At 49.0% G+C, this 106,747-nt stretch overlaps 5 protein-coding genes across 7 annotated transcripts; 3 read left to right on the top strand and 2 right to left on the bottom strand.

Annotated features, from left to right (window-relative positions):
- Positions 1-1,775: 1,775 nt before the first annotated feature.
- Positions 1,776-26,451, top strand: LOC134412190 (semaphorin-7A-like). Its single transcript, XM_063146025.1, has 14 exons — positions 1,776-1,868; positions 10,568-10,707; positions 11,234-11,296; positions 13,074-13,169; positions 14,307-14,415; positions 16,854-16,952; positions 18,270-18,409; positions 18,669-18,844; positions 19,105-19,213; positions 21,356-21,560; positions 22,687-22,802; positions 23,655-23,827; positions 25,747-25,802; positions 26,008-26,451. The coding sequence occupies exons 1-14, from the start codon at positions 1,784-1,786 to the stop codon at positions 26,343-26,345; spliced, it is 1,905 nt and encodes a 634-aa protein (XP_063002095.1). The 5' UTR covers positions 1,776-1,783; the 3' UTR covers positions 26,346-26,451.
- A 9,285-nt stretch (positions 26,452-35,736) lies between these two features.
- Positions 35,737-56,449, top strand: TDRKH (tudor and KH domain containing). 3 transcript variants are annotated; one of them, XM_063145962.1, is made up of 13 exons: positions 35,737-35,962; positions 37,559-37,665; positions 39,469-39,658; positions 41,287-41,426; positions 43,458-43,740; positions 45,082-45,248; positions 45,382-45,554; positions 46,029-46,093; positions 46,536-46,687; positions 47,962-48,096; positions 49,856-49,952; positions 54,021-54,110; positions 55,449-56,449. In XM_063145962.1, the coding sequence occupies exons 1-12, from the start codon at positions 35,746-35,748 to the stop codon at positions 54,086-54,088; spliced, it is 1,794 nt and encodes a 597-aa protein (XP_063002032.1). In that variant the 5' UTR covers positions 35,737-35,745; the 3' UTR covers positions 54,089-54,110; positions 55,449-56,449. The 3 variants fall into 3 exon arrangements, with proteins under 3 accessions (XP_063002032.1, XP_063002031.1, XP_063002030.1); XM_063145961.1 differs by having other exon boundaries at positions 55,077-56,449; XM_063145960.1 differs by lacking the exons at positions 54,021-54,110; positions 55,449-56,449 and adding an exon at positions 52,015-52,717.
- Positions 56,450-57,879: 1,430 nt separating this feature from the next.
- On the bottom strand, positions 57,880-63,640 carry OAZ3 (ornithine decarboxylase antizyme 3). The gene is given in 6 exon segments (XM_063146019.1): positions 57,880-58,079; positions 58,740-58,825; positions 60,019-60,194; positions 61,953-62,027; positions 62,029-62,092; positions 63,582-63,640. Coding segments are annotated over 6 exon segments (660 nt in total).
- A 2,101-nt stretch (positions 63,641-65,741) lies between these two features.
- Positions 65,742-78,416, top strand: MRPL9 (mitochondrial ribosomal protein L9). The gene is made up of 7 exons (XM_063145652.1): positions 65,742-65,828; positions 67,283-67,442; positions 71,497-71,621; positions 72,336-72,386; positions 74,982-75,083; positions 75,408-75,491; positions 77,959-78,416. Exons 1-7 carry the CDS (start codon positions 65,742-65,744, stop codon positions 78,076-78,078), a joined length of 729 nt encoding a protein of 242 aa, XP_063001722.1. The 3' UTR covers positions 78,079-78,416.
- Positions 78,417-82,843: 4,427 nt separating this feature from the next.
- RIIAD1 (regulatory subunit of type II PKA R-subunit domain containing 1) lies at positions 82,844-95,381 on the bottom strand. The gene is made up of 4 exons (XM_063146070.1): positions 95,298-95,381; positions 88,369-88,445; positions 86,332-86,378; positions 82,844-82,934 (listed from the first exon to the last, which is right to left on the bottom strand). Exons 1-4 carry the CDS (start codon positions 95,379-95,381, stop codon positions 82,861-82,863), a joined length of 282 nt encoding a protein of 93 aa, XP_063002140.1. The 3' UTR covers positions 82,844-82,860.
- Between the last annotated feature and the right edge of the window lie 11,366 nt (positions 95,382-106,747).

Genomic DNA, 106,747 nt, shown 5'->3' with positions numbered 1-106,747 from the left:
GAAGGACCCCTGAGGATGACCTTAGGGTCCGGGCTGGTACATACGGGAGGAGGCGTTCCTTCAGATAGCCTGGCCCCAAGCCATTTAGGGTTTGAATCAGGCCCGGACCTGGACTGGCAGCATGAAGCTGGAAAAGGACTGGCGTGACGTGGTCTCGTCGGCCAGTCCCTGTTAGTAACCGTGCTGCCCTGTTTTGTACCAGTTGAAGTTTCCGGAGACCTACTTTCTAACCCCCCCTGGTGTAGCAGAGACAGGGTTCGCAAGGACTTTTTGGTTAGCAGGGACTCTGACTTCATCTGCCACCCTACTCAGACTCCCCTGTTCCTTCTGAGCTTAGCCGCAGCCCTCACAGTGATTAGCAGGGTAACGGGGATGCATTATCTCAGCCACGCCCTAACGCTGGGATCGCTATCCCTGCTGTAATGGCAAGTCCTTTGGGGATGGCTCGATCTGGAATGAGCAATTAAGACCCATTAGCTTAACATCAGACCTGCTCCGGATAAAACAACAATTCCTAGAACTGGTTTGTTAACTTTGCAACGAAAAGTTTCTCCCCGGTGCTGGGAAAAGAGAAACCCAGGAGCGGTGCTCTCTCAGGGGAAGCAGTTCTCCAGTGCAGTGTCAGAGCTGCCAGAGAACAGCTAGAGAACCATTCCCACTGTGTCTGCAACCCTACTCAATGGACCCCTGAATTCGGCATTTATTGCCCAAGACATTAGGGTGTGCCTGGGCACACCAGGAACACCCCTTGCGCACATCTATGTGCCGTAGATGAATCTGCCTGCATGTTAAGATCAACCTCTGGAGTTTCATGTCCTATCACCTGAAGAAGCGTTAATGACCTTTTAGGCTGGTGTGGATGGGAGTTGAAAAGGGGTTTTGTTTTGTTTTTGCAAGGTAAATGTTTCTCATCACGTTCTCTTGTGCGTTTTAATTTTTTCAAACCCGCCGCCCAGAGAGCTTTGGCCCTTGAGCGGTATAGAAACGAAATGAACAGAACCGTCTGACCCGCCTGAGCTCTTCCTACGTCCTTCCAAGCCGTGCTCTTTAGGAATCGAACTTCCACGTTCAGGAGCAGTCTACTCTCTGAAAAGAGCTGCTCGAGAGCAGCCACGAAAGGGAGCCGTCGCTTCCGTTCATGCCCTGCAAGGTGGGCATCTGGGCCGGTCGCGATGGAAAACCGGACGCTGAACCAGACCAGACTTCGGGTCTGATTCAACCCCTGACCTCTTCTGCGGTCCTTATTTCAGACTGTCCATTTCCCATCCGGACCACAAATCCATTTACTTTGAGCCAGGCACACTTAGCAACCAGTTGTAAGCAAGCCAAATGCATGCCAGCAGGGTAATTTAATTTCTCCACATTTCTTTCTGCCTCCTCTTCTTCTTCTCCTCCTCCTCCTCCTCCTCCTCCTCCTCTTTCCTACCTGAAGACCTTTTTTTCTTGCAAACGAAAAGGGCTTGGTCATATATTTATTCCTTTATTTTCCTTTCTCTCCCCTTGAGGAAGGTATGCTGACGTTGCCGCTTCTAGCCGGATTCTTTATTTATTTTTTATTTTAAGGGACTATAAATTAGAAAACAGAGGGCGGAGAGTCAGTGAGTGAACGAGAGAGAGAGAGAGAGAGAGAGAGAGAGAGAGAGAGAGAGAGAGAGAGAGAGAGCACTTTTTCCACCAGCCAGAGAACGCAGCCCTTCTGTGGAATTTCCTCCTGCAGCATCTCATCCATTTGAGAGACTTCGATTCTTCGCAAGGGATACACACACGCACCCCATCCCCCAAAATGAGGCTCCCCCATTTCTGGCTTTTTTCGCTCTTTTGCTTTGCCTCCTCCCAAAAGATCCCCAGGTTGAAGCTGATTCCAAAAGGTGAGTCGTGATTTTTTTTGGGGGGGGGGGGTATTGTTTAAACTGCCGGACCCCGTTTTGGGATTCCTGGGGTTGGGTGGGAAATGGCTGTGTTTTGTTTTGAAATGCTCCGTTTTGGGGGGGGAGGGGGGAGGGGGGAAGTCCATTTGGTCAAGCGAACCATCAGCACTTCGCCCAAAAGGAGAGCAACACGGATGTGCGTTTTTTTAAATGATTTAATACATGATGGGTTGGGGAAAGAGGGAGGGAGGCGGGTAGGACAGAAGGACCGGTGTGTGTGTGTGTGTGTGTGTGAAACTGGTTCTGTGTTGTACAAATACCTGCTTGAAGCCCTCTTTTTTGAATGAGAAATTCTTTGCTAATCTGCAAAGGAATTCAGAATATTTGGATTTTTTTAAAAAAAGAACCATCTTATTTATGGTTTGCTGGGGAGATCAGGAGAGGTTCAAACCCCCCCTCCTAAAAAGTGTGGGTCCATCTGTCTTGTTTTTGGGACAACGGATCGCCCCATTTGAGACGCCTGGGTTCATTTGCAGAGAGGCACTTACAGAAGATGATAACGGAGCAGAGGTTACCACAGTAACGGGCTTATATAGCCGTGATGAGCGGATAGGCGCCGTTTGTCTGTGCGGTTTTGAGATTTGGTGACTGCGACGGCGCATTGCACGTGTGAACGGGACGGGATCTCGCGGGTCGGACGCCGCAGGCAGCACTTCGACACGCGAACGAAGCGCTTTCCGACGGAATCCTTCCACGCCTTCAGCCGAGAGCAGCAGTGTCGCAGCGTGGGGCAGCAAAGGCATCACGAGTCTACCTGCTTTCTGCACCCGCAGCCTAACACAGCAGAGCGCATTCGGGCACTGAATTCTGCCGGAGGGCAGAGGACGTGCAAAGCAAAAACCTGAGAATTGTGGCTAGGAGCTGCCTCCCATTAACGGAGAAAGAAAGTAACCCTTTCTGACGTTGAGGGGTGCCACACCTCACTCCATTCAGAGGTTCCCTGAAAAGGAGAAGGAAGGCAAGGAAGGCAGCCAAATTTGTCTCCAACCCCTCTGATGGATTGATTTTCATTATTTGCACCAGAGCTTCTAAGCAGGAGCAGTCTATCTGAGCAATAGGGGGTTTTGAATTTCCAAAGCAGCAACTCCAGCCCAGAGGCAGATGCAAACCACAAAAGTTATCGATAGTTTAAATTAACCCAAAAAAAACCCCTTCGAGGTTACCTTTTAAAATTCTGTATCTTTCACTTACTAATCCTGAACACCTTCCTTAAATATATCACTTTTTGCAAGTGGGCCCTGCACAGCTCTTATGTGTTTTGCACATGGTCATAATAGCTCGAGGAGGGGATGTTTTTAGAATCAATAAATATGTTGATCTTGTGGGGTGGGGGGATCCACTCTGAGTCAGGGGGATCTTGCAACGAACCTCACTCCCATCAGGCACGTGCTGCTATAGCCTGTATCAAAGCCAGAATTTTTCCTCTTCTAAATATGAAGGTCTCCTTCATTTATTTATTTATTTATTTATTAAAAATGGAAGTTGAAATGTCGCACCTTCAAAAACATGTTTCTGAAACGATTCTTGGGTGGGGAAACCTTGTCTCTGGTTCTGCCCAATTCACCCTCCCTCTCCCTCTCTCTCACACAATCCGGGTTGCCCTATTTCTTTGGGAGGGGCCCTTTTCCCAGCGGCACGCGGCTTGGCTCGCTTGCTTCGAGTCACCTGTCACCTGCTCTGCTTGTAGGGCGCTGCGGATCTGGACGTGGCTTGGTTTGTCAAAGCGACAAATGCCGGAGTTCGAAGGCAGATTGTGGGGGGACGGGACCCTGTCCTGGGCAGGGGTACATAAGAACTGTGTGGAAAAGAAGACAGGACTTCTATATCTTTTAAAAACGTTAATATAGTTTTTTAAAAATATATATACAATACTTTACGTATAATACTTGCATGGTAAGGGCTGGATTTGGGCTGGTGGTGCAAATTTTCTTCCCCCAGTGCATTGCTGGGATGGGACGACAACGGGCCCCACAAAAACCTTTCACACACACACACACACACACACACACACACACAAACACACACCCCGCACATCCCCCTCCTTTTTACGACTCTTAAAGGCGGCTAGCTCTGGCGGCGTGGCGGGGGAGAGGAAATAGCCCTCTGTGAATGCTCAGAGGGATGCTTTCCTTTCGCCGGCCTGGCGGAGGAGATCTGCAGATGAGATCAATGCAGCAAGCAGGGTTAGAGACCAAGCGCCAAGGAATTCTGCAACCTCACCACCGCTAGCTCGTGGGAAAGCCAGACAGAGCGGAAAACAAAAGGCGTTTGAACTGAGCATCGTTGGGAGGAGGACCTTTGATGTTTCGCAGCAGTGTGGGAAGCTCAGATGCATCGATCCGTTGGGAATGAAAACACAAAGACGATGACCTGGTTGAGAGCTTCCTAGAGGCACCTAACTTTGGGAGCTGCTTTATACTTGGTCCATTCAGCCCAGTATTGTCCACACTGACTGGCAGCTCTTTGGAGTTTCAGGGGTTTTTCCTGCCCTGCCTGGAGATGCCGGGCATCGCTCCTGGGACTTCCTGCATGCAAGGAAGGGATTTTGCCACGGAGCTGCAGCTCCTGCATTGTATTAAAAGTGATAGGAGAGGAGGCCAGTGGCTCCAATTTCCATGGTGCTCTGAATCCAGTCCGGGTTTCAGTCAAAGCCCAGGCAGGCCTGTCAAGGGTCTATCGAAGGTGCTGAAACTAGGTTCAGCACCTTGGAGAGCTCACCGGCTCAGCAATGAAACCAACGGACTTCCCAACGCTTTGTTAGGGGGATTCAGCTGAGGTTTGCCAGGCCCGGGTTCAATCCCTGCCTATGTCCAGTTCAAAGAATTGGATAGCCATTGATGGGGTGGGGGGAAGCCTTCTCTGCCTCAGACCATAGAGTGCTCCTGCCGGTCAGAGCTGACAATACTGGCCTAGCCCAGGGGCGTCTGACCTTCTTCAGCCCCGGAGGACCACATTCCAGGGGTGGGTGTGGCCAAAGGGGAAATGGGCGGAGCCAAAGGAGACCGGGCCAAAGCACTAGTATCCGTGGCCCCCTGGGGACCCCTGGGTTGCCTGGACAGAGAGCATGTCCAGAGAGCATGTCCAGGGGTTGGACTAGATGGCCTTGTAGGACCCTTCCAACTCTGCTATTCTATGATTCATGACGTGGAATGAGGTGATGCTCCCTGCAACCTTGCTTGGGCGGGCTCCAAACTAAATGGACTTTTGGACCTGATGATTACACGAGGCACTACTTCAGGGAGAGCCGTTTGGCTCGTTCCGATGTCTTCGATTCGCGGACGTGGGACGTGGCCTGGTACTCATGCTCTCCCCAGCTAGATCAGGATGTTCCGTGCGTCCGTCTTCACGTTGTTGTTGCCGGTTTTTCCCGGAACGGCCGGTGAATTGGCTTCTTCGTCCGCCCCTAAACCCATTGCGTCGCAGGTCTCTTTTAGCGGAGAGGGGCCCTGGCATAGGTATGCGCAAGGGGTGTGCCGGATGTGCCCAGGCACACCCTAAAGACTCAAGCATTCAGCATCTCTTCAATCCTCCCCTCACCTGCAACGGCCATCCCACAGTCAGGCAAGCCGAACGCATAGCAGGGCGTCAGTGTCTACCGTGTTTAATAAATAAATGAATTTTAAAATGTCCTTTATGATTAAGCCTATGGCCCCCAGTGTTTAAATTGGAGGAGGGACGTAAAAAACAGCTCCATGGGATCAGAGAAAGGGAAGCCACGGACAGCGCCGACTCCTGGCTTTGGAGGACTCTTTGCCAGCTGTTCTTCCTCATCATGGCTACCTCTTGCTTGCTCGGCAAGCAGCAAGCCAGGGAGCAAGCCAGCTATAGCATCTGCTGCTTCTGCTTCTCTCCACCACAGTTTCTGGGCCCGAGTGAGAGACGGGTGAACAAGCAGGTAGCAAGAGCCAAGAGCAGAAGCTCCGCCCACAAACAGGGTGGGGCACTGCCTGCTTTGCACTGCGCGAGAGATATGCCCCCAGCATCTAACGCTCGGAGGTATTTTGCCTCTGAACACTGCAAGCTAGCCAGGTGAATAAGCCGAGCCCTGTTGGACCGGGCCAAACGGTCCCTAGCCATGCCTCAGGGGGCTGACAGGTGCTTCTGGGAAGCCCTTGAAGCAAACAGCTCTCTCCTGTGTGCCTCTCCAGCGGGGATATTTAGAGGTAGTCTGCCTCTGAAATTGGAGGTTCCATTTAGTCGTCACAACTAACAGCCATTGAAAACCATGCCCCACCCCTTCCTGACTCCCCTGATTTAAGCCAAACTACACCACTTCTCCCCCACCCTACCCCTGCTCTATCTGCTGTCTTCTAAGAATAGAAGTAAGAGTCTACCCCCCCCATTTGTATCCCCTGCAATTTTTTTTCCTCTTCCCTCCGTGTTCCTTTTTCCTTGTGTGCTGTGTCTTTTTTTTCCTTGTCTTTTTTTTACATTGTAAACCTGCATGGGCAGGGAGTGTTTGATATGCTGATCAGTTGCAAACCGTTCCGCAAGCTGGATTAAAAAAGCACACCACTTTAAATAAATAATTTGAGCCCTGTGTCTGAGGACGCGCAGAGTGCATTCCGCTCTGCACCCATGGGGAATGAAGATGCACTTGGCTCTGGCCCTGAGCTTCCCCGCACATCCAGGATTAAGAGAGAGCTTCTCCCAGACCTGAGAATGCAGTTTTCCGACAGACCTGAGCCCCTGGGCATCTTGTTTTTTCCTTGCCGTTCATTAAACAGCGCCAGACTCCAGAAATTGCAGGGAGTGGCTGTACACCAGCCAGCCCTGGTTGCTTTGCAAAGCTGGAGAGCTTCTGCCGAGACGGAGGAGGGGATTTTCTAGACTAAGTCAGGCAAGGCTCGGTACCCTCTGCAATGCAGATAAAACAGATCTAAGCAGGAGAGGGGGGGGAATAGAACGCCCCCGGATCCATTTCTCTGATGCGCGTGTATCGCCCATGGGGCTCACTTTCGTACACCCAAACTGCGTGCCGCTCCTCTTCACACACTCATTAGGAAAGAGACCAAGACCAGGGCAAAGCAAGAATCGCCATTCCTACAGCAACAGAGAGACGGTCGTGTTTTGCTGTTGCTTTTTCACTTTGGTGCATAGTCTGGCGTTGCCTCTTGGTGCATATTATAAAAGAGAGCGACCTGGTTTCTAGAGATTGGGCGGCGGAGAGAATTTTGTTCAGCTCATAATCTTGCTGAGAACCCCTCGCCTTCGCACATCCTGAACCGAGATTACAGTTACTCTTCGGTACCCGCGTTTCTCGGAGTTTTGTGACGCAGTTCGCCGAACGAAAGCAATATTAAGCAAAAATACGTGCACAGATATTATTATTATTTGTTACATTTATATACCGCCACACAGCCGCAGCTCTCTGGGTGGTTTATAAAAGTTTAAAACAGTGAACATTAGAAACAAATATACAAAATTTAAAACCATAAAAAGCATAAAATACAAACAAGAACAGACATGTCTGTATATTAGGGGAAGGTGCACATAAAAAATGCATGTGTGTTTTCATGCGGACTTCTTTTTTTAAAAGAAAAGGTGGCAAACTGGTGCAGAAATGCGACAGAATGAACTTCATGTGGGGAAATTGAGAAGCTGAGAGAAATTAAAAATTGACTGATCTATCTGTCCCTATCTATCGTGTGTGCAAATCAGAGAAACAACTTAACATCAGAAGAACATCAAAAGTGCCCTGCTGGATCAGACCAAGGGTCCATCTAGTCCACTCTGTTCACACAGGGGCCGACCAGCGCCAGCCAGGGACCAACAAAGCAGGACATGGTGCAATAGCACCCTCCCGCCCATGTTCCCCAGCAACTGGTGCACACAGGCTTACTGCCTCTGATACCGGAGGTAGCACATAGCCATCAGGGCTGGTAGCCACTGATCGCCTTCTCCTCCAGGAATTTATCGAACTCCCTTTTAAAACCATCCAAATTGCTGGCCATCCCCACATCTTGTGGTAGTGAGTTCCATAGTTTAACTCTGCACTGTGTGAAGATGTCCCAATTCCTTCCCTAGATCCTGAACATCTAGCCTGCTTTCTCGCACTTGGTCCTTTGGGGATGCTTTTCAATTAAAAACAACAACAATCACGACAAAATTGTCAGCAAAAACAATCTGCAGCATTTGCACTCTATGATGTGAAGGGTAGGACGGTGTCTGTGTGTTAATAAGGAAATGTGTTGCAATGGAGGGCCGCGCAGAGTTTGTGCAAGTTTACGCACACTTCGGGGAGAAGTTAATCACCTTTATCACAGTAGGGCTTATCTGCACATAGAATCAGATTCAGGTATTACATCATAGCACTGTTATTATTATTATTATTATTTATTTATTTATTTATATAGCACCATCAATGTACATGGTGCTGTACAGATTACACAGTAAATAGCAAGACCCTGCCGCATAGGCTTACAATCTAATAAAGTTGTAGTAAACAATAAGGAGGGAAAGAGGATGCAGACAGGCACAGGGAAGTGTAAACAGGCACTGGGTGGGGTGAAGCTAACAGTATAGAGTCAGAACAAACTCAATATTTAAAAGCTAAAGGGAAAAGAAAAGTTTTTAGCTGAGTTTTAAAAGCTGTGATTGAGTTAGTAGTTCTCAAGTGTTCTGGAAGAGCGTTCCAGGCGTAAGGGGCAGCAGAAGAAAAAGGACGAAGGGACCCATGTCGTTTGAGAAAAACTCAGTGGAAGGGTGGATTCTTTGGTCTTTTTTTTTTTAAAAAAAAAGCAGGATATATGTTTCTGGTCAAACAGGTGTTTCGGTTTCTTGAAGCACCGCAAAACCTGCAAAGCCTGTTTGCTAGAGGTGATCCGAGTGTTTGAACTCACACATGCTGCAGAAAATTTTGGCAGTTGCCCCTTGAGAACTTAAGAAGAGCCCTGTTGGATCAGACCAAGGGTCCATCTCATCCAGCATTCTGTTCACAAGTGGTAAACCAGATGCCCCAACAGCACCCTCCTGCCCATGTTCCCCAGCAACTAGTGTACATAGTCATACTGCCTCTGGTACTGGAGGTAGCACATAGCCATGAGGACTAGCAACCATGGATAGCCTTCTCCTCCAGGAATTAGACCTCAGATCTGTAGGAGGAGCCCTTCTCCGCATCCCACCAATGCAACATATACGCTGTGTTGGGACAAGGGACAGGGCCTTCTCTGTGATGGCACCCTGACTGTGGAACGCCCTCCCCTTGGAGGCCCGATTGGCACCAACATTGACTGCATTTCGACAGCAAGTAAAAACATGGCTTTTTAACAAAGCCTTTGATGGTTAAACTCACTGGCACATTGTTTTAACTGCTTTTACTGCTTTTAAATTATATATTGTTTTAACTTGGTTCATGGTTTAATTTGTTTTTAACTGTGCATATTTATTGTTTTATACTGTATGCTTTTATCTGTATGCTGCTCTGAGATCGTAATGCTATAGGGCGGGATATACATGTTTTAAATAAATAACTAATAAATAAATGAATTTATCCAACCCTCTTCTAAAGCCATCCAAGTTGGTGGCCATCGCTACATCTTCTGCCAGTAGTGAGTTCCAAACACGTGCAGGACACGGAATAACGGGCTCAAGTTAAAGGAAGCCAGATTCCAGCTGGACATCAGGAAAAACTTCCTGACTGTTAGAGCAGTACGACAATGGAATCAGTTCCCTAGGGAGGTTGTGGGCTCTCCCACACTAGAGGCCTTCAAGAGGCAGCTGTACTACCATCTGTCAGGGATGCTTTAGGGTGGATTCCTGCATTGAGCAGGGGGTTGGACTGGATGGCCTTGTAGGCCCCTTCCAACTCTGCTATTCTATTATTCTATGATCTATTTATTACTTTTATACCCTGCCTTTCCTCTACCCCCACTCCCCCATGGCACTCAAGGCAGCTAATGATAAAACCTCGATTAAGAACAGCACTTTAGTTAAAACAGCAGATCAAAACCAATAAGTTAAAAACACAATTAAAAACACACAGCAGCCGGCAGCTAGCTCCCACAGACCGCTGTGTCAACAGGACGCTGGACGAGATGGGCACTTGGTCTGATCCAGCACAGCTTTTCTTAAGTTCTTAATAAAGAAATAAACTGCATCAACCAATTTTAAGAAAAATATTCAGCAGAAAGGCCAGCTTGCATGCTGAAAGCCTGCCTGGGGGGGGGGGGGGACACCACTTCTTTGGCTGCCAGCCAGTGTTGTAATGGAACTGGGGTTCACAGGGACACAATGTCAGCACTTTTTATTAGCAGGGTCGCTGGCCGCCACCACCCCAGGCTTGATGGGGGTGGTTTAATCTGGAATGTGCAGTGAAGACCCATTCGTTGCACAAAAGAGAGTTCCAGAGCCTCCGTGGAACAGTGGGGACATATTTTCTATTGTCTCTCCCAAATCTACCTTTTAGCTTTGGTGGATGTCCCCACTGGATATGATGAAAGAGGGAAGAAAAACTTCTCTCTGGCCACATTTTGAGGTCTTGCAAACAGAGATAAGGTTAAACAATTTTTTTGGGGGGGGGATCTTGATGTGTTTGAACTCTGGCTAAGAACAATGCCTTTCATACCCCTTCTTCGTGACAGTTGTCGGGGTGCGGAGCATATGAAACATTTAACCGTTTTTAGCGGCTCTCTTTTCAGATGTTCCCGTATTAAAGTTTGAAGAGAGGGAACGGCTGGCAGCCATGTTCCACGACACCGGTTCCAACCAGGTGTTCATCGGAGGCCGAGGACTGCTATGGGTGCTGACGTTTACAGGTTCCAAGGTCACTCGAAACCAGGTGAGAAGGGGAAGAAGGACAAGGGCCGGCCCTGCCATGTGGCAGAAGGAGGCAGCTGCTTCAGGTGGCAAGGAACAGCAGTGAAGGCTTGGGGAACAGAGCTGTTCTCAGGTGCGGCAGAGCAGGAGTAGGTAGAAAGTAGATCTCCGTATGTGTTTGGACTACAACTCCCAGTATTCCTGACTGTCGGACATGCTGGCAGGAGGCTTCTGGGAGTTGAAGTCCCAAACGTTTGGAGATCTACCGTCTGCCCAACCCTGCAGTACTAGAGTAAGATTCAACGGCCAGTCTGCTCATGGAATGGGCAACTGGGGGGCTAGACTGGGACCCTAGATTTGGCCAGTTTTGGCCCCTGGGCTGAAGGACCAACACACCTGTGCTAGACCTTCCCAAATTCATCAGGATCTGTGCCTCCCCTCTCCCTCCAAGGAGGTGGGGTTAGTATTTCTGAAGCCGAAAACCCACCTCCTTAGTCGTCATGGGAAGATGGCCCATTTTCCTCATGCTATTTCTCTGCTTTTAACAGATCGCTATGAAGGCCGAGGAGAAGGCAGAAAGGGACTGCCAGAGGAAGACAGGAGCAATGAAGGTGAGGAGGGAAAAGAGGTCTGGGGCGAATCGGACCAGAGGTTCACGAAATGTTTTCGAAGGAGAGTTTGTTGGCGGTGTTTCACACCAGGGACTCTGGCACCAAGAATTTAGTGAGCAAAAAAAAGCCAAAAAGGGTGAAGCCAGGAGTCGTGTGTCCGAAAGGATTTATTATTGCCAACGCGTTTCGGACTAAATCCAGTCCTTCATCAAGGCAAGTCTTATAACAATATAAAATCACTTCTCTCCTGAGCGATGGTGTCCTATGTGTGGTGACACCATCGCTTAGGACAGCCTTCCTCAACCTGGGGCGCTCCAGATGTGTTGGACTGCATCTCCCAGAATGCCCCAGCCGGCTGGGGCATTCTGGGAGCTGTAGTCCAACACATCTGGAGCGCCCCAGGTTGAGGAAGACTGGCTTAGGAGATAAGTCATTTTATATTGTTATAAGAATTGCCTTGATGAAGGACTTGATGTAGTCTGAAACACGTCGGCAATAATAATTCCTTTCGGACACACGACTCCTGTCTCCACCCCTTTTGGCTTTTGGCTTTTTTTTGCTCACTCGTTATCTGGGGTTTCCTTTCTCTTTCGCCCAAGAATTTAGTGCCGCGCATAACTCCCTGTACCACTATAGAAGTGTTCCCCAAACTTGGAGTTGTAGTCCGACATATCTGGAGGGCACCAGGTTGGAGAAGGCTGAGGGAACATCTGGCCTGCTGTGTTTTTTGAAGTTCTACAGCACCACCGCTGCAAATGGCCGGAGGGTGGTATTGCAGCGCCAAGTCCAGCCAGGAGCCAACCAAAGTGTGTGCAGACTTTCAGGTTCCACAGAACTTTTTGTGATCGGAGAAGCAGTGGTACAAAAAAGCAGTGGATGGGAGGGACAAGAACGGAAATCTCAGAAGCAGGAACATAGTCAAAGATGAGCCAGAGGTTGAGGCATGGTGAGCCCCAGGGGGTGGCAAGGCGATGATTTGTTCATTTATTAGATTTCTATACCATCCAATAACCAAAGCTCTCTGTTTGATGGTGACTGAAGACCGCAGCTTGGAGCAAGAGTTTCATAGAACCAGGCAGGCCGCTTCTTGGTTCCTCCAGTCACATGGTCCTGCTTAAAATTAAGAGCTGTAATTCCATCTCTGGCCACCATAGGGAGGGGCGCTGCTGTGCAGCACAGATTGAGTCCCCCCCCAGGCCTAGAAGCCCCTGGCTGGATACTGGGTGGGGTGGGGTGGGGGGAATGATGCACCAAAGTAGTCAAGGACCCCTCCCCGCCCCCGGACTGATTCAGTTTGTTGTGTGTTTCCATTCTTAATTATTTAATGTATTTTATGTTGCTCCTCAACCCCCACCCCCCAAAAAAGTTCCTAGAGCAGTTTACAATCAATCAGTAAAAGACAGTCCCTGCCTGCAGCTGTACAATCATAAAAGACACGACATGCAAGGAAACGGGAAGAAGAGGGAAGAGGAAAAAAAAGACTAGATTTTCAGCAGGGCCCTGATTTGCCTTTTAACTACTGGCAGCGGCAGTTCAACCGGAGCAGGCCTCAGCTTGCTCCTGTCTCCCTCACATGCACCCACCCACCCACCCACCGGCCTGATCCATTTTGGGGGTACACTACTTGTCTCTCGAAGTTTGAAAATATTTTTCATTTCCCTACAAGTGAAACTGGGAGCAGTTTTATTTGAGGGGGGGGGGGACTTTGCTGTTTGTCAGAGGAGGTAGCCAACCCCCTTGTTCAAATCAATACGCCTGTGCTCTCTCTCTCTCATAGGAAGATTGTGATAATTTCATCCGTGTAATTCAGAGGTTGGACAACAAAATAATCGTCTGTGGAACCAACGCGGCTACTCCCAAGTGTTGGTTTGTGGTGAGTTCATGGAAGGTCAGATGCGTAACGGACTTTGAGAAATACAAGGGGACGGAATCTATAGACACATGACTCTTCTGTCTTTATTGGGAACATCCTATCTAAGTAAACAGCCAGATTAAGTTTATTACTCGAGATCTCCTGGCCCGAATTCGAAGTTTTGTTCGAAACTGAAACTTGAGCAGTACAGACGGGCAGAAAATGTTGGGAGTTCAAAAAAAGTTCAAAGGCCAAGCTTTGATCGCAGTTAATTTCCTCCACCCCAAAGAGGCAGGGCCGTGACGTGTTTCTCAGAAAGCTCCTGCTTTCGATGGGAGGCAAATGACGAGGCTTGCTAAGCAATCCACAAAGCTTTTATTAAGCAATAAACGTCTCTTCTTCCTCAACCTCTTGGAAACGTCCCCCTAGGCAAAACTATGCAAACTATGCAAGACAATTGTCCGCTCAAGAAGAATAGGAAGCCACTTCCCAAAAGCCCGTAACTTCAGAGAGCCTGATGCAGAGGAAGGAAGGTGTGATTTTCTCACACCTTCCTTCCGCTCCGTGTGTTTTAGTTTCCAGCGGACCCTAGCATCAGCTAGCTTGTCGGGACGCTCTCCTCCAGAAGAACGCTCACTTCCCACTGAGTGTGTAGGACCTGGCCTTGAGGAGATAAGCTCTGGAGAGGGCTGACTCCCAGCTGGGGGATCCCCCGTGAGAGCTTCCTCCCCCGCTGGTCCAGGCTGGCTGGTGTCCGGTGCTGCGTCTTCTAGTTCTGAATCTGATTCTGATTGATTACCTGAAACATTTTCTCCCAAAACAGGGGCAGTAGGGTTAGACATGACAGGCAGCCCGTCTGCCAGAGGGATGACACACATTAACTAAGTGTCTGGATAGGCATTTCAACTTTTTAGAATGTAGGGAAGAACTCACCAGAAAATCACCAATCAGCAGTTGGGGAAAGGAGGTGTGACCATCTGGGACGGATCTAGGCTCTAGAAATGACAGATTTGACCCTGATCTGGAGGTTCCCGACCTCTGCTTATATTCTTTTCCAACTAGAGGGGGCAACATGGCAGAAGGCCATATTGGGGGGAGAAGGAAGCCACATAAAAGCTGCCTGAATCTTAACTGGGGCTCTTGTCTCTTTCCTCCAAGATCAACGCCACAAAACTGCAAGAGGACAGGCCAGGCCAAAAGTTTACCCTTTTGGCAGGAGATTTCGTCCCGTCATCGCCATCGCAGAATGCTGTGGCCATCGCAGTGGGTAAGGCGTAGGGGAGGTTCCAAAACATAGGTGTGCACAAGGGGTGTGCCGTGTGTGCCCAGGCACACCCTAATGTCTCAACCAATAGGCATCTCGTCAATCCTCCCCTCCCCTCATAGAATCATATCACAGAATAGCAGAGTTGGAAGGGGCCTATAAGGCCATCTAGTCCCACCCCCTGCTCAAGGCAGGAATCCACCCTAAAGCATCCCTGACAGATGGTTGTCCAGCTGCCTCTTGAATACCTTCTTGAGAACCCACAACCTCCCTCCTACAGTAATGCAAACCAAACGCATAGTAGGGCGTCAGTGTCTACAGTGTTTAATTAATAAATGAATTAAAAAATGTCCTTCATGATTGTGTATTCAATAAATGTCCACTTTTTTAAAAAATAATTCCCTGGTTGCTGGGCACATCTATGTTCCGAAATCCTTTTCATCTCTCCGGAGTTCAGGGCTCCTAAGATCTGGTCGCAAGAGAGGATTCTCCATGATGGCTATGTCTAATAGCCAACTTAGGTGGTGAGTGATGACAGGAAAGGAGCCAAAAAATAAAACACAAGACCCCAAGAGACAAGAGGGAACATATCATAGAATCATAGAATAATAGGGTTGGAAGGGCCTCTAAGACCATCCAGTCCAACCCCCTGCTCAGTGCAGGAATCCACCCTAAAGCATCCCTGACAGATGCTTGTCCAGCTGCCTCTTGAAGGCCTCTAGTGTGGGAGAGCCCACAACCTCCCTAGGTAACTGATTCCATTGTCGTACTGCTCTAACAGTCAGGAAGTTTTTCCTGATGTCCAGCCGGAATCTGGCTTCCTGTAACTTGAGCCTGTTATTTCATGTCCTGCACTCTGGGAGGATCGAGAAGAGATCCTGGCCCTCCTCTGTGTGACAACCTTTCAAGTATTTGAAGAATGCTATCATGTCTCCCCTCAGTATACTAATAATTAGGGGTGGGGTACTTAAAACGAAGCGGGACAACCTCGTTCTCCACCTACCCACCCCGCAAAAAAGCAAACCGTGGTGGACTGGGCATGTTTGATGGTCACAGAATGTTGAGTGTCGGTTTGAAAGAAAAAAAAATAAAGAAGGGAGGGATAATTCGGCGCGCCCAGCCAAAGCCAAGCCAAGATGCTGGGGTGGGGGGGCCAAATGGACAGCTCCACGTTCTGATGACCAGCGTGCGCTGGAAGGCAGAACATGGAGCCGTCCACCTGCCACCACCACCACCACCCCAGCGTCCAGGCTTGGCTTCAGCTGGGCGCCTGCCCAGCCGAAGCCAAGCCAGGGACGCTGGGGTGGAGGGTGAGCGGAAGGGCGGCTTCAGAATGGCATGCCCGGAAGTTGCCCCCACTTGGCCAGAGCGGCTCTGAGAGTGGGAGGGCAACTTCCGGGTGCGGCGTTTGGTGCCCTCCTTACCTTGGCGCTCTAGGCGTCCGCCTGACTGTCCTCTATGGCAGCGCCGGCCCTGGTTGTTGGGGAACATGGGTGGGAGGGTGCTCTTGCACTCATGTTCAGCTTGTGGGTTTCCTGTGGGAAGCTGGTTGGCCACTATGTGAACAGGATAGAAATGGTGCCAAAAGGCCTCCCTGTCGGACTCCCCTATAAGTAGGGATATTATCAGATAACAGCCTGTTTGCCCCAAGTCTAACCCTAAGGGAAGTATTGGTACGCAGCAATTGAATTAAGAAGAGCAGCCTTCTGTCAATATTAGTGGTGGCTAACTTTTGCCAAAGCTGGCCGCCGTCTATTAGGTCAAAGGCAGAAGTGAGATCCACAAAAGCAGCAAATAGCTCTTTTCTACCATTTTGTGAATATTTTTGGATCACACGATGGAGGACAAAACATTGAACTACTGTGGATTTACCCTACATAAACCCTGATGGTTCTTCAGCAATAACGGCATTTTCAGTTGCCCGAGACTCCAACTTTCCCAATAAATACTTTGAGTCGTTTTGATACGATACTCAAAAAACGGAGTAGGAAGCTGGTTGGCCATTGTGGGAACAGAGTGCTGGACTAGATGGACCCTTGGACTGATCCAGAATGGATCTTCTTACGTTCTTAGTATACTGGGCTAAATGGCCCAAGATTATAAAATAGCTCACCTAGTTCAGGTAAAGATGCATCTGCTGCTCTCCAACGCACTTCTGTGCCGGTTCTTCTTAGAAACTTGGCTCAGGTCTGCAGGTGTGTGTATGTGTGTGTGTCTGTGTGTGTTGAAAATAAATTTCTAGTCCTCATGACTGTAGAAATATGTTTGCCTGTTGAATGACAAGCATGAAAGGTCAGGAAGAAAGAGGCAAGGATTTGATGATTCACTGTGTATATTGTGTGGGGGTTTTGGATTGCGGGTTTCAACTCTCTTTCTTCGGCCATCGCAATGGGCGACTCACGTGCTTTTGTATCACCTCATTTCCTGTATTCACATTTCAGAGGGCGACCTTTATTCTGCGTTATCTGGCAACAAAAGCACAATCCGGAGAAGCTATGGAAATAAAAAGGGAATTAAGACCGAAGATAGCTGGCTTGCCAGTAAGAAACACTCTTTATCCTTGATCCGATTTTCTAATAAATACATTTTATGGAATACAGCAGCAGTGTTTAACAGAAGTCCCTTTTTTATTATTTATTAAGACATTTGTATCCTGCCCTATATCACAAGGATCTCAGGGTGGCGTACAGTCAAAATCTTTAGAATCTGGAGAATCCCACCTTGCCATTTAAACAAAGTTTCTAGTCCTTAATACATTAATAACAACTACAGATGTGTTATTGTTTTAAATGATCACTAGTATTAAACAACAACTTCAACTCAGCAGGTGGTAGCAGCAAAATAACAATAAATGAATCTCATTTTAGGGATTATTAGGGGAGGGATTGAAAATTAAAAAACCGGGATGAACATTCTTTATGAGGATCTACAGTAGAGATGTTTAGAATTGCATATGCATTCTGGTGGCCGCAGCCATCTGAAAAAGGGTTTTGTAGAACTGGAAAAGTTGCCGGGAGTAGATGGGACAATTAAATGGAACCTACAAATCCAGAGGCAGTCTATCCCAGTGGAAATTGCTGGATCCGATTTCAGTGGGGCTGTGAATCAGCTCTGGGTTTCAACCAGGACCACTCAGAACTTTTAAAGGAGCGGCCCAAGGTGCTGAACTCATTTTGGGGCTGAGGTTTCAGCACCTTGGATAGCTTTTTGAGAAACTCAGGAGGGGGCCTTTTCTGCTGTGGCACCTTTACTGTGGAATGAGGTTCTCCTGGCATCTATACTGTAGTCCTTTCAGCAACAAATGAAAACCATTTTATTTTCCCGGTATTTTAGCACCCAAGTCTTTTAGCTCCACTGTCTTAAATCTGGACATTAAATCTCTGCATTGCTGCTCAGTTTTAATCTGGTTGTACTTTTATAGCGCGGTGTCAAGCGGTCATGTTTCATATTTTATGCTGCCCCTTGTGGTTTAAACTTTGGTGAACCGCCCAGAGAGCTTCGGTTATTGGGTGGTCTAGAAATGAAATAAATAAATACAAGTGAGAGCTGTAAGCAAAACTATGCTGGCATTTTAGCCCCGCCTCTCTGGGCTTTGGCTCCTCCCATGACTGGACTGTGGACTCCGAGGGATTTTCCAAAATGGAATTCGGACTTAGGGATGAAAACGTTTCAACACTCCTATTAGGAAGGGTTACGTCCATCAGCTCCTATTGGCTTTAATATTAACATAGAACCTTCATATACTGGGTCATTCCAACCCAAACAAGAACTCTTCTTATGTTCCAAGCATGATTTAATACCTAACGAAGTCATATAAAATTGCTGGTTACCGCACACTGATGCTTCTCCTCCCCCAGATGCGGAATTTGTCGGAGCCGCCTTGCTGCCAGAGAAAGATCCGAGCAAGGACGAGATTTTCTTCTTTTACAACGACGTCAACCAGACAGCTGGGCTGGACGAGGAACCGTTCAAAGCTCGCCTGGGACGTGTCTGCAAGGTACAGAGAGAAAGAGAGAGGCTTGGGAATTGGTTTCCGTCTGGGCAGGTATAGGACGGGGGACACCCAGCTTGGCAGTAGTCCCTGTGAAAAGGATTCCGGAATTGTAGCCGAACGTGAGCCAGCGTTGTGATCCGCTGGCTGAGAAGGTCTCCAGTTCAATCCATAGCACCTGCTGCCGTTCAGATAATAGTGGCCCAGTCGGGACAGTGGCGACCCAGCTATGGCAGCTTCCTATATCCGTCTTCTGCCCTTGCAGGTGGATCAGGGTGGAAGGTCCATGCTTATGAATTCCTGGAGCACGTTCCTCAAGGCGCGGCTGGTGTGCGGACATCCCAATGAACCGATGCGTTTCCACCACCTCCGGGATGCTTTTGTTTTCAGAAAGCGTGGGAAGGCCGAGGCGGTGCTGTACGGCGTCTTCTCCAGCGCATGGTGAGTGGCGTCCCCGACTTTTACGATGCGCAGCTCTTGCGGGAAAGCCCCGCGGTGGCTAAACCGACGCGGCGCCTCTGTGCAGACGCTGCAGGGCTTTCAAACCACATAAACAGCCCTGTAGGAAATAGATTTGGATCCAAAGCCCGAAAAGTACCACAACTCTCTTCCTGTGCACGTACCATTCTACTTGGGTAAAATAGCTGAGCTTTGCGTAATGATCACATTGTTATTCTTGCTTTTGTTTCATTTTTCCAAAGGGGCTCGTCAGCTGTTTGCACCTACTCTATGAGCAGAATTAGTTCCATTTTCAAGACTTCAAAATTCAAGGGTTTCGCTGGCACCGTTCCTGTGCCCAGGCCAGGCATGGTAGGTTTCATCTGAAACTCTGGATTCTCTCAATGAGGAATCCCTGAATGCCTCTTTCAGGCGGAGCTGTGTGGATGTATGCGTGTGCTGCAATTCTGTCAGAAGGCAGGAAGAGCTGGCCAAGTCATACTGATCAGGGACTTTTTCTTCAGCTCAAAATCACCGTTTATTTTATTACTCTTTTTATTTATTTATTTATTTTATTTATTTAAGGATTTTTATGCCGCCATTCAGCCAAAAAAGGCTCTCACGGCGGCTTACAAAAGTATTTCTTGACAGTCCCTGCCCACAGGCTTACAATCTAAAAGACATGACACAAAAGGAAAGGGGATTGGGAGGGAGGAGGAGGAGGGGGGAAAGGAAAGCAAATTCAGGCACTACAATCTTAGTTGGAAAGTTCAGCAGTTATTTTATTCCAAGTGCTTTTGCCCCGCTCTTCAGCGAAAAGAGACTCCCAGAGTAGCTTGGAAAGTTTAAATAATGACACAGTCCCTGCCTGCAGGCTTACAATCTGAAAGTCACGACATAAAAGAAAAAAAGGTTAGGAAGGAGGAGGAAAGAATCAAAATTCCGGCACTAGATTCTAAGGTGGAAAGTACAGCAGGTCATGGAGTTGGATCTAAAAGGCAGGGCGGCTGATTCCTCGCCTTCTGATGATCTCAGCAATGGCCATTAGTAGCTTTGCCTGTTCCCTAATTTGATCTTTCACCCACTGTGGAGAAGTACAGGAGAACCTGTATCCTTTTCCCCTATGGGGAAAAGCAGCTAAAAGGGTAGAAGGGACTGGTGGGGAAAGAATTTAGCAGCATCTCTTACATAGGTGACCATATTTTGGAAACCAAAAAGGAGGACAACATGGTCGCCACGTTAAAATTATTTTTAAAAAAATAATTTTAAAACCTCAAACTTTAAAAAAAAATCCTAAAACTCAATGGATGGACAGATCTGTTTTAAACTTGGCATAGCTAAAGTCCTTGTTAAGAGCAATCATGGTGCCAAGTTTCATCTCTTTATCTTTAAAAATAACATTTAATTTTTTAAAAAAAATCTTCAAATTTTAAAAGATTCCTAAAAATCAATGGATGAACAGATCTGTTTCAAATTTTGTATGGCTAAAGCTCTACCTAAAAGCTATCATGGTGCCAACTTTCATCTCTTTATCTTTAAAAATGACAATTTTAAAAATAATAATTTTAAAACCTCAATTTTAAAAAAATTCCTAAAAAATCAACAGATGAACGGATCTGTTTCAAATTTGGTATGACTAAAGCCCTTCCTAAGAGCTACCATCATGCCAGGTTTCACATCTTTAACTTAAAAAATGATGGCGTTGTAAGCATTTTTGTTAATTCCCATTAGAGCTGCTCTTTGAGGGGGGAATCCAGATTTTCCCTCCCACTCCCAGATTTGTCATCAAAAACCGGGCAAATCCGGTCATATGGTCACCCTATCTTACATGACTCTTGCTCTGCTCAAGTGTAACCCAACTGCTTTAAGTTAAAAAGGAAATGCAGAACCCGCGGACTTAAAATAATGAGCAGTGCAAGGCTCCAGTGAAGATTTGAACCTCAACCTTCCTCGTCCCAAGACATCTCCACATTTCTGCTCCATTTCTCTTAGCCTTGGAGTTTTGCTGGTTTTCTTTGGCTTTTCCTTCTAACAGCCTTATGGGGCTGCGGTTGGTTTTCAGTTGAAGTTATTCGTTTCATGCATTCACTTTATTTCTATGCCGCCCAATAGCTAAAGATCTCTGGCGGTTCACAAAAATTAACCTCTGTTTGATTTTAGTTTCTTCCTGGGCTGGCTGGCTGCTGTTCTTTTTATTATTATCACTTGATTTATTGTGAAATTTATTGCGAGTTGCATTTTATTCTTGAAGTTGTCTCGAGGGGCTTCCTTTTCCTTTTATTTATTTATTTATTTATTTATTTATTTATTACATTTCTATACCGCCCAATAGCCGGAGCTCTCTGGGCGGTTCACTTTTCTTTTTTTTACCGTAGAAGGCAACCTCTAAAGATTTTAAAGTAAAATAAATCGCTTTTAACAGTGCAGGTTTTTGTACGGAATGTTGACTTCTGTTCTTGCTTTCTTTTTCCTCCAACTCGGTTTCTCCGTCTGCCATTTTCTCCGCCCTTTCAGTGTGTGGCACCGGATTCCGCCCCACCCGTGCCCAAAACGACGTTGACCATAATTAAGGAATACCCAGAAATAGACACCGTCATCTACCCGGATGAGGAACACCCCCTGTATGTCCTCCAGAATAATGACACGTACACACGAGTGGTGGTAGATAGCGTGCAGGACGCCGACAATACGTTGCATGATGTTCTCTTCCTTGGAACAGGTGAGCTCAGCCTGGATGGGAGAGGATAAAAGAACCATAGAATCACAGAATAGTAGAGTTGGAAAGGGCCTATAAGGCCATCGAGTCCAACCCTCCGCTAAATGCAGGAATCCACCCTAAAGCATCCCTGAGAGACGCCTCTCCAGCTGCCTCTTGAATGCCTCTAGTGTAGGAGAGCCCACCACCTCCCTAAGTCATTGGCTCCATTGTCATACTGCTCTAACAGTCAGGAAATTTTTCCTGAGGTCCAGCCGGAATCTGGCTTCCTGCAACTTCAGCCCGTTATTCCGTGTCCTGCACTCTGGGAGGATCGAGAAGAGATCCTGGCCCTCCTCTGTGTGACAACCTTTCAAGGATTTGAAGAGTGCTCTCATGTCTCCCCTCAATCTTCTCTTCTCCAGGCTAAACATGCCCAGTTCTTTCAGTCTCTCTTCATAGGGCTTTGTTTCCAGACCCCTGATCATTTTTGAATTGTAGAACCAGATGAGGCCTAACCAGGACCAAATAGAGAGGAACCAGTACCTCACGTGACAGGAAGCCACTTCCCAAACGCCCGTAACTTCAGAGCGCCTGGTGCGGAGGCAGCTTCTGGCGTAATCAAACTGACTTTCTCACACCTTCCTTCCACTCCGTGTGTTTGAGCTTCTGGCGGACCCTAGCATCAGCTAGCTTGTCAGGACACTCACCTCCAGAAGAAACCTCACTTCCCACTGAGTGTGGAGGATTTGGCCTTGAGGAGATAAGCTCTGGAGAGGGCTGATTCCCAGCTGGGGAATCACCTGTGAGAGCTTCCTCCCCCACTGATACAGGCTGGCTGGTGTCTGGTGCTGCGTCTTCTAGTTCTGAATCTGATTCTGATTGATTACCTGAAACATCTTCTCCCAAAATAGGAGCAGTAAGGTTAGACATGGCAACTGCCTTGCTTTGTTAGGCTAATTAAGCTTAACGGATAGCTCATAGCATTCACACTCCCTTTAGTGTGAAGACCTGTTTATTTACTGAATAAAGGCTTTGTGGGTTGCACAGCAGACCCCTCTAGTGTCTCACATCTTGGGGGGAGGGCTTGGAATCCCCACACATTCCATCCTAAGTCTAAACATCACCTCTGCTTCTTTTGCCTCGGTAGCCAAAGGGAAGATCCACAAGGTCCTCCGGAGCAAAGAACAAACAGTAATCATTGCTGAGATAAGTCCATTCGAGAAAGAAATGCCCATCTCCTCTATGATCCTGGATGCTACCATGGTAAGGACTCCAGGCCTGGCACCAGCAAGCAGCATCCTTGGGGGAAATACCGAGGGTCCAGCAGGCCCATTCCACCACTGATCCCTGGGGCTTCTCTACACTAGGGTTTTATCCAGTACCTTTACTGGGGCTTCTGCTTCCGGATTCTTTGCGGGATTCAGTTTGGCTCCTTTATATGTGCTTTTGGGTCTCTACCAAAAAATGTCTTTGGGGCCTTTTCTCTGCAAGTTCTATAGGTTTCATTATTTATATGGCCACTAGATGGCGATACGTTATAGCAGAATTCCGTAAGTACACATAGCTATGGCAGCGCTTCATCGCGCTTCTAGGAAAAAATGCCGGACTTTCCCCGATCTTAAAAATACCGGGAGAACAGTCACAAAGCACAGGAGAGATCCTGGAGTTTGACGACGTCATGTAAAGGACCTGCAAATTTCCGTGACTGACCAATCAGAGATGCCCCTGGTGCAAAGAGGTCAGCTGGATGGCTGGAATGAGCATATGAGTGAGCCTGGTAAATGGTCATCAGGATGATATCGTGGGAGGGAGCAATATTGGCACTTTGTCCATGGCTCCCTAAACCTGGAGCTGGAAATCTCCACCTTTTTCCAATGTGCCTCTATCCACAACAGATAAAAAGACCGGCTTCTCCACCTCTACCCCTTCCCAGATGCCTCTGTCCACCATAGAGAGGATAGTGGCTTCCTTCCTAGCTTGGCAAGCAAGAAGGGTTTCCTTTACAACCTGACAGCAAAGGGTCCCACATTTCCTCACCCTGGATGGGATCCCAATAGGTGACCTTGTGTTAGTTACCGCTTTCCCCTGCCCTGTAATCTGTGTTCTCTCCGGCAGGGCTACTTGTACGTGAGCACCGAGACGGAGGTGACGCGCCTGCCGCTGACGGACTGCGACCAGTACAATGAAAACTGCTGGAAGTGTCTCCTGGCCCGTGACCCATACTGCGGGTGGGATGTGAACAAGAAAAGCTGCTCTGCCATCTCCCAGGGCGGAAACCACAGTGGCAGGTCTGCGGAAGAGGCGAACGGGATGGCACTGTGGGAGAGGGTGGCCATTGCCTGATGCACTGATGCAGAGCAATGACCTGTCCTGTGCCCCTACTAATTGTGGTTGCCGTTGGTGCAAAAGTCTCAGATGCTGCATTTCCTTGTGACATGGTGCACCTGGGCACCACTTGTATTTATAGGTGTGTGGTGTTATAAGGAGATCCTAGGGGACTACCAGCCGTGACAAGCAGAATGGGGAGGCTAGATGTTGCAGACTCTGACCAAGAATACTGCTAAGGAAACACGGTGACATTTTGTTGCAAACAACTGCCGTCTAGGGGTGTGTGTGTGTGTTTTGGTGTGGGGGACTATTATTTATTAATTCACAGCCAGTGTGATGTAGGGGTTAGAGTGTGGGACTGGAACTCGGGAGATCCAGTTCCTAGGCCTTGCTCAGCCATGAAACTTCCTGGGTGTTTTTCGGCCATGCTCTGACTCTCAACTTAGAACATAAGAACATTTATTTATTTATTTTATTTATTTAAGGGTTTTTATGCCGCCATTCAGCCAAAAAAGGCTCTCACGGCGGCTTACAAAAGTATTTCTTGACAGTCCCTGCCCACAGGCTTACAATCTAAAAGACATGACACAAAAGGAAAGGGGATTGGGAGGGAGGAAGAGGAGGGGGGAAGGAAAGCAAACTCAGGCACTACAATCTTAGTTGGAAAGTTCAGCAGTTACAGTTGGTAGCAGGAGGGAGGGGGCTCTCAGCTGGAGCTGGGCCCAGGCATGATGGAGAGGTGCCTGGCTGCTGCTTCCTCCCTCACTGGTGGCCTCTGCAGAGACTGTTGGTAGCAGGAGGGAGGGGGCTCTAAACTGGAGCTGGACCCAGGCACGGTGGAGAGGGGCCTGGCTGCTGCTTCCTCCCTCACTGGTGGCCTCTCCAGAGACAGTTGGTAGCAGGAGGGAGGGGGCTCTCAGCTGGAGCTGGACCCAGGCACGGTGGAGAGGTGCCTGGCTGCTGCTTCCTCCCTCCAACATAAGAAGAGCCTTGCTGGATCAGACCGAGGGACCATCTAGTCCAGCACTCTGTTTGCACAGTGGCCAACCAGCCATCGGCCAGGGATGAACAAGCAGGACATGGTGCAACAGCACCCTCCCGCCCATGTTCCCCAGCAACTGGTGCACACAGGCTTACTGCCTCGGATACTGGAGGTAGCACACAACCATCAGGGCTAGTAGCCATGGATAGCCTTTGCCTCCAGGAATTTCTCCAACCCCCTTTTAAAGCCATCCAGATTGGTGGCCATCACTTAATCTACCTCACAGGGTTGTTGTGAGGATAAAATGGAGAGGAGCAGGTGCACTGCGCTGGACTCGTTAGAGGAAAAGCGGCATATAAATGTGATACATAGGTAGCCCTTTGTACACAAGGGATTCATCCACAATGTACACAACATTAATTCAACCAAACGAATCCATTATTAAAAGAATCACACAGCTCTACAGTAAAAGAACAATCAAAACAACTGTTCAACTAGCAAGTCAAAACAAAAACACAAGGATCAATTGCGTTTAAAAATAAATTAAATTGTAAAACTCGGAAGTATTAAAATGCTAAAATGCTAGGACAAAGAGAAACGTTTTATTCTGACACTGAAAAGAAAACAAAGTCAGTACTAACGATATCTCTTTTGGAAGGGCGTTCCAAAATCGGGGTGCCAACAGAGAGAAGGCCCTGTCCTTTGTAAATACATGCTATATGTCTCCCGGTGATGGTATTCAGACTACAACCCCCGTAATCCTTGACCATTGGTCATGCTGGCTGGGGCTTGTGTGAGTTGTAGTCCAAAATATCTGGAGGACACTATATGGACTAGATGGATCTTTGGTGTGATCCGGCATGGCTGTTCTGATATCCTCACATTCTTCTCCAACAGGATGCTTCAGAGCCTGGATTCTCCGAACATTACATACATGTGCGAAACCGCGGAAGGTAAGCCAGTCGGCACATGGCCCAAACACTGGGTAGAGTCGGGTGATCTTGAGGGCTTAGTTAATGGTTCAGTCAAGCGTGATTTCAGGGATTATCAGCAGTACTTTAGTCTGAGCCAGGAAACAAATTAGGATCTGTTGTGTAAAAATGGTTTCTCCGTTTTCTCTCCTCACCTTTCTTTCTCTCTACACTCTGCACGTTGCAGAAAAATTAGCCCAGGAGGCCCTGAAAAAAGTGAGCGTCGACTCCACCACCTATATCTACCTGCCGTGCCCTCTGAGATCTCACCACGCTATCTATACTTGGGTCAAGGACGACAAAACGTACCCCTGCTCCATGGACGAGCAATCTTGCACCCTTCGCTTCGGAGAGAGTACTCCGATGGATCAGGGCGTCTTCAAATGTACCGCCAAGGAAGAGGGATACCAAGAGGAAATAACAGCCTTCAAAGTCACGCTCAACAGTGGTAGGATCCCAGAGGTCTCCCTGGCCATGGTGGCTATGGGCGTTTTGTTCCTTACCATAACGATTCTCTTGCTATAGGCCAGACTGGTAGATAGGAGTGGATCTCATTACACTGCCAACTAAATGTCCTTTTTCTTTTTTTAAAAATCATTGGCTCTGAATACGTCTGGTCACTCCTGTTAAATCCCTTTGCACCTTGGATAAATTGCACTCGGTTCAAGGAAACAGATTATTCATCGCTCTCAAATCTTGGACGTTTCTACCTGCAAACATTCTTTTCCATTGAGTCCCACAATAAAGAGGTTCTTTTTTTCACTTTCCGAACGACAGTTCATTCGGAAAAGTCGACCGAGTTACAGCAAGATCAAGGAAGGCAAAATAATAACCAGTTTTTACTGGGATGGGTTACTCTGAGTCAAAGGCTTGTCGGAGTCATTTTGGACTGAATATGGGTCCAGTGAGGCCCCGCACAAAAATTCATTTCATTCCCAAGTAGCCCTTTCCCAACTTGGCTTGCCCACAGCTTTGAAAAGTAAAACGTTTTCAAGTTGCAAAAGAAATATACTTCGAAAATTCAATGCTACGTTTCTCTTTCGGACCATGTACTGTATGTAATTTGTCTTGTTGCATGTGCTGCGTAACTATGAAATCTTTACCGCTAGAGGGCACGAGGTGGATCCCAACCCACCATGACAGAATCGAGTAATGTGGCAAAAATCGTCGTGGACCACTGTTTGGGAGCAAACATTGGCCAAACTCTGCCTTATTTCATAAGCCAGCTGCCAAAACAGCTGTCAACATCTGCCAGGATTTAAACTATCCGTGAGCAAATACCGTGAAACGCGTCGAATTAAGACTCTCTGCCGTGACCGCCTCGTGCCAGTTGTTCCAGCCGTCTCATTCCAGCCTTGTAACGTCTGTCTGTGTAAAGACCCAGCCTGTATCACCTTATATTCTAGAAGAACATGCAATCGACACATTTTATCTAAAAAAAAAATCCTCAGGAAGGATCCGTAAAGGAGATGGAGTCAGCCAAGATGAAAGAGACTGTTGCGAAGGGACAAAAACACGGTTCAAGACTGGCCAACGGTCAAGAAAAAGTTAGGGGTTTATAGTACGTGACAAACTGAATTGCGCAAGGTGGACGAAATATTGAAGAAGAACGTTCTTTTCCAAAATGTTAGAACTGTGAAGGAGATGGGCAGATCGTTCCTGCGTTCTCGGACAAATTGGCATTCTTATGAAAAGGAATCGTGGTGGTAAAATGGACACCAGGTGTCATAGCTATCCTCTTCCAGATTCAAAGGATGGGCAAAACATCCTCAGAATAATCTGGGCCTACTTGGATTATTTTTCCATGGATGTGCAGAAAAAAATCCACTGGGCCCAGATAATTTCTCGACCTGACCTAGAGAAGGGCTTTCTGGGAACTTTTCCCAAAACACCTTCCCGCAGGAATCCAGAAAATTGTCGTGATCTTCATTGGCAGGACTGCCTCCAATTTGAATTTAGTCGTGCAGGGTTTTGAGTCAATCCTGCCACTTTGGGGTCGTTTATCACAAAAGGCATTTTCCTCTCTTTTTATGAATATTATTTGAGGAATATATTTTTTAGAAAATTTATATGAAATCTATTTGCAAAATGGGGGGGGGCTGGCATGGTGTGGGGGAGAAATGGTAAAATGTAATCTTAATTACATTTATTTAAGGGTCCATATAGCTTAAAGAGCATTGAGGGTAATATTCAGTGTTACTCCTGTGTAGAATAGGTGCATTGAAATGAGTGGGAATTCAGTTAGTCACAACTAATTTAAGCCCCATTCATTTCAATGGGTTTACCCAACATAGGACTAACATTGTATACTACCCTTAGGTTGTAGTTCTATGTACCTTACGCTGGGAGTGAATCCCATTGAATTCAATGGATTCTACTTTTGTGTATAGATTGGCTTTTGTGTACAGATACATTTCCCCCAATCCACCTAGGGAGGATATGCAGAAGGATTATGGTGTGTGTCCACTAGTTTGGGAACCAGGCAGATCAATGAAAATATGAAGTTTCTCTTGATTTGGGTGGGGGGAATATCTCCCCAGGCTCCCACCAGAGTTATGGGATCACAGCGAGAATGGAGGAACCGTGCAAAAGATTAGACTGTCTGTACATCAGCTTAAGTTTTGAATCATTATTTATTATCTTTTCCTCTTGCTCATTCCTGTGTTTGCACGGGAGGGAGTTGTGATATCCCAACCCTGTTTCCGTCAAGACCAGAGTGTAAGTTAGTTAATTTAGGACTTACCCAGTTATGCGACACATCTAGAGAATGATAGCTTTTTGAAGGGGGGTGTCTTCTTCTTTTTTTGCATGACATTTTACCAAAACAACAGCCCCCATCTCTTCTATTATTAAAATGATGGTTGTACACATATGCATAGAGATATCATTGGTATTTAAACAACATTATCATCAGAATGCCCGTCCTTTCTTGTTTTTTTAAAGCAGAGCAGTCATTGATCACAAAGAAAAGGCAGGCAAGAGCTGCAATCCGCCTGAGTGCTGCCCAATTAAGCCTAGTGCACTTTGGAATGACTCTCCATAAACCACAGGATACCAGATGTTGCGTTCGCTCTGTGGAGGAGATGTGTGAATACCTGCACACTGCCATTTTGTAGGCTCAGAGGCCAAAATATAAGTGGCATCTCCGGGAAATAAAAAGCGATGGAAGTTTTTTCCCTTTTCCAGCACATCGTCTGTTCCCTATTCAAATTCTGCTTTGCTGTGTATTGAAAGCGCTGATCTGTACTAAACTTTCTATGCCTTTCTTCCATCATCTGGAGGGGAGGAGGAGGAGAGAAATAAAAGTGATTGAACACTGAACAAAGTGTGTGTCTCAGCTGATGCCTGGATCTATCTATCAGAGCAGTTGCCATCTTTTTCAGGGATTCAGTGCAAAGTTTGCACTTCTGCAATCGCACTGCGTAAGCACACACGAAATAATACTATTGGGCTGCACCCTGAGAATCTCAGCCTTCATTAAAAAGAAACGGACAAACAAGCCCTTATTATCCCAAAGATTATTTATCATTTTGTTTGCATCTTCTTTTTTTAACATGGGTTGCCACATGCAGGCGGTTTCACCCTGCGCTTTTTCTTCTTCTCTTCTTGACTTTTCCTTTTGCTTCTCCCTCTGCATCTACATTTAGACTGTAAGGTCCCTGGGGCAGAACCCTGTGTCTTGTTTCGATTGGCTTATAAATCCCAAACGCATGATATTCTTTCATGGCATTTGATGCATAAAAAGAACGGAAGAAAAAGGAAGGTCCTGAAGGAACCTGGGTCCACACTTCTCTTATCTCCTGCAACATTTTTGCGGGTGCTTGAATTGGAGGGGAGAATAGGGTGACCATATGAAAAGGAGGACAGGGCTCTTGTGTCTTTAACAGTTGCATAGAAAAGGGAATTTCAGCAGGTGTCATTTGTATATATGGAGAACCTGGTGAAATTCCCTCTTCATCACAACAGTTAAAGTGCAGTAGCTATATTAGAGTGACCAGATTTAAAAGAGGGCAGGGCACCTGCAGCTTTAACTGTGGTGATGAAGAAGAAATTTCACCAGGTCCCCATATATACAAATGACACCTGCTGAAATTCCCTTTTCAGTACAACTGTTAAAGATACAGGAGCCCTGTCCTCCTTTTCATATGGTCACCCTAGGGGAGAAGGGTCTTTTTTGACACCCCCACCGTCACCAATTCAAGCACTCGCAAAGGTGTTGCAGGAGATATGACAAGTGTGGACCCTGGTTTCTTCAGGACTTTCCTTTTTCTTCTGTTCTTTTTATTTATATGATGCCATCAAAGAACATGATGCGTTTGGGATTTATAAGCACTCCTATACCAGGGTGGGCAGAAAGAAGGGTGACCATATGAAAAGGAGGACAAGGCTTCTGTATCTTTAACTGCTGTAGAGAAAAGGGAATTTCAATAGGTGTCATTTGTATACATGCAGCACCTGGTGAAATCCCCACTTCATCACAACGGTTAAAGCTGCAGGAGCTATACTAAAGTGACAACATACAAAAGAGGGCAGGGCTCCTGCTGCTTGTGTTGAAGAGGGGATCACATACAAATGACACCTGCTGAAATTCCCTTTTCTATACAACTGTTAAAGATACAGGAGCCCGGTCCTCCTTTCCATAGGGTCACCCTACAGAAAGTAGATCGCCATAAGTATGGGCATCAAATCCCAGCATCCCCTGGCCGTTGGCCATGATAACAGGGGCTTCTGGGAGTTGATGGCCCATGGTACTACCGCCCATCATGCAGCTCTGAAAAGACCAGCAAATGTATTTATTTATTTATATTATATTTCTATACCGCTCAATAGGCAAAGCTCTCTGGGGAGTTGATACAAATTAAGATATTATTATTATTATTATTATTATTATTATTATTATTATTATTATTATTATTTATATAAAGTTTTGAAACAGCAGGGAGAGATCTAAAAGCATTGCTTATAACACTGGATTAGAATTCAAGGGTGTAGTGAGATAAAACTCTCCCCATAAAATGTTTCTAGGTACAAAAACACACATTTTGGGTGCTATGCTATGACTGGGGGGGGGGGAGAGTCCTACAGCTCCCAGCATGCCCCAGGCAGCCATGCTGGCTAGGGCATTCTGGGAGTTGTAGGACTTTCCCCCCCCTGACTAATCCCTCATAGGATTGCCCCCTTTTATCAAGCAATATTCAAAGCAACCGTCCATTTTATTTGGGAGAGGAGAGAGGTGTGTTGTGGTGGGTATGGTGTTGGAACTGAAGGGCTGGACGTGAGGAAAGGCCTCAGGTGTGAGGCAAGGCCGCACATTAAATAAAGGGGCTGTTGAACAGGTCGCAAAATGGCGGTTTTTCTTTCTAAGCTCGCCTTCTTTCCCACCCCGCCCACTCTCAATGCTCGCTCCTGATTGGCTACCGCCTTGACCCTTCCCTCGCCTATTGGTTGCTTTTTAAAATATTTCCCAAGCACCGCCTATAACGTTCTCTCTTTGCTTCGGCCTCGCGCCGCCCTCCACGCGCCCGGCTCGTTTTCCATTGGCTACTCCCTCCCCCTCCCGTTCCTGTAGTCAGCCGGCATCGCTCCGCGTATTGGCTTTGAAAATAATAACAATAATAAATGGGGAGGAGCCTCAATGGCCGGCCGTGGGCGTCCAGTGCTGGGAGACGATTGGGCAAGACGCACAAGGGGGCGTTGTGATTGGGCGGCGCGATATCTATATATATAAGGGCGGGGGCGGAGGAGGCCCAGTTGCATGGCGTGGGAAGAGATGTGAGGGGAGGTGCGCGCGCAGGTAACGCGTTGCGGACCGGGAAGGGAACTGCAGTGGTGGTGGTGGTGGTGGTGTCGGCTGGGGGGATGGTGGGTGTTGTAGTCTAACGCATCTGGAAGGCGCCAGGTGTGTGTTTGGGGGAGGGGGGAAGGCTGGTTTCAGACGACCAAGGGGAGAGCAGGTGCGTCGGACCACAGGGAGAACTTGTGTGAGAGAAAGTGGGGGTGGGGGTTGCGTACCAGAGAGAGAACTGAGGTGGGGATGGGAGGAGGTGAAAGGAGAATATTGAGGGGTCGAGGAGGAATTGGGATGGAGGGAGGAGGTGAATGGTCGGACTAGAATGAGAACTGGGGAGGGGGCTATTATTATTATTATTATTATTATTATTATTATTATTAATTTTATTACATTTATGTACTGCCCCTTAGCTAAACCTCTCTCTGCGGTTTATTATCATTTATTACATTTATATTTTGTTTTATTCCTCTTACAAAGAGCCCAAGGCGGCTCATGCGGTCCCTTTTATCCTCGCAACTGATGGAGTTATTATTTATTAATAGTGCCTGCTGTTAAGAAGGCACTTTAGCAGAGCGGGAAAAAAGGCAAAACAGAATGAGCGTTTGCTAGTCCCACGTGTACTCAAGGTTATCTTAGAATGAAAGGAGACCCTTAACGAAGAAAGGTAAAATAGTTTACTCACAATAAGGTTGCGTATCATGTGCAGGTAGAGCATGGAGGGTTTTGTGTGAGTGTTTTTAAACTGTTTATGCAGTCCATTTGTGTTCTATTGCCGCAACAAGAGCAAGACACAAGTGTCCTAGCAATGGAGGAGGTCAGAGAGAGTGAGGAAAGGGAGGAGCAAAACCATTGTAGGCTATAGAGATCCTAAGGCTAGTTGTGGTCTAAATTCACATGTATTAATTTACTACAACACTGCCCCTTCCCAGTAACTTGCAGACAAGGTTGCAATATTCCCAATACTGTGAGGTAGGTTAGGCTGAGAGTCGGGTTCACGTGGTCACAGCGGCTGAAACAAACTGTTTACTTGTTCCAGCAAAAAGGATCATGAGAACTGGGCCAGTGACTGGCTCAAAGTCACCCAGTGAGCTTCATGCCCTAGTGGGGAGTACTCTAAGCACTATGCCATACTGTCTTAGGCTTTTCGGAAGAGGAGGAGCCAGTGACTGGCAAAGGGAGACCTGACTGTGTAATGGTCTGCTGGAGGAGATTCGTAAACTTAACTCACTCTCTCTCTCTCTCTCTCTTTCGCTCTCTCAATTTAAGACAGCTTTAAAGACTAGCTTTTTCTGGCAGGCCTACCCAGGTATGCTTTAAGGTGGATTCCTGCATTGAGCAGGGGGTTGGACTTAATGGCCTTATAGGCCCCTTCCAACTCTACCGTTCTATGATTCTATGAATGTGAAACCAAGAATTTTTAAGATGTGTTGATTTGTTGTACTAATGTTGTTCGCCACCTCGATCCAAAGGGAGAGGCGGGTAAGAAATAAATAAATATATTATTATTATTATATGGAAAGGAGGGTGGGAGGGCTGAAGCTATACAGGTTTGTTCTGTTTTGTATATACAGCACTCTTATGCCTACCTTTAATTAAGCGTTTCCAGAATGGGGGGAAATCCGACCAGAATGGACTTTGACAGGGTGGGGGAAGATGGAGGGTACTTTGCTTTGAATTGTGGGTGGGAGGGTGGTCCGAACGGAAACTGAGCACTGGGGCAGTAAAGGTGGCTGTGTGACATGGCAAAGCTCTCCCCTTCCTCAAGCGGTGTGGCTTAGTCTGTGTTGGGCAAGTCTCCATGGGAGTGCTTATATCAATGAGCAAAGAGCTGGCTTGTACACAAAACGCAAAAGAATGGATGTGTATTTGTATTCATGGGCCTTTGCAGTAGTGGCACCAAGAGCAGCCTTTCTCCAGAGATGTACCAGGTGCAGGGGAGCATTTTCTGGGTGGTGGTGGTGGGGGAGATTTCCACGAGCTTTTAATATCAAACCACGGTTACAAGATGGGGGATACTTGGCTCAGCAATACTACAAATGAGAAGGATCTTGGAATTGTTGTAGATCACAAGCTGAATATGAGCCAACAGTGTGATGTGGCTGCAAGAAAGACAAATGCTATTTTGGGCTGCAGTAAAAGAAGTATAGCTTCCAAATCACGCGTGGTACTGGTTCCTCTCTATTCGGCCCTGGTTAGGCCTCATCTAGAGTATTGCGTCCAGTTCTGGGCTCCACAATTCAAGAAGGACGCAGACAAGCTGGAGTGGGTTCAGAGGATGATCAGGGGTCTGGAAACAAAGCCCTGTGAGGAGAGACTGAAAGAACTGGGCATGTTTAGCCTGGAGAAGAGAAGATTGAGGGGAGACATGATAGCATTCTTCAAATCCTTGAAAGGTTGTCACACAGAGGAGGGCCAGGATCTCTTCTCGATCCTCCCAGAGTGCAGGACACGGAATAACGGGCTCAAGTTAAAGGAAGCCAGATTCTGGCTGGATATCAGGAAAAAATTCCTGACTGTAAGAGCAGTATGACAATGGAACCAGTTACCTAGGGAGGTGCTGGGCTCTCCCACACTAGAGGCCTTCAAGAGGCAGCTGGACAACCATCTGTCAGGAATGCTTTAGGGTGGATTCCTGCTTTGAGCAGGGGGTTGGACTCGATGGCCTTAGAGGTCCCTTCCAACTCTGCTATTCTATGATTCTACTGTTATCTTACAATTTTAGTATACATTTGATAGGGCTGTTGATTAACTATATTTATTACTACACAATGAGGTATTTTTACCCTGTACTTCAACTGAAAAAGGTTCCCAGAACAGTTAACAAAGTTCAGCTATGAGATGGTCCCTATTTATAAGCTTAAAATCTAAAAGACACAACATGAAAAGAAAGGGGATCAGGAGGGAGGAGGAAAAAAGCAGGCTGGGGCAGTAGTTCGTAGCTACAAAATTCTGAAGAGCCGCCGTTCAAGGAGAGAAGGGGCAGAAATTTGCTGGTCTCTCGACGGAGTCAATGAAGGGGTGGGTGGCTACTTCCTTTCTTTCCACTTGCTGCAGTCTGAAAAATGGCTTCTTCAAAATGCAGGTTAGCATGGTAGAAATATGTGAAGTAATCTGGAGGTGCAGTAGATCGAGGGTTGTTGAACCACTTTCAGCCCGCGGGCTGAATGCCATTTCAGAAAAGTGCTTGGGGGCCGGACTCCGGTGGTGGGTGGAGCCAAAGGAGCAGAACCAAAATGTTAGCCTATTTTAGCTTCAGGCTTGTACTCCCAGTAACTAAGCCTTGGCAGAAGCATGTCAAGCCTTTAGAATGGGAGAAAAACAGCCGGAAGCCAGGAACCCACCGAACGGTCGGGCAGGGAAAAAAGATCACATTGGAACCGCTGCCAGTCTGGATCTGGCCCGCAGGCTTGAAATTCACCACCCCTGCTGTAGCGGGACACGTTCTTGGGCCTAAAGCGAGACTCCGTAACAGCTTGAAGGAGAGTCCTGCTTTGTGTGATGCATCATGAGTTTTGAGTGAGTTTCCGCCTAGCGCCCCCGATTAGGTGACTTGGAGCGGGAGGGTCATATTGATGGCTACTGGTTGTGATGGCCAGCCAGAACCCTCCACCTTTGGAGGCCGTTATCTTCAGAACACCAGCTTTGCCGAGGTGTGCGTATGTGTGTGTCTGAACTGCCCTCACTCCCTGCTTCTGCCCTGTGGGGAAACGGGGATCCTGGATTAGCTGGACCTCTGGCCTGATCCAGCCAGAAGCGGTACATCTTTTGAATCTCTGATGCCGGGGACATGCAAAGAGGATTCTTCGGCCGAGTTCAAGAGAGCCTTCCCGCTCCTTCTGGCACGGCCTCTTTCGTATAGCAACGAGGCTCATACACGTGCACTTCCGCAATCGAATCGCTCCAACTCTCTTTGAATGCCGGGTCTGGCGACTTCCCCGGCTTTCTTTTCCCCTTACGGGAGGAGGGAGGGGGAGCCTTCGCCCGGGACGCCAAGGTTCCAGACAGGCAGCTCTGGCGCCTTCCCAAAGCATTGAGAAGCCAGAGGCGCTTCTTTTCCGGCAGCAACCGGGCTCGCTTCCAGCCGAGGAACGAGCCTCGCCCTTGTCCGGCGGGTCCCAGCAGCAGCCTCTCAGGATGGTTTACCTGGTCTCCCTCTCCAGCGGAGAGCTGCTGCTGAGAAAATTCTTCCCCTCCCAGCTTAGGGCGCCGTCGGACGTCGCAGGGACCATGGCCACCGACCGGAGCTCTTGGAACAGCCTGACGACGCTGCAGAAGGTCGCGCTGGTCCTCGGCATCCCCGCCAGCGGCGCCATTCTTTACATCCTGTACCGCCGCTACCGGGAGAGCCAAGGTGGGTGTGTTCCCCGTGGCGTGGGTCATCCGCGTGCGGCAGCCCCGGCCGGCAAGCCGGGCCCCTTGGATATTTTCTCCCTCCCATCTGCCGGGTTTCTCTCCTCGCTTTGGCAGGCGTCCAAAACTCTGCCTCCGCCGCTCGAAAACCCTTGTGATAGCGGTGTGTCATCTGCGTCCCGTCCCCCAGCCCGTATTGACGCCTTTCTGCCCCGGGAGGCTTTAAAAACGAGCGGCCCCTTCGATCGCGATTTAATACGCACGTGGGGAATGTCGCAGGCGGCTTTGGGGGGGGCGGGGGGGAGATTTGGTCCTGGCAGAAGGGCCGACCGTCGATCCTGTGCAGGTTTACTTGGACGCAAAGCTTGCTGGAGCTTGCTTTCAGGCTGGCGGGTAGCAGTCCACAGCCGGAACGTGAAGCCCCCACCCCGTGATGTTTCGTTGGCGCTTTTCCGTGTGTCGAGCAGCGGGTGAAGAGGAGCGCTGGCGAAGTTTCCGCCCCCTCCTCTTTTCCACCGTCCTCTTGCTCTGTGTCGGGCGAAGGGACGCCGTGGCGATGAGCAGCCCATTGAGGGTGGGTTTTGTTTTTTTAAGACGGTGATGCAGAACGTCTTAGAGCCAAAGGGCCGGATTGAGTTTTGGGGATGCTCTCGGGGGGCCGCACCAGTGGTGGCTGGTGGTGAAAAGGGAGCGGGACCAAGACACCAGCCTGTTTTACCTTCTTTCCGGTTGTGACGCCTTAGGGGAGGCGTTTTATCCTTTTAAAATGAGGGGGGAAGCTGGGGGGAACCACCAGTGATGTGGGGGTGGACAGAAGCCACCTGGTGATGTAGGGGGTGTGGCCATCTAGGGGCCCTTGGGGGGTCAGATTGGAAGAGCCAAGAGGCCTGGATTTGCCCCATGCCTGAGGCTCAGCGCACCTGCTTTAAGAGCTCCGTGCATTTCAGGACGACGCCACCCTCTGTCAGCGAGTGTCGAGACGCTCTAGCCCTAAATCCCTTTCCGCTTCGGCTTCCCTCCTGGGGAATCCTCGCACGTCGGCCACGACCCCTCAGCGTTCCCCGGAGGGCCCAAAGACCGATTGGGGAGGGCGCAGGCCGTTCGAAGGGGCTGCTGGCTGGGCCTGCCGGATCCTTGTTCCTGTGCGCGTACTGAAGACCTTCCCCAAAATCCCACCCCACCCACCCCGGCTCTTCCCGTGGGGCAGCTGTTGTGGTGGGAGGCAGCTGTACTTCAGTGCCTTTTTGCTGAGTGTTACTTCTCAGCTCCTGAGAAGCCACCGGGGTTTTGTCAGGGTGCAGCCATCGGCCCAGAGAAGATGTTTTAGCTCTCAACACTCCTGACCGTTTGGCCATGCTGGCAGGGGCTTCTGGGAGCTGTAGTCCCAAACTTCTGGCGGTCTCCTCTGCCTAGAGGAGCCAGTGTGCCTATTCTAAACGTCGTGGGCCATCTTAAGGCTCTTCAAGGCTGCCTCCGCCAGCAGATGGCTTCATAGGCAAGGAGAGGGAGTTTGGGGGTTGTGCGGGGACGGGACGGCGCCAGAGGTTCAGCTCTTCACTTCCAAGCCTTTGTTTGTGTCTCTGCTCGGGGCTTCCAGAAGAGCGGCTGACCTTTGTGGGCGAGGAGGAGTTCGAAGTGGATATGAAGGTCCCGAAGGAAGCCGTGAAGTGTCTCATTGGGCATCATGGAGCCAACATCAAACAGGCAAGTGGGGTGGGTGGGGTTTGTCTAAAAGAATCCTGCACTCTGGGAGGATCGAGAAGAGGTCCTGGCCCTCTTGCGTATGACAACCTTTCAAGGACTTGAAGAGGGCTATCATGTCTCCCCCTCAGCCTTCTCTTCTCCAGGCTAAGCAGGCCCAGTTTTTTCAGTCTCTCCTCATAAGGCTCAGTGCAGGAATCCACCTTAAAGCATCCCTGAGAGATAACTGTCTAGCTGCATCTTGAAGGCCTCTAGTGTGACCTCCCTAGGTCATTGTTTCCACTGTTGTACTGCTCTAAAACCAGGATGTTTTTCCTGATGTTTTGTCATACTGCTCTAACAGTTTTTCCTGACGTCCAGCCGGAATCTGGCTTCCTGTAACTTGAGTCCATTATTCCATGTCCTGCACTCTGGGAGGATTGAGAACAGATCCCAGTTCTCCTCTGTGTGACAAACTTTCAAGCCCTTGAAGAGTGCTATCATGTCTCCCCTCAGTCTCCTCTTCTCCAGGCTAAACATGCCCAGTCCTTTCAGTCTCTCTTCATAGGGCTTTGTTTCCAGACCCCTGATCATCCTGGTTGCCCTCCTCTGAACCCGCTCCAGCTTATCTGCGTCCTTCTTGAATTGTGGAGCCCAGAACTGGACGCAGTACTCAAGATGAGGCCTAACCAGGGCCGAACAGAGGGGAACCAGTACCTCGTGCAATTGGAAGCTATGTTTCTATTAATGCAGCCTAGCCACATCACCCTGTTTGGCTCATATTCAGCTTGTGATCTACAACAATTCCAAGATCCTTCTCGCTTGGAGTATTGCTGAGTCATTGGCTGCATGAGAAGGATGATAGACACATCCTAACTGCCTCTGCAAGGGCGTAACCTTCCGTGGGGGAGGTTTATAATATAATTTTATTATATCCAGTGGCATACAAGTGTCACAAATAAATAAATAAAATAGAGAGACTAAAAGAACTGGGCACATTTAGCCTGGAGAAGAGAAGATTGAGGGGAGACATGATCACACTCTTCAAAGACTTGAAAGGTTGTCACACACAGGAGGGCCAGGATCTCTTCTCGATCCTCCCAGAGTGCAGGACACGGAATAACGGGCTCAAGTTAAAGGAAGCCAGATTCTGTCTGGACATCAGGAAAAACTTCTTGACTGTTAGAGCAGTGCGACAATGGAATCAGCTACCTAGGGAGGTTGTGGGCTCTCCCACACTAGAAGCCTTCAAGAGGCAGCTGGACAACCCTCTGTCAGGGATGCTTGAAGCTGGATTCCTGCATTGAGCAGGGGGTTGGACTCCATGGCCTTGTCGGCCCCTTCCAACTCTATTATTCTAAGGAAAAAGCACCATGGTAGATAAGGAGCCAAGATATCAGGACAACCTTGAGCAGCTGGCCAAGAGGCTCTCTGTGTCTCCAAATCCAAAAGCAAGGAGGGTGGGGGAAGAGGGATCAGAGTATTTCTGGGTGCAAGGGGCACTTTTCCACATCAGACAGAGGGTTTTAATAGGGTACTTTCAGATCATAGAATCATTGAATAGCAGAGTTGGCCTACAAGGCCATTGAGTCCAACCCCCTGCTCAATGCAGGAATCCTCCCTAAAGCATCCCTCACAGATGGTTGTCCAGCTGCCTCTTGTAGGCCTCCAGTGTGGGAGAGACCACCACCTCCCTAGGTCACTGGTTCCATTGTCGGGATGTGCTAGAGAACTATTAGCTATCGAATTCCCCAGACATCCTGGCCGGCAGCTGCCTTCTCTGGTGCTGCCAGACGCCACAGCCCAGACGCCCGTCTTCCTTTCCAGCTGAGGAGGGACACCCACGCTCGCATTGACGTCGACGGGGAGGAATCCGGGGCGGAGCGGACGATCCACATCTGCGGCTCCCCTGTCCAGGTCTGCAAGGCCAAACTCGCCATCCACCAAATCCTGGCTGAGAGCTTGCCGGTGAAGGAGGAGATCCACGTGCCCCAGCGTGCTGTCGGGCGCATCATCGGTATTTATTCATTTCATATACATCCCACCTTTTTTTCCTTCAAGGAACCCAAAGTGACGTACATAATCCCCCCTCCTCTCCATGTTATCCTCACAACAACAACCCTGCGAGGTAGGCTGGGCTGAGAGTCTGCCTGGCCCAAAGTCACCCGGTGAGTTTCCACAGCCGAGTGGGGACTAGAACCCGGATCTCCCGACTCCCAGCCCAACACTTTAGCCACTACACCACACTGGTATTTGTCCCTTGGCATCCCCTCCACCCCCACGGACAGCCCTACACTTCCTTTGGGGTGGGTTTGCACCCTGTGCCATGGTCCTCTGCCCAGAAGCCCCGCAGATCAGCCACGGAACCAGTGCACAGCGCAGCATCCTGTCCGACTGATAATAGGTATTTTAAATAAAACGCTTCAGATCTCCCTGGGTTGTTGTTTTTCTAAAGAGAATTGGGGTAATAAGATCTTTGCAGAGGTCACAGTAAAAAGGACAATGGAGTGATACATGGGCTTCAGTTTCCACACTTCCCATGTCACAAGGACACATTCGCTGTTGGACAGGGATCTTATTATATCTGCCTTCGAGGAGTGCAGAAGGTCGAACATTTAATCTGGCTAGCATCAAAGCTATCCGATAGAATCATAGAATAGCAGAGTTGGAAAGGGCCTATAAGGCCATCGAGTCCAACCCCCCGCTAAATGCAGGAATCCACCCTAAAGCATCCCTGACAGATGCTTGTCCAGCTGCCTCTTGAATGCCTCTAGTGTGGGAGAGCCCACAACCTCCCTAGGTCACTGATTCCATTGTCGTACTGCTCTAACAGTCAGGCAGTTTTTCCTGATGTCCAGCTGGAATCTGGCTTCCTTTAACTTGAGCCCGTTATTCCGTGTTCTGCACTCGGAGGATCGAGAAGAGATCATGGCCCTCCTCTGTGTGACGACCTTTTAAGTGTTTGAAGAGTGCTATCATGTCTCCCCTCAATCTTCTCCTCTCCAGGCTAAACATGCCCAGTTCTTTCAGTCTCTCTTCACATGGCTTTGTTTCCAGAACAAACTTTAAATTTTCTCAGTATTTTAAGCCCTGATTTAACTTAAATTTAAATTTTGCTGTTTTAATTCTGTGTTTTAATCCTATATCAATTTCTGCTGTGCAGTTTTATCCTGGTTGTGCTTTTTATATTGTCTTTTGTGCTTGGGTTTTTAGATTGTTGGTTGTTTTATTATGTTCCTCGTGGTTTTAATTTTCGTGAACCGCCCAGAGAGCTTCGGCTATTGGGCGTTATAAAAACGTAATAAATAAATAAAACTATGAAAATAATAAAGGAAGAGATAAACAGAAGTGATAGAACATCCCAGAAAAAGAAATGGGACAATTTATGAGAAACGTACCAGGCCCGGGCTTGGGGGAGAATAGAGAGGGAACAAGATAAAAGTTAAAATCTGAAATGAAAAGTAATTATGTCTATAACTTTGGGTGGTAAAAAAAGGCTATTGTATAACGGACTTGCATTTATTTATGAACGTTTGTTTATATGTATATACTGAAAAATAAGTAAAATTATTACATATTAAAAAAAACCTCCCAAATCTGTCTTCCCGATGCAGTTAACCCCCTCTCCTCTTGTGCCTCCCTTAGGCCGGGGTGGGGAGACGGTGCGGGCCATCTGCCGGAGCTCCGGGGCCAAGGTGGATTGCGACCGGGAGGGGGCTAGCGCCCTCTCGCTCACCCGCCTCATCACGCTCTCCGGGACTCGCAAGGAGGTGCAAGCTGCTAAGGTGAGCGCCTCGACGGCTGGCTGCAGGTGGGCTGACCCCGGTTCGAAGCTCTCCAGGAATCAGGGCTCCGCAGTTCCCTTGTCGAAACGACCGCGGAGCTTTACGGTTTGATTCCCAAGGCCCAGTTCCGGATGCAGCTCCGCCTTTGTCAAGCACGTCCCAATTTACCGCAGGGATGGGCCCTCCTAATGTTGGACTACGAGCCCCATCAGGCTTAGGCAGCATAGCCAATGGGGAGGGCTGAGGGGCGTTCAGTCCAGCAACAACTGGAACCCCACAAATAATAGAATCATAGAATAGCAGAGTTGGAAGGGGCCTACATGGCCATCGAGCCCAACCCCCTGCTCAGTGCAGGAATCCACCCTAAAGCATCCCTGACAGATGCTTGTCCAGCTGCCTCTTGAAGGCCTCTAGTGTGGGAGAGCCCACCACCTCCCTTGGTCACTGGTTCCATTGTCGCACTGCTCTAACAGTCAGGAAGTTTTTCCTGATGTCCAGCCGGAACCTGGCTTCCTGTAACTTGAGCCCGTTATTCCGTGTCCTGTACTCTGGGAGGATCGAGAAGAGATCCTGGCCCTCCTCTGTGTGACAACCTTTTAAGCATTTGAAGAGTGTTCTCATGTCTCCCCTCAGTCTTCTCATTCTGTCAGGGATGCTTTAGGGTGGATTCCTGCATTGAGCAGGGGGTTGGACTCGATGGCCTTGTAGGCCCCTTCCAACTCTGCTATTCTGTGATATGATTCTATGAAGCCAGATTCCAGCTGGACATCAGGAAAAACTTCCTGACTATTAGAGCAGTACGACAATGAAATCAGTTACCTAGGGAGGTTGTGGGCTCTCCCACACAAGAGGCCTTCAAGAGGCAGCTGGACAATATCTGTCAGGGATGCTTTAGGGTGGATTCCTGCCTTGAGCAGGGGGTTGGACTCGATGGCCTTGTAGGCCCCTTCCAACTCTGCTATTCTATGATTCTATTCTATAAAACATTTTTGTTTACAATGCTAATTCTTAAAAGCTAATTCCCGACTGTGGAATGATCTCCCCGACGAGGCTCGCCTGGTGCCAACGTTGTTATCTTTTCGGCGCCAGGTCAAGACTTTTCTCTTCTCCCAGGCATTTTAACAGCATTTAACCACATTAAGCTTGTTTTTAATGGACCCCCGAATTGTTGTTTTTAAATGGATACTGTTGTTGTTTTTATACTGTTTTTATGTTTTTTTAAATTTTTGTATACTTTTAATGTTTACTATTTTTAAATGTTGTAAACCGCCCAGAGAGCTTCGGCTGGGGGGGCGGTATATAAATGTAATAAAATAAATAAATAAATAAATAAATGGGCTGTTTTGGTGGTGGGGTCATCTCTTATACTGGTCTCTTTTCTGCTGCCATCTTATCTTTTGCCATTTTGTGTGTGGGGGGGTATTTGTTGTCCATCAGCCTTAGCTGCCCTGGCCAATGGTCAGGAATGCTAGGATTTGTACTCCAAAACATCCCGAGGCCGCTAGGTTGGGGCAGGATGCTTTACTGGAAAGGCTGGGGGTGTAAATATAGAGACAGGGGTGTTGGCCTACCTCACAAGGTAGATGTAAGGACGGCTGGGTTGACGAAGGCAGAATAGTCTGGAAAAATACTCTGCACGTGTGAAGTGGTGCTCTCAGCTTCCCTAGCGTGGTTGCGCCTGCTCCCAGGGAGCTGAGGGAACATCAGAGTCTCGCTCCGTTCAGATTGTCCTTCCCAGAAGATAAGATGCAGACTCCCCAACCTTTCTGAAACCCTTTTTTTTTCCTTTTCCCTCCACTTCCTCCTTTCCTTGTATGTCATTTTTTAAATTATTATTATTACTGTAAGCCTGTGTCGTATTTTACGGGTTGATTGGTAGCTCCTCCAGCAGAGGAGCTGAGGAGGGGCATAAAAATGCATTAACTAAAGAAAAATACAGCGAGGTCCGTCTCTGTGGCTGCCCGCGGTGGCGCTCGACGGCCGCCGAGCCGAACCCGCCGCAACCCACTGTGGTCCCTTTTCCCCCTGCAGCAACTGATCATGGAGAAGCTTTCTGAGGACGACGCGTTCCGCAACAAGCTCTCTCAGTCGGCGCAGGTCCGCACCCTGCGCAAACAGCCTCTGGGCTTGTGGAAGGAGGAAGCCGCTGGCGACCAGGGAGGGCCGCCACACTTCCGCGGAGGGCCGCCCTGTCAGCTGTCAAGTCCTGGACGGGAGGGAGGGAAGATCCTGGGACATTCCTCCGATGAGCCGCGAGAGCTGAGGAGTGAGGACGCGTCTCCCGAGGAGCCTTGCCCGAGCACTGCATTTGAAGGTAAGTGGGAGGAGACGACCTCCTCTCTCTCCGTTCCTTCTCCCCAGCCTGGCCTTGTTCACCAGGAACCTGTTCAGAGGTACACTGCCTCTGAACCTGGAGGTTCTATTTGGGCCTCATGACTGATAACAGTCGGGGACACCACCTTTGCATCCTCTCTCCTGGCCTTCCACCCAAAAAAAAAATAACCCTTTGGCTAATCTTAATTTTGTTTTCTAAGAGATATGGCACACAAGGAAATGGGATGGGGAGGGAGGAGGAAAAACCCAGGCACCAGTAATTAGTTCCAAAGTTCTTGTAGGTGCTCCTTCCCTGCTGCTCCTTCTCCTGCTGATGGAGGGGGGGGCAGTGGGGGTCTTCCCCTTGCTGCAATATTTATCTCAGGAGGCTGCACTCCCTGCATCTCAAAACCCAGGCATGGTCACAGCTTGCAAGTTCCCTTTTCGAAAGCTGCCGTGATGCCTTGTGGCTGTGAGTTTCCTCGGTTATGTTTAGCAAGGGCTAGAAATCCCCTTTCTTTCCGACGAAGCGTGAAGAGGCTGACCGCTGGCTCGGCGTGCCACGCTTCCGCAGCATGACCGTGTAGCTTTGCCAGGCAGCTCCGGAGAAGGCCGGCAGGGCCCGATTCTGCTGCGGGGCAGGGGACCAAAAGCCCTCCAGTTCTTCTCCGTCACGCAGCACAGTTCGAGCGCGTCAAGTCGCCTCTTTGATTCATGAGGACTAGTGACTGCCGGTTTCCTTTTTTTAAAACGACTGGCTTGTGATCCCCAGGGAGGCCGATACCTTTGCAGGGGGGTGAGATATCAGGTCGGGGTTCCTTGGAAGCCCGAGGAGGGGGAGGCCCCGTTTGTAATCTCCCCAAGACCAGCCCCCGGAAGTCAAGCCCTCACTCCCAACCCACTTTGACCCAGCTGCCCGCCTCTTCAGGGAGGTTGTGGGCTCTCCCACACTAGAGTCATTCAAGAGGTAGCGGGACAACCATCTGTCAGGGATGTTTTAGGGTGGATTCCTGCCTTGAGCAGGGGGTCGGATTGGATGGCCTTAGAGGCCCCTTCTAACTCTACTATTCTAGGATGCTAAGGAGTGCAGGACATGGAATAATGGGCTCAAGTTACAGGAAGCCAGATTCCAGCTGGACATCAGGAAAAACGTCCTGACTGTTAGAGTAGTATGACAATGGAGCCAGTTACCTAGGGAGGGTGTGGGCTCTCTCACACCACAGGCATTCAAGAGGCAGCGGGACAGCCACCTGTCAGGGATGCTTTAGGGTGGATTCCTGCATTGAGCATTGGACTCAATGGCCTTTCAGCCCCCTTCCAACTCTGCTTTTCTATGATTCAGTCCCCAGCCCCGACTTCAGCTTCCACGCCAACGAGCACTTGGAGGTCTACGTCTCGGCGGCTGAGAACCCCAACCACTTCTGGGTCCAGATCATCGGGTCGCGGGCCCTCCAGCTTGACAAGCTTTCCGTCGAAATGACCCAGTACTACCAGGGCAGCAGCTGCTCGGTGAGGCACAGCGGCGGGGAGCCTCTTTCCGTGGATTGGGACCGCGTTCCCCTGTCTCCGTATGACCTGCCGTTCCATTTCTCTCTCTCTCTCTCTCTCTCTCTCTCTCTCTCTCTCCTGCTCCTTTGCCCAGACTGAATTCCCGACCGTGCGCATCGGGGATATCGTGGCTGCCCGGTACCCTGACGACAGCTCCTGGTACAGAGCCAGAGTCCTTGGTACTTTGGACGACGGAAACTTTGACCTCTACTACGTGGATTTCGGAGACAACGGAGAGGCTCCTTTGGAGAAGCTGCGACCGTTACGGTGAGGCGCGGGACGCAACTGGAGGCCGGGACCTCTCTCTTTTCAGCTGGGAAGCCATGGAGCCTGGTTCCAGGCATTCGCCTTGTCCGAAAAACGATTCGTTTCAACTCACCGGCCAAACGATTCTCCGTCACTGGTTTGGGAAGCATTCGTGTTTGGAATCTTCTCCGCCTGCTCCTGGTGCCAACGGCAAAGACGAGATCTAACTGTTGCGCTTGAACTTTGAGAAGGGATGTAACACTGGGGGGATCCTTTGAAAAAGATGACGGGGCTCCTGTACTCTTTAACAGTTGCTTAGAAAAGGGAATTTCTCCAGGTGTCCTTTGTATAATTCCGCTGGCTCGGGAAACCACACAGTCCCGACACCTAGATTAAGTCAAGGGAACTTTTAAGGCTGGCAAAGAGAGAGGTAGGAAGGTGATGTGGCTGGCAAATGTGTGTCGGGCCTAACGGTCTCCTCTCCTCTTCCTCCAGGAGCGACTTCCTAAGCCTTCCCTTCCAGGCGATCGAGTGCGGCCTTGCCGGCATCGCTCCAGCTGGTGAGTGGCACAGGAACAGCCGACCAGCAGCGTTTCTCCTTGCAGAGTGCCCCCCCCCCATGAGGTTTTATTTAGTGATCGCTCTTCTGTCTCATGCTCTTCAGCAAAACCAAAAATGCTCCTAGAACAGCTTACAAGGATTAATCATAAGTCAATCCCTGCCCGGAGTCTTGCCAGCTAAGAGATATGGCACACAAGGAAATGGGATGGGGAGGGTGGAGGAAAAACCCAGGCACCAGTAATTAGTTCCAAAGTTCTTATAGGTGCTGCTTCCCTGCTGCTCCTTCTCCTGCTGATGGAGGGGGGCAGTGGGGGTCTTCCCCTTGCTGCAATATTTATCTCGGGAGGCTGCAATCCCTGCGTCCCAGAACCCCTTGATTCTCACACCGTGATCCTGAGTCCAGCAACCGACTGACTTCCTTGTCTCCCGTGCTTACAACAGGGGGTCAGTGGGAGGAAGCAGCCTTGGACGAATTTGACCGCCTCACCCACTGCGCCAAGTGGAAGCCAGTGGTGGCCAAGATCTCCAGCTACGTGCCTTCGGGGAGTAACACCTGGCCGCACGTCCGATTGTACAACACCACCGGGGGACAGGTAGGGGACAGGTTCCATGTGATATTTCCTGAGATGGAATACCTCCGGTTTACCTGTGTGGTTTTTATAAATTGCATAGTGATGAGAGCCAATCCTGGCCCACGTGGTGTGGATCTATGACCCAGATCTGCCAGCACCGTATTTTGCCTGTTCCTTAAAAAGAAGCTTCTCTCTAGTTCTAATTGAGGCAGCCGGGCTGTCTCCAGGCCGGTACCACTTCAGAGTGCAGGTGGAGGCTCCCTTGATGGAATACTTCTCTGTACCCCCAATAACACATGCACACTCCCTTGCATGTAAGAAAGCTAGCAAGTCAGAGAGACGGATTCTAGCCTGTCGCGCTAGCTTTCTATTTGCAGGGCATTTTAAAATGATTTTTGGGTGGTTATTTCACAGACAGGTATTCCATCAAACGAGCTCCCTCTCCGTCAGTCAGCACAGCCCACGTATGCTGCGTGCGGGCTAGGCCTCGGGCACTCCCTGCCGCAAGATGGAGTGACGGCCACCCATTTGGATGGCTTTCAAAGGGGGTTGGATAAATTCCTGGAGGCGAAGGCGATCCATGGCTACTAGTTGTGTACTGCCTCCGGTATTCAAGGCTGTAAGCCTGTGTGCACCAGTTGCTGGGGAACATGGGTGGGAGGGTGCCGTTGCACCTGTGTCCTGCTTGTGGGTCCCCTGCCGATGGCAGAGCGCTGGACTAGATGGACCCTGGTTCTGATCCAGCCTCAGGGCTCTTCTTAGGTTCTTAAGTTACTCTAAAGTAGCCCTGCAGGAGTAGTTCTTGGAGGGGAGGAGGCTAAATAGTGAGCAGAGAGTTGTGGTTTTCTTCTTTTCCACAAAACGGACTGCTTTGCCAGTGGATCGGGCCTTGTAGGTCCGAGTGTTGATGACTGAGGGGGCTGGATTAGGCCTGGGATCAGGGAGGCTGCCGTCCCTGATCCCAGCTAAAAGGATGCTTGCGCGTGAACCGTTTCACACCGCCTCGCTTATTCCTAAAGCATTTTTATTCCGGCTGAAAAAAGGCTGAGTGCTCGTGAGAAGCTGCCTTAAACCACGTCAGACCTTTGTGGCTCGGCCAGGGCTGTCTACGTCAACCTCCCCCTCCCCACCCCCACCAGGGGAGATAATGGAAGCTGTAGTCCAAAACATCCGTCCGGCATCAAATTGGTGAAAGCTGGCCTATGTCGACTGGCTTTAGCTGTCCAAGGTTTCTCACCAGCAGGCCAGTTCTTCGTTGGTCTTCTAGCCAGCTTTTTCCCCCCTCCCCTTCCCAGAACATCGATGTTGGCGAAGAGCTGGTGCAGCTAGGCTACGCGGTGCAGTGCCTGCCGGACGATGCCGGCGCTACGGGAGACGGGCCCCATCAGTTGGACAAAGGGGCAGCGCCCAGCGCCCCCCACAAAACCCTGGTGAGTAAGTGATCCCGGCCGGACTCTCCTCCCTGGGGTTTGAATGCTCTGGCTGTCGGCCCCTAGGTTTTTGCCCGGCTCCAAGGCCCTAGTCCTCAGGATCGCAGCTTGAAACCCTTACTGTTGAAGAGCTGTAAATTAGTCAAAACAACCTTTTTAACCTGTAAGGGCTTTGGGGTTTATTTTGATGACGGAGATCTGGTCTTGTTTCAAATTTCAGCCTCTGGTGTTACGGGTTTTTTGAACGTGTGGATTGTGTAATGTTTAAATAAAGCATCTCAGCCACGCCGCGCAGTCCGGCGATTGCATTAAGAAGAACCCGCCTCGCCTAGGCGCTTATGCTCTGAAAGACGCCTAAAGCCCGTAGTCCCTTCCTTTTTATCATGGGTGCTGTCGGCCTCTTCTGGCAACCCAAAGTTGGAAGAATGGGCTCTCGGTTTCTCTTTTGTCCCCTTGACCTACGGCGCTGCTCATTTAGCCTTGTTAAATTTAGCCCGCTAATAGGCTAACGCCTTTTTTTTTCCTGACAGCGTCACGCAACCCCGTATGAATGATGGTTTCCAGACCCATCGGGGTTTAGTGGTGTCTCCTTGAACAATTATATATGGCTGCCTCCCATATTTGCAGTCCTCACGATCGCAGCTTAACAGCTAGCGGAGTCTACCGAAGGGGCTTATATTTTATTTTTATTTATTTTTATTTATTACATTTATGTAACGCCCCCATAGCTAGAGCTCTCTGGGCGGTTTACAGAAATTCTAAAATGAGATAAACACAAATAAACAAAATTTAAAATTCTAAAACACAGAACATACACACATGAAGCATTAAAAACCGTTAAAAAACTAAACACATGGATGATTAAGATATGCTGCCATATGCCTGGGCAAAGAGGAAAGTCTTAACCTGGCGCTGGAAAGATAGCAGCACTGGTGCCAGGCGAGCCTCGTCAGGGAGATCGGTCCACAGTCTGGGGGCCACCGCCGAAAAGGCCCTGTCCCTCGTTGCCACACTCCGAGCCTCTCTCGGAGTAGGCACCCAGAGGAGGGCCTTAGATATTGAACGTAGTGACCGGATATATTCACGTCGGTTTACCATTAATTTTCTTGATTTCCCGCCAACGTTACTTTGTTGGCTGTGGTCTTAGGGTGACCCTATGGAAAGGAGGACAGGGCCCCTGCATCTTTAACAGTTGCATAGAAAAGGGAATTTCAGCAGGAGTCATTTGTAGGCATGCAGCACCTGGTGAAATCCCCTCTTCATCACCACAGTGAAAGCTGCAGGAGCCCTGCCCTCTTTTGTATCTGGTCACACTAGACCAATGAAGACCGTTTCTCTAGATTCCTGCCTCTTCTCCCAAGAAACGGCAAAGCGCCCAAACATTTAAGCGTTCTCTTCCATCCGTGTGGCAGTTCGACTTTTCCACACGGTCTCCGTTGCGGCCTGCTGAGCGCCCCAGCCCCAGTATCCTCTCCTGGTGAAAGGAGAATTTCGCTTTCCCCAAGCCTCTCGCTCCCCTTTTGTTTCCTTTTACCGAGCTGAAGCACATCCCCGGTTGAGCGGAGGGAGGACAGCTTCGCCCGATGACGGAGATCCGCTCGTGCAAACGGCGGGTGGGGTGTTCCTCGAGCTATTCGAAACGCTTCCGCTGCAGTGGAAGAAATGGAGGACATCCCGAGAGTGTTGGGAAACGGTCGGCCCAAACTAGGGGGTCTCCTTAAGTTGGCGTGTGTGTGCCTACTGCTGGTTTTCTCCCTAGGATGACGCGACGGGGACTTCCTTAGAGAGCCTTCTCTCGGACACTCAGAAGACCCCCGATGAGATGCCGCTCACCCTGTCCTGCATCAGCCTTTCAGGTAACTCATAAGAACATCAGAAGAGCCCTGAGGATGGATCACACCAAGGGTCCATCTAGTCCAGCACTCTGTTCGCACAGTGGCCAACCAGCCGTCGGCCAGGGATGAACAAAGCAGGACATGGTGCAACAGCACCCTCCCGCCCATGTTCCCCAGCAACTGGGTCACACAGGCTTACTGCCTCGAATACTGGAGATCGCACACAACCATCAGGGCTAGGAGCCATGGATAGCCTTCGCCTCCAGGAATTTATCCAACCCCCTTTTAAAGCCACACAAATGGGTGGCCATCGCTGCATCTTGTGGTAGTGAGTTCCAACTCCTCCTGGCGTTGGGTTGGCCGGCGGGACGTGTGTGAGCAGCCCCCCCTTGCTTATCTGTGACACGCTTACGCACCAGCCGTATGTTTCACGCCAGGGCCTGCCGAAGACGTTTGATTTCCGTATATCCTGAACCTTGAACTCCTAGAATAAGCAACTGCGCCTATAGAATCGTAGAGTTGAAAGGGCCATGGAGTCAGGAATCCTCCTTAAAGCAGCCCTGACAGGTAGCTGTCCAGCTGCCTCTTGAAGGCCTCTAGGGTGGGAGAGCCCACCACCTCCCTAGGTCGCCTCACTACCATTTGCCCTCAGGCCTGTTAACCCCTGGAATGAGGCTCCCAAAGGATTTGGCGTCTGGTCTTTAGAAGGGAGAGGGAATGACGTTAAGTTGATGGCACGGCTGTGCGTGAACAGCGTTACGCTCACTGTCATAGAATCATAGAATGGTAGAGTTGGAAGGGGCCTAGAAGGCCATCGAGTCCAACCCCCAGCTCAATGCAGGAATCCACCTTCAAGCATCCCTGGCCGATGGTTGTCCTCTTGAAGGCCTCTAGTGTGGGAGAGCCCACCACCTCCCTAGGTCACTGGTTCCATTGTCGTACTGCTCTAACAGTCAGGACGTTTTTCCTGACGTCCAGCCGGAATCTGGCTTCCTTTAACTTGAGCCCGTTATTCCGTGTCCTGCACTCTGGGAAGATCGAGAAGAGAACCTGGCCCTCCTCTGTGTGACAACCTTTCAAGGACTTGAAGAGTGCTCTCATGTTTCCCCTCAATCTTCTCCAGGCTAAACATGCCCAGTTCTTTCAATCTCTCTTCCTAGGGCTTTGTTTCCAGACCCCCTGTGATCACCTAGAGATGTCTAATCTGGCCAAGGTCACACATGCCTGAGTTCAGGGGTGGGCGCAAACTAGTTCTCCAGCTGTTTAGGACTCCAATTCCCAGCATCCCTGACCATTGGCCTTGGCGGCAGTGGCTTCTGGGTGCTGAAGTCCAAAACACCCGCAAATCTCCCTCTGCCCACTCCTGCCTTAATTAACATCCTGTTTGAACTATTTTAATGCGCTCCACGTGGGGCTGCCTTTGAAGGCTTGGGAAGACTTCAGTGGGTTCAGAATGCGGCAGCCGGATTCTTGACCGGAAGCCTGTGAGACTCGCTTGTTACAGTAGCTTGACTGTTTCCAAGCTCAATTCAAAGCGCCGGTGATGACCCATAAACCCTATACATCTTGGGACCGGGCTGCCTTTCCCGTAGGAGCCTGCCTAGGTTTTAAGATCTTCGGGAGAGGCCTTTTCTTTCCACCATCAGAGGTGCGTCTCAAGAAAGGCCCTTCCCATGAGCTCTGGAGTTCTCTGCCGAGACAGGGCAGGTTGGGCCCCTTCTCTGGCGTCCTTCCTCTGGCCAGCAGATTTAATTCCAGCATGCCCCTGGCACATGTCAACTTCTCGGTCCTGTTTTCATTCTGCTGCGGTGGCTGCGTTCTTAACGTATCTGCTTTTCTGTTCTAAACAAGTTTTTTTAATTATTATTATTTTTTTAAAAGTATTTGATTTTTTCATCCCCGTGTTTAGAAGCTGCCCCGAGCGCCCTTGTCTTTGTGGACAAGTGGGGCACGTAAAAGGGCCGTACTTTGTGGGGGTTTCCGAGGGGCAGGTTTGAGCGAACGGCCTCTGCGGCCTTTTTGCCTGGGACGTCTGCCGCTTTGCAGGGCGAGGCCTTCCCCTCTTTTGACGTGGTCCTTTCAGATGACCCCGTTGAACATCTCCGGAACGAGACGGGGACACCCACTCCGGCGCCTTCCCCCGAGGGCCTCGCGCCCTCGCCGGCGCCCTCGCGGCTCTCCGCCCTTGCGGACGTCACCTTCTCTGAGAATCCCTCGGGGATGTCCCCTCAAACGGGGGATGGCGGCGGGGGCTCTGGGACGGATCCACCCGTGGGGACCCCCGGCTCTGCGTTCTTGCTGGATTGCGTGGCGTTTGCGGCGGAAGTGACCCAGACCTCCAGCCCTGCTGATCTCGGCCAACTCCGAGAGACGCCTTCGCCTCCCTTGTCCTCCAGCGAAGGCTCCTCTGGCGAGGAAGACCTGTCCCTCAGTACTCAGGCCGACAGCTGCACTTACTCGCCCCGGGGCTACTTCTACTACCTCTCCATCTCCACGGATGGTTTGGATTCCTCGGTCTTCTGCAGAGGGTCGCCTTCTCTCGAGGAGTCTGCCCCGGATGAGTCGCTGTCTACCGAGACAACCTCCTGCCGCACCTACATCCTCTCCACTTCCGACAGCAGCGGGGGAGGCCGAGCCTCTGGGGAGGAAGGTACCACGGCCTCCCTTTGAGCAAGCACCTCAAAATGTGGCGGGGAGCACTGCGCTTTAGTCTCCGCCCGGGTCACCCTCTCACAAGCATGTGCGGTTTCCACGCGGGCTGCCGGCCCTAATCCGCTTAATAGAGTGATGCTTCCATCTTTATTCTGGAGGCCCCTGTGGGAAAGCTTCTCTTGGGGACCTCGGGAAATGCAGCTGGCCCACCGCTTCCCTTGTCTCCCGTCAGGAAAATCGGGGGACCCTGGGGTTCGTGGGAAGCTTCTCTTGGGGACCTTGGGAAACGCACCTGGCCCACCGCTTCCCCTGTCTCCTGTCAGGAAAATCAGGAGCACTCGGGGGACCCTGGGGTTCGTAGGAAGCTTCTCTTGGGGACCTCGGGAAATGCAGCTGGCCCACCGTTTCCCATTTCCCCCGTCAGGAGAATCTGGAGCATTCGGGGCCCACGCTCTCCATTCCAACAGGCCAACTGAGCCCCAGCAGGGGTTGCCAGCACACCCACCTGAACTGTGTGCGGCCTATGATACGCCCCAGCATCCACTGCAGCTGTCCGGGGCTTCCTCTGCAGGTGAAATCCGTGCGGAAAGACTTCTCTCAAAACGACTTTAGTTGATTAATCAACTCAGCTTTAGTTGATTAACCTACAGAGGCCGATTGTAGCCTGCGGGTGGGGAGACTGTCCCACTTGCTTCTATCCTTTAGCTTTTCCTGGCTGGGGACGATGGGAGTTGTAGCCTGACCCCATCTGGAGGACCCCGGATGGGGAAAGGCTGCTGCAATAGAATATACGGAGCGAACACTGCCACTTGTTAGAAAAGTCCTGTTAAAACCGTCTCGTTATCCTAACTTTTGCCCATTCCAACCGCCCTCGTTTCTAGGGAGGTGGCAGTTACAGGAGTACTTTTTCTTTTGATGAGTCGTCATAGCTCTGTGGTAGGACACCTGCTTTGCAGAAGGTTCCCGGTTTGATTCTCGGCGTCTCCAGGTAAGGCTGGAGAAACTCTCGCCTGAAACCCTGGAGAGCCGCTGCTGCTGCCAGCCAGTGTCGACAACCCCTTTGGCCTAGATGGTCCAGATGCCGGGCTCTGTATGGTGCAGCTTCCTCTGTCCCTCTATCAGTCGAAGTAAAGTAGCTCGTAAACTAAGAGCTGGTTGCTAGCCCTTGGCCATCGCCACTCATCCAATCCATAACAGCCACTTCACCGAAAAGCCCTCTCGCCCTTCTGTGGCCCAGGAGGGGGCCCAGGGAGAGAATATCTCTGTGTTTTGTGATGATCAGTTTGATGATCAGTTTGCTCAAATCTGGGGTCTTGTTGCTGCTTGCACTGGCTCTAAGGGACGCGGTTGTCTGGACCGTTAAGCCCACCGGCGCTCTTAAAGGAAGCACGAGTTTCCCACGGCCCCTGCTCACGCTGCCTCTTCACGTCCTTGCAGAAGTGGCCTCTCTGTCGGAGTGCGGCGGCGACATCTTCCAGTTTGAAGACGGTTCCTTGACTCCTTGAGCTCCGGACCTCGGGAATTGCGGTAAGCGGGAGGGACGCCCACACCTTGGCGTGAGAATCGAGGCTCTCCTTTCTCAGGAGCAGGTGGGTGGTGGGTGTAAACACGCACCGGTCCCACTCCCAGCTGCATATAAAACATATTTTGCCGTTGATTTCTATGGGCGCTGCTCTCTTCTCTGTGGTGACGCTTAAAAATAACTTCTCCATGTGAACTGGGAAATCAGTCTTTCTTACCCGCCTCTCCCTCTGGATCGAGGCGGGGAACAACTCTGAATACAAAAATATTAAAATACATAAAACTGATTAAAATCATAAAACCAAGACATTACTAAAAACCTAAAACTTTTTAAGACTTCTTAAAATTTGGCTAGGTAGGCCTGCCGGAAGAGATCCGTCTTTATAGCTTTTTTTAAATTTAAAAAGACCATCAAACCGGTGGATCTCTCCCGGCAGGCCATTCCACAGTCTGGGAGCAGCAGAAGAGAAGGTCCTCTGGGTAATAGTTGTCAGCCTTGTTTTTGTTGGCTGGAGTAAATTCTCCCCAGAGGACCTGAGTGTGCGGGGCGGATTGTACGGGAGAAGGCGATCCCTCAGGTAACCTGGACCCAAACTATGTAGGGCTTTAAAGGTAAATAACCAACACTTTGTACTTTGCCCAGAAACTAATTGGCACCCAGTGAAGTAATGTGGTCACCCTTAGGTGTACCGGTGACGAGCCTGGCTGCCCTATTTTGAACTACCCTATTTCTTCGATTCTAAGACGCACTTTCCCCCCCCCCCCCCCCATATAAACATCTTTATTCTGCCCATAACCTCCCCTCTTGCGCACGGGTGCTGCCGTTTTATTTACGCCCCGGCAGAATCGCCTCCCCCTGAAATTTGGAGATGCGGTGGCAATAGCCAGCAGTGAATCACTGAATAATGCCTTGATCTCGTCCTCTCCCCGCCAGCTTAGGTTTTATTTTTAATTTTCCCCCTTCGCTTCCAGGCCATCTGTTTGGAACTGCGTGAGCTGCTACAGGAGAAACAGCAGCGATTCTTCTGCTTTGCTCACTGCGCCACGACGCAAGAGAGCATCTCGGCTTCTCGACTGGCAACGGTTCCCCCCCCCCCCCATGCCTGCTACTCTTGAGGTGACACGAATCTCAGCAGCGGCCTGAGCTGGCAAACGGGCACCACTTGGACAGGCTCGTTGGGCTGCGCGGTTGCGGCTTGGCACCTGCACGGGCGGCCGGGTTTTTTAAAAGTTTCGTTTTGGGTTACCGAAAGCGTTGGGGCAGCGTCGAGCTTTCTGCTGGGGAAGCTGCTATGCAGAGATGCCTAGCTGTGGGGGTTGACTCTTTTCTTCTCTCCCACCCAGCCCCGGCTAGTGCTAAATGAGATTGAATGTCAGAAGCCTGGCTCCTCGGACCGTCATTGTTTTTGTGCCACATGGCTGAGAAGTTAAAAGGTGGCAATCAGCAGAGAAAAACGTGACAGTTCTCAAGTTTGCTTGTCTTGCGAGTTTTCTCCGGGATGGGGAGAGGTGGGTTGAGAGTTGGGTGGCTTGGAACTGGGATACGCTTCTAGCCGCCTGGATAGATTCATACGTTAAGAGCTGAACTCCAACGTGCAGCGGGATCACATGTACGGTTTTTTTCTGAACGACTTCAGGTCACAAGTTGGGGAATTGCACGACTCTCCTCCTCTTGCGTAGAGGAAACTTGCTCGTTCTGGGGAGATTAATTCTAGCCTAGCTGGTGTTCTTGATGGGTTAGTGCTGTAGGTGCAGGGTGTTTTAATTATGAGGTGTGTTGATAAGAGCAGTCCACACACACATACACACCTGCAAACGTGAATAGTACAGTCTATCCGAGCGACATCATGTGATTCTATTGCATGTGTGGATCGACTGCCTAGAAAAATATACCCTTGCTAGGCGAGAGACTTAGTGAGAATTGTCCTGGGACAAGACTGGCGACCGTGTTTGGCGCTACCCATGAGTGGCGGTTGCAGATATTGTGACTGGTGGACAAAGAGGGGTGCGGAGTGTGTGGTCTCATATGTTGGACACGCACACCCCTTGGTTGGCTCGAAACCCTGTCCGTGCTCCCCAGTGATGTCTCAGCATTGGGGCTGGCCTTTATTACAAGCCGGCGTAGGAGGTGGTGTGAAGGAGCCAGCCCCAAAAGGTGCATTGGGGGGGGGGGGCTTTGCTGTTCCAAGTTTGGACTTCACAGAGTTACCCTCCTCCCGTTAGCTTTGGGGACAAGGCGGCTGTGTGTGTGTGTTATAGGTGGAGTTGGTGTTGGAACTGCCATTATGTACATTTTACACTGTTCCTTCTTTTTTTTCTCAAATAAAGGCTTGTGCGTGTTTGAATTCCGTTCCTGGATTCGAGGATGTGGTTTTAGGAGGGGGGACATAACCATTGGTGGGGTTGGCAAGAACCCAGGACAAACCCCCTTGAGAGAAGTTACACGCTGCTGCGCCCCGTTATGGACGGACATCCCCTTTCGTTATGGGGCACTCCCGTGTAGCAGCTAACAAGACTAGCCCTTCTAGCGCTGCATTGTATTAGTTCTTCATCGACAAACAAAAAGATTTCTGTTCCTCTCCCTCTCATCCAGGGATTCCTCCTCACTGAGCACGTCTAGAGAGACCCATCTTTAGACAACTCTTTCAGATGAAGGGCCCCAATCCCGGGCTAGCTCATAAACAGGTCCACGTGGGTGGGAGATGTGCTTATTCCTCTTCCCTGTCCCTGAATTTCCCCCTATATGAGGGGAAAGTTTGGGGTTAAGCTTGAATATCCTGTCTACCTTGGGCTAGGGGGTTGCTATCGGTCAGGAGCGGGGTGACGCAGCCTTGATCGAAAGGGGTATACAAAGGTCTGCCTCCATCTTTGCGCAGATGGAGAGAAGGGGAAGAGGGAGAGAAGCGACGTTGAATAGGGAAGCCGGATTCCAGCTGAACATCAGGAAAAACTTCCAGACGGCTAGAGCGGCACGACAATGGAACCCATGACCTAGGGAGGTGGTGGGCTCTCCCACCCTAGGGACATTCATGGGGCAGCTGGACAGCCATCTGTCAGGATTGCTGTAAGGTGGATTCTTGCATTGAGGTTAGACTTATAGGTCCCTTCCAGTTCTACTATTTTATGATTCTATGACTAGATGAGATAGAATCATAGAATAGCAGAGTTAGAAGGGGCCTATAAGGCCCCCCCTGCTCAATGCAGGAATCCACTTTAAAGCACACCTGACAGGTGGTTGTCCTCTTGAATGCCTCTAGTGTGGGAGAGCCCACACCCTCCCTAGGTAACTGATTCCATTCTCGTACTCTTAACAGGACGTTTTTCCTGATGTCCAGCCGGAATCTGGCTTCCTTTAACTTGAGCCTGTTATTCCGTGTCCTGCACTTTGGGAGGATCGAGAAGAGATCCTGGCCCTCCTCTGTGGGACAACCTTTTAAGAATTTGAACAGTGCTATCATGTCTCCCCTCAATCTTCTCTTCTCCAGGCTAAACATACTTCACTTAAGGTAGTAGGATTTTGCCCCTTCCCTTCTAGGTCCCTGGAGAATGACGGATTACATACCAGGACAAAGGACAATTTTCTTACTAGTGTCGCCACCTTTTCCTCCTTCATAGGGGAAGGGTCCCCATACCCAGCTCTGTTTCTCCTCCCCTCTCCCCAAGACACACGAAACCCTCCCTGACTCATGCACAACATGACGCTTTGAGCTTCGACATCAGTTTAATGCCGCTGGGTGGGAGACAGGACGGCGTCCCCCCTCCCTGTCAAAATCATTCAAAGGAGGTTGTCTGTTGGTGCAGCTCCATCCGGCTGTTCTGATGGGCCTGCCTGGGGTGTCTCCGGCTTTCGTTCCTGGCATTGGTCTCGTTCCATGGGATAGGCCATGAAAACTGCATCCTCCCAGGGTGGAAGGGAAGGGTGGCCCGGGTGCACAAGTTCGAAGCCCAAGAAGCCAAACGCCCGTAGCAACTCCCCTGTTGAGATGGGAAGGGGCAGCATTAGAAGGAAGGATGAGAGAATTTCCTCTGTTACTGATGCATCTTTATATGCATTTGTGCGTTAAAAACTGAACAATAAGATCTCAAAATGGGCATTTCAGTGATAAAAAAATCAAGTGAAAAGAAATTAAATACAACACTTTCATTACCAGTTTGATGCTTTTACTTAGTACGTACGTGTGTACATAAACACATAAATACTGGGATTTTGGGATTCTAATACGCTTAATATAAGCCATAGGCTGCCACGGTGAAGCCGTACCGTCAACACCAAAGTGGCATGCCTGTTACGGAGAATCTAGCTCTTTCAGTTTCCCCCTGGGTGCTAGTCCTCATGATTCCTAGGCTGCTTGGGACATGGCGAAGCAAGAGGTTGCCCCGGGGCCTTCAGTTCCCTATTTTTCTACTATCATTCCCATCAGCCTTTCTTCTTCTAACAAATAGCAAAGCCCAAGAGTTACTAACATAAAGAATATAACTAACAATACTGGCCGTTTCAAGTGTTGAGAGTTTTTTTGTGCAACAAGCCCTTTCTCATTTTAGCTGCCCTTTCCTAACCTATCACCACCTCCATGGTGTTTGGGATTCAGCCCTGGTCTAAAAAGCAGTGTTTGCTACCTAGAAAAGCTTTCTTACCTCGGTCCTGCCGAAACTTGTAGAAGTTAAGGAACACCTGGTCTGCCTCTGTCTTTTCTTCTATGTATTCCAGCGTCGCGATCAGGCTAGGAGCAGAAACAGCCACAACTTAAGGTTTCACTGTGTACAGTTAGTTCTTTGTCTTCTGGGTTATGGCTTCCCCCCCAAAAGGCCTTGTCCTCAAGTGAGGTGTTCAGCCTGTGCCTGGGCTGTGTCACTTCAGACTGGGATCACGGGGGAACTCTCGTCCTAAAACACTTCTCCATGCAAAATAACTCTTGCAATATTCCAGCAGGTCAAGAAGAAATCTGTGCTGGAACTCTATTCCCTGACATGCTACCTTTCTATGTACGGAGGGATTCTTTTTTGTATGGAGACACATTCCGCTGTGTAGTTGGAAGTAGACACAGGTTGACCCCACCCATTGGAACTAGCCCCACAATGATTTAAGAAGCCAAGGTGTACTTTCCTGTTTGTTAGCCTCCCCGCTGAGTGAGGGGGAGAACATTGTTTTGGCCTACAAATCCCATCAGCCACAGCTAGCATAGCCAATGGTGAAGGATCATGGTGGTTGCAGTTCTCAAAATGTTTTCCCTACAGGCTGCTCACATTTGTCATAGATGAATCATCTATCAAACACAAATGGAACTTCTAACATAGTAGTGCAGGATTCTTGGTCTCCCTGGTTTTCTGTTGCCCCCTGAAATATTTGGGGAGGGGGCTTCTACAGACCTTGATTTCTCTGTGTTCGTTGCTACCTCCCTGTTCTGTTTATCAGGGCGGGGAGGGGTGTGATTTGGCAGCATAAGCAAAGGCACTCTCTTCTGAACACAATCTGTTAAATTGTCACCCACGATGGGTTGTTGTGCCCTGCAAACCCAGTCTTCTGTCACTGACCTTGCAAGTGACCGTCGTACAGTAAAGAAATTTCAACGGGAGATTACAGTGAGAGGTGGTGGAGTTAGAATTCATCGGCAGGTTTGATTCTATTGCCAGAGGCCTGAACCTGGATAAAGGTTTTTTATCATGCTACATTTGTTCACTGGCTTTAAAGCCAGAATGTTTGTGTTGTGAATGGCCACTATTAATAATCTGATGAAGTGGTCTATAGTCCATGGACACCTACGCCAGAATAAATGTGTTAGTCTTTAACGTGCCACAAGAGTCTTCATTGTTTCGCTGGAGTTGACTTAACACAGCTACCCTCTGGGAAAAGGAAGACTTTTCCCACCTTGCTGTGCTTGAAAGCAAGGCCGGAGAACAGATTTTCCCCACTCACCTTTCGCGGCTGTTGACGTCCAGGGCCAGGCGAGGGGTGTCGAGAAAAAGCGCCCGTCCTTGGAGAAGGCCGTGCCAGTGAACGGTGCCCTGGCTGCCACGTGCGAAATGGAAGTCCAGTTGAACCGCGTGGTCGGCGCGCTGGCTGTCGCTAGCGAAAACGGTGAGATTCCTGCCCTGTTTGTGGCGGGGGTGAAATTTTGAGAAATCCTGCTTATAAAAACATTAGCAAAATGAAGGGGACAAGTGTACATTTATTTATCATATTTATACCCCACTCCTCAGCCAAAAAAGCTTACGATCAGTTAGCAAAAGACAGTCTGGGGCCACAGCTAGACCTAAGGTTTATCCTGGGATCATCCAGGGTTCGCCCCTGCCTGAGCACTGGATCCCCTGTGTGGCACCTACATGAACAGGTTTGACCCTGGACGATCCAGGGATAAACCTTAGGTCTGGGTGTCTACCCTTTTCACCCATTTATTTTATTGTGTCATTTATTTTTAAATAATATTCTGAAAAATGATCTAAGGGGCGGGTGTTGAACCTCTTTTGGCCTAGTAGCAGGATTCTCAAAGACGTTTTTTTGGGGGGGATGCGTTCCATTGGTGGGCAGGGCCAAACATACACATTTTTTAGCTTAAAACTCTTCTGCGAGTTACTTAAGTCTTCGGAGAGGCATTTTGGTCTTATGGAGCGGAGGAAAACCCCACTAAAACCGGGAAACTGCCAACTGGTTGTGGGGAAAAGGGGCATGGCCATTTGGGGAAACCCAGGCGGCTGGGTTTAGGTTCCATACCCTGCAATATAAATTAAATTATACAGTACAATGAAACATTATAAAATGCACTAGTCAGCGTCAAATGTCATATACAGCTAACCTACGTAGGCCTGAGTGTTGATCAAAACGCCTGGCGGAAAAAGAAGTTAACTTCCTTGCCTGCCTATCTTTCTACAAGCTAGAGGGCCACCACTGAGAAGGTCCTGCTATAAGTTCCGGAAGTCCAGACTTCGTTGAGTGATAGAATAACCGAAAGGACCTCCCCTGGAGATCTCAAGTCAAAGGCAGGATAATAACAGCAGAGATGCTGTGTTAGATATCTGTTTGCTTTATGTAGGAGGGTAGCAGGAGTAACTCTTACTGTAAGCTGCTAAACCAGTAGTAACTTTTTTCATGGTGTGGAGCTTTTACTTGCAGGAACCCACTGAATGGGTGTGTGTGTATCCAACTCAGCATGGTATTTTGGGATTTTTCATAACAAAGCTGAAGTATGCAACTGCTATAATCTCATGTTATGCCCTGGCCTCGATCTCCTTTATCCTTCCCTTTTCTCTCACCTTGGCGTTTAGATCAGTGGTTCCCAAAGTGGGCGGTACTGCCCCCTTGGGGGCGGTGGGATTACATAGGGGGGGGGGGCGTTAAGAGGCAATGGGGTGGCAGGGGGGCGCTTGAGGTAGTCTTTTCCGAGAAGCGCCTCTCCAGTAGGTCTTAAGACCCATGGACATTTTTATGGGAGAAGGTAGTTTGGTCCCAAGCTATATAGGGGAAGAATCCACCCATGTATTAATACCGTTTAAGAAGAGTCCTTTTAACGGTGAATTGAAATGTTTCAAAAGCACCAAAATGCTAATGAAAAGACATACTCTGCTTGGTGTGCCCCGCCACGCTGGCTGCAAAACAGAGGCATTCGCTCTCTTTTCCCTCCCTCCCTCGGCAAGTCTGCGGCGGGTGCTTCCCATTTAAAAGGGTTGTGAGCACTGGGCATGAGTTTGTGGAACCAAGGGGGCGGTTACCTGAAAAAGTTTGGGAACCACTGGTTTAGATTGTAAGGCCTTTGGGGCAGACCCTTGCGCTTTATGCAGCACCACGCACATAGACGGTGCCACGTTATAATAACCGGATGCGAGGCCTAGAAGGTCTGAGGTGAAATGGCTTACCTTGTATACCTCTTTTAGGCCCGCGCCGTCTCCTCCAGTGGCCTGTCTCCTGCCTGGGCAGCCGCCCTCAAACTCAGGAGCACTGCAGGCAGTACCGGGGCCTAATACTCAAGCTCTCACGCCGGGCAAGGGTTGAGCTTCTGAAAGAGAAGGGGAAAAGACTAGGATAAACGTTCGAAGCTATATAATTTCTAGAAAACCAGTTGTGAAGTCCACGGGCATTTAAACAGAAGATACCAGAAGGCAGACCCTTGGCGTGACTAGTCTTGGCTCAAGCAAGGCATCCACCTTGAACGCCGAGCTGCCATCTTGGTTTAATTTTTTTTCGGTCCAAAAGAAATGTGAGGGGGAGATTAGGATGTGTGGGGCGTGGGGTGATGGCCAGTTAAAGATGGCCAGCTTTGTTTAGTTCGAGGGTGCCAACCTCCGGTCCAGGGGCCAAGTTTGGCTTCCCTGGGGTTTCTCTAATGGCCTACTTTTCCCCTCTGATGGTATGGTTTTCTAGCTTTTGCAGGGAATGTTCTTCTTAAAAGCATATCTGTCTCCTCTACGACTTAATTACTAGAACTAAAATAGGCAGGTATTGACAGACTTTGTGTTTCTGGGCGCAAAGATTACTGCAAACGCTGACTGCAGCCAGGAAATCAGAAGACGTTTACTTCTTGGGAGGAGAGCAATGACAAATCTTGATAAAATAGTTAAGAGCAGAGACACCACACTGACAACAAAGGTCCGCATAGTTAAAGCAATGGTATTCCCCGTAGTACCCTATGGCTGCGAGAGCTGGACCATAAGGAAAGCTGAGCGAAGGAAGATAGATGCTTTTGAACTGTGGAGTTGGAGGAAAATTCTGAGAGTGCCTTGGACTGCAAGATGATCAAACCAGTCCATACTCCAGGAAATAAAGCCAGACTGCTCACTTAAAGGAAAACTGAAGTACTTTGGCCACATAATGAGAAGACAGGATACCCTGGAGAAGAGGCTGATGCTAGGGAAAGTGGAAGGCAAAAGGAAGAGGGGCCGACCAAGGGCAAGATGGATGGATTATTATTATTATTATTATTATTTATTTATATAGCACCATCAATGTACATGGTGCTGTACAGAGTAAAACAGTAAATAGCAAGACCCTGCCGCATAGGCTTACAATCTAATAAAATCATAGTAAAACAATAAGGAGGGGAAGAGAATGCAAACAGGTACAGGGTAGGGTAAGCAGGCACAGGGTAGGGAAAAACTAACAGTAGAAAGTAACAGAAAGTAAAGTCTGGAGGTGACAGACTTGACCTTGGAGGAGCTAGAGGTGGCAACGGCCGACAGAAAGCTCTGGCGTGGGCTGGTCCATGAAGTCACGAAGAGTCGGAAGCGACTGAACGAATAAACAACAAATTTCAGCCAGATCCCTTAGTCGTCCACCCCATTTTGCCTTCAAAATGGCAAAAATTTCTCCAAATTCAGCCCTCGGGCTGGAAGAGTTTCAACGCCCCAGATCTAGTGCGTTTCTCACCACCCGGCCTGTTTGAATCAGATTGGGGGTGTCCTGAAATCCGGCCACAAGTTGCCCACTGCTGATCTAACTAGCCAAGCGTCCTATTTCACACGATGACCTAGGAACCGGCCACAACGTACCCAGCGGTGGTGTGGTCAGTTTGGAACTGCAGCCGCTCATCATGACGAACGTCAAACATATCAACTGAGTTGTAACAGTTTTCACGTCCGCCAGGAACAGGTCTCTGTAAAGCTATCGGGTCTTCCTTGCCCATTCAAAAACCAAGCCATCCCATAATACTTTGCACTAGAACAGGCAACAATACATTGTTGCAAACCACCCAGAGAGCTGCTGTTGTAGGGCGGGTACAGATAAAATGTTACTTTTCTATCCTTCCCTATAGCTAAAGCTGTTGTGTGCCTACATATTATTCTTATTTATTTATATCCCCGCCTTTTGTCCAATGCTGGGCCTCACAGCGGCGTTACAAAATTTAAAACATATGCATTTCAAACCTATAAATAGGAATATACAAAGTTAAAAATATATTAAATTTATTCCTGTATTAAAACATTAAAAATGACAGTTGTTTTAAAAGTCCTTGGCCCAGACAGAAGTCTTTGCCTGCCTCCTAAAGCACGCCAGTCTAGCTTCCCTGGGTAGAGAGTGCCAGAGCATTGGAGCCACCACCGAAAAGGCCCTGTCCCGCATTCCCACCACGCGTGCCTGTGGTGATGGTGAGACTCAGAGAAAGGTTTCCCCTGAAGATCTTAAAGCACGGGCAGGCTTGTAAGGGAGAAATACGATCTTTCAGATAACCTGGACCTGAGCCGTAGAGGGCTTTATAGGTCATAACCAGCATATGTTTTTGCTGGAGAAATCATTTTTTCTCCCCAGTTCCGATGAGGGTTGCAGCTAAACTCGGAGGAAAGAGGAAATCCCAAGACGGTGACAGTTGTCCCAAAAGCGAAGCCAAAAGTCCCGGCGTCACTCCGAGCCTTGCCTCCACCTCAGTGAGCTTACCTCCTGTCAAAGGGCGTCATTTTCCGCCGGTTTTTAAGGCGGCGCTTTCAGGGGGAGCTGAAATTGGGTTTGGGGGGGACGAGAGTTGTTAAAAGTGTTTGAGTATCTTCCCTCGCTTAGTCCAAGGAAGGGGAAGTGTGATGGATTCCCGTATCCGCAGTGTTACTTTGGACAGTGCCTCTCCTGGGCAAAGTGAGCCCTGAGTTCCAGACCCCCGACTTAAGTATCAGAGGGCCCCTATTATGACATATCTGAACCCCAAACCCCATGGCAACTAAGGATGTGCAACAAGGGCCATTGTGACAGGCCACGCCTCCCCTCTGGCCACACCCAGAGCTCCTCCCACTCCTACCTGCATCCTAATTATAATGTCTACACTACACTTTCAAGCCAGTTTCAAACCTGTTTAAGACCAGTGGTTCCCAACCAAGAGGAATGCTGGGTGGAGAGATCTAGGGGAGCGTGTTATGGGGCGGCACTTTGGTTTGATTTCATTATTGATTTACGCCAGCCGCTCAGCGGGACTTAAATGTTGAGGATCGCTCTGTCAAACTACTGTGCAGGGGGCGAGCGCACTCTGCATGCTCAGAGGCACTTTGGTTTGGTTTCATTATTGATTTACGCCCGCCGCTCAGTGGGACTTTAATATTGAGGATCGCTCTGTCTAACAACTGTGCAAGGGGGGCGAATGCACTCTGTGCATGCTCGGAGGCACTTTGCTTCTTCGATTTCATTATTGATTTACGTCAGCCGCTCAGTGGGACTTAATGTTGAGGATTGCTCTGTCCAACAACTCTGCGGGGGGGGCGAGCGCACTCTGTGCATGCTCAGAGGCACTATGCTTCTTCAATTTCATTATTGATTTACGCCAGCCGCTCAGCGGGACTTAAATGTTGAGGATCGCTCTTTCTAACAACTCTGCACGGGGTGAACACTCTCTGTGCATGCTCAGAGGCAACGTGCCGCAACGCTTCGAAAGAGCGAGTCACACACACACACACAAAATACACCATTCGTGACGGCTAAGATAAAGCCGAATTGTGTGCAAGAAGGGGCTAAATGAATATTTGGGGGTGGGGGGGGTAGGCACGCAAAAATCCCCGGGGTTTCTGATGACTCCGGCCGGCTTTTGCTTTCCGAGCCGAGCCCGGCGGGCGGAGCCACGCGAGGCCGAGGCTTCGTCGGGGCCTAGTCGCTAGGCCTCAGCCAGGCGGGCGCGTGCGCGAGCGGCCGAGGGAGGAAGGGAGGAAGGAAGGAAGGAGCGAGCGGCTGAGGCGATGCTGGCTGCTTCGCTGAGGGGGGCCCTGAGGGCGGCGTCGTCTCTTTCTCCTCAGCCGCGAGGCCTCAGGCTCTCGGCCCCGCTGGTGAGGGGCCGGTTGCGGCGGGGGAGGCCCGGGGGGGGGGGGGGCGGCGGCCATGAACGCGTGTCTCCGGGTTTGCTCGTGTGGAGGGGCTGCGGAGGGGTCTCTAGGGCAGAGGACGGTGGGGGGCGCAGCTGGTAGAATATATCTGGGGGTTCACGGTGGGGGGCTTGCTCTCTTGGTGTCCCCCGTGGGGGGGAATTTAGCCTTCCGAGGTTTTATTTTCAGACTACAACTCCCACAAGCCCCAGCCAACATGGGATTGTGGGACTTGTGGGACTAAATGCCTGTTGCCTGCCCCTGATTTGGGGGATGGGGGAGCGAGGCTTATTAGGGGGCTAATTAAGGGGGTGCAGAAGGAGTAAGGCCGCCTCCCCCTCTTGGTGTCGTCCAGAGGGTTGGGACTTCAACTCCCATCATCCCCCCACCAGCATGGGTTAAGGGATGTTGGCTGTTGTCCAGAACACCTGGAGGGCACCAGGTTGGGGAAAGCCAGGAAGTTCAGAGCAAGGGGGTGGTGGTGGTGGTACAGGGGCATTTATGGGGTGGTCCCATAAATATATATAGGGGAGGGGAGGTTATATGGGGTGGTGGTGGTTGGAGGAGAGGTGTGGGGTGTATCTGGGGTGGGAAATGCATGAGGGCAGTTGGGGGAGACGTGGGGAGAGAAGTGTGGGCCCACTTTGAGAGGCTACTTAGGGGGAGATGTGGAGAGATCTAGGGGAGCGTGTTATGGGGCGGCGGAGGGTCTCTGATGAAATGGGGCAAGTCAACGGAGTGCGAAGTACGGGAGTGGGGGTGTGGGGGCTTGCTTTTGGAGAAGAGGCGTAGGGGTGCTATGGGGCAAGAAAATAGGGGGAGGTTTGGGGCTATGGGGCAGCTAGGCCTGTGGGGAGAGCTGTGAAGGAATGTATGTAGGGCAGGGGCCAGGGTAATACGTAGGCCTGGGCTTGCTTGGGAGGAGGGATTTGTGTGGGCATTTAAAGGAGCATGGGGAGCATGTGTGGGGGCAGCTGGGAAGCTTTGAGGGTAGCCTTAGATCTAGAGAGAGGTGGAAGTTAGGAGAAATGCTATGGGGCAGGGAAATAGAGAGGTTTTGTGGGGAGGGGATGTAGGGTGCCCTGTGTGGGGGGATGGAGCCTTGGGGGCAATTGTGAAATTATATTTTAGTTCCATCCCCATACACAGTACTTTATGGGGCAATCTAGCAAAAAGAGACTGGTTCTGCTCCCTGTGGGTTTACATTTTTACTTCTCTGAAGCTTGAGGTTATCGGCAACTTGGGGGAACGCACGCCCCGCACACACTCTCATTTGAAAAACCGGCTCTCCCTGGGATTTGTGCATCCCGGGAAGGGGGCCGTTTCATGTCCTCTGCGCATAGGGTGGGAAGAGAAAGCCGCGCGGAAAGGGAGCCGGGTCGGGCCTCTCGTTGACGTCCTGCGTTTCCGCCGTTCAGGGAACAGTCATTGTGGAGCGTTGGTGGAAGGTGCCCCTGAGCAAGGAAGGACGCCAACCTCGGATCAAGCACCGCCGGTTTCGGGTCTACCGTTTGGTGGAGGACACCAAGCATAGCCCGAAGGTGCCGCTGGAACTCATCCTCACGCAGCCTGTGGAGGGTATGTTCCCCGTTCAGGCCCAGACCTGGCAGTGTGCACCTATGACTCAAGTTCCTTCTTGCCCGTTGCATGCTTCATTCAGTTTAGCAAACCCATGGGATGCGCATTTATTTATTTATTACCTTTTTTTCCTCCCAAGGCAGTCTACATAATCCTCCTCTCCTTTTTATCCTCACAACAACCACCCTGTGAGGTAGGCTGGGCTGAGAGCCTGACTGGCGTAAAGACCCAGTGAGCTTCCATGGCCGAGTGGGGACTAGAACTCAGATCTCCCGACTCCCAGTCCAACACTCTAGCCACTACGCCACACTGTCTTTTAATCCTTCGCTTCTCATGGAGGCCTTTCCGTACTGTTACAGCTTCCAACGGGGAGTGAGGTGCCATTTGTTGAGGATTTTCTAGTCTGCCTGAGCAATTGGAGAATCATAGAATCATAGAATAGCAGAGTTGGAAGGGGCCTACAAGGCCATCGAGTCCAACCCCCTGCTCAATGCAGGAATCCACCCTACAGCATCCCTGACAGATGGTTGTCCAGCTGCCTCTTGAAGGCCTCTAGTGTGGGAGAGCCCACCACCTCCCTAGGTAACTGATTCCATTGTCGTACTGCTCTAACAATCAGGAAGTCATGATTATATTTCTCCTGTGGGAGGGAGGTGGGAGGCAGGGCAAAAAAAATGCTTACCTACAGCTATCCGGTTTGACTTCTCACTGGGGTGGGCACACTGAACTATTTGAGACTGTTGGTAGGGGCTTACATGACAGAATGGACTTCCATTTTAAAAAAAACCAAGCACTCCCTGCAGTTAGAAAACTAGCTTGTCAAGGCTTCTCCCCAACATGCTAGCTCTCTGCATGCAGGGACTCTTTTTAACATGGAGGAGTGTTTCTATCACATGAGCTCCAACTGCAGCCTGAAGTGGTACAGTTAAGAACGTAAGAAGAGAGCTGCTGGATCGGACCAAGGGTCCATCTAGTCTGGCATTCTGTTCACACAGTAGCCAACCAGCTGCCCGCGGGAAACTCACAAGCACGGCAGGAGTGCAACAGCACCCTCCCGCCCATGTTCCCCAGCCACTGAGGTACATAGGTGTACTGCCTCTGATACTGGCGGTAGCATATAGTCATTGTAAGTTTCCTTATCCAGTTAAGTCAGTTGTGCAATCCCTCGAGAACTGGGCTAGAGTTTCCATAGATACGGCATTACTGAAATATTTGGGCACTTAGTTGGTTCACACATTTGCCTAGTAATACGGGTTTTCGGGAAAATCTGTAATTGGAATTTTTTCCCGTGCAAACGAATTTAATTTGCGTCACGTAATTTGCACTGGGGGGGAAAAACACGTTTTCATCAGAAATTGTTGTGATGCTTTGCAGCCTTCCTCAACCTGGGGCGCTCCAGATGTGTTGGACTGCATCTCCCAGAATGCCCCAGCCAGCTAGCTGGGGCATTCTGGGAGTTGTAGTCCAACACATCTGGAGCGCCCCAGGTTGAGGAAGGCTGCTTTAGAGAGTTATCTAATTTAGAATTTTAGGATATTTTAGTATGTTTTCAGGATGCTTTTAGGATGTTTCTAAACAGCGTATATCATGTTTTTAATCAGTATTTTATGTATTTTGTGCTTATAGCTGTTCCCCGCCTCGATCCAATCGGAGAGGCGGGTAAGAAATAAATTATTATTATTATTATTATTATTATTATTATTATTATTATTATTTACAATGTTTATTTTACTTGTATGTAGTAAGTTGCCTGGTGAGGTTGTGGCCTCTCCCACACTAGAGGCCTTCAAGAGGCAGCTGGACAACCCTCTGTCAGGGATGCTTTTGGGTGGATTCCTGCATTGAGCAGGGGGTTGGACTCGATGGCCTTGAGGGCCCCTTCCAACTCTACTATTCTATGATTTTATTTATTTATTTATTTATTTAGAGTATTTTTATCCCGCACCTTAGCCAAAAGGCTCTCGGAGCGGCTTACAATGTATCAATAAAGAAGACAGTCCCTACTGTCAGGCTTACATTCTAAAAAAAGACATGACACACAAGGAAAAGTGTATGGGGAGGGAAGAGGGAGAAAATAAAAAGAAATTAAGGAGACTGTTCAGGCTGGTGGGAAGGCCCTGCTCTGTCCTCTCATCTCTCAATGGAGGGGCAATCCAACAGCTCCTTCTTCCCCACAAGGTGAAGATGTTAGCCCGGGGGGGGGGGGGGTGTCCAACTAATTCTAAGCAAGAAAACAAAACACAAGTATTTGACCTGAATTATCCGAGGGGCGACTATTTAAAGCACACTTAATGTGATGTTGTTTTACACAGAAAATTTTATTGGATTATTTATAAATATTGGAATATTTGTAAACATTTAAAGACAACTTCCCATTTAAATTTAAAGACACACATCCCATATTTCAATGCGTCTGATGTACGTAGTATGAACATTGGATACAACTTCATACCCTGTTGTTTGAATGTAAGAGGGAAAAAATGAAAGACGCTGAATTTTTTTTACCAAACCAAAGAACTTATACATGGCATGCTGACAACCGTTCATCTACAACTTTGAAAATGCCAAGGTTTCCTAATATTGTATTTAAGAATTGGCATCCATTCATTGTTTCTAATGAACTTCTGAAATGGAGAAAAAAATCCATAGAAAAATAAAACAATGGAAAATTTCCCACCCCACCCCATTTACCAGCGTTTTGGTTTTGACTGTACAAGAAGAACGTAAACGGCCGACCAGCTGTCTCCCAGGAACCCATGAGCGGGACATGAGAATAATATTACTTGAAATAATAGTATAATCTTTCCCTATTTACCCTGCCTGCATTTCCTTCCTTGTGTTAGTTTCTAGAATTGTACACCCTGAAGAGCAGAAACTCATCATTCTTTGCAACGCAACATGTATGCAGATGGTGCTGTATTAAATAATTATGTTTTCAGTTTGCTTCATTATTTGGGGGGGGGGCTGTATGTATATTCCATACTAAAAATTAAAAGTTCAGCATCAAGATAAGCTAGACTCTGCAACTTGCATAAATCATGCATTATTTTATTTATTTATTTATTTATTTATTACATTTCTCTATCGCCCCATAGCCGGAGCTCTCTGGGCGGTTCACAAAAATTAAAACCATTCAAAATATAAACCAACAGTATAAAACCATACTATAAAATACAATCTAAAAGCTCAACCAGATAAAAACAGCAGCAATGCAAAATTACAAATTTAAAACACCCAAGTTAAAATTTATTCATAGACTGTTAAAATGCTGGGAAAATAAATTATTTCTCTTGCTCTTTTTTTAAAAAAAATCTTGTATAATTTTACTTTGATTTTGCTGGTTATGGCAAGAGAAATCTTCCCATAACCATCAGAGATTTTATATTGTAGGTACACACTTTTGAGCTAGGAATTCTTCCCCTGCTCCTGCTTTCTTTTTCTTTTTTTTAAGGAAAGCCGAGATTCTCAGTAAGTTCCCTATATGGTTCAGGTCCAGGTTATCTGAAAGACCGTATTCTCCCTTATGAGCCTGCCCGTGCTTTGAGATCTTCTGGAGAAGCCCTTCTTTCAGTCCCACCATCTTCACAGGCGCTCTTTGTGGGAACATGGGACAGGGCCTTCTCAGTGGCTGCTCCCGTGCTCTGGAACTCTCTTCCCGGGGAAGCTAGGCTGGCTCCCTCCTTGATGGGCTTTCGGAAGCAGGCAAAAAGTTCTTTGTTCCGGCAGGCCTTGGGAGAATAATCTGGTCCTCCAGCTATGTTAAGGACGTGTAAAGTTTATGTTTTAATATTGTAAAAATTTTTTGTACATTTCTTTTCCTAGGTTTAAAATGTATATGTTTTAAATTTTGTAAGGCCGCCTTGAGGCCCAGTATTTATTTGTATCAATAATAATGATGATGATGATGATGATAAAATAATATGAATTCTGTGCTTTTATGGCATCGTGGCGTGCATGCACACCTAGTTACGTGAGCCGCGTTGTGTGAAGAAAGAATATCTTTGGAGTAACGGCTGTTCCTTGTACAGAAACGTTCCACGTGTCTCGTTTGCAGGTGTGGGAAACCGTGGCGATGCCGTCTTCGTGGATAAGGGTTTCGGTCGCAACTGTCTCCTTGCCGGAAACAAGGCCGTTTACGCGTCCCCTGAAAACAAGGCGATCTTTGAGGAGGAAAACCAAGTGAGTAACAGAGCTGCTGGTGGGGGGTTCTGCCTGCTGTCCCAAGTACTAACACGCTTACTAACAGGGACTGGCCGACGAGACCACATTACGCCAGTCCTTTTCCAGCTTCATTGGCTGCCAGTCCAGGTCCAGCCCGATTCAATGTGCTGGTATTAACATTTAAAGCCCTAAACGGCTTGGGGCCAGGTTATCTGAAGGAACGCCTCCTCCCATATGTACCTGCCCGGACCCTAAGGTCATCCTCAGGGGTCCTTCTCAGTGAGCCCCTGCCAAAGGAAGTGAGGCAGGTGGCTACCAGGAGCAGGGCCTTCTCTGCTGTGGCACCCTGGCTGTGGAATGAGCTCCCTACGGAGGTTCGCTTAGCACCTACATTATATGCTTTTAGACGCCTTTTTATTCTCCCAGCATTTTAACAGTCTATAAATAATTTTTAACTTGGTGTTTTAAATTCGTAATTTTGCATTGCTGCTGTTTTGATCTGGTTGAGCTTTTATATTGTATTTTATATGATGGTTTTATACTGTTGTTTTAGACTTTGAATGGTTTTAATTTTTGCGAACCGCCCAGAAAGCTCCGGCTATTGGGCGGTATAGAAATGTAATAAATAAATAAATAAATAAGTACACCTGCCATGCTGGGCTGAGCCCAAAGCAAAAACCAAGGATGACCTGGCCTTCACCTCATCAGCGTCTTCCATTTTTCACCCCCTAGTTACGTCGGGAAGGCAAGCTGCCGAGACTCCAAACCCACAGCGGCATAAAGGTGAGCTGATGCAGATCTCGAGTGTGAGAAGGGTGTGTGTGTGCAAAGTCTCTCGGCAGCATGGCTGGGGGGAACCCCATCAAGCCACGCTTGCTAACCGCTTTGCTGCATCTCTGTTATCTACTTGTTTATTTTCCGTCTTTATTTTAAGCGCACTTCTCCTGCTCTTAGCTGACAAGGTTCCCAATGTGCCTTTCGTAAGGTTATGCAATGGGGGGGGGGGGGAAACCTGGCAGGTCACAAGTTTTATTGAGATAAATGCCACAGAGGCGTTGTTCTGTACACACAGAACAAACCCAACGGCTTCTTCTGTGCCTTAGGAAAGTTAATTAGTAAATGGTCCTGTCTTTTTTTTTTAATGCAGCCAATGAATAAGCTACATTAAAACTGCCCACAACATAACCCAATTAAATATAAATCCATGTACTGCATATAAACATAATTCCATTCTACTCTATGCTTTACAAACACAAAAAACATCCGCTGGTCCTAGAGCTTCAAGGGTTTATATACGTCAGGAATTTCGGAAGTTCTGGGGGTGGGGGTGGGGGGTCCGTTCAGACCATAGGTTGTCTGAGCTCAGTGTCATCTACCTTGACTGGCCATAACGCTCCCCAAGATCTTTGTTCGACCTGGAGGCTGAACCTGGGAACTTCTGCATGCCCTACATGCTCAGGCTGGGGTTAGTTTGGTGGATTACTCAATGCACGAGCCCTCCCTTGCGGTTCTGGATTCAATGTGAATTGCAACTCATCAGAGCTCCGTCGTAAAACCTGGCTTCACTACCCATATTCAGCTCTGAAGCCGTTATGAGCCTATGGCCATGTGCAGAGTTCTTTTCCATCCTAACGGAGTAGCCACAGCCATGAGTCGGTGGGATTCTCAAGTGGAATCCTCTGGCCCAACCCGCCCCCTACTGACCCGAACCTTTGGTTGTCTTCTTGCCCCTTCTTCTCGTCTCCTCCCCCCACCCCCCATGGAATGAAAGGCTCTACATTGTAGGCTCTTTGGAGGCAGAGACCTGTCTGTCGCCAGATCATCTTGACCCTGCAGCTGCCCCAGTTTCGTTAGACATGAACCAACTCTGGTTTCTGAAGTTAGCTGTGTGGACCTTCAAGAGCAGGTGTTGTGACGACCCTTATCCTTATTCTCCTCCCGGCAATCGATCCACCATCAGCACTAGCTACGTCAAGTGCCCAGCAGTTCCGTTTCTTCCCCTGCCTGCCTCCTCCTCCTCCTTTCCCATTTTGCTGGCTCTGCTTTCTCCCCGCCAGCCACCTTGTGACCCCCGCCAGCCCCTTCCTGATTCTCTTCCTCCTGTCCGTTAAGAGTGCTGGGCCTGGGAAGACCTGGGTTTGAGTCCCTCACTCGGCTCACTGGGGGACTTTGGCCCCCGTCAATGACTCTCAGCCTAACCTACCTCATAGGGTTGTTATAAGGATAAAATGGAGAGGATTTGATTTGATTTGATTTATTACATTTATATACCGCCCCATAGCCGAAGCTCTCCGGGCGGTTTACAAAAGTTAAAAACTGAACATTAAAAAGTATGCAAAATTGAAAACCATCAAAAACATAAAAACAACGGTATCCATTTAAAAACAGCAGTTTTGGGGTCCGTTAAAAAACAAACAAACTTAGCATTGTTGAATGGTGTTAAATGCCTGGGAGAAGAGGAAAGTCTTGACCTGGCGCCAAAAAGATAACCATGTTGGCGCCAGGCGAGCCTCATCGGGGAGTTCATTCCAAAATTGGGGAGCCACCACTGAAAAGGCCCTCTCTCCCTTGTCGCCATCCTCCGAGCTTCCCTCGGAGTAGGCACCCGGAGGAGGACTTTAGATGTTGAGGGCAGTGTACGGGGAGGTTCATGTCGGGAAGGGCGTTCCGTCAGGTATTGTGGTCCCAGGCCGTGTAGGAGGGTCCTGAGTGCCACTTTGGCCTCTTTGGAAGAAAGGCAGGATGTAGACGTAACCAAGAGTGAAAGAACCAAAGGGAGGCCGTTGCCCTGGCTCGGTTAAGGATTGGGCAGGCCGCCCCTACCCATCAGTACCTGTTCAGGGCCTCAGTCCCATCCCTGTTGAACACTTCTTGCGGGGGTGTCCACAATCAGGCCTTTCTGCCTCCTCAGTTCCCTCCTCTGAACTCGGCCTCGATTCCAGTCGACCGTGTTGGTCTACAACCGGAGCGCTGTTGGCAGGCTGTCCTCTTTTTAAGGCTGTCTGAATAACAGGGAACAAATCGCTGATGAGATCATTCTCATGTATTTTCGATAAGACTCGTGTGTGTGTGTGTGTGTGTGTGTACATACGTAGCTCAACATAGCCCTGCTGCCGTCAGGTCATGAACGTCAGTATATGCCAACCTCTCTTCCCTGCCTGTCACAGGTTCAGGATCCTCTCAGGAGGTGCTGATGGGTCCGGAGCACCCGGCTTTAGCCCCACTAGAACAGCCTTTGAACATTCCCCTTGGCTCTCCGGTGAAATTTCAGCACAGGGAGGCTGCTTTGGTAGCTCCGGCCTGCAGGACAGAGTTAGTGTATTCCAATTATGGGCAGCCTCATTTTAAAAAGTGTTTTTGCTGTTTCCCTTCCTCTAGACCGTCCGGTTCCTGCGGAACTGCACCCTAAACATCGGCGTGAACGACTATGACCAGTGGGAGCTGACCAAGGAGATAGTGGCCCGCCATTTCCTCCGAAACGTGAGGGCTGCCATTTTTACCCTGGGCGGGCCTGCTGCCGTAGTACCAATGGGGAAATCAACTGAGTTAGGGTTGAGCGGCTGTCTTATATCGAGTCAGACAGACTGACCGTCTCCGCCCAGCACTGCTCTCTAGTCATTCTCGGGGATCGTGCCATTTATTTCCTCGTGGCAGTGCTAGGAATTGCTCCCAAGACCAAGCGCAACGCCTGTACTACTTGGCTGCAATTTTGCTGGGGGGGGGGGGCACGGCTTCTGGAAGGGCCCTGCCCCTTGTAAGATGCCCACCTATCATCACAATAACACCGGCTCCTCTTTCTTTCAGCTTGAGGTCGTAGTCCCCCTGCATACGCTGACGCTGCCGGACGAGCCCATCACGAAACTGGGCGATTACTGGTGTGAGGTTACGGTAAGGCCAACTTCCAGCCTGCGCTTGTACCCAGAGAGGCTTTAGGACAATCCCAGTTTTCTTAGGACTCGGGTCTAGCCTTCCTCCAGTTTATCGGGCCCATCGTACGCACGCAGCCACAAATTCCTATCGCAAGTGGACCTCCCTGGAAATGGATCGCGAAAGAAAGCGGTCTACCAGAGATCATAGAATCATAGAATAGCAGAGTTGGAAGGGGCCTATAAGGCCATCGAGTCCAAACCCCTGCTCAATGCAGGAATCCACCCTAAAGCATCCCTGACAGATGCTTGTCCGGCTGCCTCTTGAAGGCCTCTAGTGTGGGAGAGCCCAAAACCTCCCTAGGTCACTGGTTCCGTTGTACTGCTAGTCAGGAAGTTTTTCCTGATCATAGAATCATAGAATAGTAGAGTTGGAAGGGGTCTACAAGGCCATTGAGTCCAGCCCCCTAATCATTGCAGGAATCTACCCTAAAGCATCCCTGGCAGGTGGTTGTCCAGCTGCCTCTTGAAGGCCTCTAATGTGGGAGAGCCCACCACCTCCCTAGGTCATTGACTCTGTTGTCGTGCTGCTCTAACCGTCAGGATGTTTTTCCTGAGGTTTTGTCATACCACTCTTAACAGCCAGGACGTTTTTCCTGATGTCCAGCTGGAATCTGGCTTCCTTTAACTTGAGCCGGTTGTTCCGTGTCCTGCACTCTGGGAGGATCGAGAAGAGATCCTGGCCCTCTTCTGTGTGACAACCTTTTAAGTCTTTGAAGAGTGCTGTCGAATGGTTAGCGAACGGAGCCTCTCGTGTTCAGTGGTGGTGTACAACTGAACGCCAGTTGCTGGGGCAGAAGGGGAGGGCTGCCACCTTTATGGGGGCTTCCCAGAAGTGTCCGGCTGGCCACTGCTGAGGACAAGATGCCGCCGGCGGGGTTCTTGTTACATTCTTACAGTACAGAAACATGAACTTCGGTCGAGTGCTTCTGTACATAATCCGGGGCACCGTGCTTGATCGAGGCAAGTGCCGAGCTGCCCTCAGTTTCCCCATCACAGCTTGTTCCATCTGCCGCTGTTTATTTATTTGGGTATCCCTAGTAGCAAAACGCCTAACCAGGGCTCAGGTGGACTGCCGTTCACCTCCTGCGCGCTCACGCTCGTTCTTCCAAGCCTGTTTGGTCATGGCAACCTTTGCTCCCTCTTTCCTGGGTGCAAGGAGTATTTGGTTGCTGGCCATGCAAATAGGGCTGAGATGATGCTGGGGACTGGTGCGACGGTTGCCGATGTGACAGAGATGGCTCCCTAAAGCAGCGATGCCCCCCCTCTGCCAGCCTTCCCCCAACTGGTGCCCTCCAGATGTGTTGGACTACAAGCCCCATAATCCCCAGCCAGCATGGCCATTGCTTATGGGGGAAAGAAGGATATGAGGGGGGACTTCCGGGTGGAAGACAGTCGGTTTCCGTCCGACAGCTTTCAGGCAGTACCTCCCTTGCACGGGCAGGAGAAGGAGTTGGATAAATGTGGGGGATATTTACTACAGAGGTTGGCCTCCTTTTTTTTCCTTGGAAGGCAATGCCAAGTTGGCAAGCGCGGGTGCTATGTAAAATACATTTGGCTTTGCGACAGGCCTCCACACTTCTTCTTGGCCACTCTCATTTTTATTTATTTATTATTTATTTAGAATATTTATATACCGCTCCCCATTGAAAAATGTCAGAGCGGCGTCCAAGATAAAATGAAAATAAAAAACAGAATAAAACACTTAAAACACATTTTTTAAAAAAGCAAATACGGCGACTCAAAGGTGCATATTATGGAAAGGCTTCCCGGAATAAAGAGGTTTTCAGGAGGCGCCGAAAGGAGTACAAATTTGGAGCCTGCCTGACCTCCAGAGGCAGGGAATTCCACAGGAGGGGGGCCACCACGCTGAAGGCTCTTCCCCTGGTGGATTCCAATCAGAGGATGGATCTATGTGGAACCACCAGGAGCAGACCCTCGGATGACCTCAGTGACCGGGCAGGTGGGTAGGGGAGAAGGCGCTCTCTCAGGTATCCTGGTCCCAAGTCGTTTAGGGCTTTGTACACAAGTACAAGAACCGTAAACCTGGCCCGGTAGCGAATAGGCAGCCAGTGCAGTTCCCTCAGCAGAGGAGTTCCATGCTGGAAAGGGGCCGCTCCAGACAACAGCCGAGCTGCAGCGTTCTGCACTAGCTCCAGCTTCTGGAGCAGCTTCAAGGGCAGCCCCACATAGAGCGCGTTGCAGTAATCCAATCTTGAGGTTACCATTGTCTGTACCACTGTGGCCAAGCTATCCCTGTCCAGGAGTGGCCGTAGTTGGCGAACCAGCCGAAGCTGGTCAAAGGCACTCCGAGCCGTGGCGGCAACTTGAGCCTCCAGCGACAGAAATGGGTCTAGGAGTTTTAGCTCTAGGGAGCGGGGCTGCCATCTCAGGTTTCTCTCCCATCTCTGCCTCCTTGTGCGTTGCAGGTGAACGGCCTCGACACCGTCCGGGTCCCCATGTCGGTAGTGCGGTCCGCGACGCCCATGGCCAGAAGCGACAGGCTTTGGCTGGCTGAGCACGAGCCGGAAGCCGCACCTGAGCACTAATGCAGGATGCCCTCGACGTCCCCGAGGAGGATTATGGGAAACTCTCTCTCAGGCCATAAAATGGATGCAATCCGGCTGTCTCTACAGCTCCGAAAATGGAACCCGACATCAATTGGGGTTGGACAGGATTCCCTCTGCAAACTGGACCCCTCATACTTTGAGGGTGGCGGGGACAGTATCTAAACGGGAAAGAGAGTTTCCCTCTATCCTAAACCATCTCTGGCAAGCGAGTTTCTTTTGGGTAGAACGGTTACTCCGGTCCACGTTTGCTTCTGCCCGCACGTCGCTCAACGGGGAGGAGAAACGTCTTGCAAATAAAGGTATTCCTGACTCGCAAACTTCCTTCTCGTTGTGACGCGTAGCTTGGCAAGGCCCGTTCTCTGGATAGACGTAGAAGACGCAGCCGTAAAGTTCCTCCTCATCTCTGAGCTCTTATTGTAGGTAGGCAGATCTACACCGTAATGCACTGAAAGGATTTTGTGGTGGGGACGGAGCCTTTGGCATTGATTGACAGTCCCCATCGCCTCCCTGTCACAGAGGAGCGGACAGAAAAGGTCGCTGATGTGCTATTGGCCGAGCTTGCTGTGACCCAAAGGGTCGCTGATTTGCCATTGGCTGAACTTGCGCAAGAGGCCAGCAGAATGACCTAGGAAACAGGTAGAAGCCGCCGCCGCATAGGAACAGGAGGTTGGAAGGGGAAATGGGCCAGAGCACTGAGGAGAAGGCCAGACGGAGAAGTTGCAAAAAGGGCGGAAACTTGGGGTTTGGGGAAGAGAGGTGATCATGGTTAGGCGATGAAGAGGTGACGACGGCTGGCAGTAATTTGAAAACTCCGCGCAGGGTTTGGCCTGAGGGTCTCTAGCAGAGTAACGATACTGACGACGTGTTTTTGCCGAGCGCTCCAGATGTGTCACATCGTCCCGGCGATTCTTATAACGGGTTGCAGAACCCTGCAAAACAGGTTTCATTTTTATAAAGAGCAGCGTCGTGCAGGAGCAGTGCAACTGTGCCCGCTGCGAGGGTTGCTAGGTCTGGCAACGAGACCCCAGCTGTAGGAAGGAGGGCAGGCTGCTGAGCGTGACCCCAGCGGAAACTTTGAGCCATCTTTGAGAGCAGGCCGCTTGGACGGCCGTGCAACGACCCTTCCCTCCTCCACGGCGGCTCCCGCGCCCAGGCACACCTCGCCGTCGGGAGACCCCGCCGTCCCGCGCGGAGAATGGCGGGGCGCAAACGGAGTTGGCTCAGGCAGCTTTGCGTTGGAGGCCACCTGAGGCTGACTTTGACCAGCTCGGCTCTGCCCTCGGTCCTGGGCATCTCCCATAGCCGTTAATCATGTGCTGTTTGCCTTCAGCATTAACGATGCCATCTAAGTGCGCACTGGAATAATCCACACCTTGCGATGGCCGGCTGGCGCGGAGGATCCTGTTGTCAGAACCAGCCTTCCAGATAATTGATACGCCGTCGTTTGTCCTTTACTTTTTTTTTTAAAAAAAAAAAATCTTCCTCCCGAGAGGGAAACTTGAGCGTTCTGTGCTTTAGGTTCGAAACGCTCATGTGGCCTTCAGAAGGAAGTGTGGCCTCTCTCCAGCCCCACCTCTTGTGTCCCTGTGGGGAGGATAACGGGAATCTCTCTCTCTCTCTCGTTAAAAGCAAAGCGTGAAAAGCTGCCAAAAATCTCATTAAGCCCCTACGTGATAACACTTGGGCGTGGGCAGGAGGAAAGGGGGCTCTCTGCCGGAGGAGAGCATGAATATTCACGGGTGCGCTCCGTACTTGCCGCAGGAGGCCCATCCGTTATGGCAAGGTTGACGTCCCGCCTCGTCAAGGTGACTCCTGAGATAATGTCGGAGGATGATTCTGCCAGGCGGGGGAGGAAGGCGCTTAGGAACGTGAGGGTGGGTGGCAGAGAGAGAGAGAGAGGGGGGGGGGCGTGGCGGGTTCAGCAGATGCAGCCTTCTCACGGTGGGCTGCCGGACAGGTTGGATAGCGGAAGTTGGTCCAGAAATCAACCCCATGCACACCTCGGAAGTGATGGACGTGCCCCGTGTTCCTAAGAGATTCGGTTCCACTCACTGCTGCTTCGTTTGCCTTTATTTATTGACTTTTATTTACCCCTCCTCTGTTACTGCCTTACTCCGGCCCCGAATTCTGTCCTCCCCGCCGTCTTCCCTCTTATTATTCTGAGTTGATTTGATTCAACAGAGAAACAAGCTATGTTTGAGGATGCTCAGGCAGCTGTGTCAAGATAAGGACCTCAGAAGAGCCCTAATGCCGGATCAGACCGAGGGTCCATCTAGTCCAGCACTCTGTTCACACAGAGGCCAACGAAGCAGGACATGGTGCCACAGCACCCTCCCGCCCATGTTCCCCAGCAACTGGTGCACGCAGGCTTACTGCCTCGAATACTGGAGGTAGGACATATACACCCTTCATAGCCGCCGCCTCCAGGAATTTATCCCACCCCCTTTTAAAGCCGTCCAAATTGGGGGCCATCACTACATCTTGTGGTAGGGAGTTCCATAACGTAAGAAGAGGCCTGAGGCTGGATCAGACCAAGGGTCCATCTAGTCCAGCAGTCTGTTCACACAGTGGCCGACCAGCCATCGGCCAGGGACCCACAAAGTAGGACGCAACAGCACCCTCCCGCCCATGTTCCTCAGCAACTGGTGCACACAGGCTTATTGCTTCGGATCCTGGAGTTCGCACACAGCCATCAGGGCTGGTAGCTATGGATCGCCTTCTCCTCCAGGAATTGATCCAACCCCCTTTTAAAGCCATCCAAGCGGGTGGCCATCACTACATCTTGTGGTAGCGAGTTTCGTAATTTAACTCTGCGCTGCGTGAAGAAGGCCTTCCTTTTATTTGTCCTGTACAAGATTGCAGAAAGCCTCTGATTGAGCATTAAAAAAAAACACCCGCACCCTTCCTCATGCTCCCTGCCTGCAAGATGGGGGGGGGGGGGACCCTCTCCTGTTTAGCTCCACCAGGTGGCAGCAAAGAATCGCACCTCCGGATGATTTAGAGGCCCTGCGCCCCGGAACTTCAGCCTCTCGGAGCCAATTTTGTCAAACTCTCTCATTCTGGGCACTCGTTCCTTAGGTCACCTTTGGGCTGTGGCTGCTGCAGCTACAGGTTGGAGCCCTGCATACTGGTCCAACAAGCGGGAAGACATGCAGAAGGCCTAAGGTCAGCGAGAGAGGGCCGCCATTTGCAGACCTCGAGCGGCCGCGCGCTTCCGACCCCACTAGGACACAGGAAGCGTTCGTTCGGGAACTGTAGAGCGGGTAGATGAATCGGGGGTGGCACGTGGTTGTTTTAACCATGGATCACTTTGTGATCGAGACACCAACGGCCCGAGCGGTTGGGTGGCGGGTTCTTTTGATTCGTTGGGCTTTCCGCGAATTGAAAAAAGGGGCGGGTGGGAATCCTTTACCGCAATGCCCTCGTGTACAAATATATGATGCAGCCACACTTTGGAATACTGTGTACGGTTCTGGATGTCCCATCTCGAAATTGACATTGTAGAGCCGGGGGATGCTACACAGAGAACTAAGCAGCCTAGCCTCCAGGTGCGTTAAGTCTCCAGATGCCAACTTCCTCAGATGTCAGGGGGAAGATGGAAGTTGTAGTCTAACATAATCTGGTTTATTTCCCATGCCGGCACAGGAAGCAGCCACACCTGCCCGGCCTGCATAGCTTCCCTGTTCTAAACATCTGTGTGATATTCGCCACCCTTGGTTCCAATCTCTGACAGAACGTAATACTTCCGTTGACAGATTTCCGTGGCCGTGATGCTATTTCAGCTGTTGTAGCTTCACTCGGGGGGGTGGGGGGTGATCCTGAGAGGGCTTGGACTTTTGTAAGAAGAGCGTGTGACTTCTAACAGGGAGCTATCGACAAATCCCCATATCCTGACGTAACAAAGAAAATGTAGGTTACAGCGTTTCGCCCCTTCTGCGCCTTTATTGCTTCCCCTGTGACTCGTTTCAATCTGGAGGCCCCTCTGGGCAGAGACTTGGGCTCTGTAACGGGCTGTGTATAGTGTTGGTGCTTAAATAATGATAAAAAAACTACAGCTGCGTTTTGGGAATGACTGTGGAACCAGATTAACAAGGCGATCCTATACATTGCCCACCCCCTACGTGGCGCCCTTCCGATGTTTTGGACTACCGCTCCCATCATTCCTGGTCATTGGCCATCTGGAGGGCGCCCGGTTGGGAAAGGATGCTATATACATGTCTAGGCTGTCTAATTACGTTCTGCAAATGACCGTGGGCCCTGAGCTCTCGGCGCAAATCCCGTACATCTTTACTGAGAGGTAAGTTCCAACGAGTCCGGTGGGAGTGAGACCCAAGTAAGCCTGCACACGATTGCAGCCCTCGCCGTTCTGCAAAAACGCCACCCTTCTGGTTGGCTTGTAGCTACTCGTGAGACCGCTGTGTTCTTTTAAAAGGCCCCGCCTGCCCCCACCCTATACCCCCAAGATGCTCTTCATTTGTGCAAGTAAGGTGGAACCGATATCACTGCTTCGCTGCGAATCCAACTTTATTGGCGGCTTTGGGTGCCTGGAGGAGAAGTGCTTGAAAGGAAAGCAGAAGAGCAAAAGCAAACCCTCTATGGAAATACAAGAAGTGCCTCCCTCTCCATGGGCCTGTGGAGCGGAAAGGTCTGTTTGCTCCTGCGGGAAAAACACACACACACACACAGAGAGAGAGAGATTGAGAGAGAGAGAAAGTAAAGCACAACAGGAGGTGGCGTCCGGCGGAAGCAACACGGCACCACTTAGACGGCCTCATTTAGCTTCTCCATCATTTGCTGCTGGATCTTCTTGGGGAGTTCTGGATTGGTGAAATAGCCTGAAACGACAAGGGTGGGTGGGTGAAAGGAAGGATCAGGCAGTTGCACGGCGGTAGAGCGCATGATTTGCATGCGCGAGGGCCCCCCCAGCTTTGAGCCCTGGCGTCTGCGATGCGAAGGGTTCCAGATAGCGACGTCTGGCCAAGGGCAGCCTCTTCAAACGAAAGCCACGGCACGGAGAGGAGAGGAGGGGAGGCCAGCCAGGCCTCGGTGTGTGTGTGTCCCCCCCACGCCCACCTTTGATGGAACGCTGTCTTCTGTACGGTGCGTTCTCTTCGTCACCGATCTGACCGCAAACTCTGCCGGCCGCTTCTGAGCTCAAGTCCCGCTGCCAGAACTCCACCCTCCCTTGTCGGAGTGGCTTCTGTTTATTTACATGCCCTGCTATTCCGTAATTGCTAAAAGGGGAGGTACGCTGCAAAGAGTGCGCTGCAAAGCCCCTCTTTGACTCAAAATCCCAACCGTGGTACTTTCTGGTACATCCTGGCGCTTTCCGAACGGGTCATAGAATCATAGAATAGCTGAGTTGGAAGGGGCCTACAAGGCCATCGAGTCCAACCCCCTGCTCAGTGCAGGAATCCACCCTAAAGCATCCCTGGCAGATGCTTGTCCAGCTGCCTCTTGAAGGCCTCTAGTGTGGGAGAGCCCACCACCTCCCTAGGTAACTGGTTCCATTGTCGTACTGCTCTAACAGTCAGGAAGTTTTTCTTGATGTCCAGCTGGAATCTGGCTTCCTGTCACTTGAGCCCGTTATTCCGTGTCCTGCACTCTGGGAGGATCGAGAAGAGATCCTGGCCCTCCTCTGCGTGACAACCTTTCAAGTCTTTGAAGAATGCTCTCATGTCTCCCCTCAATCTTCTCTTCTCCAGGCTAAACATGCCCAGTTCTTTCAGTCTCTCTTCACAGGGCTTTGTTTCCAGACCCCTGATCCTCCTGGTCACCCTCCTCTGAACACGCTCCAGCTTGTCTGCGTCCTTCTTGAATTGTGGAGCCCAGAACTGGACGCAATACTCTAGATGAGGCCTAACCGGGGCCAAATAGAGAGGAACCAGTCGGTCATGCTGGCTAGCGGCTGCTGGGAGTTGTACTCCTAACAAGTAATCAGGAAGGTCAGCAGAGCCTGCCTTGAGCAGCGGGCTGGACTAGAGGACCTCTGAGGTCCCTTACAATGCTTTTAAGATTCTACATCTGGAGGGCGCCAGGTTGGGGGGGGGAGGCTAATACATATGCATTTGGACACTCTGCGCATGTTCAGCGGCCTGCTTCCCATTCTCATTCTGCATGCCCCGCAGCCAAACCCTGGTGTTTCAAAAGACCTGTCTTAAGTGCTCAGCTTTGGGAAAGTTCAGGCTCCAGTTAAAGCCCTCTCTTCTCAGCCAGCTTTGGGGGGAGATCATAGCTCAGCAGCGGATCATCTGCTTGCATGCAGGAGGTTCGGGGGGGGGGACGGGATGACGACTACTGTACCCACCCACTCGCCACCTAGGCAGATCGCAGCTTTTGAAATGCTGATATTGTACCATCGTACAATCACGGTGCCTTCCAGTGCCTTCCATAAGAACTGCCGCCCGCCTGGGTTTTTAAATGGGTAGATTTGCCGAGTAAATGAATACGGGCGACAGGAGGCCGTGAAGAGATTTCAGTCCGGTGGGGAATCCTTGCGAAGGGGGAGAGAACAGGGCTGCTCCGAGTCCGTCCCTATTTCCATCTGTGAAATGGTGGGGAACTCTGGGATGGAGGTCATTTTGGCTGGGATGAAAATTATTATTATTATTATTATTATTATTATTATTATTATTATTATTATTAGTATCCCGCCTTTTGCCCAATGCTGGGCCTCAAGGCGGCCTTACAAAGTTTAAAATATACATGGGGGGGAGGGAAACAAAACCATAAACAATTAAAAAATACACAACAAAATTATAAGACATTAACATAGAGGGAGGGGCGGATTATTCTCCAAAGGCCTGCTTGAACAAAAAAGTTTTTGCCTGCTTCCGAAAGCCCATCAAGGAGGGAGCCAGCCTAGCTTCCCTGGGAAGAGAGTTCCAGAGCACCGGAGCAGCCACCGAGAAGGCCCTCTCCCATGTTCCCACCAAGCGTGCCTGTGAAGATGGCGGGACTGAAAGAAGGGCTTTTCCAGAAGATCTCAAAGCATGGGCAGGCTCATAAGGGAGAATACGGTCTTTCAAATAACTTGGACCCAAGCCATATAGGGCTTTATCGGTCATAACCAGCACTTTGAATTGTGCCCAGAAACAGACTGGAAGCCAGTGGAGCTGTTTTAACAGGGGAGTCAATGGAATCAGTTCCCTAGGGAGGTTGTGGGCTCCCCCACGCTAGAGGTCTTCAAGAGGCAGCTGGACAAGCATCTGTCGGGGATGCTTTAGGGTGGATTCCTACATTGAGCAGGGGGTTGGACTCGATGGCCTTGTAGGCCCCTTCCAACTCTGCTATTCTATGATTCTATGAGTTGTCTGCTCCCTGTAACCAGCCCCGGTCAACAATCTGGCTGCAGCTCTTTGAACCAGCTGGAGTTTCCGAACACTCTTCAAAGGCAGCCCCACGTAGAGCGCGTTACAGTAATCCAATCGGGATGTAACTAAGGCATGTGTCACCGTGGCCAGGTCCGACAGCTCTAGGAACGGGCATAGCTGGCGCACTAGCTTTAACTGTGCAAATGCACTCCTGGCCACTGCCAAAACCTGGGCATCCAGGCTCAGGGCTGAATCCAGAAGTACACCCAAGCTGCGGACCTGTGTCTTCAGAGGGAGTGTAGCCCCATCCAACACAAGCTGAATCCCTATTCCCTGATCTGCCTTTCGACTGACCAGGAGCACCTCTGTCTTATCTGGATTAAGCTTCAATTTGTTCGCCCTCATCCAATCCATTACTGCCAACAAACACCGGTTTAGCACAGAAACTGCTTCCTTGGAAGGAAGGAAGGCCTGAAAGCCACAATGGAACATGGGAAGCCGTTTTACAGTGAGTCCATCTAGCCTAGTACGGCTAGGAGCACTGGCTGGCAGCCGCGCATCGTGTTTTCAGACGGGGGATCTACGCTGGCTGGCAACAGATCTCTCAAGAGTTGCAGGCAGGAGCTTTGCCCTGTGCTACCTGGAGATGCTGAGGGCTGAATATGGGAGTGTTTCCCTGCAGGAAGTGATCTGTGAACATTTTGCTGCAATCCACTTTTTCTCTCTGAGAAGTTGGGATGTTCTTGGACATTCTGTGACACCGGTAGTATCGCAGCCAATCAGAGACAAGTTCTGCCAGCTGCGGCGGTAACTTCTAGGCCCTGATTCCTTGTACTTGTGTTGGCTGTGCAAGAACTATACTATACCACCCATGATGGGGGAATTTCTTCTGACCTGCAAGGTTAATATAAATTCTTACCTGCGGCAAATTCTCGAATATTCTCTGGTCTTCGCATCAGGACTTCCCTGGGAATAATAAAGGGGGAGGGAGAGAAGGACAGAAATAGACTTTTAAAAGAGTTTTTTAAACAGTTGTGATCTCCCCCCCCTGCTCCCCCCCCCAGCACAGTTTTGTAGGTTCTTGTGAAAAGTACACAAGACAAATTGGTAAATTACTCCTTCCTTATCGGGAATCGATAAGCCAATTAGCAACCGAGGAGAAACGTTTAATTTACATCTGCATCCACCTTTGGCGGGGAGAAGGGTAGAGGGAGTTTTATATTAAGAACAAGAGCGGACAACCGTCAAAGAGCCGAGGAAATATTTATAACAATTAAAAATACCTCTTCTGAATTACGCAGCTCCCGCATCGGGAATCAATAAAGCAATTAGCAGAGGCGCTGGGGGAACAAGCCTCCGAGTTGGGTGGAAGAAATTGGACAAAAAGTTCATAAGGATGAAGTGCTGCCTCATAAAATAACCCCTGGCTTCCTTGTAAATTAAAGTAACTTTTAGGAGTGGGCAGCTGGCAGCCCTGAACCGTAACCTGGCCTGCAAAATTTGCCCACTACTAGGGTGATCCTATGGAAAGGAGGGCAGGGCTCCTGTATCTGTAACAGTTGTAAAGAAAAGGGAATTTCAGCAGGTGTCATTTGTATGCATGCAGCACCTGGTAAAATTCCTTCTTCGTCACAACAGTTAAAGCTGCAGGAGCTGTACTAGTGTGACCAGATACAAAAGAGGTCAGGGCTCCTGTAGCTGTACCTGTTGTAATGAAGGAATTTCACTGGGTGCTGCATGCATACAAATGACACCTGCTGAAATTTCCTTTTCTATACAACTGTTAAAAGATACAGGAGCCCTGTCCTCCTTTCCATAGGGTCACCCTACCTTTGCAGTACCTGGTGAAATTCCCTCTTCCATCACAACCATTAAAGCTGCAGGAGCCCTGCCCTCTTGGCCAGGTACAAAAGATCAGGTTTCCTGCAGCTTTAACTGTTGTGACGAAGAGGATAAAAATACAGGGTTCCTGTCCTCCTTTCCATATGGTCACCCTACCCACTACCCTTGTCCTTTCCAGTAGCAAAAGGTTCCCTACAGTTTAAACAAAACCATACAGTAAAGTCCTCCCTGGACTGTACCACTTTGAAATATTGCCAGACGGGGTTCATCGATTGGGATGCTTCGCCATACTCAATTCATCTGGAAAGCTAGCACTTCTAAGAAAACATTGGCCAAGAACATTAATCTCTGTTGTGTTAGTTTTCTACACGCAAGGTACTTTTAGTGGTTTTGTTTTGATTTTGAGAGGAGTATTTAAAATATGATTTCCCTGCCTGCTGCCTGAAAAGAGCTGCAGTCCGGGAGAACTTAAGTGAGTTTTTGGAATGGATAGGGGGACCCTATGAAAAGGAGGACAGGGCTCCTGTATCTTTAACAGTTGTATAAAAAAGAGAATTTCAGCAGGTGTCATTTGTATACACGCAGTATTTAAATACATGCAGCACCTGGTGAAATCCCCTCTTCATCGCAACAGCAGCCCTGCCTTCTTTTGTATCTGGCCACTCTAGCTGTACTCGAGGGCAGAGCTCCTGCAGCTAGACTAAAGTGACCAGATACAAAAGAGGGCAGCTTTCACTGTTGTGATGAAGAGGGGATTTCACCAGGTGCTGCATGCATTTAAATGACACCTACTGAAATCCCCTTTTCGATGCAACTGTTAAAGACCCAGGAGCCCGGTCCTCCTTTCCATAGCGGCACCCTAGAAATGGATAACTTAGCTAGAAGGTCTCCCATACTCTTGAAATGACATCTCTGTCCCTTTAAAACCTACAAGCTGCTGGATGGAGAAGGCAAGGCCTTTCTTTCCTTAATTGCTGTAATATCAGCTGTTTCCCCTCTAGCAATCATGGGTTTTCCAGTTGCTGCCTTTTCTTCCACCTGCCTGTTGGGAATTTTGAGAGAACCTTGTGGGCACTCTGGCAAAATGGCTTCCGCGAGGTCTTGAGAAACTTACTTGAGAAACCCTGATAGCAGCAGCTCCAGCTCTTTGTGGGAACGTAAGTATTTCTCATTCGCTATCCTGGCATTTATCTAGAAATAAAAGCATGCAGCACAAGTCAAGGGCCAGGCAAAAGTGGGCAGCTTGTGACCCTCAAGACGTTTTGGCCTACGGCTCCCAGAGCCCTCACCGTTGGCTAGGCTGGCCAGGGCTGATGGGAGTTGTAGTCCAAACATCTGGAAGGCCACAAGTTGCCTGGGCTAAGGCTTAAATATCTGGAATGCATAGCTTATACGTAACTGTTTGTCAATCCTTTATGTTCCTAATGTTTGTTTATTTATTTATTAATTAATTTATTACACTTATATACCGCTCCCATAGCCAGGGCTCTCTGGGCGGTTTACAGAAATTCTAAAATTGAGGTAAAAACAAGTATACAAAATTTAAAACTCTAAAACACAGAGCATACACACCTAAAGCGTTAAAAACCGATTTAAAAACTAAAGATGTGGGTAATTAGGACATGTTATGGCTAAAAGTCTGTTTCTCACCACTGCCTCTGTCCATTTCATGAACAAAGCTCCTAGTCAGACCTCCGTGGCTTGTGGCCAGAACTCTTATCCATTTGGCCCGTTTTATTTTTAAGACACCTGCGTTCACAGCCATCACATGTCGGGGTCCCCCAATCCAGGGAGCAGTGTTGCGGTTGGTGTGTAACTCTGTTTGGTTTCATAAAGCGAAGGTATTTGTCCATTCCGGGGAGTCACAGGGATTGGGGTTGGTTTTATTCGGTGGGCCCTTATGGAACTGGGCATTTATCACTATTCACAAGCGGCACTTTGCACGTTACAAAAAAACAAAAATCCAGTCAGGGAAGCATGTGAGAGGCGTGTGCAAATCAGGCTCCACAATATTATTCTCTCTCTTTTCTCTCTCATGGCGGTTTTTTCTAGATGGACGTGACGGGCTTTGCCAGGTCATGCTGTCTTTTACCGTGATTCAGAAATTTCCTATTGAAAATGTTTTAAGTGTGACTGCTTTCTAGATATTGGTGCAGATGTATTTTGGTAGGGCCAATTTCTGAAGGTCTTTTGTATAGTTTTTTGATGTGATGTCAGCGATTGATGTGATTAACGGAATAGTTATGATCTTTTCCTGTTGCCATAGTTCTTCAAATTCCAAAGCCAATGGTGTATATTTTTCTCTTTTCCGCTTCCTTTTCTACAACATTTTTGTCATCGGGTATTGCTATGTCAATGAGGTATGTGGTTTTTTCCTTTTGTCTATAATATGTCTGGTCGGTGGCAAGGTATTGTCTTGTCCGTATGAATTGTTCTGTCCCGGTATATTTTATGATCTGCATTTTCCAAGATTATTTCGGGTCAGCATAGTATGGTGTAGGTTGTTTGATGAGGTTGAATTTGATGGCCAATTGTTGGTGAATTATTTTTGCAGTCTGTCCGTATAGTCCATTCCTGACAAAATTCTGCATCCTCCTGTTACATGGCCTATTATTTCTTGGAATTGATGACATTTCCTACATGAATCCGTTGTTACAATGTTATCTTTCAGGATGTATCTTTGGTAGTTCTTGGTTGCCATGACTTGACCCGGGTGACTATTAGGTATCCTTTTGTTTCAGGAAATAGCTTGCCCATTTTTATTAATATTAGTATTATTCCATCAAATTCAAGACTAATTTGATCTCATTTTTTGTGGACTGTGGGAATGCTGTGGACGTCGTATATCTTGACTTCAGCAAAGCTTTTGACAAAGTACCACATGACATTCTGATTAACAAACTAGCTAAAAGTGGGCTAGATGGAACAACTATTAGGTGGATTCACAGTTGGCTACAGAATCGGGCTCAAAGAGTACTTATCAATGGCTTCTCAAACTGGGGAGAGGCAACGAGTGGGGTGCCGCAGGGCTCAGTCCTGGGCCCAATGCTCTTCAACGTTTTTATTAATGATTTGGACAAGGAGGTGCAGGGAACGCTGATCAAATTTGCAGATGACACAAAATTGGGTGGGATAGCTAATGGCCTGGAAGACAGATACAAATTTCAAAGTGATCTTGATAGGCTGGAGTGCTGGGCTGAAAACAACAGGATGAAATTGAATAGGGATAAATGCCAAGTTCAACATTTAGGAAAAAGAAACCAAATGCACAGTTGCAAGATGGGGGATACTTGGCTCAGCAATACTACAAACGAGAAGGATCTTGGAATTGTTTGATGATGGGAAGTGTAGTCCAACATGCATAGTAAGACGGACCCATTTTATCCCTTCCCCTGACTATAATGGCCATGCTGGCTGGATGATGGGAAGTGTAGTCCAACATTCATAGTAAGATGGACCCGTCTTATCTGTTCCCCTGACTATAATGGCCATGCTGGCTGGATGATGGGAAGTGTAGTCCAACATTCAGAGTAAGACGGACCCGTCTTATCCTTTCCCCTGACTATAATGGCCATGCTGGCTTGATGATGGGAAGTGTAGTCCAACATTCAGAGTAAGATGGACCCGTCTTATCTGTTCCCCTGACTATAATGGCCATGCTGGCTGGATGATGGGAAGTGTAGTCCAACATTCAGAGTAAGACGGACCCGTCTTATCCCTTCCCCTGACTATAATGGCCATGCTGGCTTGATGATGGGAAGTGTAGTCCAACATGCATGGTAAGACGGACCCGTTTTATCCCTTCCTCTGACTATAATGGCCATGCTGGCTGGATGATGGGAAGTGTAGTCCAACATTCATAGTAAGATGGACCCGTCTTATCTGTTCCCCTGACTATAATGGCCATGCTGGCTGGATGATGGGAAGTGTAGTCCAACATTCATAGTAAGACGGACCCGTTTTATCCCTTCCTCTTACTATAATGGCCATGCTGGCTGGATGATGGGAAGTATAGTCCAACATTCAGAGTAAGACGGACCCGTCTTATCTGTTCCCCTCACTATAATGGCCATGCTGGCTTGATGATGGGAAGTGTAGTCCAACATGCATAGTAAGATGGACCCGTTTTATCCCTTCCCCTGACTATAATGGCCATGCTGGCTGGATGATGGGAAGTATAGTCCAACATTCAGAGTAAGACGGACCCGTTTTATCCCTTCCCTTCACTATAATGGCCATGCTGGCTTGATGATGGGAAGTGTAGTCCAACATGCATAGTAAGACGGACCCGTTTTATCCCTTCCTCTGACTATAATGGCCATGCTGGCTGCATGATGGGAAGTGTAGTCCAACATTCATAGTAAGATGGACCCGTCTTATCTGTTCCCCTGACTATAATGGCCATGCTGGCTTGATGATGGGAAGTGTAGTCCAACATGCATAGTAAGACGGACCCGTTTTATCCCTTCCTCTGACTATAATGGCCATGCTGGCTGCATGATGGGAAGTGTAGTCCAACATTCATAGTAAGATGGACCCGTCTTATCTGTTCCCCTGACTATAATGGCCATGCTGGCTGCATGATGGGAAGTGTAGTCCAACATTCATAGTAAGACGGACCCGTCTTATCTGTTCCCCTGACTATAATGGCTATGCTGGCTGGATGATGGGAAGTGTAGTCCAACGCATTTGGAGGGTGCTGGGTCAGGGAAGGCTGCTGTCGAAAAAGGAGGAGAGGGTAGAGATTGAAGAACGTAGCATGTGGACAGGTGAGCAGCTGGGGAGACGGCATCCTTTTGCCAGCCCATGGAGGTATGAAGGGACAACATAAGAATTGGGGAGGGGTTGGTATTTCTCCCCTTCCTTCTGGCAAGCAAAACGCAGCAGAGCAAATGCATCATTTTTTGTATGTTTGGGATGTGTCCGGACAGTTATTCTGGAATGGCCGAGCCAGGTGCACTGGATCCTTAACAAGACAGCCACAGTCTGAATGGGGACAGATTTGCCAGGGGACAGAAAAGCTGGGAAGGTTAGAGCAGACGGGACACCCACGACAGAGGCGTTTCCAGCTGCAGAGAGGCCTGTTGAAATGGACCTTTGTGGCACCTTGAAGACCGCATAGATTTATTGTGGCTTCAGCTTTCGTGGCCTTGCTGTGCCTGATGTGCTGGGCTGTGGTCCATGAAAGCTTCTGCGCCAATTAATCTGTTGGTCTTTAAGGTGCCGCCGTGCTCTCTTTTTGCGTGTCCGCTGTAACGGACTGACAACATGGCACGATTAAAATACAGCCTCAGTTAGCTTTTAGGGTTCTGCATAATACCATCCGCTTCACCTGCACAAAATGCCGCAAAATAAGTGTGACCACTGAGTGCGCACGTGCAGACTCCGAAAACGTGTGCTGAGCATGTGCAGAGTGCCTTTGCCAATGAGCTACCCCCCATACATTTGAGGTTCAAACGTTCAAGGATCCACCTTGCAAATAGGCTACTGACATTACTTTTCAGGATAAACCATAAGCCACTCTTCCGAACCTGGCTTCCTCCAGATGTTTCAACTTCAACTCCCATCAGCCACAGCCAGGTTGGCCACTGGTTAGAAATCCTGGGACTTGTAGTCCAAAACATCTGGAGAAGGCAACCATAGGCTTTAGCTTCTGAAAATAACTCTCAGATTTCCAAGCCCAGGAAGTCCTGAGCGTATGAAAATTATTATTATTATTATTATTATTATTATTATTATTATTATTATTATTATTATTATTATTATTTATTTATTTATATAGCACCATCAATGTACATGGTGCTGTACAGAGTAAAACAGTAAATAGCAAGGCCCTGCCGCATAGGCTTACAATCTAATAAAATCATAGTAAAACAGTAAGGAGGGGAAGAGAATGCCAACAGGCACAGGGTAGGGTAAAACTAACAGTATAAAGTCCACACAACATCAAGTTTTAAAAGCTTTAGGAAAAAGAAAAGTTTTTAGTTGAGCTTTAAAAGCTGTGATTCAACTTGTAGTTCTCAAATGTTCTGGAAGAGCGTTCCAGGCGTAAGGGGCAGCCGAAGAAAATGGACGAAGCCGAGCAAGGGAAGTAGAGGCCCTTGGGCAGGCGAAAAACGTGGCATCAGAGGAGCGAAGAGCACGAGCGGGGCAATAGTGTGAGATGAGAGAGGAGAGATAGGAAGGAGCTAGACCGTGAAAAGCTTTGAAGGTTAACAGGAGAAGTTTATATTGGATTCTGAAGCGAATTGGAAGCCAATGAAGAGATTTCAGAAGCGGAGTAACATGGTCAGAGCGGCGAGCCAAGAAGATGCTCTTTGCGGCAGAGCGGTGAACAGAAACCAACGGACTGATGTGGGAAAGTATGTGACAATCCCACGTGCATCACTTTTGCTGCATGGGCATTTTGTGTGCAGGTTAGTGGGTGGAAGCATGCATAATCTAAAACTCTGATTACACCAGAAATAGAAGGTGTATTGCCTCTCACATACACATGTATCCCGGTGTAATTAATAATTGGAGTGAGAAGGCCCAGTTTCAAATCTGTTTCTAGCCCTGAAGCTCATGGCATAATTTTGGGCCAGGTGCTTTTTCTCATCCTAGCCTACCTGACAGGGTTGATCTGAGGATAAAACTGGACTGGGGAATGCCATCTTGAGCTGTTTGGAGGATGCAGGGGATAAAAGCAACAACAGCTGCAAAAATAATTCACCGCCTGGCCATCAAATTCAACCTCATCAAATAACCTATACCATACTATAGATACTCACCCAAAACAATCTTAGAAAATTGAGAACATAAAATACACTGGGACAGAACAATTCATATGGACAAGACAATACTTTGCAACTGACCAGACATCACAGTCATAAACAAAAAAAGAAAAACACACCTACCTCATTGACATAGCAATAGCTAATGACAAAAATGTTGTAGAAAAGGAAGAGGAACAGAGAGAAAAATATACACCAGTGGCTATGGAAGTTAAAGAACTATGGCAACAGGAAAAGGTCACAGTTACCCCATAAGTCATATCAGTCACCTGCATCACATCAAAGAGCCATACTGAAAACTTTCACAAACTGGGCCTACCAAAATGCATCCAGACCAACATCCAGAAAGCAGTCGCACTTAAAACATGCTCCATAGTCCGGAAATTCCTGAAGAAGGAAAAGACAGCATGACTTCGCAAAGCCCGTCACGTCCACCTAGAAAAACTGCCACAAGCGAGAGAAGAGAGATAATATTGTGGAGCCTGATTTGCACACACCTCTTCCATGCTTTCCTTACTGGGTTTTTGTCTTTTTGTAACGTGTGAATACCCCAGTTCCATAAAGGCCCACAGAATAAAGCTTCCCCCAATCCCTGCAACTCCCCAGAATGGATGCTTTATTAAGCTTTATTAAGCAAAACAAAGTTACGCATCAAACTGCACGACGGCATCATCAATCAAACAAAAAATAGGCAGTCCCAAAAAACAACCATTTTTTAAACCGCAACAAGAGCCTTAAACATTTATTCTGAAAGAAAAGGTAAAAACATCGGTTTTTTGATCACCATCTTTCTGAAGAGAGCCGTGAATGAAGACGTCCTTTTCGCTTGCTTGTCCAAGCCGTTCTTTTGAGATCCTGTCTCTCCATCTTTCAGCATTTTAAAATCAGGGGGGGAAAAACATCTATCTTATCTACCCAAAAGGAAAATGCTCCTTCCAAAAACGGAGTGGCTGCCTCCGAAAAACTCCCCCCCCCTCTCAATCTCTTCTCACCGTGTGTGCGTGTCGTCATTAATACTATTAATTCTCGCTTAGCCTTACGGTTAAACAAAGAGACCCGTGCAAAGGAACGAGAAATGCATCCTCGCCTTCTCTCCCTCTCTGCACCCCAAAACCGTTCCTTGCAGGGGTGAACCAAACTCCCAGCATGCACTGGGCAGCATAGCAGTGAGCCAAGAATAGGTACAATTGCAAGAGTTACTTATTTTTTAGATGGGGGCTCTTCTTTTTTAAGGGGGGGGTCTCCCCTCCTCCTCTTTCCCCGTACCCACCTTGAATTGCATGAGCTTATCATGTTGCTCTCCTTTGAGGGAGCCCACGTCCAGGCACTCCAAACCTGACTCCACGTCAACCATCTTGCCGGCTGCTTTTCAAAGGCAGGCTGGCTGCTGTTAGCGTTGCCATGGGGACGGTTGCTACCGGCCGCCTTGGCCTTGCCCTAGGAGACGGCTGGCGCGGGCGCTCCCCTCCCTTAACGCCAACGCTGCCACCCCTCCCTGGCCTGATTTGGGGGTGGGGGAGGGCATCTTAATTACCACTCCTTGCCTTTAAAAAATCAAAACAGAAAAAGAAAAAACACTTCGGTAAAATACGCACGCTTTAAGGTACCCGAGGCTTGCAAAGCGGCATCCTCTTCGCTGGTGATGTCTGCAAAATGGCCCCTTTTAAGAACATCAGAAGAGCCCTGTTGGATCAGACCGAGGGTCCGTCTAGTCCAGCACTCTGTTCGCATAGTGGCCGACCAGCCGTCGACCAGGACACGGGTGCAACAGTACCCTCCCGCCCATGTTCCCCAGCAACCGGCTTTTACTGCCTCTGGAAGTAGCACCCATCAGCCTTGCAGGTGTTTTTACGCACACGTCTCCTGGCAGTGCAAAACCACACGCAGTGTGATTTTTGCACACTTACGACATGAAGCCGGGATGAACTGCAACTCCTTTTCGAATTCTGTTATCTTACAGCAGCCTTCCACAGCCGGGTGCCCTATTGAAGCTTGGCACCAGATTCCCATTCTACAGGTTGGGGATGATGGAAGCTGTAGTCCACGCATCTGAAGGGCACCACATTGAGGGAGACTGGCTTATTATTATTATTAATGTTATTAATTTATTTATTACACTTATATACCGCTCCCATAGCCAGGGCTCTCTGGGCGGTTTACAGAAATTCTAAAAAATTAAGATAAAAACAAGTATACAAAATTTAAAATTCTAAAACAGAACATACACACATAAAGCATTAAAAGTCGTTAAAAACTAAACATGTGGGTAATTAAGATGTGTCGCTATATGCCTGGGCAAAGACGAAAGTCTTAACCTGGTGCCGGAAAGATAGTAGCGTTGGCGCCAGGCGAGCCTCGTCAGGGAGATCGTTCCATAGTCTGGGGGCCACCACCGAAAAGGCCCTGTCCTTCGTTGCCACACTCCAAGCCTCTCTCGGAGGAGGACCTTAGATGTTGAACGTAGTGACCGGTTATATTCATGTCGGGAGAGGTGTTCTATTAGGTATTGTGGTCCCAAGCCATGTAAGGCTTTATAGGTCAAAACCAGCACCTTGAATTGGGCTCGGAGACATACAGGCAGCCAGTGCAAGCGGACCAGAGCAGGTGTTATATGGTCAACCCTTCTGGTTCCCGAAATCAATCTGGCTGCTGCATTTTGCATGAGCTGCAGCTTCCGAACCGTCTTCAAAGGCAGCCCCACGTAGAGTGCATTGCAGTAATCTAACTTGGAGGTTACCAGAGCATGGACAACTGAAGCCAGGTTATCCCTGTCCAGAAAGGGGCGTAGCTGGGCCACCAACCGGAGTTTGTAAAAGGCACTCCGTGCCACTGAGGTCACCTGAGCCTCAAGTGACAATGATGGCTTAGAGGAAACCCCAAGTTTGCCCTGTGCGAAACATTGCTTCAGGACTGCATGTATAGGGTGACCAGATGAAAAGGAGGACCAGGCTCCTGTATCTTTTAACAGCGGCATAGAAAAGGGAATTTCAGCAGGTGTCATTTGCATGCATGCAGCACCCGGTGAAATCCACTCTTCATCACAACAGTTAAAGCTGTAGGAGCCTTCTTTTGCATCTGGTCACTGTTTTGTATCGGGTCACCGTTGTGATGGGAGTTAGCCATGGGGTGTAGTAATGCCGAGCAATGCAAAGCCCATTAGCCGTATCTGGCCCAACGAAACCATTTCTCCTGGAAAAGATCTACTTCTCCCCACAACTCCACTGCCGTGGTCCCATGGATCACCACAAAGCACCGATCCGGGAAGTTTTCTGACTCCCCTCCACCCCTTTTCTTCTAGCCTGTCGTGTGGAAATTCACCAGGGGAAGCCATTCCTACTTTGACAGCAAATACTACGAACAGTTTCACCTGCTACATTTCTGAATCTTAGAAGCAGAGGAGTTAGGCCTAGGGGGGGAAAGGTGGCAACCAATCTTCGTTTCACTGGAAGACCTGGCTCTATTTTTTGCCCATAATTTTATGAGACCCCAATAATGTGCATTTGCATTGTCGAGGCTCCGTTTTACGCACGCGTACACACACACACACACATTCTTGCCATTCGTGCCTCGCCTTTGCTCTCATTCAGTCAAACCGTCTCCGGATAGGTGCTGTTTGTAGCTCAGTCAGCAAATGTGGTTTGTAGAATATACCCTTAACAATATTTACTAATTTATTAGGATATTTATAAACCGTGCTGCATCAAAAGACACAACGGCAGTGAACGGTAAATATAACCCCAAAGCATCATGCAACCACAAAATGCATTAAAAATACAACCACGATAAAATGCAACCGTGAAACAACTTTGAACGGCAGTAAAAAAAAGGCAGTACAATGGATAGGGCAACTTAAAAAGCCTGAGTAAACGGAAAAGTTTTGACCGGGCAGCGAAATGATTCCAAGATTGGTGTTAATTACACTAAGCAGGGCACCATAACAGAGAAAATAAGAAATCCATGTGAATGAGGACGAGGACAAAATCCTTTCCTTCTGTTTTTTTAAAAAAGAAGAAGTATAATTGGTACCTGATTTTACAATTCTTTGCATGACTAGTCAGGTGCAAGTGCCATTCAGTTCATTAGGACTTACCTCAGCATAGGTGTGTATAGGATTGCAACGGTATGCATATGTATTTGTAGGGTGACCCTATGAAAAGGAGGACTGGGCTCCTGTATCTTTAACAGTTGTATTGAAAAGGGAATTTCAGCAGGTGCCGTTTGTATACATGGGGAACCTGGTGAAATTGCCTCTTCATCACAACCGTTAAAGGTGCAGGTGCCCTGCCCTCTTTTAAATCTGGTCACTCTAGTATAGCTCCTGCAGCTTTAACTGTTGTGATGAAGAGGGAATTTCAACAGGTTCTCCATATATACAAATGACACCTGCTGAAATTCCCTTCTCTATGCAACAGTTAAAGGTGCAGGAGCCCTGCCCTCTTTTAAATCTGGTCACTCTAGTGTAGCTCCTGCAGCTTTAACTGTTGTGATGAAGAGGGAATTTCACCAGGTTCTCCATATATACAAATGACACCTGCTGAAATTCTTTTCTATGCAACTGTTAAAGATACAGGAGCCCTGTCCTCCTTTCCATAGGGTCACCCTGTTATTTGGGACTAAGGTAAGTGGGTGTCAGACAGCAACCTTACATTGCAGTCTACAACATGCCTAGTCAGACAAGGCCCATTGATTTCAATGCAACTTCCTCCCAGGTAAATGGGTGTAGGATTGCAGCCTGACGGTTCAATCCCGTGCATATTACTTGCATTCAGTGGGCTTTGCCCATAGGAAGGTGTGCACAGATTTGCCACCTTGAACTGTGAGCTACACTTCTAGCCTTCTTGTTCGTACAGCCAGGCTTCGGTTTCATTGCATCTTTTTGGAGGTTTTCTGTATTCGCTTTCCCCACCCCCCTTAATTTTATATTAGATATTCTATTTAGAGATATAGATTTAAAAGTGCCCTACAAAAATGCACACTGTGTGTAAATCCGCTTACACAGAAGCCATATACCACTAATGTCTAAACGGTGCCTACAGATTGCTAAGCATCCTTAATACAAGGAGTAAATACATCTAACATTTATTAAACACTAACTCTTTAAATGCAGAGCTCAATTTTTTTAAACAAATTAAAAAAAAAACCCAAACCTGTTTCTATCTGATATTCAAGGTTAAACACTCTCTTTTTAACAATTACAGTGTGAACCACAATATGTAAAATCTGTTTACTTCTGTTTTATAGGGTTTGTTTGCTTTTTCATTGTAATTACTTTTTTTAATGACATTTTTTGTTTCGTTTTTCTGAGCTACCTTGGGTGCCTCTAACTGAATGTAGGAAGCCTGGTTATAAATGGATTGTTGTTGTTGTTATTATTGCACTACTAATATATTAGCTGTTTAAGAATTGGAACATTGATTTTCCTGTGTTTGGAAATCTTTACGAACTTTGAGAAGTTTTAATAATGATGTCAGTGTCACATAAAGAGTGAAAACTCATCAATAGACTTAACACTTTGTTTCTGACACTACTGCTGTGCCTTTAACACAGACAGGAATTCAGCAGGTGAAGTCTTACGCACTGCTGCTACGCCTGTTGGAGTTCTGCCTGCTGGTGCCGCAACACAGCCGTGAAAGACACGTGAGTCTTGCCGTGTAGTGGTGATGGCGGAGAAAGTGGTAGCAATGCCAGTGGTTAGTGTTTTGACCCATGAGTTAATCTTGATATTGTTGTGCCTTCGGCCGTTGGCAGCTTCCCAGCCCGCTCTGAAGTACTTTTCATTTCACTGTGCATAAATAGATTTGTGTTGCAACTATGTCTTCTCCGTCGAAAATGGCTAGGGAGGAAAGGAAGCAGGATGACGAAAGAAACTTGAAGCAAAACTGGGGGTGTTGGAAGCTTAAAACCACCCTTTGAGTGTTCCCTGGGGGAGACACTTTTGGGAGAGAGAGAGGGGGGTATCAGGGCACAGGGCACCCTTTGGTGGAAAATGCACTCTGTCCATGTTCAGGTTCCTCTTTTACATTACATCTGGACATCAGGAAAAATGATGTCCAGATGGACATCAGGAAATGATGTCCAGATGGACATCAGGAAATGATGTCAGTCTGGACATCAGGAAAAACTTCTTGACTGTTAGAGCAGTACGACAATGGAACCAGTTACCTAGGGAGGTTGGGGGCTCTCCCACCCTAGAGGCCTTCAAGAGGCAGCTGGACAGCCACCTGTCAGGGATGCTTTAGGGTGGATTCCTGCACTGAGCAGGGGGTTGGACTCGATGGCCTTAGAGGCCCCTTCCAACTCTGCTATTCTATGATTCTATGATCTTGCAGGTCTCAGCCTTGGTATTCAAATAGCCTCAGGAACTGAGGTTTGGGTTCAAGGTAAGCCCCAAATATTTCTCGCTGAGGTTCACAAGCATCTAAACAGACCCTATAGAGTCACCTTTCCAGAAAAACAAAACCTTGTGAACCAGCCAGGGCCCTGCCTTTGGCCTAATCGAGCTTTGCCAAATTCACTCTCCTGAAATTTCCCTCCTACCTAAAGGGAGGATTTTCTTTCAAGTGAATGTCAAATGCAGGGAGAGATTTTCTCCCGAGGTTCTAATTAAAAGACAGACGGGCCGAAATGCGGGAAGCCTAGGGCCCAAAATAGCCGCCTGCAAAGGCCACGCACTCGGAGTCAATACTCGTGCATAGATGACTTTGGGTTTAAGATTTCTGGGTATAGCTGTGACCTTTAGGAGAAGGAAGGGAGAAACTGACATTAAGGGGGAACTAGCAGGGCAAAATAGAGCAAAGAGCTGGACTGCAAAATACTTCCTGGGGTTTTATTTTATTTTTTGTGCTTCTAGGAATTAAATAGTGTTTCTGGAGCTTATATTTGCCTAAAATACCTTCGGCTCTGGGAGTCTGACTTCCTAATTTGAAGAAACAAACTTCAAAGTGATCTTGATAGGCTGGAGTGCTGGGCTGAAAACAACAGAATGAAATTTAATAGGGATAAATGCCAAGTTCTACATTTAGGGAATAGAAACCAAATGCACAGTTACAAGATGGGGGATACTTGGCTTAGCAATACTACACATGAGAAAGATCTTGGAATTGTTGTAGATCGCAAGCTGAATATGAGCCAACAGTGCGATATGGCTGCAAGAAAGGCAAATGCTATTTTGGGCTGCATTAATAGAAGTATAGCTTCCAAATCACGTGAGGTCCTGGTTCCTCTCTATTCGGCCCTGGTTAGGCCTCATCTAGAGTATTGCGTCCAGTTCTGGGCTCCACAATTCAAGAAGGACGCAGACAAGCTGGAGCGTGTTCAGAAGAGGGCAACCAGGATGATCAGAGGTCTAGAAACAAAGCCCTATGAAGAGAGACTGAAAGAACTGGGCATGTTGAGCCTGGAGAAGAGAAGATTGAGGGGAGACATGATAGCACTCTTCAAATACTTAAAAGGTTGTCACAGAGAGGAGGGCCAGGATCTCTTCTCGATCCTCCCAGAGTGCAGGACATGGAATAATGGGCTCAAGTTAAAGGAAGCCAGATTCCAGCTGGACATCAGGAAAAACTTCCTGACTGTTAGAGCAGTGCGACAATGAAACCAGTGACCTAGAGAGGTCATGGGCTCTCTCACACAAGAGGCAGCTGGACAGCCATCTGTCAGGTATGCTTTAGAGTGGATTCCTGCATTGAGCAGGGGGTTGGACTCGATGGCCTTGTAGGCCCCTTCCAACTCTGCTATTCTATGATTCTATGTAGTCGTCTTCTTGTTATTTATTACTTTTATTTCTCATTTCTCGTCCCAAAAATCAACCTCTCGGAGCGGCTTACGCACTCCAATACAGAAATCCATAATGAATCTAACAGACACACCCACACCCACACCCACACCCACAATCAATGTAAACCGTAACCAGCACAAGAACAGAAGTGAAAATAGACACCATAAAAGCATAATCAGAAAACAGGGTATGAATGATACGCATGTATAAGTATGTGTGATGATGGTTGCGTTTTTTATACTGTATCTTGTAATTGTGCTTTTAACCTGTCGGTTGTTTTATGACGGTTTTAATTTTTGTGAACCGCCCAGAGAGCTCCGGCTGTTGGGCGGTATAAAAATGTAATAAATAAATAAAATAAACACGCGCATGGGAACGGCACACCGCACATGCCGGAGAAGGCTGTTTCCCTTGTTGACTTGGCAGTGAAAATCCACCTCCTTGGCGGATCCGTCGTTTGCCTTGCTGCAAATTAAGCCCTGCCAACTGAGGGGACGGGTCCTCTCCGCCACATCGAGGGTGGCACATTCAACATTGCGCGAGGCCCTGACACCGCTGGGAGGTTGTCTTGGCAAAATAATTATCATTAGTTCCCGATGTGCAGGGGCGGCCCTAGCATCCCTAAACACAATTGCATGTTGCTCCTTGAAGGGTGATCAGCAGCCCACGGGCTCGCGGTGCAAAGAAAAGGCGAGCGATTTTGATGTGCGTACACATACGTGTGGACTCTCCGCTGGATTTATCTGCATATAATTATAGCTCGGCTGTCAGCTGAATGTAGTGTGAATGTTGGCAGCTGCAGGGGCCGGTCCTTAGATTCCACTTTTGCTCTAGAGCAGGGTGAAGGGGGTATAGGCAAGTTTTCCTTGAAACAGATTTTCAAGAAAAGAGAGGAAGGATTCACACAACGCCCTTAACCCACCATGGGTTAGCGTGTTGTCTGAACGCAGATCTTTTTCCCCAGCATGGGTTAATGTGTTGTCTCAGCGTAGCGGGTTTTTCCACAGAGTGGGTGATCGTGTTGTCTGAACGCAGCACGTTTTCTGCACGGTGTCTCGTTAACCGTGCAATGTGCTTTATTTTTCTCCAGCTACCCACCTTAAGAACCCATGACTTGCTGTGGGGTTGTTCAGGATGGTTAGCAAACCACACTGCAGGATCTCTTCTCGATCCTCCCAGAGTGCAGGATACGGAATAACGGGCTCAAGTTAAAGGAAGCCAGATTCCAGCTGGACATCAGGAAAAACTTCCTGACTGTTAGAGCAGTACGACAATGGAATCAGTTACCTAGGGAGGTGGTGGGCTCCCCCACACTAGAGGCCTTCAAGAGGCAGCTGGACACGCATCTGTCAGGGATGCTTTAGGGTGGATTCCTGCATTGAGCAGGGGGTTGGACTCGATGGCCTTGTAGGCCCCTTCCAACTTTGCTATTCTATGATTCTATGATTCTAATCATAGAATGGTAGAGTTGGAAGGGGCCTATAAGGCCATCGAATCCAACCCCCTGCTCATGGTTAACAAGCAACCCCATGGAAAATGCTTTGCGTTAAGACAACGCGGTAACTCTGCGTTAAGACAACACGGTAACAACTGCGGGAAAAGCGCTTCATTCAGACAACACAATAAGAACATCAGAAGTGCCCTGATGCTGGATCAGACCAAGGGTCCATCTAGTCCAGCACTCTGTTCACACAGTGGCCAACCAGCCATTGGCCAGGGAGGAACAAGCAGGACATGGTGCAACGGCACCCTCCCGCCCATGTTCCCCAGCAACTGGTGCACACAGGCTTATTGCCTTGAATACTTATTGCCTTGATAGCCTCCTCCTCCAGGAATGTATCCAACCCCCTTTTAAAGCCATCCAGGTTGGTGGCCATCACTACATCTTGTGGTAGTGAGTTCCATAATTTAACTTTGCGCTGTGTGAAGAGATAAGCCACCATTGAACAACAACCCACACTGGATGGGTTAGCGTGTTGTGTGTACCCACCCAGGGAGTACCAGTAGCTCTCCTGGGAGGGAATTCCATATTGGTTTCCTACGAATCCTACTCATATAAGATATATTCATATTTCTTTTGCATTTTTTTAAAAAAATAGTGAAGCCATTCTGCATGCCCTAGGGCAGGAGCACTGAGTCTCTTTTGGTCCATGACCTGAATTCACTTTTGAAGGAGCTCTCAGTAGAGGGCAAGGCCAAATGCAAAAGGAATTGAGGCTGCATGCGAAAGAGGGCAGGCTAAAATACAAAAAGATCTCATTCTATTTTGCTTTAAAGCCCTCCCTGCCTTTTTTTCCAGGCTTTTGAAGCACATGCAAAAGCCTGGAAACCCAGCAAATTATAGGCGGTTGAAGGGGCAGCACCTAGTGATGTGGCGAAGTGGGCGTGGCCATCTCTCGGGGGAAGGCTGGAGGGCCGGATTTGGCCCTTCGGAGGACCGTTCAACACCCCTGCTGTACGAACAGAAGAGTGCAGTGTAACACATAAGTTAGTTATTTCCTTCCAGCCATGAGGGGGCCGGAAGAGAAGTCTAGTAGGAACGCTGGAGGCTTCCGGGCAGATTATTTATTTATTTATTTACAATATTTATCTACCGCCCCCCCATTTGAAATTTCGGAGCGCTGTACAAGGTAACAATGAAATAAAAAACAGGGTGAAACACTTTTAAAAAAAGATTTGAAAAGAAGCAAAATGCGCAGTTAAGGGAAGGCTTCCCGGAATAAAGATGTTTCCAGGAGGCGCCGGAAGGAATACAAAGTCGTTGCCTGCCTGGCCTCCAGAGGCAGGGAGTTCCCTAGGAGGAGGGGGCCACCACACGGAAGGCTCTTCTCCTGGTGGACTCCAAGGAAGACGTGCTGAAATTTGGACGAGGGGAGGGCTGCGAGGAACGTTCGAAAGAAGCCGTCACGGCCGAAAGTAACCGAGCTGAAGTGGCTGTTCGGCAAACAATGACGTTTGGGGGGGGGGGATTCTGCAGAGGGCCAACATTTCCCCCCCCCCAAAAAAACCCACGCTCTGGCAGTCTTCCAGCCATATCTTCTCTAGCCCCACCTCTGCCTCCACTTTCCCCCCACCTCTCTCTCTCTCTCTCTATGGGGGGCCCGATCATAGTTTTGAACAAAGCCGCCTTCCCGTGGTCCTTCCGCATTCGCTGCCGTAGGGAGCTTCCCAGCTGCTTGCGTTACCTCCTCCTGGCAGGAGGCAGCAAAGGGGATTGGGGAGGGGGAGGAGAAGGAAGGAGGGAGGGAAGGGGAGAGCAGCTGCTGAGAGCACGCCAGGTCAGGCATCTTTCCTGGGCTTTGCAAGGGAGACTTTGATTAGGGTGCGTGGCGACAGGAGCCACACACCCCCTGCCCGCCAGCGTTCTTTTCAGCGTATGCAGTGCAACGATCAAGCTGACGCCTTCCCAACCTGGCCACCTCCCTCCGCCTCGACACTCGTCATCAGCATCTCCTTCCATGACACGAAAGCAGGCGTGTGCCTTCCCCTCCATCGTGGTCCGGAAGAACATCAAAAGAGCCCTGAGGCTGGGTCAGACCAAGGGTCCTTGTAGTTCAGGTCTCTGTTCACGCAGTGGCCGACTGTCAACCAGGAACCCACAAGCAGGACACAGGTGCAACGGCACCCTCCCACCCATGTTCCCCAGCAACTGGCGCACACAGGCTTACCGCCTTGGATCCTGGAGGCAGCACATAGCCGTCAGGGCTAGTAGCCATTGAAAGCCTTCTCCTCCGGGAATTGATCCCACCCCCTTTGAAAGCCACCCAAACGGGTGGCTGTCACTCCATCTTGTGGCAGTGAGTGCCTGAGGCCTAGCCTAGCGTCAAAGGTTCAGCAAGATAAAGTCGTACTGGGGAGCTTTGGGTAGGGTAACGAATGAGAAAATGCCTTGAGGTTGTGAGACGGTGTAGAAGACATCCAGAAAGCTGGTCTCCTCCAAGATGCATTGCGACTGTCGGATGTTCAATGTATCAGCTATAAACAAGGACGCTTTTTGACTAATGTGAAAAGATTAGGAAAGGTGATTTATGGGGCTTTGTCGTTTTAATAGTATTTATTTATTTATTACATTTTTATACTGCTGTATTATATATATATATATATATATATATATATATATATATATTCTTTATTTATTTAGAATATTTATATACCGCTCCCCATTGAAAAATGTCAGAGCGGTGTACAAGGTAAAATGAAAATGAAAACAGAATAAAACAGTTAAAACAAAATCTAAAAAGAAGCAAAAATCAGAAATCCAAGGCTGCATGTTAAAGAAAGGCTTCCCGGAATAAAGATGTTTTCAGGAGGCGCCGAAAGGAGTACAAGGTCGGAGCCTGCCTGACCTCCAGAGGCAGGGAGTTCCACAGGAGGGGGGCCACCACGCTGAAGGCTCTTCCCCTGGTGGATTCCCATCGGAGGATGGATCTAGGTGGAACCACCAGGAGCAGGCCCTCGGATGACCTCAGTGACCGGGCAGGTTGGTAAGGGAGAAGGCGCTCTCTCAGGTATCCTAGTCCCAAGTTGTTTAGGGCTTTGTGCACAAGTACAAGAACCGTAAACCTGGCCCGGTAGCGAATAGGCAGCCAGTGCAGTTCCCTCAGCAGAGGAGTTACATGCTGGAAAGGGGCAGCTCCAGACAACAGCCGAGCTGCAGCATTCTGCACTAGCTCCAGCTTCCGGAGCAGCTTCAAGGGCAGCCCCATATAGAGCGCGTTGCAGTAATCCAATCTTGAGGTTACGTATATATCATATATATATATATATATATATATATATATATATATATATATATATGATGTATGTCTCTGGTCAACACACAATGCCGTCCCACGACTGTACTGGACTCCTGTCTAAGAACACAAGAACATCAGAAGTGCCGTGATGGATCAGACCAGGAGTCCATCTAGCCCAGCGCTCTGTTCACACAGGGGCCGACCAGC

Source organism: Elgaria multicarinata, chromosome 21 (assembly GCF_023053635.1).
Source record: "Elgaria multicarinata webbii isolate HBS135686 ecotype San Diego chromosome 21, rElgMul1.1.pri, whole genome shotgun sequence".
Lineage (NCBI taxonomy): Eukaryota > Metazoa > Chordata > Lepidosauria > Squamata > Anguidae > Elgaria > Elgaria multicarinata.
Note: the sequence above shows the minus strand (reverse complement) of the source record. Positions and strands in the feature narration are given on the sequence as shown.

What these genes read in the sequence shown, in the direction of transcription:
- LOC134412190 (XM_063146025.1), top strand. Translation starts at nt 1,784, where the DNA reads ATGAGGCTCCCCCATTTCTGGCTTTTTTCGCTCTTTTGCTTTGCCTCC. An exon ending in CTCCCAAGTGTTGGTTTGTG is followed by an intron (nt 13,170 to 14,306) that starts GTGAGTTCATGG and finishes CTTTCCTCCAAG; the next exon opens with ATCAACGCCACAAAACTGCA. An exon ending in TGATCCTGGATGCTACCATG is followed by an intron (nt 22,803 to 23,654) that starts GTAAGGACTCCA and finishes TCTCTCCGGCAG; the next exon opens with GGCTACTTGTACGTGAGCAC.
- TDRKH (XM_063145960.1), top strand. Translation starts at nt 35,746, where the DNA reads ATGGTTTACCTGGTCTCCCTCTCCAGCGGAGAGCTGCTGCTGAGAAAA. An exon ending in CCGCTACCGGGAGAGCCAAG is followed by an intron (nt 35,963 to 37,558) that starts GTGGGTGTGTTC and finishes CGGGGCTTCCAG; the next exon opens with AAGAGCGGCTGACCTTTGTG. An exon ending in GTCCTGCATCAGCCTTTCAG is followed by an intron (nt 49,953 to 52,014) that starts GTAACTCATAAG and finishes TGGTCCTTTCAG; the next exon opens with ATGACCCCGTTGAACATCTC.
- MRPL9 (XM_063145652.1), top strand. Translation starts at nt 65,742, where the DNA reads ATGCTGGCTGCTTCGCTGAGGGGGGCCCTGAGGGCGGCGTCGTCTCTT. An exon ending in TCTTTGAGGAGGAAAACCAA is followed by an intron (nt 71,622 to 72,335) that starts GTGAGTAACAGA and finishes TTCACCCCCTAG; the next exon opens with TTACGTCGGGAAGGCAAGCT. An exon ending in AAACCCACAGCGGCATAAAG is followed by an intron (nt 72,387 to 74,981) that starts GTGAGCTGATGC and finishes CCCTTCCTCTAG; the next exon opens with ACCGTCCGGTTCCTGCGGAA.
- RIIAD1 (XM_063146070.1), bottom strand. Translation starts at nt 95,381, where the DNA reads ATGGTTGACGTGGAGTCAGGTTTGGAGTGCCTGGACGTGGGCTCCCTC. An exon ending in CTGCTATCAGGGTTTCTCAA is followed by an intron (nt 86,379 to 88,368) that starts GTAAGTTTCTCA and finishes TATTATTCCCAG; the next exon opens with GGAAGTCCTGATGCGAAGAC. An exon ending in TATTCGAGAATTTGCCGCAG is followed by an intron (nt 82,935 to 86,331) that starts GTAAGAATTTAT and finishes TTGTCGTTTCAG; the next exon opens with GCTATTTCACCAATCCAGAA.